A 144,179-nucleotide genomic window follows, 5' to 3' on the forward strand; every position below is an offset into this window, starting at 1 on the left:
TGATGAAATCATTTCTTCATTCTTTTTAGATATTTACTTCCCACAGTTTGAGGTTTTGTCTTCCCTAGCCTCTCTGAAGCTACCATCGTGCTGTTCCTCAAAGTGGGGAAAGCTGCGTCTACCACACAAAGGAAAAGTCTAAATGTATTGTTAGCAGGTCTATAAAAGTCTCCCTGCATAGCTGCATGCAGAAGGAGGAACAGGACATGCACAGCATATATCCCCAGGCCACCTCACCTATTTGTTTAGAATTTATGATAACATTCTTTTTTTTTTTTTTTTTTTAACTCATGCACTTCAAATAGCGCCTCTGGAAATCTAGAAAGCATGATTAGTCACTGAACAATGGGTCTTCCTTCTTCCTTATGTTGTTAGCTACACTTTTGCCATTTTTTTTAACATAAAAAACTCTGATATTTATTTTCAGATTAAGAATAAAATCTTGTGTCCAAATTTATTACTAAACAGAGTTATTTTCAATCTTAGGAGATAATTATAATTAAATTTACTTCATAGGAATTGTTAGCTTGATTACAAGACTCTTTAAGTCATTTCCTGTCACTCTTCCTTAAACTCTTACATTCAACATCCTTGAGCATAACTTTCAAAAGAAATTATTTGGGAGAATCTCCATTTTGCCTACCATTCCCAAATGCCAACTCCCATGTTACCTAAATTAAGCATCAATAAAGCATTTCAGCACTCTAAAACTGGAGACAACTCAAGCCTCAATCCAAATCCTTTAAAACTGTACTGGACTCTTTCGATTGATCACAATTGGTTTTAGGACATTTCAGACTTCTCACTAGAAGTCCCGGCCCTATACATCACATCATGTATGTGAAATAGCTTAGTTCTGGGTCGGCAAGGACAGTAATGTAAATACAGGACAGAAATACTGATTAAATGATTTGCATAAAAGAATTATAGTCAGCATAATTAGTAGCTTTATCCAGTCATTTTTAAAGCAATTATACTTAGCAGATGGAAGTAATTTTTCTGAAGGAGAAAAGGAGGCCCCTGAAATTTCACGAAGGGGTGAGCAAACAATCCTTAGCTGCCACATGTCCAAAATGCAACATTCTTCAACCTAGTGTTCTGGGAAAAAAAGCTGTGTGTTACTACATCATATGTTAGGAGGTGACAAAGATGAATAGTTTTGATTGTTAAAATTAATAAAGCGGGCTACCCTTGTTCTTTTATTCACATACAATATAAATCAGCAACAAATAGTCTCTATTTTTATTGCAGTCTCTTTATGTCAACTTTTTGTAATGTCTATTAAAAAAAATTAGCATGTATTGTGATGTTTGAATTACTACCATGTGGGATAATTGGAAACATAATTATAGTACCTCTCCGACACAAGGCTTTTTTTCCAGTATGGTTACACGCAAGAAAGGCAGATCATGCTGTAAGCAATGAGAAGAAAATACTGGAACAAACTGTAAGCAATTAGCTTAGTTAACTATATGGAATTGGCCAGAATTCAAATGTGGTACAAATAAGTATAAAAAAAAGGAGCTGCATTTGCTCACCTCATGTCTGAATTTGATCTGTTTGCCTTAGCATAGAAAAGCAGTAGTAGTTTGAGTAATTTAGCTGTAATCCTTGCTCTGTCAAAGTTAACTAGACTGTCAGTGACTTCAACCTGAAGAAGATCAATCTCAGAATAGTTAAGAATTTTCCCACTTTTAAAAGCATTATCTTCAATACATTATAAAGTAGATGCAGGGCACAGAGATCTGATCCCAACTGCCTTTTAAAGAAAAACATCCATCAGATCTTTGCTATGAAACTTGGGTGGAATCAGGATTAAGGTTCTAGGCCACAACAAAAAATTACATGTAATAAAGTAACACTGCACCATTCCAGATGAACAGAAGAAAATTCTACTATAGCATGCTTCTGTGTTTTAAGACAGATCAAATCTTGTTGAAAAAAATCTTTATAGATGTGCAGTAATATAAAACAACATTAAGAATAAGCACAACTCAAAGGAGAGTTACACATAGCAAATGAACAATGATCATAATGAAATGCGTGAGACGTGCTTTCACTCACTGGAACACATTTTATGATTTTCTAATCTATCTATTCTCACTAGGAATCACTGCACATAAAAAGTGCATGGCTCAAAACCAGACAAACTCATAAATTACTTTTTAAGGCACAGAGTTTGTGAGAATGAAAAAAGGAATATTTTTCTTAGACATTGTACCTGTTGCTGGCCCCTTCTGAGGATACAGCTGCCTTTTGCGTGGCAGTTGTAGCATTCAGTGGGTTAGGGTAGAGATACAGCCATAACAACTTTCTTTCCATCTCCCTTTGGCGCGTGGTTACCCTTGTTAATTCCCAGTTCCTAAGGGTTAGGAAAAGACGAGACTTTTGATTGCAGGGACTATAGTCACAGCCCATGGAAAGTAGAAGCAAGCAGAAGTCATTTGGTACACCCAATTCCCTGCCCAGGCCAGAGACACATCATTTTTTCAGATGAGACGCAACCCGGCATTCCACAAAACAAAAACAACAACAAAAAAACGTTAAGCCTATGACACAATGGAGGAAAGAGGTTAGTGCTGAGGGCAAATTCCAAATATTTCAGCATGTTTTCCTGGATCGTCTCTTACGTAAGCCACAAAATCCAGTCTCACAACAGCCTGCTGAGAGCAGAGGGGAGTGGGCTGGGAGCTCAATGACAATACCAGGCACATGTGCGCATACACACAGCCACCGCACGCACAAGGCAACAACAATTAGCTAGTCCACTGCAAATGTCAGCCAATTTATGTAATATCCTTTTACTCAGCATTTCGTATTCACTTAAGGGTGAAAAATCTCAATAAACTGTCTCGGGGGCATTGAAAGTGGGGGAAATTATTTGGATTCAAGTCCTTCTCTGATCATTGCTGCTTCTGGCTGCTTGATAGCCTATACATTACTTCAGTCAAACAACCAGTGAACAAGCAGGCATTTATTTCATAAGATTCACCGATGCAATTGGTGTTAACATGCTCTAATTGTTATTAACAACAGCTGAGCAGCTGTCATTTTAAGTTGACTAAGCACAATGGCTCTGGGCTGCTGCTGCTCATGTTATCCCATGAGGCTACTCCAGAATCCAGTTTGCCCAGAGAATAGCTTTACTGATGGTAAGGAGCCAGAAATTACAGACTGGATGACATTAGTGCTATGACTTCCTGATTTAACACACCTAGGAAATAAGGGAAGAGCTGAGAGTATGAAGATGAACAGGCTAGATATAAATAATATCGATGTCTTCCCCACAGAACCTTTTAGTAAACAAATATGTTGGTGGTATACGTCCACCACCTTCAAACAGGACCAAGTACCTTACCTGGTCAGTGCTTAAGAATTACTTAGTAGATGGGTCATGAAATACAACTTTTGTCACTGCACTACATTGCTTTTCTATTATTTTTTTTTAAGTTACTTTCATCTGAGACCTCCAGTTCCCTGTACTTTCTAGGAAAGTGAGCAGCAACAAGCTGTTACAAATGCTGTGTCTTTTTTAAAACAGGAAAGAAGGTGGAAGAAAGCACTTTCCCTACTCGTCACAAAACAGAAGAAATTTCAGTTTGGCTTACAATTGGAAACAAAAGCTGTTGTGATCAAACCAAAGCTTACAATGCACATCAGACATCAGAATTCTGAAATTAAATCATATCTTCTCACAGTATTGACCAAAAAAAAAAAAGAAAAAAAAAGGTAAAAAATAAGATTAAAGTTCCAAAACCAAGCACAGAAACTCACAATGAAATACTTGTTACTTCTGTAATGATGTCATAAGGGTAAATAAAATAATCTACGCAGCAAGCACAAAAATTTAAATTATTACGTTTGGTTTTACAGTAATTGTGTTTACCACAGGCACCTTTATTGATTTAGAATGTCCATGGAAAATTCACTTGATTAGTCTTCCCTTAAAAGCCATTGGTTTACACTCCTCATTGAGGCACTTAATTCAGTTTTCCTTAATCAAAAGTTCTTAGTAACCCATTACATATTTAGGATTATCTATACAAGGGACAGCATTTTTTAAAAGTGATGAGAGTTCCAAAATTTTGTAATGTTTGGTGTACTAGTTTGTAGCTGACTGGTTAAACCATTTTCCTGCAGCTATTTAAAATCTTCATGATGAAGTACTCTGTTTGTTCAGTCTCATAATGGATCTGATCTACATGATCAGATTTACAAGTTTATTTTGGACAGTGTTGTCATAGTCATCTGTAATTCTAATGAGTACTTGTGTTTTTGATGGAGGAGGAAGATTTACCATATGGATCTAACCTCCAAAACAATGGTTAGCATCATTTTCTGAAAGATAGAGGCGTGTGTAGGCAATTAAAAAATATATCTGGTTTACATGAAAGAAAATGTCCTGCAATAATCTTAAACATCATGTCAGCATCCATTTCATTTATTTACAAGATTTGAGATCTTTTCCTGGCTTTTCTTTTTCAGTAACTGAAGTTTCCATTTGTTACTTTTGCTCCTCCTGGAAATCCAGCAGTAAATGATAACAAAAATTGTTACTACAAATACTTAGATGACTTTGCTGAAAGAGTGTTTACTTCAAGCATGTACCAAGAGACATCAGATCCAGTTTGGCTTAAAGCTTCTGTCTAACATTAGATGCAAAATTTTCCTTTAGATAAAAATGAGATATAGGATATGTTACCAAAAAAAAACCAACACAACACCACAGGAAATGAGAAAAAAAGAGATTTAAACGTTACACTTCTTTAAGTGTAAAAAGATTAGGTGATTCAGTCTCACCATATTATTGTCAGTGATCCTTTATTTAAATGACAGCAGTTGATATCAACTGAATATAGCATTTTCAAGAACAAGAAGCAGATTTATAGACGTCATAAATGTAGCATATCACTGTGTGCCATTGTGTAGTATCTCTAAAAAGACTGAAAGCTCCAGACTTGTTGTAAATACCCCCTGAATTCTGCAGAAGTCTCTTTTGACTGAAATATGGAGCCAGTATTGAGCCAATGCCTGGTGAGGTGCCCGCTCCAAGAAACCCCACTTGTAGGGAATGTGCAGACACCACAGATCTTTGAATACACAGGGGAGTGGCCGCTAATTTCTAAAAATAAGGTTAACATGTTTCTCTGCCACAAAAAATACGCGAGGTCTGATGGATTTCTATTTTGCTTTCAATTCAGAATTTGTTTTATTTAGAGATGTTTAATTTATAATTATATCATGCTGGCTGAATGCTTAGTTGTGTTATGGAACCCTGCCCAGAGATCCTCGATGCTGCAGCTTTTAACAATTTTTTCGCATTTCACAGATAGTCTGCATTTGCATTTTTCTTTTTTTAGTTCCTTTAAATATTAATTATAAGATTTAAAAAATGAAAAAGAAAGAACAATAACAGCAGTGGAACAGTTTTAGGCTTCATGTGATTAATTGCCTCTAGAATGTATTGTGGAACTGAGTTGCTTTAGTTTAACACAAACTCAGCAGCATGCAGATTATCTTGTCAAAATCTAAGTATAGTTTGAAATATTAGCAATATTGAATGCCTTCAGAGTTATGCCGGACATAACAGAAACGTGCTGTACTGCAACAACTACAAAGCCTCTCATAAGGAATAGCCATTTATTGTTAGTCGCCAGAGTGCAATGGATCTCTACTGCCTCAAACATACCTAAGGCAACAAGCAGACTTGTTGGCTGAGGTAATAAAAACCTTTGAAAACCTACTTCAAGGAATCGGGTATGGGCTTACATGGTTAACAACAGATACAGACTGCTGGAAAACTAGAAACATGGGAATGGTGATTTTCTCCCTGTTTGGGAAGAATGACAATACAACCTTTCCTGGAGCAGCTGTTTCTGAGACTGCACAGTCCATGGGCAGCTCCCTGTATGGTACCTTGACATTCCCACAGAAAATCCAGTAGTTTGAAGAGGTCATATGGCTCCCACAGGTGTCCCAAATATCACGAGTAGCCAACTTCTTGTAATAAACTTACGTACTGAAAAAGAAAAAAAAGATTCATAATATTCTATAGCCTGACATATGTTACTTCACATAATACATACTTAGTAAAACTGTCTTACATAACTCCATTTGGGGTGAAATTTCTTCTACAGGACTGAAAATTCCTGATTTATTGCAGCAAACTGCAAGTAGCCCAAGTTCCTCTCAGAAGCAAGTACTGAGATCTTGATCCTAAATACTTCATACTTGAGATGTTCCTGGGTTTGGCCTGAAGTCCCTCACTTTCCTGCCAATTTCAAATATGATTCACAATGGAGTTTATTTTCTGATCTGTTGTAGTCACAGGACTTTGTTAGATGCAGAATACAGAGGGGATTTTAAGAAAATTAATTAGAAGAATTTCTGAAGTTGGCACGTCCAAAAGGATTTTAGAGGCTAGATCAGATCATGAGGCCATCATTTTTGTATTAATCCCTTCCTTCCATGCACATTTTGGAGGCGTAGGAAAAATCCTCTCTTGCCTGATTTCTAATACGGAAAATTACTCTTGTAGAAACAAGCTCTGCCATAGAAGATACGCTTAGTTTGATTCTCCTGTCAGTAATTAACAAGAAATTAGAAGCTAATAAGAGATGATGACACAGTAAGGCAATCCAAGAATAAATCCTATACCACTTGTGATTCATTCCGAGAAAGTTAAATTTCAGTGGGACTTTTGCTATTGTTCTCACAGGACTGCAGTGAGAAACTCCGTGATTTCAAGCCAAATAAAAACGAGTAAATAAGTGCCTTGGAGCCACAAAGAATCCTTCTTTGGCTGCTGGCAACAGCACAGCACAAAATTAGCCTCTGCTTATGACGTTCGACCAGATGGGTGTCACCCAGGTGGAACAGATGACACATTAAACAACAGACAGTCTCTCACTCTCTCATTTGACCCCAAAAGAATGACAACGCTCAAATTTAAGGAAGAAATTACTATTATCTGCTATGCATATTATGCAAGTCATCCCGTGTACATTTAGAAATAGATACAGAGCAGATTGTGTGATATAGGTGTGATATAGGGGTTTTAACTACATTCATTTACCCTACAGGTATTATGGAAAGGTAAGTTGGTGGCCTGAGCATCCCATACAAAATAAAGCCATTTTGATCTGTCAGTAAAGAGGTATTCGGTTGCACAAACAGGAGGAGGGAAGATTATTAATTCAATTAAAAACAAACAAACAAACAATGAAGATATAAAGTGCTGGGAAAGAAAAGATACAGGCTAAAGATAGAGTTACCTCAGAAGATGTGCAGTGCTTTTGCCTTTAAGAAGAGAAAGCAGCTGATCAATGCAGGTGGGCTTAAAGGAAGTAAATTGATAATGCATGTGGGAAGTACATTTTTCTGTGGATCCCACAGTTCTGATATGGCCATACAGCATAACAGCTGATCAGGCTATTTATCTGATTATTGACAGCACATTACAAGTATTTTGCTGAATGAGGCCCCTTACCGGGTCAGATCCTTGTCCTTAACGCTGTTTTGGGGAGTGGAGATATCCCAGTAAGGTGACAGCTCGGCTCCTGGGGATGACAAAACACGCACAGGAGAAACTCAGCGCAACACTGACCATGCTAGGAGACCATTTGCTGTACAGTGCACACAAGTCTTACAGGGTAAGTGAAATTTCAAACAAAGCTGGATTAGTTGAGTTAGAAACAGATTTAAACTCTGAGATGTCAAACCAGGTAACTTGTAGTATATTTTCTCCTCAGGAAATTTTTGTTGTTGTTTTATTTTTTTTCCAGATAAATGTTTTAAGTAAAACTGGTAGGTTTTCAGGGCTTCCTGCTGAAAGCAATGAATTCGTAAACAAGGGGAGCAAAATATGGTATGAATTCATCCTAGAGGAAGCATAATTAAGAGCACTTTATTTTTACAGCCCAGAGTATAAACCTTCAACAGCTAGAAACGTTTGCTGTTTTTCAAAGGCTGAATATTTCAAAAAGACTGTTTTCCATCCAGTATCACAAGAGGGAAATAACCAAGACCAAAATAATGTCTCACAGATTTTATGTATGAATCAACTAGTCTAAAGGAAATACTACCTTCTTTGACTGGAAGCATGGGAGAGTTCAAGGATACAGTATGTATTTTTAAAGAAAAAACTAATACACATGTTTGGAAAGGAAAAGGACAAGACTTAAGCTCCTGGCAGTACTTGCAGACATCCACAGACATTTTGAATAGAGGTATTCTTCTGGGGGCTTTCACCTTGTCTGAAGGTTTTGTATTTGTTCCAGGTCTTGCACTGTTTATTTTAAAAAGTCAAGTTATTCTTTCCTACTGCACTGCAAACTAGAACATTACTCCTGCTAATTTTGGGGACTCGAGCAAACAGGGTAGAAGAGCCAGGCACAGATGAAAGCATAATTCTAAAAATGTAATTTAAGTTTCCACTTGAAAAAGAAAGAAATAAACAAGGAGAAGAGGTAAGGATTTTCTTCAAACCTGCAGCAATCAGATTAGTTAAAGTCAGTACAGGAAACATGACAAGGGCAACTTTTTATGCTTTTGTCAGACCACGACTAATGAACAGAGATCTGACACTGAAGATTAATATTAAAGCCATAAATAATGATCTTAACTAAAGTAAGTGATCACAGATTATAGGGAATCATTTAAAACACATTAAAAAGAATTAGTGAAACTCCAAACACACACACAAGAAACACATACACTGCAGTCTCAGTTCATTTCCATATGATTTAAAAAGAAGACATTCATTCCATCCTGCCAACTATGCCAATTTGTATGTAGAAAAACCATTCTGCTGTGCTAGGTTTGCGCTGTATGTTATATGACTTTTGGTAGCTCTACTTGGCACACTGTAACTACAGTGGTTTAATCTTCACCCTATATTCCAAAAAAAGAGCTACTGTGTTCATTGTCAAGGCTTACTACTACCCTCCAATAATTACTCTGTCCTGTTATAATCCTTACAGAATCCAAACTTCTGGTAACTCTGTACAGGCAAGCAAGGCAGAAGGCTTTTAGACAAAATCGATCAGCTTTATCAGGTTTGCAAATCTGAAAATGTCTTTGAAGGTGAAAAAGCCGAATCTTAGATGACACCAAAACTTTCATTACTACAATAATTCTGGCTTGTGGCATTATCCATGGCCTCATTCTATTATGCGCTGTATGAACACAACCGAGTTTCTTCTCTACAGAGTTTGCAGTTTTAGAAATAAGAAACAGACTGATAGAGCTGAATTAAGATTGTCTCCAAAGCTGATCTCTACCTGACATTCCCTGCAGGGGACATCCTTTTACCACTAAGGATGCCGGGCTCTTACTCCACATCACATTCTTCAATGGAAAGGATGGTTTGACCTCCTGTATCTCTGATGCAATTTTTTTTCCAGGTCATCATTAAGTACTTAATTCCTGTTGCTGTCAGAGCTTATTAGAGGTTCATCACAGAAAGAGCTGCTTTTAATGAATGTTGCACTCCTCATCAGAATATGCAGTTCACGATTTTACATTTGTTTCCCCTGAGAAATAATCAGAAAGTGACCCTTTTCCAGCATTTGCAAGAGTGGGGAAAGACAACCATGTTTTTGAAATAACCTGTTTGTTAGGGACCGAATCTTTTACTCCCCCAAGCAACGGAAACTCTACTGATGTTTTTAATGAAAAAGGGATTGATTCCTGTATTACTTTACAACCAAAGCATGATTCCCCCTTCCCCTTCAGCCTCCTGAGAATAACATATCACTGAAGGAACATCTTGTCACACATGCACATCAGCAAAAGCATCTGTAAATTCTCGTTCAAAAACTGAATTTGTGGTAGAGGCTCATAGCAACACATAAAACAGAAAGAAAACAACCTGACTGGCCTTTTAAACGAAAATCCAATTCATGACAAGTCCTATTTTAACTTGTTAACTGAGGTAATCGGACATGAACATTTGAGTGAGGGCAGGGAACAGAACATGTTATTTGTATAATGCTTCTTCATATCATGGCCACCTGTTAAATTCCAAGTATCAAGATGTAGGGCAGTCTAACATCCTATTTTACATATAATTAATTAAAGCAGCACCTCTTGGCACATACAGAAGTCACGTACTTTTAAATTAGCTCCTGTATTTTGGCAGACCTTCCTTAGGCAATTTAGCAATAAGTCTGTTTAATAATCAGACTGGAGCAGATAGGAGACACTGGAACAATCAACTTTAAGTCAGTTCCTCCAGCTTCTGCACAGTTACTCATTTTTGCCATGACTTACCACCCTCCCAGGCAAGTAAGGATCAATATACATTATCTTCTACTAAGGTTACAAGTGAATTAATGCACTCAGTTGCAGGTGAGGACAATAAAATCCTTCCTTACCTGTTGCCTCCAAACACCACACAGGGGGCTTATAGTAAGTTACTAAGAGCGTTTCTTCTGGCCTTGAAGCTCCTCTCTTCTTCCATAGTTTCACTGGTCTTCTGAACGGTTGTGAAAATAACCTGGAAGGCAGAAGGTTATTTTCAAGAAGGTGCTCTTCAAGCTCTGTTTGAAACAGTCCCTAGAATCCATCACTGGAGCTGAAATTTAAAAGGTATTCTTGTATTAACCACATATACTATTTACTGCTAATTACTGAGCTGACATTTGGTAATTCTGTTAAGTTTATTTAGAGCACTGTTTTGAGATGTCAGACGCTTTAAAAATAAAGGCTAGAATAACTGCACAGCCAGGTTCACACACCATTTTTTTTTAATAGTTAATTGCCTGGTATTTCAGATAAACAGAGATAAATTTGGGATCCTTTTCCAGTCAAGTTCTCTTACCGTTGATTCCAACTGAGTTTCTTGGCTTCTGGCAACCATCAACTTACTGCCACAGTTAAACAGCCCCAGAAAACAAGAACATGAAGAACTTGAATAATAGGCTTGGGATGGTTATTTAAACCATGCTTACATAAACTAAGAGATGAAGGGAGTGAGAAGCAGGGTACTGAACACTGACTACCTCTTACATTGAGTGAGGCATACCCGAGGAACTGGAACGCTGGTATGAGCAGTGGCAGCAAATGAAATACAGCAATTAATACCCAAAACAAGACCTAATTCCTTTCCATTTTCTGTGGCTTTTATTTTTTTTTGGCAAAAGACTGTTCTTGGACAAAATTAGGATTTACTGATAACAGTCTGAAAAAAGAGATAGATGGTCTTCTGTGATGCTAACTGAGAAAGTATGTCTGTTCTGCTGCAGAATGCCTGTATCATAGATATATCTGCTTTCTACAACTCCTCTGGAGTTACTTTGGCTCTCTAGCATTAACAAACAGATGTTTTGTTTTTAAAGTCACATTTAGTCAGTGAAAGCAGTGACAGATTACACTTTGGAAATAAATCACTTCAGCAACTGTTCTGTCTTATTTTTAGTCATCTCTCAAAATCTGCAATGCTGGTTAAATATTTGGTCTCGCAACATAGCAGACAAAAGCTGTGAATAGCACTAGACTCCAGCCTACTGATTGGAGCTGAAAGTGGTCAGGGAGCACTCTTCCCACTATTTCTAAATAAAAACTGCCTGCTGTCTTTTATGCTCTTGCAATAATTAAATAATAATCCTATTGTTTGGAGTATCATTGGGTCCCCAAGGAAAGAATTCCTTTCCATCTAAACAGATTTTTACTTTTTTTATTTTTATTTATTTATTTCAATCTCTGCAAGGCAGATTCCTCCCACTTGATTCCTCCCCTTCACATGTGCTCATTCGCCATCTGTGCATGATCATAGCCCAGCCTTTCCTTCCATCCCTCTGAAAAGCACGCAAGAATCCCTCTCAAACATGTCTCGTATCCTTGTTGCATCCCCTGAAACAGCTCTAATGTGACACTACTGACCTGGACCCTATGCTGTAGCAATATTTCCTACCTGACCCTGGAGGGCAGACCTACCTGGGAGCCTTTTTACAGTATATTAGATTTAATAAGCAGAGTATATGTACCACAAAATATATTAGCACACATTAAATAATAATAATAATAATAATACAGGTGTCTATTCACCACTCACCAGAGGTACATTTCCCACTCTGACGGAAGACGTGTATTTTGTAGAGACATCAGGCAGCCAGCAATCCAGTTACCTTTCAACTAAGCATTTAACAGAATCATCCTCCCTAAAGGTGCAGCTCTGTGAACAGCAGCCTTTACCTCAGTGGTGCAACATCTCTGTACAATGCAGCAACCTCAGCTCTCATTGCTCTGTTCTACCTACATGCCACTATCGCAAACAACACCTCAGGTACCTTCCCACTGCAAGAGCTGGCTGCCATGCAGGGATCGTGGCCATCAGTGAAAAAACACGTTGCAGTTTTCCTGTGCCTCCAGTGGAGCAAGCTGTCTGGCAGCATGACCCCTATATTGCAGGTCCCGAAGGAGAGGGACACATGAACACGTGGCTGCCAAGGACGGTGCTGGCGAACACTGGGGCGGACCAACCACAACACAGAGCTGGGGCCACCTGAGGCCTGATGTGCAGGGAGAAGTGAGGGATCTATTTAATCCACTCACTCTGGGAAGCACCTGTTCCCCTGAATCCCACTGTACATCCCCACTTTGACTGCTCTAAGGACTGCTGCAGCTGTTCTGCAGGGTTTCAGCCTGTAAATCTATGCACTCGCTAACCACTCTCCTACAGGTCCTGCCAAACCACCAGTCTATTATGTAACATCCCTCCTCACTGCTCAGGATGTTCCTCATCGTGTCCTCCGAGGGGATTCAGTGCTTTGAACTCAAAGGCATTAATGTAAGGAGATGGTGAACGCTGTGGCCAGCGCTTGGCTCATACAGATCACACATTAGTTCTTCACTGTGCTTAGTGTTTACCCTGACAATGTCTTTGAAAAGCTAAAGCTAGAAATTCCCTTCTAAGAAAAACTGGCTTTTCAGAAGCCACTCAGCACTGTAGACACGTGACTACTGACTTCATTGCTGTTCCTCTGCTAAGTCTTGAAATGCACGCTACATGCCCGGAAAGGGAGTATTTGCAGGGGAACAGAAGTGCAGTTGTGCCTCAGACATTGCTCCTCTGCTTACACGCTCCTCTCTACTCCCCGATGTATCTGTAAGTATTGCAAGTATTTGCCAGAGGTTCCAGCTCTGATTATGTCCTCAGGGCTTGCTGTAAAGCACGTAACCGTTCCAGCTCTGCAGGGCACTGTGCGATACACAGCGCAGAATCTGCAAAACCTGCGTGCATGGACAGCCACAAACACTAACACCAACTGCAGCTTTCAGAATTGAAACAGCAAAAATAACAAGGCTTTCATGAACATAATGCAACAAACAGAATCACAGTGCTAGCACCGCTGTGGGTGTTTCCAAATTCTAAAGAAACGGGTATTACTAATGGAATAACCAGATAGAAAGCCAAAATAGATGGAGCAGAGTGTTCTTTTATTTCTCCACCACTTAGGATCAAAACCAGTCTCCAGTCTGTCCACTTGCCTGAGTTTTTCTCACTCTCCCTTCAACTGCATCCCTACAAACATCAGGTTTTGGAGTATTTTTATCTGCAAAGAAAAATTCCACTGACTGCAGATCTATCTACACCATGTTGACACACTGCAGAGAAAATGGTCTGGTCCTGCACCTGCACAATAGCTGATGCAGCAATGCTGGTGGCAAGTGGCAGAATTTAGTTTGAGATTTTTTGATTTTCCAAATGTGTGTCATACTAACTGCTCTAATTGTACTCGTGTGGAACTGATCTCAAGAGGATTGCTGATCTAGGATCTAAGAGACTGGGGAATAAAACTGGAATACAGTCCTTCTGCTTCAAAATGCTATCAGCAAATTATATTTCTACAACTGAATTTGAGGAAAGAGTTGTAGAAATAGCACTAGGGATGACCACGTTCTGGAAAGTACCAAAAGCTTAAAGCTTAGCTTAACTCCTAAGGCGAAGAATTAACACAAAGAACTTGAGCAAGGGGCAGAGTAATAACACAGTGCCATGCTTTTGAACATCCTGTCACACCCTAATCCCTTCAAAAAAGGAAACATATCCCATAAAACCTGTGGCTTTGACACACACAAAAAAGAGCATTTCTAGTTGGTCAGGATCGGATCCATGTTTTAGATTCACTGTAGAAAAACTACTGAACAATTTAATATTCCCCGACAGAAAAACTACTGAACAATTTAATATCCCCTGACAATCTCCCTTATGTACGTATGTACAGAATGTATCGCTTGTAATGTCTCTGTTGTTAAAGGTTCAGCCAAAAGTACCTGTTATGCACAGCACTCCTGGCAGCAATTCAGGCTCCAGTAACCCTTTAAGTGGAAGCTCAGACCCATTTGAGTACAATGCTGGCATGTAACAGAGTGTTACAGAGTTTAAACACAGTAAGTTTTGTTTTTTGTTTTGTTGTTTTAATCAATAGTGAGACATTTAATGCATTCATTACCTGGCAGAGCTGGTGCAATTTTAGATGTCCTGCCTGAGCTGCTTATGGGAAGCTGACCTACTTTTCCCAGCAGAGGGCCAGTTCTTGATGCCAGCCTGCTGCAAGGTCCCCAGTTACTTTGATCCACAGCGGCCAGCCTTAGAGAAGGAAAATTCTTAACATCACAGGGCAAGACGCACGCTGGGAACATTTGTTGTAAATCAAACACTGGCAGGAGTAAATCAAGAAGTTCAAAAGCAAAAGAAGAGGTTAGCCAGCTTCCATACATAGACACCAGAGTAAGCTTATTTCTTATTCAGTTAGATGATGCTATTAATAACTCCAAACAGAGATGGGAGGGGGGAAGCTATGGGTGCTTAGAAAGCACACAAAAATAATTTATACCTGGTAGTAACATTTTAAAAAGTTGTGGATTTTTTTTGTTTGTTTGTCTGTTTTTGGAGCCAGTTTGTCAGTATCAGTTTCTCAAATTTACACAGTCTCACTAAGGACAGACCCCAGCATGTGAAGAGGGAACACGCCAGGCAGGTGGTGTTTCTAAGTAAAGGAACAAACCATGTTATTCCCACTGAATGAGGAACACAGGACAGCAGACTGATTTTTGAAATGTTGATCTGGTAAAAAAAATTCCACCCCAATCCCCACATTTGAATGCACTCCACAACAAACCGAAGCGGAGCTAGTGCAGCCCGGAAGAGCTCCCCAAACAGTCTGCTCCCACAGCCTCCCCCCAAACCCACCCAAACCACCGCGGCCCGATGCAAGCCAGCCCCAGCTATCCATGATCCCACACTTCCTGGCTAAGGAATGTGGAGTTTCACCTCTGGTGGAAGATGCCCAGCACCCCCTGCCTGCCTCCCGGACTCGGGCTGGGCAGGGCAGGCAGCACGGAGCTGGACAAGGCAGCGGGCAGCTCACGGGTGGGATGGCTGGCTGGGGCAGCAGGTGGCACCCACCAGGCTGCTGCAAGCCCCAGTGGTGCATTCAGCCTACTGCGAGCACCATACCCCCTTACATACACACGATTTACTGCTGGTTTTCTGTGTGAGCATGTAGAAAGTCCAATGGGAAAGAGAGGGAACCATGGCAGAAGTGATTTGAGACACAGCCTGTCCCAGTTCTCCCAGGAAAATAGAAGTACAACAACAAGTAGGAAGTGACGGAGTGAGGGTGCCATACACCCGAACCCTGAGTTAACTCCGCTTAGGGATGGGCACACCTCTGTAAGGACTGCGGGGTTATTTCCTTCACAGAGCACACACATACGTGCTATCTGCATCGTTAGCCCTTCTGCTGCTAACCTCCACGGCAGCCTCAGAAGCTACAGCTGACAAGTGCCGAAATACTTCAGCAGAGTCACACTAGTGGTAGCGTCCTAGCTGCTCCCCCTCCGTGCCTACACAGGATTTTCTCCACTCCGAGCAGCACACTGGAGAAACCAGGCACCTGGCTAGGACAGGGTTTCAGCAGGGAGCCAGATCCTGTCCACTTCCTGAGCCAAGCCCTTCCCTAAAACCTCTTCTGCCTTCCAATACCCCAGGCACGTCGCAAGCAAAAACTTAGCTCCTCCATCACACCATACCCGACACAAACGACCTCTGTGTACCCTAGGAGGAGCATCTGCCAAGAGGGAAGCTGAAATCACCCGTGGCAGCTGCTGGAGTAATTCCCGTGCTGAGAGTCATGCCAGACGCGCACAGGACCCAATTCTGCGTTGCTTCTTTAGAGATGAGGTGCTGAGGAATCCACACGTGCACACCGTACTTCACATTGCCTTGAGGGCAGCTTGCATGTTCATCCTCTGTGCATATCAAAGAAATAATGTTGAGTAATCCAGGATGCAGTATCTAGCTAATTTATAAAACAGCCCATTTTGTTGGCCTGTAGAAAAGCAACTGTTAAATAATCAAAATATAACGTCCGAGGGCTTTTGAGAAAACCTCCGCGTCGCAATATTTAAATACACTGTTATGTACTTTTAAACAGCCTGATTGGAAAAATTACATCATTTGGGATTTTCTCAACATTTGGTGCGTCAGCTCTCGGTGTCTTAGAGCCCTATAAATAGACATTTGGACCACTTCAGTACAATTCATGTATGATTTTTTTCCATAATCCACTTAACTCTATTATTCAAATAGAGTGCAACTGGATCTTTTCTTGGGAACAGGGATTATGCAATGCTAAGTATAGGAGGTTCAAGAAAAACAGTATAAAGCCAAATCTGAGCTGCAAACATTTGCAAAGAAGCAGAGTTTCTCTGTATTTATTTATATGCTGGGCTTTGATTTCTTTCTCACCTAACACTCACTAGCTCCTTTTGCCTCTTTTGATCTACCAAACCGTTTTTCTCTCGTGTCTTGGTGTATCGAGAGCGTGGCTGAGCTCTTACACATCAATTGCCCAACTGATTAATAATGAAGATGTAATTGGAGAATGATTACAATTATAATTAACTCGATCCTTATCCTGCAAGGAAGTATGGTTTAAAATTAAAATTACAAGTCTGTACGTTACTGAAGAGATTTTGCCAAAACCCACTGAATTCTGGAGTTTGTTAGAAAAACAAAACATTTGTTTTCAGATCAGAGATGACCAAATACTGTAAGCGTAGCTCTCTATACACAGAAACTATTTTCTCTAAAATTTCTGACAAGTAACTGCAATTCACATGCTCCCTTAGCCTCTCTAGGAGCTTTCCGTTTACACTAAATTAGAAAAAATATTAAATTCAGCAATGAGAACTCTCGATGCAACGTTTACCATAGAACACTACTTTCATAAACAAACACGCCTACATGCATCTAAAACATGTTTGAGGATGAACTTCATTATCTGTGTCTTTCTTTGCCTTGCATACTGAATAGATCAGTTACTCGCTTAGTGTGAACCACTCAGGTAAACAGCACCATGAAAGACCTGCATATGCAATATGCTAGAATATGTACAGTGTAGAAGAAAGCTCCAGCTTAAAATGCATGTAGGTGGATTTTCTTCTTACTAAAAATTGAGTTAGAGCTTCTGGTCAGGTCAGGGCTCAAAAGCTGTTTCTAAGGATCCCAATTCCATCCCACGCTTAAGCATAACTGAGAATGTCAATTCTCAATTAGCAGCTCAGGATTTCACCTCTCCTCACAGCTCCCAGCTGTGCAGACTCCCAAGCTGTCTCAGGAAGGGCAATTTTTTGCAGAGCATGGTGTAGGCTATGGAGCTCTGTGTTACAGAGATGAAGACATCAAGGGAAGGATCACAGGGATTTGAGGTAGCTGATGGCTCTTCTCTAAAATGTCTTCTGGGGTGGGGACCTACAGCAAGGAAAGTAAGCCCAGAGGGAAAAAACATCCACTTACAAGAGTAAATGAGTAGTGAAGGCTCTAACAATCAAGTTATAACCCCATTTTCTGTCCGCCTTTTCACTGATGCAGGATGCGGAAAACATACACTTAGCCATCCCGTTTCTTAGCTCTCACCACCACAGGACTGTCTGCCACCAGCAATTAAAAGGGGTAAATTCACCATTTTAATGAGAATCAACTCCTAAGAGCAAGAATCCGCTTTAGTAATGACCATTTCCATTCTTTTTCCATCCCGTTTTCACCTGACTCATCAGACACTCACTGTGTAATTCAAATTGCCCATATCAGAAAAAAAATATCCCTAGAATTACGTATCTCTTTCTTGCAACAAAGTGCCACTTCTGAATTGGTCTACTTTTAGATGTTAAGTGCAAAAACACCGTACCATGGTTGTGCTTCAAACATCCCGGGAAGATTAATTTTCAGTTTTTAGCCAATAGCTGATACAACTACAGTTTTCCTCTCTGCAAGGGTAACTGAAAGAACCCAAATGAAGTAATCTAAAAATCCAACTTGCTATGTAAACCAAACTGCGTAGAGATACATCCACTCCATAATACCAAAAGGGGGGATTCAGCCTGAATTTATATCAAAACCATAGAAGTTTCAAAAGACAGATATTTCAAAATGGAAAATATATTGCCCATACAAGTATGCGAAAGTAGGATCTACCAATACAATCTCTTAGCTTAAGCAGAAACAGTCATAAATTATCATAATCATAATTATCTCTTACACTTGTGACATACAGAAATGAAGAGCAAGGTAATAATTAAAAATTAATTACATCTTATATAACTCTCATATCACACAGACAAGTATGAGAATGTTATGTAAGAAATTCCTACCCTTCTTTAGAAGTAAAAGACATTAAATAATTCACAGGATACAAGTCCCAGTACCTTATACGGGCAGCACACGTTCAGAATAGGAGTTTATCCACGGAAGCAAACTTTTCTCCAACTCGACTTGACAGATACTGCCTCTTTCGACTTGACAGCACTCCTCTTTCTAATGAGAACAGAACGGCACATCTGCTCTGCTGAATGTTACAGACATCAGACTGGATTAATCTATCCATACAGACAATATCATTAATTAGAAACGCACAGCTGTAGTTAGAGGTTAGCCCACAAGTGAGTTTTGTTTGCTATTTAACTCATTTCTAGAAATGGGAAATTAGATCTACCTTGTTACTGTTTCACAGGCAGATTTCCACTGTTCCACACGCTCAAGTCATAACCACACCTAAATGCTTGCTCTATGACTTGATGAAGAAATGTAGATCGTACCTGGACTTCTTCCACTCACTGACTCATGGACTTGTTAAAAAACAAAACAAAACAACAACAACAAAAAAACAGCCTACAAGTCCTACAAAAACATAAATTCACTCGACGCATGTGAATTTAACAGCTGATTACTTTGGGGACCCGAGATAATTTCAGCATCTGTTTGAAGCACCAGCAGCACCAGGTCTAGAGCTCTGCGCCACGCCTCTGTCTTGGCTGTAACGTTATCATAAACCCTAAAACCCTCTGCACTGCCTGTGAAAGGAACAGGACCACCTCGGAACATACCACCCATTCGAAACTCTTTCAGTACATATGCTGAGGGAGAGCCACAGTCAGTTGCTTTTTTGAGGTGATGCTCAATTAAGGTCCGTGCCTCAAAAAGCGATGCTGCTTTTGCGGTGTTGCACATAACCGCTGAGAGGTACTGGCTCCAGCCACTTGCTAACGCCTGAAGCACAACTGATTTATACTCTGCTGAAGATGCTGCCAGCCAAGGGCCGTGAAATTCTTTCACAGGCTTTTTATTTGCTAGCTTTAAAGACTGCTCTGCCAGCGCCTGACTGTGACTCAGGCATAAGAGCTCAACTGTGCCCCCACCGAGGAAAACCTTCCCGTCACTGAGAGCGTGATGCAGTCGGTACACAAAAGTCCAGAACCGGTCTTCGACGAGCTGCATCTTTGCAGGCACGGCTGTAGTAAGCACGGCCGTGAGCAGGGCGATCCCTCGCACCCTTATCCTGACGGGCACCAGCTCACCCAGGTCCGTCGCACGCCCGTCGCTGGCCGTCCACAGATCCAGCTGGGCGCCGCTCCCCGCGCAGGAGGCGCTCCGCTGGGTGAGGTACGTCACGGGCCGGGCTCCGCTGACCTCCCCGAAGGCACACAGCACCTTCTGAGCCACAGAACCGATCACCAGAATCTTGTTCGCCACGCACCTTTCCATTAAGTTTTCGCACACGTTCCCTTTGACCAAAACTAAGTTCACTTCAGAGCGTATTAGAATATCTAACGTAGTATTTAGCCACACGTCTCCTGGTCTGCCTTCCTGTAGGTCAGGACGGTCCAACACGGTCCTTACGTTACGTGGCTTAGTAAAACCTAGGTGACGATACTCTTCCGTTAGGTCACCATCCATCAGCAGAATCCGAAGGGGTTTGTCTCGAAAGTGTTTGATAATTGTGGCTTGTTCTGGTGATACTAAAGTGACAAAACCTGGGCAAACACAAGAATAGCTTTCAGGCAGACCAGGTAAACAGCATGTCACAATTTCTGCAATATTGAATTGGGAAGAGCCACTACATTCTGCTCTCTTGTGTTGATACGCAACGATGCTTTTAAGCAATTTCATGTTAGGCTCATTTCCATGGCTCAGAGCTCTTGCCAGGTGTCCTAAACCGTAACATTCACATGGATGTGCTGACTGTCCTGAGAGGCATACCCGAGAATCATCGAGCTGACTCGAAAAAGGGCTTGTCGCTAGAGCACCGAAGTATCTGCTATGGGTTAATCTTTTCTGCTTGCAGCTGGATGCAGTAACACCACTTCCAGAAATCACAGATGCATTGTTATCATCTGCTGATCTGACGGGGGAAGCTATTGATCCAAAGCCAGCCAAAGGTGAAACCAGGCCCTTGTTAAAATTACTGTCAGCTTCTTGATGGGAACAAGAATTTCTTGGAACAAGTTCTTTTGATGGAGAAACTTCTTTCTGAAAGCACAGAAAAATCTGAGGATTTAGAAAACTGTCACATGCAATCTCGTAAGTTTTACTGTTAGAAGTGTTTGGCCTAACACTGCTAGAACACAGCTCTTTATTTACATCATGTACTGATATTTGAAGACACTGGACTTTCTCACAGCAGGAGTTCAACCCCTCAGACATGACCGACACTATTGCTGAAACAGGAACGTTCTGCTGGAGACACTCCAGGATGGCATTGCTCCATGCACCAACAAGAAACAACAGGGTGCTCATCCCAGTTTTAAACTCCTTGTTTTGCGCCTGAATGGTTTCATTAAGAAGCTGTCCGGCAGCACTGGTTAAGTCCAAACTTTCTATCAGTCTGACAGCAGAACAAATCAACATGCTTTGGTTGGTGCTTTCATCCACAATGAATTTACAGGATTTCACTGGCCCCAGTAACGTTCTTCCAGCTGATGCCAAGGATGAGAGCTGCTGAAGTCCTATATGTCTTCTTGAATTCACATCCCTGAAAGCCATGGCCAGAGGGCAGCATCTGTGAACAGAACACAAACTTATTGTCCCAGCCTCACAGTACTCCAGAGGACACATCACAAAATAACTAAATTAACAGCTGAATACTGAACAGAGCTCTTCTGTGAGGCACTCTGTATAAAACAGTCCTTTATGCTGTGCATTTACTATGAGATACATAGTTGCTGAAATGATGCATTACTAAAATACCATGGATTTTTTTTTTCTGGCAGATAGTAAAATGCTGTTAATTCCAGTGGTTTCTTAAACGTGAAGCAGTCCAGATCTTACAGAACTACCAGTTCTCTCATGACTTGCTATCTGGAATTTCAGCTGTCTTCCTTAGGGCAAAAGTTCCCTAGGGCAGAACAGACAACTGCATGCAAAACTAAACGCTCCCTACAGATGCATCTTGGTACCAATAGCGATACCACTGAATTTACCCTCCAAATCTGGACAAACATAAAACTTACTTTATTACGAGTTTATTTTATTCCAAATTCTATTTATTCATTTAACATACATAAATACTCCATTTAATATGCATGAAAAGGAATGCCGTCTCTTTATACCTCACAAAGCAAACTGCCAAGACTTCTAGGTTTTCGTGTACTACTTGGTTTTAACGTGCCAAAAATACATCTTCTCTCCCTTGAAATACTCCCCATACCACACTCCTGTGGCAGACCGCATGGATTAAACTAAAGCGCCTTTTTTTTTTTAAATGAAAAAAGTACACACACTAAGAATTAAAGTCATAGCTCTTACACCTTTTATGTTCAGATTCAAGTAATAATTCATCTCCCTAAAGGTCTCTTTGTAGAACTGTTGTAAAATCAAAACCTCTTTTGCTACCCCACTTAGTGAAAGGCCATCCAAATACTAACTCAAATGAAGACAAAGCAGGAATTTAAAAAGTCATTAGATTTAGGCAGTCAGAAATAACCACTGTGTGCTAACAGCCCCAAAGTTCTAGTCCAGCCTGAACTGACAAAAAAATTCTCTTTATTTACTAGAAGTATCTTCAAGTACCAAAATAACCATTAATCAAGAAATTTTATTTTTTTTAAAGTTATCTGTAATCAGTACTTTTGACTTTGAAGCTGCACTGAAAATCTCCATCCAACGTGCTTAAGGTTTTTTCTGGAAATTTTTCTTGGCAGTCTCTTGTGACAACAGTCTCAGCATGCTATGTATCCATGTGAGTACTCCCAGTAATACTGTTTTTTTAAAAGCCTGTTTTTTCTTAATGGGAATCTTAGTTTAATACCACAGCTAGTTTGTTTTGAAACAGACAAACAAAAAAATCATCAGCCCACAGAATCTGATAATGAAACCTATTTCCCCTACTTCCCTAAAAACTCATTCCAGTTGAGTTCTCATAAGGATTTACTAAGACAGTGGTTTTTTGACATCACTGTTTCAGAATTCAAGAAGTTCTCAACTACTAATGATTGCTTCTTGGAGTGTGCTTGCTTTGACAGAGAGAGTAGATAACCAATTTGTGGTTCTCTTCATAAAATTTGAGAAATAGTTAAGAGTAACTACGTGGACGCGCCAAATAATGCTGTGTTGCTCTCCAGAGGCCCTGGACACCCAGCTCTGTGCAGAAGGCCATGCTGCCGCTGCGTGGGTGGGAGACACGGAAGGACTGCTGGGAAGGGCTTTCCATTTTCCAGCACAGAGAACTTCGTGCTCTTCAGCCAGTTCCAAACAAGGGTTCGGCTCAGCAACACGTGCTGCTGTTGTACCAGTATGGCATCGTTATCTCGATGAACGTGGAGCCAGGGCTGGTTATGAGCCAGAGCAATGTTTGTGCAGCTCCTTCTATCAAAGCCATGTGCTGCCACCAAATCTCAGTGCAGCCAACTACAAGCCACTTACCCAAAACCTTCTGAAATCGTAGTTGAAAAACGTGCCTCTCACTTTCACCTTATATTCATACAGTAAAACTGTCGCTTCGTTTGGGATGCCAGCCCATACTCCTGTAGGTATGTAAACCTGAACCAAATGGGCCAAGGGCTTGGCTGCAAAAACAGATTAAGGCATGGCACATGCTGATGGGACAGACTGTTTTTATTTCACTGCTTGCACAATCCGTGGCGTGCGTGTTCTCGGATCCTGTGATACTTCCCCACTTTGCCTTACGCATGTTACTTTGGCAAGCTCCTACTACAAGTTAACACGCGGTAGGAACCAACAGACCCCAAATTCAACTTTTCTCCCTCCCCGCCATCCCCTGACCTCTTACCTTTTTCCATCCCGTGTGAGGGTGCAAGATAACGAGCGGGAGGGGGAGGTTTTGGGGTCAAAATGAAGGGATCAGCCAAGGGAGAGGGGCGAGGGGCACCCGCCACCGCCATGAGCCCAGCCCCCCCCCCCCCCCGCCGTTGCTAGGTTACCGGCCCGGCCGCCATTTCCCTGCTACCCACCCCGCCTTCGCGCTGACCTCACGAGCCCTCCGAGCTTCCCATTGGCCCGGGCTAGGGAAGGGGCCGGCCCCCCGGCGCGCCCCGGCTCGCTCATTGGTGGTTTCTCGTGGCGGCGCTGAAGCGTCTTCCGCCCGGCGTTGGGAAGCGGCAGCGGCGGGCAGATGGTGAGCGCCGAGGGGCGGGCGGGGCCCGGCGGCCGCGGAGCGCTGAGGGGCGCGGGGCGGCCGCGTTATAACTGTGTGGCCGTTAAACGGGCGGGACGGGGCTGGGACCCGCCCTGAGAGGCCAAAGCGACGGGCAGGAGGTGCGAGGGGCCTCAGTCACTGCCAGAGCGGTCACCTGCAGCCTGCCTGGCTCCTCTCTGACTGGCGATCTGTTTAAAACATGAAGGCCAGACGCTTCTTCCCTCCTAACAAAGTCTCCAGCTTGGTTTCTTTCTAGAATCATCCAGGAAAATGCACAAGAGACCCAGCTGCAATCTACCCGTTGCCATAAAGAACGTCTCACTTTCCCTACAGCTTCACTATGGCTGTTTACACGAGTTGTGTTTTGAATTTTCTCGAAGGGGTGATCTCTCATTCTTCTCTTTCTGAAGGCATCCAACTACAGGAAACCTGGCTTAAGCACAACCCAGCGGAAGAAAAGTGGCTTGAAACCTGAACTTACAGAAGAGCAAAAGCAGGAGATAAGAGAAGCTTTCGACTTGTTTGATACTGATGGATCTGGAAGCATCGACATAAAAGAACTCAAGGTTTTCTCACTGTTTTTCCTTGGATGGAAGTATCATTGGTCACAAAATCGTAGCTGCTTTTTCTGTGTGCCCAGCCCTAACTTGCTCTGTTTTAAAATGGCTTTAGTGTATGAACAACAGTAACGGCTTGCTCTCATGGCTGAATTTGGGGTGTATTTCACAGTTATCACAATACAGAGCAGGCAGGCTTCTCTAATACATGGACAGTTGGCGAGGTAGCTTTCAATATCTGAACATGTGAAATTTTTGGTGAGTTGGCACTTTCCACTAGAAAAGTGTTCAGCAAGAAAATTTCTGCCCTGCCCTGTATTTCCACTAGATCATATAGGAACAATGAATGTTCACAGGTCAAATCTTCCTCAAGTTATCTGGCGAACCAGGATTGGGAAATTACTAATAGTTTTATCAGTACTGAAGTCGTTGTTATAGAGCTTGGTTTTAAACAACATTAATATTAAGCACTACCTGTCCTTACAGTAGTATTTTGTTTGTGTTGTGTAAGCCTCAGAAAGTCTCTTTCCTTGACTAGCACAACACTCACCCTTTGATTTGCTGAGGCTGAGAAATTTATGGAGTATCGTCAGTTGCCTCCCCATGTAGCCAAAAGTGCCATGAACTATACATCTGGATTTCTTCTACTCGTGTACTGGATTGCCTAAGTTAACCACATGTAATCAAAACTAATAGGCATTCTGCCCTAAATGTCAGATGAAGTGAAATCACATCCCTGATCTCTCCCTTGGTGTCCCATTTTGAGAAACCAGCCCTTTTAGGAACTAAGCTGAAAATCAATCTGTAGTTCAGAGATGTAGTTGGAACTTTTACGTAATTCTGACAAAAAGTTTCCCTTAGTTTCAGAAATAGATCCATGTTCCCCATAAATCCAAAGACAAAATAAATCTTGAGTCTTACAAACATCAGACCTACACTACTAGTAACTGGAAAGAGGAAACAAGCAAGTGAGAGCTGTCAGAAGGTCTTCCTTGCAGTGAGCTGTCATTATAGTTTTGGATGAGGAAATTAAATGAGCTTTAATGCAGCTGCTGCCACTAGACTTTTGGTAGTCTCCTAACAGAATTGCTTTTTGGCACAGGTTGCGATGCGTGCCTTAGGCTTTGAGCCAAAGAAAGAAGAAATTAAGAAAATGATAGCAGATATTGACAAAGAAGGAAGTGGCACCATTGACTTCGAAGACTTTTTGGCTATGATGACACAAAAAATGGTAGGAATTGTTAAAAAAAAAATCTTGGAATAAAAAATACCATAAAGGGACATATCAATAGCAGGTGTTTAATTCATACACATTGTACTTTCATTTTAGAGCGAAAAGGATTCAAAGGAAGAAATCTTGAAAGCTTTCAGATTATTTGATGATGACGGCACAGGAAAGATTTCATTTAAAAACTTGAAAAGAGTCGCCAAGGAGCTGGGAGAAAACTTAACAGATGAAGAACTTCAGGTAAATTCTCACTTGCCAGAGGTTTTCTACTAGGAATGGACCAATCCTTGTGGGAAATTCATGCCTATACAAAAAGAGCTGAGAGGTTAGAAATGTGCGGAATAATCAAATACAGAGTCATGGTTTTGTAAGAAGTACTTCTGATTTGTTTTGTAATGAAAAGGTCTTGTGTTTAGAGTCAAGCCCCATGCCTGACCAGGTGTACAATATGTTTTGTAGGAAATGATCGACGAAGCTGATCGAGATGGAGATGGAGAAGTGAGCGAGCAAGAATTTTTGAGAATCATGAAGAAAACTAGCTTATATTAGTATTTGTTGCCTTGCTTTATGGCTGCTCTGAAAGATAACCGGGAAAAGACTTAAAAAATGGGTTTGTCTCCTCTGCATATTATATGCCAAGTCTGAAACGCCAGAATTTTGGCTCATTCTTCTTTTTCAGCAAAGTTAATCCGGGAAGGGGGGCTTCAGTACCCAAAAGAACTGTTCAAGTGAGGTACTGCAGAAATGAAAAGGAAGGATGAACTGAACCTGCAAGGTAAGGTCCCTTTAGCCCTGGCCCCCAGATCAGGATGTCAGTGATGCCATCTTGGATAAAGAATGCTGTGTCCTAACCATTTAACTGAAAAAAGTGAATGACATCTTGCCTAAGACATGAAGGTTACCACTGCTGCTGGGAAACACCAAGTCTGACTTTCCTAAGGCTACATAATAAAGAGATTAGCTTGTAGCACCTTAAAGAATGAATGTACAAGCACAGTATTTTTATTCCTTTTAAGGCTTTTAGGTTATCTTGTGGTATTTCTGTCCTTTTGTTGATTTCCGTAAAAGACTCTGAAATCAGTTGCATATTTATTTCTGTATGAAACACTGTATTCTCGTGGCGATTTGGTTTTGGACCTCAAGGGAAGCAAATGTAGGCAACCAGTTTTAGTTCTTCATTCGGAGCAGCGTGCCATCAGAAAGTGTTCTTTTGTTTAACTATTCCAACATCTGATCTGAAACCTGGTTTAAATGAGGCTCGCCTGCTTGGAGTATCAAAGTTTACTGTATAACCAGTCAACATCTTGTGCCATTGCTCTTACTCCCAAGATTTAAGTACCTGAGGAAGGCTCAGGTCTAGGGCATGCTATGGTAAATTATTTCCCTGGCTATTTACAGTCAAGTTGCAGGGAGAAGTGGCGTCTGAAGTGAAAAAACAGCTCACCTTAGACAGCTGTGAAACAGTGAAGAGATTTAGAGCCACGCAATCCAAATTCTTTTCAGACGTCATTATTTTTAATTAATTTCTAAGGAGTATTTTCATTTTCTTGAGTATTTTCTGTATATGCCCTCACTCCAGGACTTAGCATCCATGCTACGACGACATGGCAGTGACGCACAATATGACATCTAACTATGCCCTCCTGCAAGGAGGGTTTATTCTTGGGTCCTGATTAGACAATCAGCTTCAAAACTGCAAGGAAATCCTATAACCCTTAGCTACCTCTCTCCCTCTAATAAGCTCTTTGAAGGAGAGTTTGTTACTGCTTACAATGGCAGCCAGGTAGCGAAATGTCAGGAAAGGTTCAATGGGAAGAGGAGGGAAAGGACAGAGTTTCACCAGTATGGGTTAAGATCCCATCCCTCTTTCCTCCAAACAGCTCCAGATGCTTCACAGCCACTAGCAAGGTTTGTCTCTAGAGAACTCTGTAGAAGAAAGGAAGAGACAGCTCCTGGACTAGCTCCCTATTACAGCTGCTTCTGTAAGGGCCCAGCAGGGGGAGAATTAGTTTCAGCAGTGGAACAGAGAAGTGTTCATTTACATTTCTTCCTGGCATACAGATGCGGAGCTGGCACATTCTCTCCAAGTCCTCCAAGTTTCATGCTCTGAACTACACTCTCTGAATAAACCCTCCTTAACCTATACAGAAGTAGGCTTAAACCTGTGGGGGAACAGGGATTGCATAGGGCCCTAAAAAACCAGAGATCTATCTGTGAAGTCCCCTAATTAACATGTTCGGTGGCAGTAGATGTAACTGTACGCTTTTTTTAAGTGTCTGTTAACTTTGTATAGTGTGAAATAAAACTGTTTTGCAAGTTAATGATGTTGTATGCTCACAATGAAAACTAAATTTTTCAAAAATAATTTTGAAGCATTAAGCAGTTTACCAAGTACGTTTTTGCTTTATCTTCTCTTTCTAAGAGATAAATTCCTAGGTGCAACAGTCTATCACATAATTCTTCTCCCTCTTCCACTACGCTGATTAAAAGTTTCTAGTACTAACCACTTATAATCAGAAAGGGAAATGTCAAGTTCTAGTTGATTATGGGGAATCCCAGCGCCTATTAGAGTGACTGTACTTCTTTCAATGCTGCCACAGGAAGAGATTGATGACTGTTGTTTACCTACCTATGATGCATGTCACGGCTCTCTTCCTGTTCTAATCCTGTTACTTTTCTTTTGAAAGTAGGAAAAAGACACACAGTCATACCTACTGAGGAGGAAATTTTATTTCTGGCTTGCACATTAATCTCTCGAGTCTGGAATGTTGGATGGTGCCTCAATTAGTGCAGAGGTTGCAAGTGGTAACGTAACAGAACAAGTGTCTCATGCTGCTTTAGTCTGCGTTATGGCGAGGGATATCTTGTCCCCCCTTCAGCCACAGACACGCAGTAGGAAGACTAACAGCAACACCGACAGCAGCCCACAGCCGTGCTGTGGTTCTCTGCAAATGATTTTTAGTGTCACTGTGAATCCTTCCCACACCTTCAAAAGTGTATTTGTTTACATCTTTATACATGGTGGAGGAAAAGAAGCGTTGCTGAGCCAAGGGCTGAGCTCAGAGTTAGGCTTTTGTGGGGAACTGAATTGCCCAGTCAAGTAATTCACCCTTTTACTGGGCTGGAGACACTCGGCTCGATGAGTTGGGAACATACCCAAGCAGATGTTTTTCCTGGCTCTGTTATAGTGACTGCTCAAGTAACTTACCCTAAATCAAGCAGTGTCACTAGACGAGGTGGATTACTTGCACCCCTCTCTTCCCGTTCACTCTATAGTAAAAAATATGCCTAACGCAAAAGCTGGGGCACTTTTAGGAGACTTGGATTGAATTCCTTTGCACTAAAGCACTGAAAAGGAGGCAAAGCAGTGATCTGGGTTTCCTTGCATGAAGGGACCCGTCCCTCAAGGCACCTGAAGCCAAGAGAAGCCGTCACTGTGGGTGCAGAGAGCGGCACGTGATGCAGCGGGGACGGCTCCAGGCCTGACCAGAGGCAGGTGGCCGCAAGCCCTGTTCTTTGCCCCCCTTTACCCCTTGGTGGTGACAGGGAGGCTGGGTTCTTACCTGCGTGTGCAAGGTCCCCTCGGATGGACGGCTGCAGTACGTGTTTCCAGCTGGGACTCTCCCTCCTGCCACGTCAGTGAGGCTGGGTTTTCAGTTTGAGCGCTCATGCTGGTCGGATGCTGCACAAAAAGGAAAGTGGAACCGCAGTTTGTATCGGCGAGCATCTAAATATCAAAGCATTTAGGGATGAGAGCTGCTGGGGAGATAACGTTGCAAATCACTTCCAATGAAAAATGTCTTTAAACAAAAATGCACTGCGTTTTTAAGAAAATACAAAGTAGTTCAAGAGAAAAATAATTTACTTACAAATAACATTACAAAATATGGCAATTTTAAATTAATCTTTACTGCTACCTCCCCTGTGCAATTTGAAACTCTTCATTATCTCTCTGTCCCACAGTACAGAGAAAGAAACCTTCAGTTAGATTTGGAAAACAAAACAAAACCAAAACGCAAGGTGACAGTCTAATTTGCAAGGACGTTTTAATTAATCTGAGCTGGCAACTTCAGACATCGGACTGTTGTGCTTTCTCACATTCTTGAAGTCAGTGCAAGGAAGGAACTGCTTCCCGGTGCACCCGTGCCAAACGCGTGTAAAGCAGCATGCTAGCCAGGCACAGGTGCCTGCAAAAGCTCGAGGAGCAACCTTTCATTGCTGGAGGTGCCCACGGAGTTAACTGGAAACGGGTGCTATCGCTCACATCATTAGGTACGCATCTGGGTTTGGAGGAATAAACACAGGGCCGATTTCTAACGAAAAACCGATCGCTTCTTTTTAGGTAAGCCTAATCTTGGTATTAAAAACAGGGTGGGGGAAAGTAAGAAAAGAAAACCCTGGTGTACTTTCACATGCCAAGAAGCCTATGAACAGTTAGAGCAGGAGCCTAAATATCTCTGCATCGATGAGACACTTGATGTCAAAACATTTGCCATTTACAGTTTTGCAGAACAACTCTCATGTCCTGCAGACTGCCCGCTGCGGTCACACCACGTATCTGAAGCGTTAAGAACCCGTTCCCTGGGAACCTCCTTACTGAGCTGATACACATCGAACGCTGACGCAGTACCTTTGCTTTTCAGCACCTCTGGACATGGTGAGCAGAGTTCGAGAAATACTCAGGCAATGGAAAGTGTTCTGGGCCAGAATTCACCATCACCACATGCAGCGTGGAAACGCTGGCAGAACAGATTTTTCTGACATGGGTTAATCTTTCTGTGAACCTAACTCACATTACTATAAGACCTAAATTCATTCCATTCGCTGCTTGGTGCTTTTTGCAGTCTTTGCAAGCCTACTGGCCCAATGTAGGCTTTGGGTGGTGCATGTTTTTGCAGACATCCCTTCCCCCAAAATAGCAATGTCAAAGCCAAATCAGGGGCGTTGAGACCGCGTCCCAGTATCGTTGCTATCGGCCCTCCTGCTCACTCAGAACTTATTCTCCCTGCTACAATTTGTTTAAAAATTATTTCCCTACCCAGATAAAAAATGAGAAAGAATAATGCTCCTAAGATGCTTCAACACACAAGTTTTATTTCAAAATTTGTGACGTGCTAACAGCAACCAGCCGCAGCTGCCTGATGCAATTTACAGCACTCGGGCAGAGAGAGGAAATAATCAGAGTTACTGCGCAGCCATCCTTCAGCACGCGTGAGCCACACACAGGGCTCGTGCATCCCTCCTGCAGCAGGGACCAAACAGCCTGCTTGGCCTATGGCCTGGGGTGATCCTTGACATTTGAGGAAGGTGTTCCTACGAGAATAATTCTGGAAAAAAAATCCTTTTTGCCATCCATATACACCTATCAATAGCATACCCGTGAGTGATCAGTGGAAAATGACACAAACACAGAGCCTGGGCACACCCCTGTCCGAATCACCCCAGCAAACGGGGCCACGAGCCCCCTTCGCTTCAGCCCAAAGGCATCAGCAAGGTCTCTGCTGAGTGGGCATACAAGTCTCATTTCATTTCTGACTTTCTGGGCATTGCACACGCTGCTCACCTCCAGGATGTGCTCCTACGTTTTTACTTTAAGGAAAGATGCGCAAGTCTTTCATCTCTCCCCAAGGAAGTAAAGAACAGAGATCTGAGAGCGTGACACAGTCTCGCTAGAGGGCATCCAGTTACTAACATCTAAGATGAGTGATGCTGATTTCCCTCCTCTGTGGCTTTTAATGACGATCAAAAGTAGGCTAACAAACACCATCCAGCTGGGGCTTGAAATATGTGGTTGGATACTTTTTTTAAAAAAAGAGAACACAACAGTTTTCACACAAGTGCAATACAAAATACTGTAATTATTAGCTGGTTGTTCAGAGCTAAACCCCCAAACCACACTTTCTGAAACTCCCACTCTGTATCAATAGTTACAGACATGCTCTTAGGGGAGCAGGGAACTGAACTTGCCTTTCACACAGTCCCCCCGAGTGCTCTGCCCACTACTCTGTAAGCTCATTTTCTCTTTTGGGGAATACTGCTCTCAAATGGAACCGCTTCAAGCAGAGAGACAGAGACAGATCCATTGTGGGATGCTTGTGGCCTCCTCCTGGGATGTAGGAAAGTTGGAATGACAGTTTTGCTTCGAGTCAAGAGGAACAAGGATTTGAGAATTAGACCCTTGCCCCAAGGTGAGTGTGTCGACCTTTAAGAGAATGTCTGCGCTGGGATGAATGTGTCTTATCTCAATGGCCTTTTGGGGGTGGAGAGTGACCCAAGAAATAAGTCTTCAGGAAACTGCCTGGCCACAGCTCATAAGCAAGGCAGATGGACACCTGCCTTAAATTAAAGGCTGCTCAGAATATCTGGGGCATAAGAGCTCGTACTTATCTACTGCTGCAAAAAGATGGGGGCCCCATCAGGAAAAGACACGGAGTTAGGGTTGGTGCAAGACAGAGAGCCTGAGAAGTCTGACTATCCAAAACCTGACTTATGTGTGCCCGATTCCTTAAGCAGCACAGGCAGACAGAGGGCCTTAAGCCACGTCTCCCTGCTGAGTCAGGAGCCCAGCAGAGCTGGCTAATAGGAAACGTGCTCCCATGCAGTCAGCAGAACATGCATGAGCGGTTCAGACTTGATCACACATAGTAGGGACTGGGGCACCTACCTTTAAAAGCCTCTGCCCTTCTTCGACCTCTGCTCTTTGATAATTTTAGGGGTCCACTGGCATAGAGTTCGAGACCTAAAACTGTAGCTGTCAGCTTCTTTGGAGGTCTGGTTGCCACCAACACAAACTTGAAATTGCTTCAGACACTTTTTGCTGGTCTGAATGAGATTTGATGCTGTGAATAAAAACAAAGCAAAATTGCCCAACCTGAGTTGCAACCATGAAAGATGCTTGGCACAACCAGAGGCACAAGCATAACCTTCACATGCATTTACTCCCCCAATGTTTGATGCTTGTGCTTGGACGTGCATGCTGTATGCACGTATGCAAATCTCACCATCTTGCCACTACTTGAGTTCCACATACTTTTGATATGCAGAAAGTACAAATGCAAGCATACATTTACAAGTATCCTTAGGAAAGAGGGCGGATTTGCTGTAATATTTTAGTCCCATATAGGATAGGGTCTGTGCACTGTGGAGTTAGAACGGAGCAGAAATCTAGCCCCTACTTTCCTGGAGTGAAAACCCGGAGGGTTAAGTCCACGGACAAAGTTGAGGCAAGGGTAGGATGGATACTGCCACTCCAGTGCTATAGCTAAGGACCCCAAGGCAGAACTGCGCTGCCAGGCATCGCAGACAGACTCATCAAGCTTTTGAATAGCTAGCTTTGGTAGCTGTGGCAAACAAGTCCCTACAGCACAGGCAAAAGCAACATCTGCCCTGTAGCATGAGCACATCAGCATGTGGGGCTCCCAGATGGGAAAAGAACTTGCCACGTGAGCCAGCTGCAGGTACCTGGCATGGGAAGTCCCGGTACTGGCTTCAGGGGCTGCAGCAAGCTGGTGCAGTCTCAGCGAGCTAGCTCTTCTTCTCAAGGCCGCTGTATTCCCTTTGGAAGTTTGATTGGTTCTGGCTGGTGACAGAAATCTCAATACAAAAAGTACAATCCTCCCCTGCTTCCCTCAATGTTAAATACATTTTAAAATAGGTTTCCGTAGGAGACGCATAAAATGGCTAGCCTAGCCAGCTTGTCAAATTATTTTAGAGCACTCTGCCTAAAAATATAGCTTAGCTCAAATAAAACTAGCCAAATTTAAAAATCCACACTATTGTATGAAGTTCACACTACTGTATGAAGTTCTTTCCTATTACGGTTTCTTCTTCACCTGCCTCTACTCAATTTCCTCTACAAAGAGAAAACAGATGTATGCTTTCTTGTAAATTCTTCCAGACTTACAAATGAGAACCATGAAAGATCTAAACATCAAGGAAAAAATGATTGCAAACATTGCAAGTTTGATTTATAAACACAAGAAGGTATTTCACTAGGAACAAGCCACATTTACACAGACTTTTTAAATGTCATATCAGATCATCTCGATTTCAGATTCTCAAAATCTGTGTTCCCCATTTTATAAAAAAGAAAGCTGATGGGTCCAGATGTTTCCTCTTTAGATAGCCTATGCCACGATCAGACAAAGGTGAAGTCCACAGAAGTGTTGTTTCCACACACCTTTTGAATGCTTTGTGTCAATCGGTTCATACCATTTAGTCAGCTATGCAAGGTCAAAGATGATGGCTGCAGAGTAGCTCATTTTGGAAGGGGAGGTGCATAAATTTACCAAACATTTTCTTTCTTTGCCCTCCCCCCAAAGTTAATAAAATAAATGAAGCCCAGGTATAGATGAAGTCCAAAAGAGTGGGCCACGAAGAACTACTCTTTCCATCTTAAAAAGCTATCCATCAAACCAACATCTGTTTTTTTTCAGTTCATTGTTTCAGATTTCTGATGACTTTTTCTGCAAGTTCAAGTAGGCAGGATTGGTAGTCCCATGTTAAAATCCACAACTTTTTGCAGTGTTTCTCCCTGTGACTGATTTCCAAAACTGTCAATTACTCAGTTCTTGATGGCTAATTAGTTACACAAGCAAACAGAAACCAGCTTTATATACAACACTGCCAAATGAACACAGCAAAGATTTTTCAGTAACTTTTTCAGTGCTGGTAGTCCAAGGTGTTATCGGTAGACCTAAAGGTGCATTTTGCAGAAACAAACCAAGATTTTTTTTTCCAAGATGAAAAGAAAAATTGAAATATGCCAGTGGATGCACAGTCTGTCTACAGCAGATGTATGCTTTTGTAACTAACATTTTCTGAAATCGGTGCAATTATTTTCTGTGAGCAGAAAAGTACTTGGAGTTGAGAACAGAATTTGGTCAACGTATCCCTTACCTGGCAACTTCTCAGCCTTCTCCTTCATATCAGGGACCAACAAAGTATTTAACAAAACGGCCGACAGTCCTAAGTATTATTTCTGTTCACGCTGCAAAACAAATAAATATTCATTGTTGAATCCTGGTAAAGTAGGTCATGACATGGGGGGAGTAAATGCTTGGGATCCTTGTGCAGAAAGCAATTTCACTATTGCTTACGTTATTAAAAATAGTAATGTTACAAATCCAAGAGAAAATACGAGTCGAAAACGCTTAGGTATCAAAATTACAGGAGCTTTTCCCAGAAATATAGCAACTTTGAGAGCGTGGTGGGAAGATGCAAGTATTCTCGTTCTTCCTAGTATCAAAACAAGATGTAATACACGTATTAAACAGGATATTATTTATTACGTGGGGATTTTTGCGTGAATATTCAGAATTCTCCTGACTATCAAGTGCCATGCAGTACTATGACTCACTAAGTCAAGATCTAGGATGGTTCAATCCTGACCACCTCCTGCTAAGGGCTGAGCATCATCTATTCCCATTGCCTTCAACAGGACCGAGCGGTGCGTAGCACTTCTGCAAAATTGGGCCCTAGACAATGAAGGCTTTAGGTATGGGCTTCCTATTTCCTGCAGTGGATTTGTGTAGGTGGCCTTGTTACCAGAAATCCATACTCCTACACAGCAATTTCTGACTGTGTTTCTGCAGAAATGACTATGATGAAAGGAATGAAATATTTTTTAAATAAAAATCATGTGTTTGTTTCTCCAAACCGATTAGAGTGTATCTTGCTGGCGAGATGAATTTTATCACCTCCTGGGTGGCAAAATTAAGAGCAGGATGGAAAACAAGAGGATTAAGAATTTCAGAGGCACCGAGGCACGGGCTGTTGGTGCACGAGGAGGCGAGAGCCCGTCTGTACTGTCCCATCTCCATCGCCAGCGGCTGAGTCACTGGCCCAGCCTGCAAAGCTCCTCGCTGCTGCATTTCGCAGCCAAGAAAATCCCACATCCTCCCAGTGGGTGTAGGAAACACAGCTACAGCCTTTGGATGCGTCGGCACCAAAAACAAAGGGGAGATTGTGGTGTGGGCCATGTCCGCGGGCGTGGGGCCAGCACCCCAGGACCTCATTTCCAGCAGCCCAGGTCTTGGGGCACGAGAAGCCATCTGTGGGAGCTGGGGCAGGTCCCCACGCAGGGATCTGCCGTGGCCCCTGGGAAGTGGCCTCTCCTGTCCCACCCCAACCTCTTCCTCTGCTCTTTCGTGAGGGGCACGGTACACCCAGCCCTTGCCTGTCTCCCCCATGCTTTCACCTTTGGGTGCGAGGTCTTACCTAGGTCAAGCCTTGCCATGCTGCTGCGGAGGTCACCAGAAATGCTCCTCTCATCTCCCACCCATCTCAGCTCACTCTCAGCCACTCCCCGTGAGCAGAAGATGGAAGAGGTGGGTGCAGTCAGCCAGGGTGACCCGATCCCAACTGAACACTGCCAACGCTGCTTTAGACAGTGGCTCCACACACATACTGCTGGGAGAGCAAACCAGGATGGTGCTCACGGATCGGTGTTATTTCCTTCTCCAAGTTCCTCACGGCACTTCCAAGCTCACATTAAGAGTGTTGCTGCTCTGCGCAGACCGCAAGCATCCTGGGTCAGGCAGCCAGAGCCTGGCTCTCCGGTCTAAGTATTGCTCTTTGGAAAGAAAACACATGGGCAGACTGACATGGGTTTGCCTGGCTGTCTGGGCAATTGCTGCAGACAAGAGCTCCTTTGAGAAGCTGCTCCTGTAACGCTGACAAGAAGAGACCTGTCATCCCCAAATGTGTGCTCGTGCCCACAGGTGGCGGCAGAGCTGGCACCAGCAGGGATTGCCTTAGGAACACAATTAAACAGCCCCCGTTAGCCCTCTGCAGCATGAGCCATCCCACACGAAGTCTCCAATGGCTTAAGAGCTCGGCAGGGGCTTCTCCTTTTCCTCCGGCACAAAGCTGCTGCCCCTGCACCTCCAGCACTGTCTTCCTGCTCTGTTTGACCGCTTGTACTTTTCCTAGGAAGGTCAGGAAGGGAGTACCATGCAGTAAACAAAGGAGAGAAAACCTTTTCTGGCATCCATGCCCTGTCACATTTCTTCCATGCTCACACTGCACAAAACAGGAAAGCACAGGCACAGGAAAACAGCTACATCTCAAAGGGAAAAATAAACCATCCTTTCCCAGCTCCATCTCAGCAAGCATTCTTTGACTAGACCAAGTGCCCAGACCGCGGGCAGACAAGAGAGCCTGCCTTTGTAATCCATGCCAACAAAGGAGGAGCACTTTACCACAGCCGGGTCACCACGTGGATGGTTCAGCACTGGATTACAACACCAACTTCCTCTTCAGAGGGGGCATCACACGGCCAGCTGTGCCATCGGCCTGGCTGGGGAGGAGGCAGCCACCTAGGGAAGAGCTGGTCACACCATGGGCTCCCCCTTCCTTGGGCTCATCACACTCACTGTGAAGTAAAACATTTAATACCCAACGTTTAATACCGATGACAGCAGGTTTGTTTTACAGGTACTTCATAGCTACCGCCTAGGATATTTCTGAATGCCTATGGCTGCGTTCTTGGGGTGAATTGGTTTTTACAAGTTGGAGTTGGAAAGACTGTACACAAGTAAATAGGATGTGAGCTGCTGCCTCATTGTCCTTAAGTTCAGAAGTTTACAGTGTTTTTTTCAAATGACCCCTGAAAATGTAAAGGTGGCAGATGAGTTCCCTGTAAACTAGAAAATAATCTGTTTTTAAAGACTGAAACACTGATTGAAACTGAATCTATACATTTAATGGAAAATGGAGGCTAGGACAGTATTTTTTGTGGCATAGTTGCCATCCTGAAACTTTCATAGTTCAAAAGGTGGCATAAGTCTTTGACAAAAATGAAATCGTTTGACACTTATTTCAGCAGTTTCCATTAAGAAATTGTCTCGTTCAAGGCACCATCTGTTTAAAAACATTACATCAACTTCTGTAGATTTTGCTTGATAACGCTCACCAAGTTCCTAGCAACTACCACCATTTATTATTTGCATATGAGATTTTAGGGACAGAAGCAGAACAGAATAGCCCCGTGCCCTAGAAAGCCTTCAGCCTGAGCAGAAGACAACTGATCACGAACAGTACAGCAGAGAACACATAGGGCAGCATCGGCCAGAAATCCAAGGAACATGAACATCCTTCTGATATTCTTTTCTTAAGAAAGAGTTTTCCAGTGCCTCTGGGAAATCTCTGAAATTGGGATGCTTTGGAAATATCAAAAAACGTGTACTCTAAACATGTAACAGGAAAGCCGTAGAGCCTCAAAGCACAGATCAGCAAGAGGCAGAAGGGAACATACTGAGACTGAGTGGGAGATGCTAGGGAGGCTGTGAGTGCAGCACAGCCAGCCTTGGATGAACAGACATTTTACTTGCATTCAATGCAACAGAGCAGTGAGATATCACAGAAATTATTTAAGCAGAGCAATAGGCTTGGCAAATTGTCTTTGCAGCAGCACACAATGACTGAATGAAAGCCAAGAAGAATCCTGCAATAGCAGATACACGAGAAGAAAGGTTTCGTTCTGTGAATAAAATCTTTACGTTACTGAATAAACACATCCAGATTTAAGCATTCTCTGGATTCAGTGCTGTCTCTGTCAAAGATGATGCCCAAGTTGGAAGTCTGAGTGAGAAGCAAGATGCTGAGGCTTTCGTACTCAAACAGCAAGTACCGTCAACTCTCAGGTGTCTGTGGGTGCCCAATCCATACGCCGTGCTGCAAGTGCAGAGGCACTGCAGAAGTCCCTGAGCAGAGCCAGCACACTGAGGCATGGGTGAAGCAAATGAAGCTGTACAGCTCTCTAGGCCTGGAGAGGTCCAAACTCAGTTTTTGTGCTGTTAGGTAGGGCTGCTCTTAAATCACCAACTTGCGGCTTAGTCAGTGTGATGCCAAGCCACTTGGGTGCTTTTGCCCGGAGCTGCTCAGAATTTTGGGTTCCGACAGCACTATGGAAAGCAAGCAAAGGCTTTACAACCACGTGGAGTCAGCGTGGGTCTGGTGGCATATCTGCAACGACAAGCCTTGGTGGGCACCAGAGCGATGCCTGTGGAGACACGCAGGTGGCTGCTGTGGAGCCGACACGCCGGGCAGGCTGAAGCTGAGCCAGGTGTGACCACCTTGCTCCACCTCCTGCAGATGGCCACACACTGCACCCTCCGATACTCTGTCTGCTGCACGGTTCTGTCACAAAACGGGCCTCCCAGCCCCTTCTTCGCTTGGGCTGCAGCTCAGAGAGACTAGGGGTAAGCGCTGAGACACGTGAGCTATGCTGAGCTTGGGCTCACCAGATACTGTCTTAATCACCCTGGGGCTAGAAGCACCCAACATGACACTGACCTAGTAAGCATCTGGGATGGCTACGGTGTCAGGGACTGAACGTGCCCTCTTACTGTCTCGTGCTGGGTCACGTCCTCCACCGTGCTTCCTGTACCTCCCTGGGTCTAGTGCTGGGGAGCTGTCAGCAACCACAGCGCTATGACTAACGTGACACCGCGGCACGCTCGTGAGAACGGTCAGGTCCTCTCCGAAGCCAGACAGCCTGGCAGGTGGGACAGGACGGGCACAGCTCTCCCGCTGCCTCAGGAAGCCTGTGCAGCACGCAGCGGGGAGCTGGGAAGAGGTGTGGGCAGCAGCAGCAGCAATACACATGTAATATGATGGAGCACCTTGAGAAAACTTACAGCAAACTGGAGAGAAGTATTGCATCGGGGTTGCTGTGCCTTTTGCAAGGCTGTCCTCCCGGCCACATCCCACCCCGGAGGCCAGCAGCTCCCTGCCCGCCCGCATCCTTCCAGCTCAGTGAGCCGGGCTCTTTCTCCAGCTCATTCTGCACCGCCGCCTCCTCCCACACGGTGAGCTGCTTCGCTGCACCTCACCTCTGCCCTACACGGATTTGCACCAATTTCAAGAACCAGGTTGTTCTTGCAAAATAATACGATCTTTCAAAATAGCACTGGAGGCTTTTTCACCCGTGTCCTTTACGGTGGCGAGCTGACCAGATATAGCTACTACTGAACTGACGTGACGGGGTCCCCTCGGGGTGCTGCAACCTGCTGCTCGGTTTAACTGGGTTTCGATTTGACCAATGCAACCCACACGCGTGTGCTGCGGGGCAAAACCCACTGCTGGCAGCCGCCGGCAGGACGAGCTGCAGCTGATTTGGAGCACATCTCCAAATTCAGAGCCTTTCCTTCATAGGTGATGAAGGAAAGGGATTTGGCAGTTACACAGGCAGTGAGTAACTACATAAGCACTCAGTAAGAATCCCTGCCTAGAAAAGCGTAAAGGAACCTCACCCCACACCCAGCTTTGGACGAGGGATGGGTAAACTGAAGCACCTTCACACAGCGAGATGGGCGGCCGAGCAGAGGCAGGCACCAGGTGCTTTTAGCAGGAGCAGATATGCTTGTTCTTCAGAGTCCATACTCTTACAACTCCATATATACCTCAAGATGCACTTCCACTTGTTTGCCCCCAAAGGGGGTCGTGGCGCTGGGTAGGAATATTTACAAAGCATCCACAGGATTTGGAAGCACAAGTTCTGCTGACCCTCACTATGACTTCTGACGGTAAATATCTGCAACACTTTTGAAATTTTCCTTTAAAGGTTAAAAACTGAATTCTAAAAGAGATTTAGATTAATTTTTTCAATTGGCTGAGAATGACACAACAGAAAATCACTTTAAGTTAGAAACAAGAGCCATTGACCAGACAGTGATGGAGGCGTGGTATATGGTATATATACCACATATACAGATACCTAAACCATACCAGGAAAACTAGGGCACAGGGGAGTGCTGGAGAAAAGAAAAAAAAAAAAAAAAAAAAAGGGAACCACGATGGTCATTTGAGCAAGGGACTCCAAATCCCTTTATCACTGAAAAACTGAAAGGCATGAAGGTATAAGCCACCTTCAAAGAGGCGATGTACTCTGCATAGTTAGGTGATTGGCATCTCCCCCCTCCTCTGCTTTGCATTAACGCTATCTCCTGCAGCAAGGACACACCAGTCCCAAGGGAGCTCCCAGCCTTCTCTCAGGGCAAGTACCAGGACTGAAGTCCCTGCTGTAGCTTCTCCCAAAAATAATTTTACATAATTTCCCTGTTTCTCCCACTCCTCTCACACAACTTACGAAACTGTGAAAGAGTCGCTGGCTGTATGGGAGCTGAGGGCTCCCCAGCAGAGATCTGAGGGAGGAAAACTCTTTTCCTCCTAGCAAGGCAAGACATTGCCCTCTCTCACTCTACGAGGCAGGTGAAAGCAGGGCTCAGCTCATTTAGAATGCCTCCAGGCTCAGAGCAGAAAATGGATCTCAATTGCAAAATTACTACTTGCTAACACATCATCTATGCATCTTAGCCCAGGGTTCTGCATGCAAATCATTCACAAACCAATACTGGCTTCTGCAAATGATAGTCATCACCAGTTTTTCCCCAAGAGAGACCACTTGCCCAGGAATGGATCATGAGCAGTTCCCTTCACTCGGGAAGTCTGCGTGGTTGCAGTGGCTGGCACTGGATGGCTATGCCACACGCTGTCATTTCTTACTCTTTATCTGAGCGACAAGCTTTCTAGTTGAAGGACTGAAACACCAAGTGAGAGCTTACAAACAACACATCCTCCACATCTTCTCAGAGATCTCGTAACATGTTAAAATTCAAAAATGCACAAGCAAGAACACAGGGAAATAGTACAGTTTTCTGAAGCTAACAGCAGCGATATAATTTCAGGGACTGGCTTTGGAACTGGCAAGCTGAGGGTTTTGTTCAGCACTCTTCAACTCATTATTTCTTGAGCATCTTCAGCGACGCACATTTTCTGCTTTATTCTTTTGTATGTGTATTTTCTGCTTTATCCATTTACGTGGGCTTTCTTTCAAAGTAGTATTAAAGATCGAGCACAAGACTACATGAGCTCCTCTCATCCACTGGCTCAGGCCAGCATTACACATTTACGCAGTACATTTAATTCAGTTGTCAAGCTTTCCATTTGACCTTTGAAACACTGGCAGGCAGCCTCGGTCTTTTTGCAGCCCCACATCTGTCATTAGCGACTCAGCAGCTCATTGGATACCCTGTGAAGTCTGCAGGCATGCAGGAGAGCACGGTTTTCAGTGATTATTTTCCATCAATGCTTTTTACTTCCTTTTTAACTCAAGTAAGTCTCTTATTAATGAGTAAAAGATGGAAGTCCCTGATAATTTCGTCAGCAGACCAGACAAGGTATGTTAATTATATATATGAAAATCGTGCTGCTAAAATGAGGCATACCACGCCACCTTATGACTGTATGTCTTTAAAAAAAAGGGGGGGGGGGAGTTGTTCTCAATGTTTTTTTTTAAAGACCATTTGCTGATATTTAGTGGCTAATAAAGTAACAATTTGCAGACCTGTTTATGAATGCCTGATACACTTGTATCATGGCATAGCAATTGTGGCCAAATGCAATTTCCGTGGCATAACTGAGAACACAATAGCATGAGGAGAAACAGGATCGTGGACATGCTCAGCAGCTTGTGCCACTTGCACGATTCAGCCATGGGTGGCTACTTATTTTGCGTGGCTGTAGAAGTGCACGTGAAAAACTATTTTTGGCAAAGATTGATCTACTATAACAAAAGGATTTTAAGTGGTTAAGAAGTGTTTTTACATGGAAGTGTAAAACCTTGGGAAATGGTTTTGAGTACCTCCTTTTCATCCCTATCTCTTAAAACCAAAATTCGCTCAGGTATGAAGACGAGGAAATGGAGGAAAAGAGAGGTTAGTAGTGAGATGCTAAGGGTGAAAAATACTGGTTTTAGAGGAGACCATAGAGGCATATACCACAATACTACCTATGGCTCTGCTGCAGTTGAATTTAGTCCTTCCACATCAGGCAGCTTGAAAAGGAAATGTGAGGTACAGAGTAGAGCAGTTTCAACATGACCAGAAGCTGTCTGGCTCTCTGGAAACACAGGAAATTGCCAGGGAAGAGCAGTATGTTTGCAAAGCCAAGCTTTTATAGTTAAGAGCAGCAATAACTATTTTTGGACTTAAATAAAGTCCCTTGTTGAGTATCATTACTAGTTTTTAATCGCACAATTTTAACAGATTTTTCTATACAACTCTTGCTACTGACAGAAAAAATTACTCGCTCGATTTAACTTCTCATTCTTCGCATTATTTTGTGTACTATGTAAATACAGCATAAGCTTCTGTATATAAAAGAAATAATGTTATGAGGTGAGCTCATCCAAATCTCCTTCTGACTCCTTACAAACATAAACCCACTTACTTGCGAACAGCTGAAAAGCAGCATAGTATTGTTTCCATCTTTCTCTCACAACACAAAGCCCAGAGAAAAAACAAAAGCAACACAATCAAGAAAATCAGCAAGATTCTCATGCTGAGAGCCAAATCTTTCCAAGCCTGCATGTTTTTGTACCAACTCCTAGCACAAGGCCCCATTTTCCAAAACCTGTATAGCTCACCTCTTAATCTAAGTCCCAAGTATCCTAAGCTAGGCATCCAGAAAATGCACAATTTCTGGCTCTGCATTGCAAAATTCTTGGTCTTTGCAGCTTTCTGAGCATTACGAACTGCCTGTGAGGGGAAGCAAAAGGGCTTCTACAAATGCCTTAATAGAGGAGGTCAGTGGAGGATAAGGAAATCAGGGTAGAATTAATTGCTGGGATGAGGGGCAGGTGGGAGGGGAGTGAGAGGACACAGCCTGACTTCAGCATTCACAATGTAGGGAGAAGCTGAAAGCCCCTCACCATCAAACAGATATTGTCCCCTATGCACAGGCCAAAAAGTTCTGTCTTGTGCACGTACACAAACAAGAAGCTATGGTTACACAGATGACAAAAAATCCCCTCCCCACTCTTTTGAGGGAGTCTGACTCATGATTTTCAAATTTTTGGGGACTTTTAAAGACTTTTCTCACAGTACAAGCCATAGCCACAGCCTTGAAAAAGGAAAGGTGGGTGGGAAGGGCATAAACACACCAGCATCACGAAGAAAGGATCTGTAATGCTGTCAGGGCATTTCTTAACTTTGTACAAAGGATTCTGAACTCTGAACAAGCTTTTTCGGGGATTTCTTTTGAGGCAAGGTAGAATTGCTTCACTGATTAGGTTTCCAACATTTAAAACAAAAGGGAAGCCTGCACTCCCTGTTCAGAAATCACGCGGACGCCTGCTCTTTGTGACCAGGGTAGCTGGGATAGCTTAATCTCTTTCCTGAGAGCATGAAGTTTTTCATCCTCTGGGTGGACCTGCCTCAGGAGGGACGGATGAACTGGCTCTGCTTTGCCATGCCACTTCCCCTGTAGCACAGACACCTCCTGTCCTCTTTTATTTATGTCTTTCTTCTGCCACTATTTTTTTGCCTTATTTTTCTCCTCTTCTGCTCCCACCACTGTGGAGCCCTGCCAACTCCTTCTCCTGTCCAGCCCTCTCTTGCCTTACCCAAAACATCTGCCTTCCAGCCTTCTTCTCTGGATCTCTCTTCCTCTGACACAATTGTTTTTTTCTGCTAAGGAAATTACAGAACAGGTTATTAAGGGGATATTAGGAGAAACTCAGTTCTGAAGTCACAGCCAACTCCTCCTGATGAAGAAGATATGGTTGGCCATGCTACCTTCAGCCACAGCAGCCTTGGTGGAAGGTGCTTCGGGCAATTTCCTTGTCAACCTCTAGAAAGACCCTACCAGCAAGATGCTTGGGGTTTGTCACCTGGCTGTGTTTGAGGAAGGGATTTTCGTGATGCTAGCATGGATGACACCCTCCCTCTCCCTCAGGCGAAACATGGCAGTCATGTTCCAGAGCCGTTCGAGGCTCTCCGCGAAAGAGCTGTGAAGATTAAATACACATGTATATTCTTGTACTCAGAAATGGGTCAATTATTGTAAGTGAATTTTAATAACAGCCATAATCACTGAGCTACCTGACATGACAACAACTGCCTCTGTGAGCCACAAGCAGCAAGTGCTGGGTAGAAGTAAGAGTGGGCATTTCAACATGCACTGGCTGCGATCTAGCCTCCAAAGCAATGCAAACAAAAAAATCCACTCCCTTTCTTCCCCCTAAAAGTAAAATCATTACTTTTTTTGTTTAGAATAAATCTCTCCAAAGCAGGCACTGAGCTTTTAGGAAAAACATTCCCCAAGGACAATTCCAGGTTCTCCCAGCAGGTCTTTCACTACTATCTTCTCTTGAGATGAGATGAGATGAGATGAGATGAGATGAGATGGGATGGGATGGGATGGGATGGGATGGGATGGGATGGGATGGGATGGGATGGGATGGGATGGGATGAGTTCTCTGCTACACATGTTCTCTTTCATGCAAATTTTAGGAATTTTGAAGCCCGCGTCTGCACATCTAAATTAAAAGAAATCAAGTACACTATTTAAGTAGTTAAGTATCTGGTCTGTAGCTGGAGACTTCTTCATTCAGATCTTGTTGTACCAATATTCTTTATTTTCTTTTTCTATTGTCTTCCTCACTGCCACATCGTCTCAGTATTGTATCATGCATTCCTTTTAGCAATCTTTACCTAGAAAAAACAACCACCTTCTGGTTTCTGCAAAACTTCATTCCAGTAGCATGTGTGCTAATGACCTGTGCTCGTTTCTCATCTTTAATAATCCCTAAAAGTTATGTTCCTACCCTAAACAATGCATTACTCTTTTTTCTTTCTTTCTAATTTAGCTCCTTTGGCAAAGGTTATATGTGGTTGATCAGATGCGTAGTAAACAAATGTTACTGTCAGTCTCAGTTCACTTCTGAGTAAGAGAAGCCCCCACAAGCCAGCCGATGTACCAATGTACAGGCGGAACCAGCGGTTAGACTGATATTGTTTTATTTTAAGAAGCCTCTTTGCAGACCCACTTGCTTCCTATACCAAAGAAATGCAGCACTGCAGACATGAGCTTTTCTCTTCAAACCATTGACAAAGGCAAATGGTTTAATCATTATTTTTTTCCTTTGCACAGCTTTCATTTCAGAACTGACATTTGCATTTTATGGATGAGTAATTCGGAGGGAGAATGCACACTAAAAGGTAAGACTACAGAACAGTGTCTTTTTGGCTTTGGGAGGACTCTAGTCCTTATTTAAGCTGATGTTTCTGCTTTGTATTTCTATGCTGAATCTGTCGAAGCGCCCATGTGCAGATCAGTGTATTCTGGATTAAGACTGATGGGTCCCAGTACAGTTTGTCCATTTTTATTTTTCCTTGTGTAGGTTGCCGAAGAGAGGAAGAAGATCTTGTGCTGATGATAACTTCTTCCAAATATTTAACTTCTAGGATGTAAAAGCAGATTTTTTCCAGCACAGAAATTCTTCCTGCGTATTTCTGATATGGAACAATAGTCCAGTGGATCCTGTAAATCTTTCTTTTCCTAATGTAAGTTTGTCTAGACTAAATATTAGACAGGGCTCTGCCTCTCACATGCCCTTCCAGCAAAGCCTTTCCTCCTTCATTATTTAATCAGAAAAGGATTACATTTAGGAAACTGCAAGAGGACCCCTTCCTTAGTCAGCTTTGACCAACTCTTCAAGACACAAGACTTGAGTCCTGTAACACCCCTCCATATCCCATAGTTTTAAAGATCCTCCTCCTTCTAGTAGAAGCTATACCTTTTGCTCTTTAGGCCTTGGCTTACCTCTGAAAAAATAATTCTTAATGGGAGTTGGCTAACTCAAAATGAAATCCTAGTGAAGATAAGACAGGGGATGGTTTTCCCCTAAGCTAGCATTAGTGTCTTTGGAGTGGCGAAATGATAATATCAAATGGTTGCACAGTATTTTCATGCTTCATGATTTCTGACGGATACAAATATGCAGCAAGCCTCCGTGCAGTGTGAATCAGTAGAATTGCATAGCCCAAACCTGTCTGACATCCTTAGCTACCCACACAAGTCCCCTGATCGTTAAGCACCCCGGACTTTTATGCTGCTCCCAGGTATTAAGCAGGAGCCCAGCCTCAAGCTTCTGCACCCTGCTGCAGCTGACATGACAAAATCTGCTTTGGCCCTGACCGTGTTTGCCCCAGGCCGGTAACATTGCGAGCAAAAACTTCCTCAGTCATCTCCAGACGCTTTTGCAGCCTATCCACTGGCATCGGGCAATTCCACTGCTGCTTAGAAAGAGCATCTTAATCGAAGATAGCTGAAGCAAAGGCAAACGGCCACCTGGTATGTCCCCAAATATTTCTGCGTGGTGGAGGACTCCCTAAAGGGCAAATTTTTCCATTTCTAAAAACAAGAATCCTGCTCTTCTTATTCTAGGTCACTCACAGAACCACACAGATAACAGATCTCAGCAAAATGTCACTGAAGATTAAGTCCGGGGTTTTCAGAGCAGCGCTTCTGAAGGTAGGCACTTTATTTAGGTGTTGACATGCAGGGCACAATTTTCGCACACAATTTCCAAGACTTACTTTTGAAAGCATTGGCCCAAGTAGTACCATTATACTTGGATATTCAACAGGCGAGCAGTCTGAGTGTTGAGACAGGGAAAGGAAAACTGCAGTGGTCAGTTTTAACGGTGATTTGCAAAATAGGATGGAGCAGAGGCCACACCACAACATTGCTATTTTCTGACTGCCTGTGACCGCTCAGGACTGAGTCACCGAATCCACAGCTGCCCGTGCAAAGCAGCCAGCTTGTGGGCTGGAAACAGCAGGTCGGCTTTTATCCCGAAACATCCATACCTTTTTGTTCCCTGCTCCACCAGGACTGAAATCTTTGTTGCAGCTGAGCATCTGGCAGATAAGAAGGCCTGAACACGCACAACGTACCACATGCAGGGGAAAATTCTGCAAAACATAGTGCTGATCGTTGGCTGCATCGTAGCTTCTGTTTGGCACCTGATTGGTGCTTTCCTACCATCTCCTCCATGGTTCAAAAGCCAAAGCTTGGGAAAAATTCAACACTCACTATCTTCATTGGCCAGCCTATAAAATAATGGCCTTTGGCTGAAAAAAAATAATTATTTCTGAGCCATAATCACAATATCATTTTGTTTTTAAAGAACAGTTTAGCTTCAAAGCTCCTGAGTCCATCTCTGACCATGGGAGCTGTGCTGCGTCCTGGCATGCAGGAGGAAAAAAATGTAGACGTGTTTCCACTTTTCTCTGTGCTCACTTGAATAACTGGACCAAGGTCAAACAACCGCAGACAGAAGGAAAAATGATCACTGAACAGAAGTGGAAATGTGAAATACGTCAAATGATACTCTTTTTTTTCTGTCGTCAGAGGTGCTTGGAGATTGTGGCCACCAAGAAAAGAATAGACAGCCTGCAGAACGGGAGATTTCTGACGGTGAAGTCCTATTGGGGTTTTTTGGGACAGTTACATATAAGACACCAAAGGAATGGCTCAGAACTACTATCCCCACCTACAGTGTTTCTTTTCCTCTTCATTTACGGTAACGATGTTCAGGCAACAGTTTGGTTTTTTCAGTTCCCACTTACTATTCATTGTGAAACTTGGTAAGATTGGCCATGTTTTAATGTGACTCCACAAGTATACAGATAAACACATTTTTCTTCAACAGCTTGCTTCTATTTACAAACCTATCGCATTGTTTGGGTCATTCCTTAAGGCACATAGCATGGTTAGCATCATTCTGTCCTAAACTTTCTGCTATTCCTCTCACTTTATTACTATGTATAGAAAACATACACAAGTGTTTTCTGATACTTTGCCGAACAGCTTAAACACTGAGTATCAAAACTGATTGCAGAAATCATCCCTGGTACTGCAGGTGACTTAGTGACAGGCATGATTTGGAGCAAAAGGCAGATCTGTAGGAACAAATACTAAAGTAAAACTCCATGTGACAAAAGCAGCAGCAGCACAGCAAACGGCAAAGATCAAGTTACAATCTGAAGTATTGCAGAGTTTTTAATGGAAGTAATTAGCTTGAAATCAAAGTTTCTACCTTAAGCCAGATTATATGTGCAAAGGAAAGGGATTCGTTCGGTTATGCTACAGAACCTTTCCAAACTGCACTGCACTGCTGCTATTCCTTTTACTTAGTAGCTGCAAAATAATTTGTTTTAGGTTATCTAGGACTTAAGTTCACAGAAGAACACATTTAAGTTGACTTCACAGTCATCAAAGTTTAGTGGCTTTATTGAATTCAACTGAGAACTGCATGGAATATCTGAGTCCGAGGCTGATAAGCAAAACTTGACCTTCTACAATACCAGCCAAGTAAAAACCCCTCTTAATGTCACTTCCAGCTGCAGTAGATAGATATCGTTTTTAACGCAATCTTGAACAAGAATTTTTGATGTCTGACAACTTTTTCAATATCCGGGAATTACCCACTGCTGGAAAACTTTCCAGTGGCTGAACGTTGCTTTGGTAGACAAGATTGTCTTTGACGATGGTTAAGGACAAATTTACAAAGTATCTCTCTCTATACTGAGGAGCAAATTTTATCCTCAGAAATTCAAGTGTGTGAGCAAATCAGATTTTGAATAACAATCTACTGTATGGGATTGCAAATTGTAAAATGGTACAAGAGAGAGAAGATCAGCCTACATTTCTATATTATAACTTCATTAAAAGAAGATATTCTTAAAAACTCCCGTTATGCAGTCTTGTTCTTCACTGTTCTTTCTAAAACGCTGCCTTATCACTGTTCACATGCTTGATATTCTCGGTGGTAGCTCCAGCGTCCAGGTTTAGTCATAGCTTATTCATTATTTGATGCTGAAGGGGTACATTTCTAAGCAAAAGACATCGCCTGGGCACCCATAAAAACAAGGTGTGAATGTCCTCATGCTCCCTTAAGCCACAAAACAGCCCAAGTTTGCACTTGCGTTTTGAAAACACTGGCAGTGAACAAATTGACATCAGCATGTGCCCAGTTGCTAGCACTTGTGACCACAATGCCCAGTGAGGCTTCTGGAGATGCAGGTTTTGACACTTGCACATGTAGAGTTGTTTACTGACAGCTTCTGGATATCCCAGCTCTCCAGTTGCTGAGGAAAGGGGCACTGACATGCACATGAGAAACTGCCAACACCCACCAAGAAACTGCAGTGCTCGTGGTGCTGTAGCTGTGACGACTTATGGATGTAAGTGAATCCAGGTTTGGGAAGGGAAGCTGTGGCTTGCCAGTCTGACTGAAGATCTCCCACTATTTCTTTTCAGGCTGAACAATTATTTCTGCTGTTGCTGGTTTTGAACTCAGTGCAGTATATCCAACTCCAATAATGGCAGCAAATTCCCCTGAACAAAACACACCAGTTCTCTCTTCCACGTGACAGATCTTACCCACCACTTTTGCTGCCTTACAGTATAGTAAACACACCTGAAGTTTGCTGTCTAGGCTCACCTTAGCATCTTTTTTCTAAGCTTTGTTGACCTCCACTGAACAGACATGCCGCCTTCTAGCAGTGTTTTGAAAAAATCACTCCACAAGTGGCACAAACACATTTGACTTAGAACACCATTAAGTACAAGCATAGCAGACAGACATACAAAATTACCTGGGAAACTGAAGCTTGGAAATGTGGATGTGGTACTTGGAGAAGCCTGGCGTGTCAATTCCAGGGCGAAATCTCAGCTGCCAGGTTTCCCATCTCACATGCCAATGTCATGCCCCCAAAAAAAGGACTGAGGTGGCACCAAAGGAGTATGTGCATTGTAATGCAAGATATCTAACACATTATTACGCTTCACTGGGATTTACCAGTTCAACATAAGCTAAGTAATAAAATGGCCACAGCTGGTCTAACCAAAGATCCAGTTCCCGACTTTTAATAGCAGTCAAACAGCAGAGGAAGAAGAAGCACAGTACCCGGGTGTGCTGCTGAAGCTACCCAACTCATTTAGCACTGAGATGAACCACAGGTCTCATACCCTCAGCTATCACGGCTCAGCTAAGGGCTGTAACTGCAGACAGTCATCTTGCTGTGCTCTACCTTTTCATGGCAAAACTCAGACATCCAAATTGACCGTACGCAGAGCAATGCTCATGATTAACAGTCACTATCTTATGCATAAGCCTGGCTAAGCATTCATTACATTCTGAAACAGGACTGAGACTGCCATTTCTGCCCCTAAGAGATGGGCATTTACTGGTGTGAGATCTCATAGTCAAAGAACACACTGAAGGCATGAAAGATACTGGTGTGAGATCTCATAGTCAAAGAACACACTGAAGGCATGAAAGATACTGGTGTGAGATCTCATAGTCAAAGAACACACTGAAGGCATGAAAGATACTTATCTTTTTTTTCCCCCATGATATATCCAGCTGGAAATTCAGTTATGGCTAAGGAATGCTAATTTTTTCCCACATGAATACAACTACACTAGCACACTAGGAAGAACGCCTCTGAAAAGCAATTTCCTCAGAACAAAGCACACCAGCTCTCTCTTCTGTGTTACAAATCAAATCTATCACTTTTGCTGTTTTATGCTAAACTTGGTCGATAGGTACTTCAAAAGTGTATCTAACAAAGTGTGCAGACTGGTAAAATTAGGTTAAGAGGCAGTTTGACTGGTTGGCAATCCTTACAAAGTCTGTCTGGGGAAACTGCCAATGCATATGCTTTATGTGTGTTGCAGATCTCTGTACGTTGCTGCTGCCATTGTGCCTCTGCCAACAGAGAAAGTTTGCCCTGTCAGCGGTGCTTTTGGCCACACTTGGTGCTGATTCCTCTTCATATTTCCACCTCCCACCAGCTTCACAAGAATTAATCAAAAGCCATTCATTGAAAGCTTTCACCATACAGCAGTTTTTGATTTCTGCTCCACACAGCCTTCAACAAAGAGTCAAAGAGCAGGACCATTTGACCTCATGTGCCCTTTTTTTTGCCATCTCCCAACACCCACATCAGCACTGCCAAAATTATCACACCTCGTTCATGATAGGTCTTCATGGCAGCTTTTGTTTTGCTAACTTTTGCCACCCTCTTAAACACAGCTCCTCCAGAAGTCACCCAGTGCTGCACTGACCTGCAGGATGAGTGCATGCAGGGAACATGCCCCAGGGGCTGCCAGCTGCAGCAGGGCTCAGGAGGAGCATGGGCCACTTCTCAGCTCCTTTGCAGCGATGCTTGGTTACTTCACAGTCTTTTTGGAATAACTTTGGAAAAACACCTGTTAGGGAAATGCAAAATAAAGAGCATTTAAATACTGCATTTAAAGCTTTTGTTTAAATCCAGTGCCATTTGTTGGGAGCTCAAGGAACTTCCCTCACCCTCCCTGACCAGTCCCCAGGACAGGTCTCCAGAGGGCTCCCGCAGCTCATGCACACCGTTTGACTTCCACCAAAGCTGCTTTGTGGTCCTCCTCTTGGAGGACAGCGAGAGAATATAATAAAAGTAGACCGAAAGCCCATGTGAACAATGTGTGTTTTCACCTGGATTACAAAATGCTTCCCCCCGGTCACTACACAGAAATGGGAACATAACCTCACACCGCACCAGACTTTCGGTCTGATTTCACCAACGCGGTCATGAATTTGGGCGAAGGCAGGGAGAGCGCTGTCCCTGAAACCCCAACATACTGCACGTCAGCCAACAGCCCACCAAATCCTGCACAAACCCTGCTTGCCAAGGGAGTGCCTCACAGAGGCTGCAGAAGCTGGGGACCCAGCCTGAGGGGACTGAAACCCAGCAGTGCCCAGCCGAGGGAGCACCAGCAGCCCGCTGTACCGGGCACAGCTTCTGCACCCCAGGGAATGCACTGGCTCAGATGGTTTCTTTTTATCTGTTTTAGGTAAGTTACCAGTTAGCCTAGCTGCTTGGACTCTCACCAAGGCCTTGCCCTTGGTAGTGCTAAGGCAAAAACTCCTACAGTGTTAAGAAGCATCTCCTTTCACTGGTTTTAATTGTGCTGTATATTTATTGTGTTACTTGTTATAATTTCTTATACATCTACTTAAATTTTCCAAAATAGTCTGTAGTCTCAAATACTATGCTATACGTTCTTGATGATATAAGCAAAAATAGCCTTTAAATTTACCAACAAAATAAAGTCATCTCCCAGAATGAATCAATAAAACCGCTAGGCCATTTTCAAGTAAAGTGATACCGCATTGCCAGAATGACAAGCACAGAAGTGCCTCACAGATAATAAACCAGAACTGAATTTGAGAAACCTCACACAGACTTTCTACAGTGAATCATCTTTTTTTTCTTTTTTTTTTTTTTAGCTGGGGGTTGAAGAAAGGGTGATTCATTCTATTCTGAAGTTGTTTTCTGTTTCAATACAATACAGCTTTGTTTTCTGCAACATCTTTTGAGCAATCTTGGAAGTGCAGAATAATAACCCAGTTATTATTAAATCATCCCCAGCAGAAGACAAAAACAAGTCTAGGGAAAGGAAGAAACATTTTCCCTCTGAGATTTAGGAATAAGTGGAGAATCAACGAGGCAGACGGAGACAGAAAAATGGTCAGTATTAGGTGAGAACTAGAGACATGGGCTTTAAAAACCAGTGAGGCATCTGGGGCCGTTTCCTAGCCATCAGAGGAGTGCGGGGCTGGAGACACAGACACGCCAGACGCGTTGCAGGCACCGGCCGGTGACGCCGCAGCTGCACGGGGCGGCAGGAGCTGGGCCGAGGGGAAAGGAAGCGGTGGATGAGGACGCACCGATACCATCGATGCGGCACGTAACGCTGTGGGAGCACCAAGCCCTGACATGCTCGCAGGGCCGAAGTGAGCAGGAGCATAAACTGCAGGATAAGGAGGAAACAGAAGCTAAAATAACAAGCAGTAAGAGGGATAAGCCAGGTCTGGGAGAGTATCTCTTGCCCAGACGGGGAACCCTGACTTCAAGACTTGTAGCAAGGAAGCTGAAAGAAAACCACAAGCCCGCCAGCATGACTGCAGGCTGGCGCTAGCTGTGACTAATGCCATAGGTATTTTTATCGATGCTAAGAACATGCAGGTCCTGGGTCTTGCAGCAGGAGGTACACACAGGGCAATGAAGCCACGTACCTACGAATCTCTCAGCTATAAAGTCATTAGAAAAATATTGCCTGTACTTTTATTTTTCAGAGCCTTGACTAAACCGACTTATTTGGTGAAATTATCCCGGGAAAACTGTTTGTCAGGAAGGATTTCATGGAGGAGAAAAGGGTGGCTTGGCACCTCCATTGCAGCAGCCATTCCCAAAGGTGCTGGAGAGGATGCCTCCTGGCGAGGGCAAGACAAGCAGGCAGGGGCTGGGTAGGTGCAGGTGCCCAGCCAGGAGCTGCCCCTCTGCCGCTGGGCCCTGACTGCATCCCGCGCTCTGCAACCACCCAGGACTGTCTTTACCCACTTGCAAATCTTAAGAAGAAACCCAAATTTCAAAGAACCTTTTTGGTCATCTAACCCAGGGCTCAGCTCCCCACGGGCAGCTGTCTCCTGCAAGTGCACTGCTGAGTCACAACGCTGTTTTTCCAGACACGAAGGATGTGAGACTCTGCTTCACCTTTTTTCTCTAAGACACCCTCTATAACCTTATCTTCACCCCTACAAACTGCATATTGACGTGACCTGTGCAGTAAGTGTCCTATACCAATCTCAGACCCCTGGGTGTTGTTCTTACCTCAGCTGGTGACATCCAGCATGGACAAGACCACGTTCACAAGCACGAGACACAATCTCAGCCACATGGCTCCCCAGCAAACAACTGCCACCTCACATAACCAGGAGAAGGACATTTACTCTTTGGTGTGGCGGGGAAGATGCCAGAGGGCCCCAGTGCTGCCAGTGTAATGGTAAAAGGGCAAAAAGCAAGAAGTAAAAGAGTCTTCCTCACACAAGCAAGAACAGAAGGAGAGGGAGGAAAACTCAAGGGAATGGAGGTGAGAAGAAAATTCCAAAAACAGATCAAGGTACTTCTTCCTCCTATCAGAAAAGTCCCCCTAGGTCTAACATATAGTTCCTTTCTTTCCCTTTAGCCATTTATAATGTGATCACGTTCACACCTGTGTACCTTGCAGACCCTGGAGAGCAGGGCTGCAGGAGAGGTGTACAGCAGCCTTCCTTTCCTCTGTTAGCATTGGCCCGTGTATGATGTTCCTGCATCTCCTGGAGGGCCGTGAGCCCTGGTTCTTGCTTTAGATTGCCTGTTCTCAGCACCTCTTGTGAATCAACATGAGAAAGAGACACCAAGTATAGATGTGGGGAAGACGAAGTGACCTCTCAGGGCTCCTTCCAGTCCTCTCCTAAGACTATGTCACATCCCCAATATTTCCAATGATGAATCCTTTTTTCTGAACGAGAGTGGCAGCAAAAACGTCCTCATGTGGGACCTAATATTTCTCCTTTTCAACCCACATGTAAGCAACAATCTTAACAACGGGAGGAGTTTGAAGAGTGGCTAGAATGTCATTCAGTTAGTTGCGTTCCTCTTCAAACCTCTCAATGTACAAACTCAGAGAATCACAGAATGTTAGGGATTGGAAGGGACCTTTAAATATCATCTAGTCCAATCCCCCTGCCGGAGCTCAAGCACCTAGATCAGGTCACACTGGAACACGTCCAGGCGGGTTTTGAATCGAGTCCAACTCCTGTCTCCACATAGAACCACCCAAAAATCAAGCTGTAAGCCTGAGAGCACTGTTGAGCTCTCCAACTAGGTACCTGAGGATTACTTAACCAGCGGTGCATGTGGGCTGAGTTTCTTGCACTGATGTGATGTCTACGCGACCACAAGCCAGCTGCTGGGAACCTGGCTCAAGACTGATTTAATTCTAGCACGAAGTAAGCTCCAGCTCAGTTCCACCCACCCTTTGCAGTACAGCACTGCCCACAGGATTGCTGCAGCTCACAGACTCCAAGCCCTGCTTATTCTACTGGGCTGTACATCAAAAGTTAGGGTAACCCCCTCATCAACAGAGTCAGGGCTTCTGGAAAGGAAGCTGTGGGCTACTCTTCTCTACTCTTCTCCTTTTCTATGTCCTAGATTATGTACTTCAGTTAGGTCCAGTCCTCAGTCATGTAACAGATTAAATATTAATGGTTTAAATGTAATGCTGGGGCTTTTATTTTAATTTTTTCACTCGAAGCTCTTGGAAAAAGGAAAAGAAGTCACTTCCCCCTCTGACAGCCCAGGGAAGACAGGAGTGGCACAAAGAGCATGGCCTCTGTAACTGAGTGGCCCATGAGGTGCTAGGGCATAAACCACCAGCACTTAAAAACAGTTTGCACAAGATTTACCTGCTACAGCTTCTTCATTATTTTTAAACCTTTTACTGCTCATTTACTCCTTGTGTGTAATCTATTAGGATTAATTATTGATCTGCTCAGCATTACACTGTGAACGGAGCATACGGAAAAAGCAGCCCAGGAGAACACGGGTGTTTGTGCTGCTGTCCTCCACATTGAGTCACAGCAAATAAAACAATATCTGAAGCCTTGAGTGTAATGACCTTGTTAGCTCCCAGCTGCTCTCACGCACAGCCATGCAGCACATCAGCAACGGTGTAACCAGTGAGGAACAAAACACTATTTAGAACATGGCCACTTGAAAGGGGGAGGTTTCGGGTTATTTGCTTCCCTCCTAGATAATGGTCTATCAAAATATAAACCGCCCCACCCTAGTTTCAGAACACCAACGTGCAGTCCTAAGGTGGGGTAAACCAAGTGCATTCCCTCCCTGCCTTTTTTTAATAAACATTACTATTGATCTCCATTTAAGCAACAGCAGTTAAGCGAAACAAAACAAACAAAAAAACAACGTGAGGAGACCCACCTCAAAGAAAACCTTTCTTGCTATCCACATACAATAAATATAATCTATTTTTACATAAGATAAGGGCATGTTCCTGATATCTGCGTGTAGCTCAGAACCATGAAGTTACACGATGGTGAATGTAACTGCTCGTACTGCTGTCTGTCTGTCTCTCCTTTGGAGAGATGCTCAAGCACCTCTCGTGGCTTACCTGGAGGGGAGCAGACTGCGTTGCACCAAGGGTTTGGACAATGCCTGGCCTGGCAGAGGTCCATGTAAGGCAGCTTCCCTGAGCACCAACTCTTTTTTTCTAAAAGGCCACTGAGCTTACTCTGCATTGCTGCACTCTCTATAAAGAAGCAAAGAAACAAAATGTGGATACACTTCAAAAAACCGTTTGATAGCCTCCACCTCCTTAGATTTCTAAAGCAAGTAAAGTACCTTTCCATGCAAATGGCTGATTGCCACACAAGGCACTCTCCAGAAGAAAGCTCAGCCATTTGTCCAAGTTAAATTAGAGAATGGCCACCTCCTAGAGACTTATCTTGGTTCCTAAATAAATCCATTACATCTTTCCTCTAAGCATTCACATTTCCTTAAATCTCTACCTTTGCAGGAAGGACTAAGCATTGATTTTATGTTTTGTAAAAGGAGTGTGTGGATTTTCAGTTGAAAGACTTTAAGGCATTTCGTTATTTACAAGTAAGAAATAAGATGATACTCTGTGCTTTAATTTACTTCCTACTGTATCCTCTTCATAAAATAAAGGCTATACGCCTTCACAATTTTCCATTTACACGGAATTCTACCAGTTTAATCAAACTGAAACATAAGGTACTGTTATGGTCCTTGTACCTTCAGATTTCCTTACTGATAACCCACATACTATCCGTTAACCCATTGCATCATTCAGAAGAATAAACAACTTGGGCTCATCATACAGGAAGTTGAACAAAAAGGAAATAGAAAATATTAGTTTTCAAATATATATTTTGACCTCTGCACAGCTCAGACTGATACATTTTCACAGATCAAGGCTATCCTTCAGAAGAGCCTACTAGGTTCACTAGAGACAAAAAGCATTTCCTATTTTTATTTTTCGTCTTTGAAAACTTTCACATGTAAGCCATTTTGTTACCCCAGTCCCATCCCTAATAGATGGATCTGGTGGTTAATAAGGGTAGCAAATTCGGACTTCGTATTCTCTCATATCAAGGTACTGAGAACCACTCAGGCTATACCAACATGAGTATGCACTTTTCTACGCATCCTCCTTCTGGTTTAGCCATAGTGCCATATGCATGTGTGTCCTCTTTTCACAGACTGCATGGACTTGGGAAGTTAATTGCTTTAACATTGCTGAGATGATCACGAAGGCATTTTATCAGCTTACAAGGCTGAAACCAACTGAATATGAATTGGGTTTGTATGAATTGGAATAGCGTGGTGTCATCGCAATGTACTTGAAGAGCAGATGTCTTCACCCATAACTCCTCTTTTTTTTGTGCCTTTAAGATTTGGGATGCTGTTACCTCCTATCTCTAAGGGCAGCTTTTTGTGTGGCATTTTCTAATTAACAGGCTATCAATGCACCACAGTTGGCATGGTGTCTGAGCCCTGGGGAAGAGGGACAGCCACAGCATGAAGGCTGGCAGGAAAATCCCTGGTGCTCCCCTGAGCATCAGCTCTCATGCAGAAATGGCTAGAGATATTCCATACCTTCTGACGCCATGCCAGACCATGGCGTGACAGAACCAGGTACTTCTGCAGTGCCAGCGTGAGAATGGAACTCAGCGGCACTTTTCCTTTGTGTTTCCTGTTACGGTCAATGATGAAAAAAAAACCAAACCCTTACCAGATACTAGATGGAAATTTTAACAGCACCAGCCAAGGTGAAATTCCACCTAGATTCCCCAGTCATCGTTCAGGCAGTTTTTTTCTTCGGCAACAGACCACCAGGAAGAAGGATGTGGCATACTTTCTGTACTTAATAGAACTTGCTGATATAGCTATACTGTACCAACAGCAGACAGATAACCCATGGTTCAATTCTTCCAACAGAATGTATTAAAACCTTTTTCTAGGTAGAAAGAGCTGTATTGATAAAGGACATTTTCTGTCGATGTAATTACATCAACACGGGGTGCTGTATCTACTAGAAGTGCCCTCAGCCCTTCCTTATACCTTCCATACTTGTGTTCTAGAAGTTTTATAAGTGATTGCAATACATTTACTGCAACATCTATTTTCCATTACACAAAGTGCATACCACTACTGCTACTATAAAATACTCTAGGAATCAGCTCAAAGCAAGTCATATCTTCTTGAGGCCTGGGACTTTATCCAGGCAGCATACTATGCTCCTAATTGGAGTGGAACAGAGAACTCCCAAAAGGAGCCGTTTGGTAACTCTTCTTCCTGTATTGTTCCTTTTTTTCCCCAGCTAATTGGGAAACGATTTTTTTTCCTTTTTTTCTTTATTTTTAAGTAAGTTTCTGTGGGCTAAGGTGGCTATTGTCCATGCAAAATTGAATTAGGTAATAAAACTCCAAATACATTGTATTTAGCACCGCACCAAAATACCTTATTATTAAAGGTAATGTTAACAGACACATAAACAATTAAGATAGTGTAAACTTCATAACAGAGATTACTTTTTTAATTTCTTCAATGCTTTGCTAGACTTCATTATGGTGTGATTATTTTTCTCAATAATTTACATTGAAATCTAAGAAATAGGATGTCCAGGTTATTTCTAAAGCTGCTTGTGCAATATATCCTACATCGTAAGCAAACCTTCTTGCAAATGTATAAACACTACTTTGGGTTAAGTACTGGTTATTTTGCCATACACATCATTTTGTTCATATTAAAGACTGTTTTTTTTTTCAGGCACATCCATAAACCTTCCATGGGTTTGAATTACATTATTTGAATCCTAAGTTATTGCAAGGCTGCTCATGAGCTCTGACACTGATTGCTGCTGAAGTTACTGCAATAAAGGAATGCAACCAATAGATTAGTTTTGAAATTCTTTCAGGGACTGCCCATCAAGAAATCAAACACAGGCAGCAGATTCATTCTGGGAGCACTTGGTGGACATAGGAGAATTCCTTGACATCTAGAGGGGAGCCACCTAAGCACTGAGCCAGTGAAGCTGCTACTGCAGCCAGTACCACAGCCAGCCCAGACCCTGCTGGGCAGCCAGCCTGCCTGAGGTCCTCTGTGTGCATGCACTTACATGGGGGCATGCTGATACACTTAACTTTGAGCCCACTGAAAACAGCAGTTTTTCTCCTGGGAAAGCCTCAGAAGACCTCACCTTCCCAAATGTCAAAGTCCTACATGCAGTAGCTGATTTATTCTCTGCTTTCTTTCTGTACAGCATTAGCACAAGGAAATAAACACTTGTACTTTGCACACCTGCTCACCTTTTCTGATACATGAGTTTTCCTCAGCTGTAAGATATTTGCCATTCTTGCATGATGCTAAGTGGAAGCACTGGCCCCTGCAAGTAAAACACATGCTTAATGAAATATCGCTCACCACAGCACTGGACACTACGTATTTTTTTAAGTTGCTTTTGCATCTTTCACTCTAACCCTGGTGTAAGTCAGCTACATACGGAGGTGAGAGACAGCAAGAATGTGTAGGAAGTTTTCATCCTCTTTCCGTCACTCAGCAGAAGCATCTACATGGTTAACTTCTGGGGATGTTAACTGTATTTACATTGCTGACACTATTCACAAGTCCACTAGAGAGCAGCTATGCCTCACATTTACTGAGGTGTTTGGTGGTTTTTTTTTTTATTAGTTTCTCTGGCATTTATTGCACTTAACACAAATGACTAATCAGACCTGAAAAGCTTTCTCAGTACTAGACTGAGAACTGATGGAGGGGTGGACTCAGGGTGCTCTGATTCATACCAACGTAATCTCTCTCTCTTACTACCGATCTGGTCTTGTTCATACCAGTGCACAATACCAGTCTTAGAGAAAGCTCGGTCCATATTCTAGCTTGGGATATTTCCTTTATACTGAAGAAATGCAGAGCTGGGTTAGAGGCTTTTCCTCAAGCAAGCCTTGAGAGCCCCATATTGTGGCCTGCCCTGGACTCCTTCAGAAAGGGCAGGAGTACAGATTTTTTGGAAGAAGCCCATGGCAGCCATGGCGCTCGCTGTGCTTCCAGTGCCTAGCCTGGCCTTTCTGATCAGGGGTTAAAACAGGAATCGTTAATAGATAAATAAAGCTCTTATATACCCTTTCCACTGTGCACAAAGAGTGCTGTGCAGGCCCACAGAACTAGTATAGCACAGCAGTCCAAATCAACCTGTATTAGGCCATCTTCCACTAAGCTTACAGATGTTAAATAATACTGAACAATGTTTTGCCTAAGTAAGAAGGTAAGCTTTTATCAAATAAAATATTGGCTTCTCTTGACTATTAATGTTTGAAAGTAAAAAAGTTAAATTTATCTTTCTGTAGACATCAGTGAGCAGGTTAGATCTAAAGACACATCAAATTCCAAAAGGCACACAATTTAATTTCTTCTAAACGAAGAAACAAAAAAAGGAAATAACTACCTGTCATAATAGCTGGCAAGTCCAGATTCCCTAGCCTGGCCTGGTAAGTCAATGAAACGTGCTCTGCCCTTGTTAGAAACAAATAAGCATCACTGAAGTAGAAGGACACTGCCTTTTGTCCAGCCCCCAGACCTAAGCAGATACACATGGGCGGTTAGGGTAAAGGGCCCACACATTCTCCCAGTACAAAGTTTCCCAGTTAACCTTCATGCCTAAAATTGTGAGGGTAAGGACTTATTTCCGAGTTTCTATATGCTGAAGGTGAAGTTTTCCTTGTATACTTAAGCAGTTACTTATTTGTCCTTCATTTTCTGGAGTACTGATTACCCACTGCAGACAACTGTAGCATTGTGCCCCACTTGTGAAAAAAAAAAAAAAAAAGGCAAGCACAGCTATGTTTCAGAGCCACCAGGCATGTGTATTAAATCATAAAGACCTAAGAAAGACAGATAATGACTGGTAAACTGGCTGGTTAGGCTGGTCACCCAAAACAGGGTGAGCATGGGCCCTTTTTGTTTACCAGAAAACACTTGCAGGGGCACAAATCGCACTGCAGTTACTGAGATGATCAAGCAGAAAAAGCTCACTTCAGATTGAAAATTCTGCAACAGACTATGAAGAAAGATTTCTTTCCTAGGTCATAAAAACAATTACAAACAAAACTTCAAAATGAAGTATTATAAACAGAAAACTGAAATGCTCACACAAAAGTGTCAGCATGAAATATTTTGCTGTTTCAATTTATTAGTTTTTACAGAAATTGGAAAAATCAATAAAATCAAAGAGAAAATGCTGAAGTACAGAGGTAAGAGGGAAAACATGTTTTGTTTGATCCTTAAAAGCATCAAACCAGAACTAGCAATAAAGGAGAAATCGAGGCAGGTCAAAGAATGAGTAAGGAGAGTTTCCATGGCATGTGACTATGTCAGAAGGTAAAATAGTTTAATCTTTGGTCAATTAAAGATGATTTAAGTGAAGTGAATGGTGGCTTTTCTCTCAGAAAAACTTAGCATGGCCAACTCAGAAAATGCAGAGTGCAATGGGAAGAAGAGAACCAGGAGGAAAGCTACAGAGCTTACTGCTTTCTGCAGTACGCAGAAATACTCCAAAATAATGTTCATCTTTAATCTTCTCCTGCAGCTCCGCCACAAACAGAAATCTGAAAGAACATCGTCGGACTCCTTTGATCTCCAGTTACTGTGTTGGAAATTGCATCTTTGTCTCCTTTCTTCCTTCAGGCCGTTTCTGACATTCTCATTCGAACATAAGCAAAGAGTTCTCAGCTTTAGTGTTTCCACTTCCCTTCATGTTGTCACCCATTGTGTAGCAACATCAAATACAATTATTTTGCAGACTCTGGAGTTCAATCAATATTTCCTTACTGTGTGGTGCATGACATAGACACACAACTACAGAAGATCAAGGTGGTGTGGCTAACTGTACTGTTGCCTGTGCACTCTCTGACCAGTCTAATGCAAGCTTCCTACTGATTTAAGCTCTTAATGTTTTATTTGCAGAGGGTGTTGAGGCCATGGAAAAGGTTGCCCACAGAGAAGCTGTGGATGCCCCGTCCTTGGAGGTGTTCAAGGCCAGGTTGGACAAGGCCCTGGGCAACCCGATCTAGTGGGTGGTGTCCCTGCCAATGGCCGGGGGATTGGGACTAGATGATCTTTAAGGTCGCTCCCAACCAGAGCTGTTCTATGACTCTGTTTTGGCTGTGGTTGGGCTACAAGTGCATACACAGTTGCTAGAGTGGCTCTGCAAATGACAGCAGTAGGTGAAGGTCTGGCTTGAAGGTAAAGGCTAGTTAGGACACTGTCACATCTACCCTCTCCTTCTCCTGCCTGCTGCTGTCACAGCCCTCCATGCCCAGTGGTGCAGAGACAACGGCCCTCGTAAATCAAATGGCCAGAATGATCAGAGTTAAAATGAGTACCCCGAAAAGGGGGAAGAGGATGACAGAAGAGGTGTAGCCTTCTAGGCTGTGGGGTAACAAAAAATACCCTCAAAAAAATAAAAAAATACAATATGAAGACACCGAGGGGCTTCCACTGTTACCTCAGTCATTTGCCCATGGCCTACAGCAGCGTTCCTCAGCTGGTAAAAGCACATCTCACTGGGAAGGCACCACGGCTGCCGCAGGGTCTCTGTATCCAGACCACTGGGATGGCTGGTCCAGTCTACCAGCTCCCTACCAGAGCACGGCTCATTTTTGGCTGCATCAGTGAGCGAGTTTGTTCCCTGGAAGGCAAACACAAAGCTGGTGGGTGGCTGGCACTGTAAAGAGGGGGAAAAAAAAGCCTCCTGTGGCTTTTGAGCTGGGTCTTCAATACTGGGGGATGCAGTCTGATGAAGGGGAGATGTAAGCTGCTGCTTCTGCTCTGCAGCACCCTACATCCATGACAGTCCCGGGAGGGAGAGGCATGCCTGGTGAAGGTGTGCAGCACTGGTGTATCACTGTCTATCCCTGGCCAGCAACAGGCTCGTAGGGTAGGAGGACAGCAGCCCCAGAGAGGCAAGTGGAAAGGTAGCGTAGTGGCTAAGAAACCACCTAAAAATGCTGCCAACCAAGCATCTGAAGAACTGTAGGCTTGGTTACACAGCAAAAGAGAGAACAGGAATACACAGTTTTTGCTCAAGTTCAATTACGAAGTAGTTGTGTAATCCTTGTGATAATTAGAGGAACAGGATATGGACTGAAAATCCAGATATATGGAGAGGAATAGTGAATCTTAACATATTGCACCTGAGTAAATTTTGGATGCTCAAAAGATGGTTGGTTCTTCCTTGGTTGTCTGCATTTTCCACATTTGAAATAATTATGTGGGAAAATATTTTCAATAGCCTCCACTGATTTGGACTAGTGTCTTCAGTGCATCCTCGTTTTTCTCTCAGTTTCCTGTAAGTTAGTTCAGACAAACAGCACTGTCTGCTCAAGGAACCCCATGTCAAGTGTTAAGTCTGCCCATAAATAACAGGCAAGAAAAACATCATTCATACAGAAAAGTAACTTCAGACTGTAATTTTATTATTTTCCTGTATACTTATCTGCAGCTGTAGCTACAATAATTATTGGCTCAGGTTTCTGGAAAGAAACAAAAGCAGGACAAGACATTTTCCAGTAAACAGCACAATATTAAGAGTAAAAATTTTTTCCCCTGAAAAGGAACAGGTCTATCAGGACCAATGACCAGGACCAATTAAAATCTAAAATCTATTGTTTTCTACTGATGTTTCGATATAGAAATTACTTAAAATTATTACTATGAATCTTGCCGGTCCTCCCTGAAGTGAATTGATAGTGGGTGGTCACACTTTCAATCTCTGCTTACACAGAAGTATTATATAATCTTTGACTAATACTTCCAGACAGATTTTTGTACCCCACAAATGCAGAGTAGTTATTTTTCACCTAGGTATTCTATTTTTTTTTTTACATTTTAGCAAGAAACTTTGTTTTGTACCTTGCATGTTCTTTTTCTTCACATTTGCTTTCTATTCAGAAAATAGTTATTTGATCAGGTTTTTGATCGTTTTAAATACGTTTCCGTAGATTCACTTACCGTGTTTGGGCACAGGGAATGGTGTCTGTGCTTCTGGGAACTTACCTGACAGAGGCAAAACTTGCTGTTAGTCTGTGTGGTTCTGCTGCTCATGGCAGAGAAGGGATCATGATTTGCCAGTATTACAGACTTGGGTATCCATTATTGCCACAGCTCAGCTTTCTGGGGATTTACATGATGGTAGGTGCTCACCAGAGCAGAAGGCAGCAGACAAGGAAGAGACGGGAAACCAGGTGGGTCCATGACTCTCACAAATCCAGTTTGGCAATGCAGACATGGCGCGTTTCTTCTACAACTACACAGCACAGAGAAGCCAAGAAATATGTTTTCCTCTCCTTCGAGTTCCAGCTGTGCATACCTGCTTTGTCCTTTGCACCAGCATTAGCGCATTTCAACTGGCAAAGAACTGAATCAATTCATGGGAATTAGCATTAAACTAAACTAGGAAAGAAAAAAGCACATTAACTGATCTAGTGATGAATTATGTTTGTATGTGTGTGATTTCAACTGCTTCTGCTGCAGATCCATTAGTCTTGCATTTGCCTTGTGTATAAATTTACTAGTGTGTTTAGACCATCTGAAAGCCCACATATATTGCATGTTATCCTAAGTAGTACCAGTACCATGTTTTATTCTAAATTATCTGACTTCCCATAGCTAATTTCTCTATTTATCTTCACACTTGAAAAATACTTTCTTCTCACCCGCAACTCCCTGTATTTAATTTTTATTTCCTTCTTAGACCTTAATCATAATCAAGAATATCTTGATTCTCCTCCCTTTTAAGGTCAAAACAGGTTCACAGCATATCTTAAAACATTTCCATTATTGTTTCCACTGAATGCAGGGAAAATATGTTGACTTCATTAAAAAAAAAGAATAAAATTAAACCAGAGATAATTTTCATAAATTAGATGTACAGATTTCACAGCTCAGAAACAAGGATGTCAAACGTGTCCAGCTTGTATAACCTCCTACACAGAAACCACAAGGTTTCAACGATAAGTCACTGAAACCACAGCATTCAGCTTTTTATCCAAGACTGCCTGTACCGAATGGGTGCTGCTGCTTCAGTGCGATGACTGATCACACAATAGTTTTTCCAAGGTTCGCTTAAGGTGCTGACCTGTGAAAAAAAATGAAACTCATTATGCAAAGCAACTGTGCTGTGTAGCTTTTTACATTTCTTTCTGTGTGCATATGAAAGATATAACTGGGGATGCAGGCACATACATTCATGTCTGTTATATGTCTGGTTATAGATGAAGGCAGAGAGAAAGGCTTATGAAAAAGTTTAGTGAGAGAAGCTTTTTATTTCAGAGATAATGCATTTAAGTTTTATCTGTTAAGGACTGTATGAGGCAGTTAGCCCTGAGCACTCCCTAACCTCCTGTAAATAAATCTGCTATTTCATCGTTTAAGTATGAAGTCATAACAAGGTGCATTATATTCAACAGAGTAATTCATGTATGAGAAATAGGATAGTTAGCATTCTAGACTATATACAGATAATAATTCTATTCTACTCTAGTAATTCTATTCTATATAATTCTAGATCGGTATAGTTGCAACCACATCAGAGACTTTATTGGTATAACTGCCATAGGGAAAAAAAATTAAAAAAATTAGCAAACCAACAATACCTGCCTGAGTGAGAAAATTATACCTGCAAGTTTTAAATAGAGACCAGTCTGCAGAGTTTAAGATTTCCTAAATCCTCTTCCTTGAAATGATTCTGTCAGAAACCATATTTCAGCCACAACTAAAGGACTTAATTCTGTTTGCACTGGCACTGAAGTGCTGTTCCTGGAATGCTGTTGCTCAGTGATACTCACTGGCCCCCTCAGCCTTGTGTGCTAAGGAGGTACTTGTTGCGTAGGCGATCCATGGTTTTGATCAGCAACAGAGCCAGTAGAAGAGGAGTTTCTGACTTCTAGCAACTCACTGCTGTTTGTAAATCTGCCAGTTGTGCTAAGGAGAAAGTAGAATTGATAGTGAAATGATTCTGGTTAAAACAAAGCAAAACAAACTCTCAAGCTGTTTCCGAGCGGGATTTTTAACCTGGATCATTTCATTGATCCAAGCAGCTTTAACAGAGGCTCCTGACAGTGTGATACACTGTGATGCAGAGCCACAACTGTGGTGGTGACCTGGAGTAGCAAGTTCTTTAAATGGCTTTGCAGCTGAAGAAAGCACTTGCATTACTACATCCAGAGATTTACAGAGGTGGCTCTGGCCTCAGCCTTCCCTCTGGCTATGCAGCATGATACTGCAGTGTCTTTTCTGCTGCGGGAGCTGAAGTGTAAATGGCATGTGATGTCTGATCCAGTGGCTCGCAGCACTCATCGCAGTGGTGTACATAGAAGCTGGTCTGCAAGCTGGTACGTGGAGTCACTTCAAGGGAAGGTAGACCACATCCTCCAGTGCATTCTCACGCTGCTGCTCTGCCCTCACCAGATCTTGCTGTACTACAGAAGCGCCCTAGCATGGTATGACATGACAGTTCCTGGGCCTGGGAAACAAAAAACGTGGCAGGAGAACAATGTTAATGAGTTTACAGAACTTTAAACCAGCATTATCATTAAATAATTCTACCAACAACTGAGTATGCACGTAAACTTTTACACATATATGAAGACTGGTTCAATCAAAAGACTGCAATATTTTCGTAATACATGAGAACCAGAAAGTGAAACTAGTTAGAAATAAAAGCAGTACTCAGTCATCTGCTTCTACCAAGACATGCCCAAAGGTAAAGCATAATAAAAAGTGAAAAGCTGCATTTGATTTTAAAGATAACTTAATGTAGAATGTATTTGTAAGGAAGGTAAAATTCAGTGCAGACTTGCTGGAGAGGAGGGGAAAGAGGCCATAGTCCCTCACCATCTGTGCCCCATCGTTTGCTCCAGACCATATAACAGAGGAACAGTTGTACAGCTACAGAGATCCCACACCAGCACAGCAGCCTCACTAAACCTGGAGAGTGACTTCCAAAATAATCAATATCAAGCCTTTAATTTTGATAGTGAAACACAGGCTGTAATGTCATGCTGATCACTATGCAAAGCATGTCAGGCTATAGGAATGTCCAAAAGCCAGCGGAGTAGTTACGCAACTCACAAGTTGCCAGAGACTGCAGCATACTCTGCAACAGACTTGTCCATCTTGAACCTGTAATGGTTTGGTTTTAACTTGTTTGATAGCGCTGATACTGTAACATCAAAGCAACTCTCTTCTAACTTTTGTTCCCTCTCTTCATTAGTGTTAATGAATGAACAAAGGCAGCACTTTGTATTGTGTCATTCTGCTTCCTCCATTCACTGTCCAACAACTGCATATATCTCTTCTGATTTTTCTTTCTGAACATTTTGAATGAACATGACATTTACTTCTGGGTTTCAGTACTACCACATCACTGCTTTTCACACTGCAGGCCATGCTGTCTCTTACTGGAGTTGTCAGGAAATGCGTTACATATAGAGAGCAGTTCTGTGGTAGAAAGATTGCATGCTGCTTGACCACGTTTCCTGAGAAGACCTGCCACCAAGCAGCAGAGCTGGAGGAGAATCCATTGTTGCAATACCAAAGAGGAACACTGACTTTTCTCTTTTTTTGCCTCCACTTCTACTTACACCTGTGTCTTTAAGCCAAAGATCTACCTTCTGCCCTCAAATTGCTAAAGAAACCGTAGAACCTTGACTTCCTGTGAATTGTTGCCTTGTCTTCTGAAACTGGCTGTCCTTTAGTAACGGGCAAAGATTATTAGTAGTACTGTAAATAAAAATGAAATTGCCCTATAAAAGCTGGAATACAGCAGAAGCACAGAAAAAAGCTTTAATCTCTTATCGTTACAAAGATTGAAGTGATAATGCCCCATGCAGGAGTTTTTAGCTGAGATGTGAAAGGACTATATGACGTGGATGCCTGCACTGGCAGAAGACTAGACTCAGTGACCCAGCAAGGCTCCTTCCATCCTACATGCAGAGAAAGGTGTGACCCAGCAGGTGGGAGGCTGCTCCAACATTAAAAGGAAGACTTGCAAGCGTGTGACCACCAAAGGACAGTTCTTCTCAGTATCTCATTCTGTGCATAGCTGGCCCAGGCTTGTCTCGGGCTCTGGATGACAACAGGGTGTCTTCTCGATACAGCTTGTCATTGTTAGTTGATAAGGCTGCAAATACATCAAGAAGATTATGTGCATAACAATCATCATTGGGCTGACCTAGGAGCAGGATGCACCTGGTATTTAACATATATACATTTACTGTTAACGTTAAATTGTTCTGCTTTATAGTCAGTCACCCACTTTTGCTGAACAAGGGAGAACTAAGACAATAAAGCCTTGTACAAAGCAAACGAGGCAGTACAGGAACATTTGCAAACAGCTTTGCATTTCTCTAGCATCTTCATTAGCTGAACCAGTTTCCAAAGCCTAGATAAAACCCTGAGCAGGGCTGTGCTATATTCAGAAAGATTTTGCCTGTTCTTGAAAGCTGGTTCTACTTTCCATCCACCAAGTCTCTTTCATTCTTACACTGCTTCTTTTCTGTTACGTGGCACTGTATCTCAGCCTTAACTGCAATCGAGAACCACAGATTATAATGTTAATGTTGGTGATGTTTGCAACCAGAAGTGTAAAATAAAGATTTTTAAATCTGGAAATAGCTAGAGGCTGAATGCAGGCATGCACACAGTACATAGGTACCAGCTCACAGCTCCCACCACAAACTGCTGATAGGGGGCTTCCCTGGCGCTCACAGAAGTTCTCTGCAGACAGCAGAAATCCGTCCAGTGATTTCTCTGTACTATACAGCAGGTTATATTTTTATCTTCTCAATGGCCTTTGGCTTTGAAAAATGAATGGGACAGATATGATTTTTTTTTGGCTTCAGGATTGCAAACTAGTTGTGCTCCAGTTGTCCATCTTCTTTTATTAGTTCAAAGGCACTAGTGCTGGGGCTAGTAGAGTCTCATATTTAGTCCTCACGTGGAAGACATTCCATGCATTTGGGGAATTTCTTGCTCCTGAGTTTGATCTGGTTGGGCAAGTATGGCAATGGAAGTTTTACTGTATTTCTCATCACAAACAGGAGAATAAGAGAGTGATTCTGTTCTTTTAGTGTTCATAAGCACAGAAGAGATGGAATACAATACAGATACTTTAATTTGACTTGTCAATGATGTACTCTACGATTTTACTTTATAACCCAGCCAGGCGAGTGCTTGTTGTACTCCTTTCCTTGCTTTCCAGCAACTAGAAATTGTCTTGAACACTCAGCTCAGTGTAATCATCCTTCCATGATATAAGAATCTTCCATAATAAAAGCTCTTGCTTGGCATTCCTTTCACGTTCAACACATTCTTTCAGGACAGAAACCCACAATCTCCTGTAACAGCTGTTGTTTATTCCTCTAATTCCTTCATCTGCTGCATGGGACCTTTTATTAGCCAGTGTTAGGCCCACCTCTATATGGATTAGAAATTGCTTATAACATAACTGTGGAGAAGCATTATGGAGAATCTCAGTGGTTTTATAGTGCTACATGTAGTCTGTTAATTTTTCTGTGTCTATGCACCACATTCAGAGTTGTAATTATTCTGATTTTTATAGTAAATAAAAATTGGAGTTAGTAATATTTTTTCCCTGCTTTTTGTGGTTTGATTTCCTCTTTTCTAAGCAAGGCTAAGATGGAAGAATTATACAAAAGCTACAAATAAGAAAATAAGATTTAGAGATGGCAAAATGGACTTGCAGAGCTGTCACAAATATTTTGAAAAATAGTTTTCCTTAATCTGATATACAGAGGTCCTCTTCCAAGTCTCTCATTTTCCAGCATAACTCTCTCCCCTACATTCCTCCCATGTCGCAGACAGTATCTACATGAAATGCCACATACATAAGTTACAAAAATTCTTTGAAAGCAGCCCTGTGAGTTACAGGCTTCTTTTTTGGCTGAGCCATAGCAATGACTAAGCTATGGGAAAAGCCTCCATTCAGCTACACTGTAAAGGAAAATGTGGGTGGGGGGAACCGGGCTTTCATTCAGCACTTAGGTGTGGAGTGGCAATGTCGCAAAGAGGAAAGAGGAAGACAGCCTCGTGGGCCAGGGATGGGAGATTTCCACTCTGCAGCCAGCCCTCCAGGGCCAGGCAAGCGATGGTGTGAGAGAGAGTGTCATTATTTGACTCAGCATGTTCCTAAGCCACAAAAGAGAAGTGACGTATACACAAAGCATGTTGCTTGCTCTTATCTGATAAGAGGGATATCAAGGAGTTTTCTCCACTGCCTAGACATAAAGGAAGTTCTTTGTCCTTATATTTCACTTTCTCTGTCAGTGTGCCTTTCTTCAAGCAATTATTGTGCCTTTACAGCCTCTAACACAAAACAGAAGACTATATGGTTTTAGGGAAATGATATGCAAGCACCTGCTACCACATTACCAAATACCTGTTGTTTAGCTTCCCATTCTAATGGCTCCACCAGCTTTATAACTGATTTACCATATAATGGATTTAATTGAGCATTATTTCAGATAGAGCCATCTCACCAGTATATCTCCAACAAACCCACGGATTATCCTGCTGGACCAGTAAATGAATGAGGTCTGCCATATTTCTGTGACGCTTCTGGGTAGAAAGTGATAAAGCTTCACTTACTGCCTGCTGCACAAACTGCCTCTGGCGTTGTGGTACAGACATTCCTTCACACAGAAGGTTTCATTGTAAAATATGCAGTCATCTTCACCACCATCTACCTTTCACATAAAAAAATTTCATCTCTAATACCATAAAGTGCCTTTTACGGTGCAGTACCATACAAAAACAGCACACACAACCTGCCAGCCATCAGCAGGGTTCTCCCTTAGTTTGCAAACCATTAAGTAAACCTAAATGTGAAGGGATAGCCACTGCCCAACAACATAGCTTTGCTAAAAGGAGAACCTTGCAATGATACAATCTCCTCAAAACAAAGAGAGAATTTTGTAACAGTTCTCATCACACTTGAGCTTGGTTCAGCGAATTTAAATCTGATTTCGTCTACCATTATAACTTCTGTCTTTCCTAAAGCAACAGCATCTCAGGACCATCCAGGCTACAAAAATGCTAAGCCTCACAATTATCTCATTGTTTTTGTTATTCATATTGTATCTCCAGAAACAGCGGTATTTTAAGACCTGATCACTGCATTAGATCCCTAATTATTACAATTTTGGGAAAACATGAAAGATGAAAATTAAAATGGCTGTTAGCTACACAGGTATGATTCTACTATAGAGCTGTAGGATCTTGGTAAACGTGACTGTAAAGGTCAGGGCCAGTATCTGGAAATGACTCCCAGAGATACAGCAATATCCAGAATGCATCTGTGCATTACTCTTGTCCAGCAAACCACCAAGGACCAACAAAAACACAACATTAGTCCATAGTAGGTGAAGCATTTCTAGCTGGTATGATAAAACATTATAGCCACTGCACAATGAGATGCTGGGACCTCATCCAGAATAACATCTACCATTTCAGTGAAGAAAGATGAACTGGCGGTGTGCAGGGCAGAACTGATGGGATGACTGGGGAAAGGTACGCTAACCGACCTTGTTTTGTCTAGCTCAGGGTCAAAGAAAGTATGACTGCTCTCTCTAAGCTAAGCAAATGAGGAAGCATCGGGCAGGGGAGAAAATGACTTAGGTTGAAGAACAACATCTGCATAAGAACAGAAGAGGCCAAACGAACAGTCAATGCATTTAGGCTGGAAACAAGAAAGCTCCTGAGCTAAATACAGAGAAATTACACACCAGCCACAGAGGTAAACACAACTGTTAAATAATTATGATACATTGTCATGGCAGGGGACAGGAGCTGATGCCCTCAATGTTGTCCCTTCAAGTCCTGCATTTCTGAAAATATAAGGAGAGCGCTAACCAAAGTTTGTGAGTGGTCCTGAAGTTGCCTCGTCAATGCCGACTCTCTGCAGTAGCATCTCTGCATGAGTAATTGCCAACCATCTAATGAGGATATGGCTAACAGAGGCAATCCCACATCCAAATGGAAAGTGTCCAACCTATCAGTCACATACAGCTGCATAAAATAAAAGTAGCCAGGGCTAACACTATCACCTACAGTAGCTGGGTTCAAAGGAACTCCTCAAAAGAATTCAAAGTTGAACTCCTGACAACAAAAAGCACAGCATGCATTACCACCAGCCTGCTCCTTTACTATTAACACTTCTAATGGCATAGACAAAAACTGGACTGAGAATACAATGCATGTTGATAACCTACAAATGATGATGAAGGTTCAGTTATGGTAAAGAGGAGCAGACTTAAGTACAACCTTCTTGTAAAAACACTACTATCAGAAGTCATCGCTCCATGCCCTCAGCAGCTTTACACCTTAAAAAAGGTGCTTAAAAAAGCAGCTTTACACCTTAAAAAACACCTTACCCTACAATGCTTCACATGAATAAGATGGGGAAAAGGGAGACAAATTCATGGTTTATCAAACAAAATGTCTTTATTGCTGCTGATTTCCATTAATGAACCTTAGCTATAAACTAACGCAACTCTGGAATAAAACCTGAGACACCCCCCACTTCACAGTCCAGCTGGGCTGCTTATCTAAAATGATTTCAAAGTACGTCCCTCAAAAGTGACATGCAAAAAATGATTGCACTACCTTTTCTTCAAGAAATTAAAATTTAGACTGTGATGGAAGAAAATTTTTCTTCTTTCTTGTTTCTGTTCTCATTCTTCAGGATTTCTGTTCTATCAGGTGTGATCAGCTATCCCTTTCACCAGGAGAGATTTTGTGCATGCATACTTGAGAGCGTGAGTGCATTTGTGTAGACACATACACACCTATAAGAATTATTCCTTTAAGCTATCCAGTTTCTTAAAGATTATAAATGGCTTAAGCACAGAAACAGTGTACAGTGAATAAACATACATATACAGAAGACAAACTCACCTGAGTATGCCAGATAAATCTCTCACCAGCTGAAATGATCATTTTGACATGAACAGCCAGAAATAAGTCATCCCACTTGACTGCCCAGATTCACCAGACAGGTAAACACAGAAGCATTTTACACAATGCTAGCTTATTACACTAGCATTCTAGCTAAAGACAACATTAAATTGAAGTCCATACACCGTAGATTTTGTAAGGCATCGCCACAGCCACATGGAATCTCTGGACTTTCAGAGCCCAAGATTTAGGACACTTAAGCACCTTTTTATTCACCATAGTGAAGGTGTCCAGGTGACTCTATCTGCCTTCTACTAGCTCTATATACAAACCTTTCAGTGGTCATACCACAGTGTTTACAACCATTTATTAGTGATAATACGTAACAGCCACTTAAAGTCATTTTTCCTCCTTGTGATGAAATATTAGGAACAGTGATTTTGAAATCATCTGATTCCTAGAGGTGGCAGAACAGTAAGTCCCTAGTGCCCACACGGAGCCCTTCTGAGAACAGTGCAGCTCAGTGAGAGTGACAAAAATTGGGCTTGGGCTGGAGGAAACTGATCTAAAAAAATTAAATTAAATAAATACATAAGAGCACATTTGAGAAGAGTACCTTCAAATACCTTTAACTTTCATGGAACTCATTGAGGAAGGAGGCATCTGTGGAAGTCCCCATAAGAGAGCATTCCTTACCAGCATTTGTTGGAAAAAAATGCTGTCATTAGTGCATCATCTTTCAAGTAATAATCTCAAAACTATTTCCTCAAAAGCAGCCTATGTACTTAATTACAATAGGAATTAATTTTGAAGGAAATCACAGGAGTATGCCTTATTTCTTAGATCATTCTGATGGTTTTATTCTGGCTTTAAATTTTGTGAAGTATATATTCTTAATGGATTTCACACCAAACAAATGCACTTCTACATTCTCAAAAGAGTTCTCTGGTCTCACTGTCATATCTACGTTGAAAGGGTTGCATAAAGTTGCAAAACTAACCTCAAGCCTAACTGTGGCAAACTTAACTGAACATTTAGCTGCCATAACCACTGGTCTACTGACAGCCACAGAATGGTAACGTCCTGAGGGACTCACCGGGATTTAGCCCCTGATCCTCCAGTATCATTTCCATCTGGGGAATGGACATGGTATGGGGATTTACCTCTCCCATGGCAATGCATCTCCTTGAGCTCAGACTCCTGCAAATGCTTTTCACACCCCAATGGACATACTCTCTAAAATGCTATTATAATATCTGGAATTAGATTGAAGTAAATATAAAGTGCAATTCAGCTCGCTTGAACGCTAAAATGAGCTTTTACTCACAGCTGTCACAGAAACCAAGCACAAATGTAAAAGTGGCAGTTCACAGACATCAGGGGAACAAGCTACACATCCTTTGGAGCTATAAAGTAGGAAAAATACATTAAAATTGTTAAAAGAAGTCCTGCCATATTTCATCAGCATGAAATGGAGCTTCAGTTGGATTGGAGAGGTTCATTGCTGCAAGAAGCAGGAAAAAAATGCAGAATCTTTGTTTACCTGGGTCTGTGGTTTCTAAGTACCTACTTTTTACTACGTTCATTTCTTGACTCAAAGCGAAAATGGGAATTCACCCTTTTCTCTTTTTTTCCTGTCCAATGTGCAGATGGGGCACATTTTCATTCACTCCATCAATCCCTGCCCCCTACGCACAAGCTCACATACATACACCTAGCCAGTGGAAAAGAAAAAAAGGTTACTCATTAATCCATTCTACAAAGCTTTCCAAACTGAAATGGGTGGGTTTTACATCTCCAGCAAGGAGCAATATATAGGTAGCCATGCAGCATACCTGAGCATAGCTCAAGCATTCATCTTGGATAGCACAACTTTGCTCCTAACGCATTTTAAAACAAAAGTCATCAGTATGGAGAGGATGATTATTTTCTGTGTGCTCTTCTTCTGTTCCAGTATGGTTCTGACTGCAACTCCACAAAAAGCAATGAAATACAAACAGCTTGTAAAGACAATTGGTCAGTTAGAAGATGTAGTGAAAGATAAGGTAAGAAAAGTATTTGTCCTAATACTGAACTTATTTTCAAGCATTAGATATTGCTTAGAATGTAATTTTTGAGGGATATTACTGCAATGTTAAACTTTTCTAACTTAGATTTGTTTTTATTGTAGGATGTTGAATTCCTGCATACACCAGAAAACCCTGTGGTGAGACTGCTTTAACATTTCCTTTTAATTATATCAAATTTATTTTGTATTGGTTAATTCCACTGACAAATGGCAGATGTCTTCTTTTTTGTATCTCTGACCTAGAACTCTTAATGCAAGCTAGTTTGAAAATGCTTTGATAAAAGTTTCTCATTCCTGGGTTTTTAATGTCAGAAGTGTTTATATTATGCAATCTTAATTAGTAGGTTACTACTCTGTGTGTATTCTAGCACACCCACAGATTCCAATTTGTACATATTCCTTTTATTCAACGCTAAGAGTAGGGGATTCGTACAAGACCTACATGACTAGCAATGCTCTTGGGGACGCAGTTTTGGGGAGAGGAAGCGCCTCCAGCTACCATGAGCTCCAACCACACTAGTATTATCGCTGCATGGAGCCTAAAGGGAGCCCCCTTTCCCTCCCACCGTAAGACCGTATTACATAGTGCTTCCTTGCATGTAGTCCCACTGGTTGCTGTGAGACTGCTTGTGGGCAAGGGTTGTGCTATCACGTAGAACAGGAGAAAAAAGTGCATTCTGCAAGTATTCTCTTTACATTATGACTAGTTAAAAGAACAACTACAGGTCTCTGTAGATCCCTTTTTGTACACATTATTTACTTAGACATTTTTTAATGGTGATATTTGGTGTAACCCAAGGTTAGGAACTTCTTGGTAAGTTACATTAGACTCATAGAAAGTGTGTTTATGCCTAACAGTGGCAGGATACGGGATTTACACCAACATTAAATACTAAAACCAGTAACATATTAGCTTAGAAACTAAATGCATTCTACCTTCTTTTGGTAATCCCAAACACACAACGAAGGTCCAAAACTAGCCACAGCTGATATAATGTAATACTTCTCCTGTTATCTGCTGTCTTAAATTTACCCATTATGTTTGGTTTTGGGCACTGACAACTATTTCAGAAAGCAAGCAATTTTGATTGGCATATAAAAGTATTCACTACGTGTAGTTATTAAAAAAACAACTTGCAGAGTATAAAGCTATTTACGCAGGGCTTTAAACTTTCTTGCAAAATACTAACAAGAAGAAAGGAAAAAAAACTCACCTCATTTCACACAGGTTTCATTAGCCTCGTCCTAGGGTTTACAGTTGGGCGCGTTTTTTACTTGCCAAAAGCATAGAGAAGCATGACCAAAAAGATTGCTAGAAACAACTCATTGCTAGAAACAACTGCAATGCAAAAATGTAATGCACCCTAGCTAATTGCTGTTTTTTTCATTAATACTCTTTCTAACTTGTAGTGTCAAAATGAAAAGAATCAGATGATTAGCTGTCATTTTACTGCAGAGTTTGCTACTACCTCCGAAACAAGCAAATAGAGCCAGTGACTAATCGCTTCATCAGTGTTTTTTTTTTCTCTCTCTCAAAAAACATGGTCACCTCAGGAAGGAAGACAACAGTTCATTTGCAGCTTAGGGCTTTACAGGCTGCCTCTGGGAGGTCCTGAGTACCTCCATCATAAAATATAGGAGATAACGAATTCAGGTATTTAGAAGGTACTCAGTGTGACAGAGGTTTGATCTCTGATGAAAAGCTAACAGTAGGAATTACCAGCAATCATATTAATAAGGTTTTCATCCTGCGTGGTGAAATTTGCATTTACTGAGTTGTCCAAATGCTTATCTATGAATTGCAGCGTGCCAAAGTTGCACTCATAACTAGGTAACTGGGTAAATTTATACCTGAATATACGAAACTGGATTTAACAAGAAGTCTTTCATGTAACTGTATTTCAAATATCAAAATATTATTTATATGACAAGCTGCTTATGCCAGATTTGAATTTAACCTTGAATATGAACGAAGAAGACTACCTTTTATAATATCCAAAATTTAGTGGTTTATCACTATTGGTTTTGACTTCCTTGAGCTTCCTGTGTGTGGACTGTTAGCCCCACTTCAAACCCACACCATTTCCCTGTACACTCAAGTGTGAAATTATTAAAAAAAATACATTAGGAGGTAAGAATAAAACAATAGGGGACGTCAACTCAGGAGAAAACACGCTGAGGTTGAGAAAGTAGTCTTGAGACTGAACTGGTTCAAGACAGGAGGGAGAATACGATCTGCTGCTGGTGACAGCTCTTGCAGCTGAAGCCAATGGCACAATGCTCACTTACATCACATCAGCATCTAACCCCGCTGGTTGCTAGTTCAGGAAGTACAGGCTTTTCAGGGTAATCTGTACAATTAAGAGTCTCGCGCAGAGCATTTCTGCAAATTCTCCCTGACACTTACTTTGCACGTTTACCTAGCGCCCCTCAGACATCACCAGCAGCCCACATTTTGAATGCCTCTTCATCAAAGTGCTTAATCCATTGCAAGACAAACAAAATGCAGTCCTTGTGGCCTTCTGACTGTCGGCCTGCTTACAGTTAACTGTTAACTCAGCAAAAGAGAAAAAAAAGCAGCATATATGAGAAATGCTGGTTTCTCAGCTCATCACGGATGAGGCACAAAATGTTTTCAGTTTCAGCTGGAAAATCGATCTCTTTTAAAAAGAGTGTTTTTTTTTTCCAGTAAGCAAGTCTGGTTACGGTAAGAAACCTGAAACAAACATAAATGTGTGGTTTTTAATAAAAATAAAATGTATCTAACCAATATAAGATGTTGCTATTAACATTTGCTATAGGCAACATAAACGGAGGTTGCCTTGTCCTTGCACAAGCAGCGAACTGCTGTGGCATCTAATAAACCAGACGAGATTCAGCTTTGGTAGCAGTTGGTATGCAAAACAAAGATGATGTCTTTGGAGCCTTTCTAACATGCATAATCAGCATTTCTAAATGTTTCTTTCTTTGGAAAATGGAAAACATGTTAGAAATTGGCTTCAGTAAACACTGCTTTTCTTTCTCTACTGACAATAGGTTGGTTTTGGTGGTATTTTCCACAGTTGCGTGCCCAGCAAGGAAGACAGCCACTGCACAGGAAAGGAAATTCTGGAAAGCTTGTAGTCTGTTAGCATAATAAAAATTAATACGTAACTGCAGCATGAAAGGAAAAAGGCAGTTGCTCTAATTCCAGATAATTAGCAGCAACAAAAGAATTACACCACCATCATATAGCATACCAAGTGATGGCTTCTTTTTCAAGTTAGACAGAGATGATGCTCACTGGCCTTGACTCAGGTTTAACGTGGCTCTGAACTTCCTGCAATTTGGCAAGACAATTCGAGCTCGGAGCCTGGCTCCTTATCCTATCTCTCATCCTCACTCTCTCTTTTCTCTTAAGTAAAATTACTAACTTCAGCGCTTCCATGTGCCATGTTATCAAGGGAGAATATTTAAGTAGCATTTTAAATCATGCAGGTCTATGTCAGTTCTAATTAGTAAGTAGATAATATGAGAAATGGCACAAAAATAGGAAAAAAGAAGTATATTCTCAGGTGTACTATTGAGGAACAGCCCTGAGAGAGATTAGGAATATTTTTAAAAGAAAATATTCATGCCTGTGCTTGTGAAAATCTGCTGCATATAATGGGATCTACTCTTTAGTAGCATTTTCTTTTAGTTAATGTAATGATCAAAATCCAAAGGGAGATTTTAGGCATTTATATGATGAGGAAATACTTAAGCAATTATCAAAGAACAGGCAGATAATGTTAATGATCTCTTATACTTCTAAAAGTAACTTAAAACAATTAAAGGACCGTTCAATCTTCTCAATGAATACCTTGCATAATTAAATTTGAGCATAAATCACAACCTAACACGTGGAAAAAATGCTGCAACATTCATTTAAAAATTATTCCTTGTGTTCTTGCCCATAGGACGAATGCCTGTTCACAGCTGTGACCTGCTTCCAGAATGGCACACTGAAATTACAGCCAAAGAACAGCCAAGTAAACTCTAAGTTCATCAAAACAGTTAACATCTTGAAAAGACCCATTCTCAAAGACTCTGGAAAGGTAGGATCTCCTGACAATGCTCATAATCATGACCATTGCTCCCTACTTTCTGTAACAAATACCACCTACAACAGTGAAATTGTAAAAGCCAAGCATGTTAGAAAAACAGATCAGTCTTTTATTACTTTGGAAATTAAAAATATCCATTGTTCTGCACTTCCAAGAGAGACATTCACTCTGTTCCTATCAGTCAGTTGTGTCTATGCACTTTAATAATGGCAACCATGTGATGTGCAGGACAAAAGGATTGGGATTACTGCAAAAAATGTGAATGAAAGGTGTAGTTATTATTTTCTTTCCCTTTATGAAATAGCCTGTCTCTCAGTTCTTCCATTTGTAAAAAGCTTTGATTACAAAGATTACTGCTTGATCAGTACGAAATCTTTAAATATTATTTATGACTATGATGAGCTCTTTAGAAGTGGCATGAATTTCTTTATATTTCAGCAGTGTGAGTCTACATGTGAATCTTACGAGAAAAAATCCCCCAAGGAGTTTTTGAAGAGCTTCTCAAAGTTGATGAAAAAGGTAATCAATCAGAGTTGACTCCTTCTGGTTTTTGATGTTTTGTAAACAAGAACCGATGTCTGTATTTTCCATTATTCCTAATGTTGCGTTGTTTTCACAGTTTTTCAAGGAGTAATGCAGGACACATGAGACCTGAAGGCTACAGAAAATCTACTATTTAAGGCAGACACTATATTATTTAAGACAACGTGAAAAATGTAAATATTTTCCATTGCTACTGTGCTGTGCTCTGTGTGTGTGGTAAGTGAAAGCTTCTCCCCAGTATGAAAGAGGCTTATTTGGATGGCTATTCATAAGACAGATGCTATTTTAAAAGTGATCCGAGCCTCACCTTACAGTGAAAATTACATTGTAATTTCACAAAAATAGGTTCACATAGGGGACTTAACTATAACCTTATGCTGAACTAGAAATACATGAGATGGCTGCTATTCTATTTTTGCATTCATCTCGAATGAACATCATACAGAAGTGTCTGAAACTTTTTAAAGAAAACAAAACAAAAAATTATCAGAGGCTTTGAAGCCTCACGAAGTACTTACTTAGATTGATTTCCTTATTTAAAACAATACCACACACACAACTTATTTGTAAGTTCATAGATTGTATTTTAGCTAACTAGAGAAAAATATCCTGCATTTAACTCTCACAGAACTACTGGAAAAACATTTACAGATTATACAGTATGATATGGGTCTGACCTGTTTCCATGTTGAAGTTAATGGCACATTTGCCATGGGTTTCAACTTGTTAAGTCAAAATCTCCACGCGGGGATGCAGAATTTTGGGTGGAAAAACATATCTCTGGAGATGGAATTCCACCTAGGCTCCTTCAATTTAACAGGCTAAATGCAGCAGAGGCATGACTGGCTGGATGACTGGCCACTGTAAGAGAACCAACAAATACAGTAATTGATGATTATTCAGACTGAAGCAGCCCAAAAGCATATTGCTCTTTCTCAGAATATTTTACACTTATATTCATGCACCATAACACTATTCTTTCTGTTTACTCTTGATTCATTTTAGTGGTTTTAAATTGCTTTTTTTTTTTTAAACTGTCAAGTTTTTGTTATGTGGAAACTTCACTGTTTGCATTTCAGCATTTTGAACATTTCTGCGGAAGTTTGGCCAGAGATAGCATTGAATTATTACTATTTTTAAATAAAAACAAGTATCACAGCCCTTAAAACTATTTCTTAGTACGTTAATTATATACAACAATATTCTGCTTGCAATCATTCTGTACCTCGAGACTTCCATTTACCCCCCAAAGAGATATTAGCCCCACAAGAAACTGCTCTTGGAAGGGAGTGTAAAGACTTCCAGTAAAAATTAACCTTTCATTAAACTTTCTCGTTACTTAGTAGAAATGTGGTATAGAGAGGAAACTGGAAAAATACATTGAGTGTTATGACGGAAAATTGCAAGCTTAGTTACCTCCAAAAATAATTAGGTACTAATAAAAACATTTCCATTCCTACAAATGTTAGCCTAAGGGAAAACTAATACAAAAAGCTTTTTTTTTTGCCTCTACATTTTCACTGTCCTGAAATGTGCATCTCTTCAAAAACATATGTCGAGAGGAGGAAGGAAGATCCTCACGGCAACAGTGAACAAAGTTTCCGCAGTGAATTCTTTTTTTGCCTTGCATCTCCTTGTTTCTGGCTGATGACAATTTTGATCCAGATTGTCTTTTATATTTTTGTTTCAAAAACCAAAAAATGTTTTTCTTCCGAGTAATGTTCTATCATATCTCAATATTTCCACATTATGGCATGAAAATTAATATTCTAAAACTGAACTGACACTTGGAATTAAGCTACTTAGTTTAAATAGTGTCCTGTACCCTTTTATCTCTATTTCTCTGACTTTATTATGCATAACATCCCTTAATGACCAACTGGTAAGCAATATGCAAAGCTGCTGCTGTTACTGCAATGGAATTTAGAGAAGTAGAGAAAGTTAGGAAAAAATTGAATTTCTGATTTGGATCAGAAACTGAGGAAAATATGAGAGAGAATAGTTGAATGTTTTTTTTGTTGTTGGCTAGAAAGCCAACAAATAAAATAGCACTTCTCATTCACTTCATGGCCAATATTTTAGGGAAGGACCTTTATTTTTGTACCAAGTATATAGTATATATTTTTTATTTGTAAATGTTTTTCCCAGTAATTCACAATGTGCATTCAAACCAATATTCTAAAAAAGCCCTTTAGAATTCTTGTTGTGCAGGTGAAATGGAATTAGCATGCCCTGTCACGAACATTGTACGTGACGTATTTATAAGTAATCATTATAAAGCACTGAGAAGCAGCATTTGTACCTGGGACAGACAACTTATTAGAGAAAAGCCTTTAAAATTGCCTCACCAGAATATCATAAGCTAATTAGTTACTCTTGCCTACACTGAAACAATTGTTGGGTTTCTGTACACAAGGCAGCATGTAATGAAGTAAGTAATGTAGCTATTTCTGTTTAGTGACTTGCTCCACTGTTTTTAATCTTGAATCTTATCACACCAAGTGGTTAAAGGTTGCTTGGTTTGTGTTTGTTTTTTTAAATTATTAAACTCGTTTGTAAACTAAGACCATTTCTTATACCCGCAGAACAACTTAATCAAAATGCTATTCATATGACTGAAAAAAAAATAGTGAGAAGCTGTAACGAATGTAACTTAGAGAGTTAATTGTCCCAAGATGTTGGAGAGAACCATATTTACTGGATAATCCAGTCCACATATGTATTGGTAAAAATTAATCACAACATTATCATTGTTGATCTTAGTTAACGCCACTTCTGCGAAGCATTAGCACAATCGCTCTGGAAATCTCTGTACACTTAGACTTGCATGATGTTGAGGCCTTGTATTAACTTTTTGATTTGTCAAAGCTATGAAAGATTGCGTGTATTATTCAGGGGTGTGCTATTAGAATCCTAAATAAGAAACGTGAAATCAGTGAAGGACAGATCAGTCTTCAAGACATCATCTTGTTCAACACTGGTCTCTGGCGGAACTGAAGATGCCCCAAGAGGAACCCACGATGTCGGAAGGACTGGTTATCACAATTTCTGACCTGTAACAATCTTGATGTATTTTTACTTGTAAGATGAACTCTCTTTGTACTAACTGCACTCTTTACAGAAACGATCCATGTTTCTTTAGCTGAGTACATAGAGTAAGTCCTAAAAGCTCATTACCTCCCAGGGAGGTTTAACAATGTATTTATGATTTTGGTCATAAGTGTCCTTTGCAGGCACTTCAATATGTGTTTTAGCATGGTATACACAACTCTGTATAATATATACTTTTCCTGAGAAGATGCTTTATTTTTATACTAATTGTCTCATTTAATTTAATTATTTATTGCATTTTGTGAATGGAATGTTCATACTAAGGACTATGTGGTCTGATTTATTTATATGCCTGTGATATTAAATAATTTTAGCTAATATGATTTTCTCTTTTTTGTTGCTTTTTGTTTGTTTGTTTTTTAAAAGAGCTTCTAGCCATTCCTACCCTCACAATAACTCATAAGACCACTCAGCGAACTTCATTAGCCTACTCTGTCATAGATGTTGTCAGATCAGATCAAGGACATGATATACAAAGTTTTTCTTCCCTCGAAAGTAATGAGTATGCGGCAGTCCACAAGATAAGGCATTTTTATTACCCATTACATATGGAGTGAAGTCTCCACCACTACAGGGTACCTTCCAGGGGAGCATGGTGTTCAACACACAAGCCTGCATATGCCCATATAGCTTAAATTTTGTTGACTGCATCAAGTTCTGATTGCACACTTAGTACTGTCAGAACATCCATGCTTTCCATACACAAAGTAAACATTAATTTACTGATTTAAAATTAATGAGCAACCGTTCTATACAATTGTGAAGAAGGGGATGCTATTTTATTATTATTTTTAATTGTGCCCATCTCTCATTTAAGAATCTTTGTTAAACATTGCCTTTTCAGACTTAATAAAGTCCTTCAGGCAAACTCACAGCACGTTCACTCACTTCACTGAGATTTCCTTAGACTGACATGAACAAAAATCCAGTAACTTCATGTTTTGAGTCTACACAATTCAAATACCTCATTTGCCTGATTAAAAAGTGAAACACCTCAAAACACAACGCTAGAAGTAACCCAGTCTGTTTTTCACTGTTCTCTCTCTTCTCCCTTTCTCTCGCTTTGAAATGTACATTCTTCCTTTCCCATTCCAATTTGATATGTTGAAGTTCTCAAAAAATGAGCATTTTCTGCTATTACACTTTATAAGGATAGCTATAGTTCATCTTTTATAAAAAGGCTTTTCCCCTAAAATGTAACAGAAATGGACTTGGATCCAACACTAAAGCAGAAAACTCTAACAAAAACAAAGACAGATCTTCTTTTATTCATGAAAAAAATCCTTCAAAAACAAACATGAAAAGAAAGCATCATAAAACTTCACATTTGAACTGATCCAGGATAGAAGTAGATATGCAGGACAATGCTGCTATGATGCGTCTCCTGAAGACAGGCAGTTCTGCTCCTCCCAGAAGATATTTTCCTCTCACAAAAGAGCCAGCAAACTGACTCCCAAGGTGCTGCATTAACTAGATGCATCCTGCTGGCTCCTTAACAACTCGGTGGTGGCAGATACCTGAATTTGAAGCCCAAAGCACCCTGTAGAAGTCTTCAAAGGGAAAAAGCAATCGGATTGGGTCTAATCCAAGCAATCGCTCCTATCTTTCCACACAGGACAATAGTGGGAGTCAGAGATCCTGGTATTCACCCCAAGTCAGCTACAAGTCAAATCTGAGTCAAATATGCGTATACCCTTTTATTTCCAGGTATAACATGAAATTTTGAACATACAGAATTCTTTTATTTCTTACTTACATGTCTCAGTATTTTCTTCTACAGCTATAATAACATTAAAAAATATAACAAAGAAAACATTTGGAGTAGGCATTTCACAGAATCATTGAATAACCTGAGTCAGAAGGGACCTACATCATTGTCCACATCAAAGTCCAACCCCTGGCTCCACAGAAGACTACCTAAAAATCAGACCACGTTTCAGAGAGCCTTGTCCAAATGCTTCTTGAACTCTGCCAGGCTCGGTGCCGTGACCACTGCCCTGGGGAGCCTGTGCCAGTGCCCGACCACCCTCTGGGTGCAGAACCTTTCCCTAACCCCCAGCCTGACCCTCCCCTGTCCCAGCTCCATGCCGTTCCCTTGGGTCCTGTCGCTGTCCCCAGAGAGCAGAGCTCAGCGCCTGCCCCTCCGCTCCCCTCGTGAGGGAGCTGCAGGCCGCCATGAGGCCTCCCCTCAGCCTGCTCTGCTCTGGGCTGAACAAACCAAGGGACCTCAGCCGCTCCTCACACATCTTCAGATCTCCAGACCCTTCACCATCTTTGTAGCCCTCCTTTGGGCATTCTTTAATAGTTTTATGCCTATGTTTTTTTACTCCAAACCACACACAGTGCTGGAGGTGAGACCACCCAGCGCAGGGCAGGACAATCCCTACCCTCACCCAGCTGGTGGTGCTGAGCCTGGTGCACCCCAGGGTACGGCTGACCCTCCTGGCTGTCAGGGCATGCTGCTGACTCATATTCAACCTGCTGTCAAGCAGGACCCACAGAACCCTTACCACGGGGCTGCTCTCCAGCCTCTCATCCCCCAGTCTATATGTATATCTAGAATTGTCCTGTCCCAGGTGCAGAATCTGGCACTTGCTGACCATACAGCTAGTCTTCAAGGTCTCCCTACTCATAAGGGAGTCAACAGCTCCTCCTAATTCAGTATCATCTGCAAACTTTGTTGGTATGCATTCAAGTCCTGTGTTCAGATCATTTATAAAAACACTGAAGAGAACAGGCCACAAAGTGGAGCCCTGGGGAACCCCACTAGTGACTGGTTGCCAGCCTGATGTAACCCCATTTACTATAACCCTTTGAGCCTAATTTGTCAGCCAATTGTTCACATGTGATATGATGATTTTATCTAGCTATATGTCAGATATTTTGTCCAGAAGGAAACTGTACAAAACAGTATTGAAAGCTTTGCTGAAATCCAAAAAGATCACATCTACTTGTTTCCCTTGGTCAACAAGATGGGTGACCTTGTCATAAAAGGAAATTAACTTAATTAAATAGGACTTTCGCCTTGTGAACCTATGTTGGCTGTGACCAACGACTGAATAGTCTTTCAAATGTTTCTCATTAACTTCCAGAATAACCTCCATAATTTTAACAGGCACTGAAGTGAGACTGACAGGCCTGTAATTACCAAGGTCTTCTTTCATACCCTTCTTGAAAACTGGGGCAATATGTGTCCCAGTCAAATGGGACCTCTCCAGATTCCCAAAACAATGGAAAAATAACTGAGAGAAGTCTTGTGATAACATTAGCCAGTTTCTTCAGTAGCCTGGGATGAATCCCATCACGCCCCACAGACACTTACGTGCATTCAGCTGGAGCAGCAAATCCTGCACATGTTCAGAGTTGGCTGGGAATTTTTCATTCCCAGAGTCATGGTTTTCCAACTCAGGGTACCCGGGGTCCCACAGCCCATTATCAGTGTTGAAGACAGGCAAAGGCGGCATTAAATTTCTCTGCTTTACCTATGTCCCTATTTGTGAGGTGACCAACCTCATCAAGTAATGGACCAATGTTATCTCTGGTCCTCCTTTTGCTGTTACCATATTTTAAATATATATACATATATATATTATATCTATATATATGTTTGCTTTTAAAGTCTACGGAAACTGAAAAATAAATACAGATTAAATATATAAGTTTATCTTTTCAGAAATATTATTAGTAGCTAATGTACTAAGTGTCTCTCCTGCGTGCAGCCAACAGTGTGTGAATAAGAACCTTGGCACTGCATTGTGGAAAGCAAATAGCCTGAAGTCCTGTGGCAAGGCTATCTCATCTTCCTAAAAACGTATTTCATTCACGGTCTCTTAACTCCAATTATGATGACATAGGCATCACAGAATCTGAAAGAGATCTCACAGCTTTAAAACAATACTTGAGGCTTCTAGTACATTCAGAACTATTTGCTCAAGCAGAGAACACATTTACATTACGCATTGTATGGGCATCTGCTCTGCAATAGAGAACAAAAGAGCCTCCAAAACCAATCATACTAACACTAGAATAACCCAACTATTTAATCCCGCTGAGAAGTCTAGGCACAATTTTGCCCATATTGACCCACATATCTGTGCATTGACACTGCTGTCGGAACCTTCTTTCAGATTAAGAACATCTCAAATACAGTAGTTTGTACTGCATAGACATGCTATACTCTTTCTCTCAGTAGGTTTTGTTTGTTTTAAACACCCCCATAAGCATATAGTCCCAATGGCTGTCGGGTAGGGGCAACAAAGCAAGTCTGTCCTATAATGTTCTTGCTTTTCACTTGTGCTGATGATACATATATTGTAAAAGGAACAAAGTTTAAAGAGAACATCTACTCAAACATTTTTTTTTTTCCTCTAAACTAATAATCTGAATTGCTGTACTGCCACCTGTTGATAATTTTATGGAAATTCAGAACAATTCTACATAACAAATAGATGAGCTGAAAGAATCATTCTCATGGCAGTATGCTTTGATGTGCACTACATAGAAAATTATTTTCTTCACTTCCCATTTTATTTACCCCATTTCTGCTTATACAGCTGAATACTTCCCAGCATCTTTTTCTTGTCCAATTACATTACTGTTGTAAGACCATGAAGTACACGTTTAAAAATACCAGAGTGAACGCAACCAAACAATTACTCAAAAAAAGTTTCTATTTTCTAGGCTTCAGAGATGTTAAAAACACCAAAGATTAGGGCATTACTCCACTCATGCTGGATAATTTGTTTATTTATGATGGAAGCTTTCTTTCCCAGCAGCTACTTGCAGTGTGGTCTGTGGGCAGTAGCATTCCCAGATAACAGAAAACATCAGAGACAATAATCCCTCCAAATGAATGAATATCTCCAAAACGTTTTTTCTGGAGCAACACTGATCACAATGAAGATTTGTATGCTATGGCAAGAGAATACCAATGCAGTCCTCAAAACTCATTGCTGGTACCAACTTGCTAGCAGATAACTGTTTATACGTACATATATAATTAACTGAGATCATCTAGAACATCTGTCTCTCTGTATTTTCTGTACATTGAGTTTAAGACTATCTTCCTAAATTATGAACTTTAAAAGGTTAGCAGGGAATATTCTCACTGTTCTTATCACTGCCATTAGAAGGGAGTAAGATTCCTACTTCTGAATGTACATAAATGCCAAATATTCATCATATCCTGCCTTTATGCAATTTGCCATCCTTATGTCCAGCAGCCTCCCCTGTGATTCTTCAATCACAGCAGCGTAAGGGAGATGTTGTTGGCACAACCCCTGAATGCTTGTTACACCAACAACCGATTTGGGAATACCATTTCCATAAAGACAGTCATCTCTTCAGTCAATCCTTCATGCTCACCACTAGCAAGAGGCAACTTTGGTACTGCATTGCAAATTTCCACTATTTCCAGTGCAGTTCATAACTGCCAGCAGCAAACTGGTTAACCGCATAGCAAACAATAGGAAATGTGATAAAGCACTACTCAAGGTATCTTGAGTCACATCACATTACTCCTAGATGCCAAAAGCTGTATTCTGATCACATGACATGCAGACTGGTGAAGGACAGATTGACAAGAGACTTGAAGAGATCAAAAGCAAGCACTGGTTTCAAATCACAAGAGAAATAACATGGACATCTTAAATATCTTGCAAGGAATACAGAGAAGTTGCAATTTTCCTCTGAATATTTATCATGTTCTCAGTGCTAAGTTACAAGATTGTAGAAAAACTCACCTTGCTGTCTGTGCTATGACGTATGATCTGTTCAGTCCAGAGTTGCATGGTCATCCTGAGCAGGAGCACCTTTGACAGCTTCCATCTATCTGGTGGAGTACTCTCTCCACTCCATTTAGCACACAAACACTGGCAAAGAAAGGTGTAACAGCTTTCTTGGCACAGCCACCTCTCCTCAATCACTATCAAGTCCTTCCTCTGAGGGGAGGTGAAGGAGCTAGCACTAAGTGCATGACTTGTGAGCAATCCTGTTGACACACTGACCACGTGTTTCTTGTGACACAGGTCCCAAGGCACCCACTGCACATGGTGGTCTCTTAGGTCACCTTTTCAGCAAAAACTTCATTCATGCCAACAAGAGGTGTGGTGTCGCAGCTGGAGATGGCAGGCAGGGCATCTGTCCTCCGCAGAGATCACCATCACCCAGCAGGAGACGGCCCTGCCACAGTTCCACTGACCTCTCGCCAGCCGCTAAGTCAGATGAACTGGGGCCAGGACTTCCGAGTAGTTGTGGAGGAGAACCAGACTTCAGCACTACCTTTCCCTTTGGAGAGAGAACATAGGTCATTAATCAGCTAGTTTGAGCCACACTCTTGTGGCACTGCTTGTGAATGCAGCCCATGACCCTGGTCAGCTTCCGGAAGACAGGTTTTGGACTTCTTTTGACCAGGACTTAAACCTCCGTCTGGAGAAAGGATGTGCAAGGCACAATTTGCATGAAAGCCAGGTCTCACTCTTCCATTTCCAAGCCCTGCAGATTCTCCCACCCACAATGCGCCATCCTGCAAAGAGTGCACTGATGCTGACTCATTATTGTCTTGGAGGAGTCCTCTCTGACTAGCGCTTCTTTACCACCGACCCACAAGATACTACTTAAAACCTCTGATTTACTTTTTTTTTTTTTTTGGTAGAACCTCTTGACATGCAAAAGCACTCTGATGGAACAAGCACATCCTTTGGGGCCATGGAGATAGCTTTCCTAGCTGAGCTTCTGCTGTGCCAACCTTACGTCCATATGCAGGCTGCCAAGACCAACTTTTCCACAGGATGGGAGGCAGCCCTTACACACATGTACGCTCAGCACCCCAGGCTGCAGCCCTCCTTCACACACCTCCAGTTGCAGAGTACTGAATGCACTTCTCTCTCACCTTTCTATTTACAGACCATCAGCCGAGGCTGAATCATGTTGCAGGTCCTCCCTTCTGGCCTTGGCCATGCAGTCCATCACAGGCAGCACCACAAAGATCCTGATTACTGTAAAAAAATATTTTTGTTCCTCACCAGCCATATCCCAAGCAGTCTATAAATGAATAAATTTGAGATGTCTCACATCTATGAGGAGTAGTCAGCATTATTTGAGTGTTCTACTCCATGCCAACATCACCCTCCTTATTTTTACACTTCTTATTATATTTCACATTTATGTACTTTTCACTAGTATCCCCATCCCCTTCACTTCTTCCACTTTTTGGTCCTGTGAGTACCTGGTTTTCCGTAAGTCTACTTCTCTACGCTTTCTCCCCACTTTGGCATGGGACATTCTCTTTGTTTCTTCTCTAAACACAACAGAATCCATGAGCTAACCCTAAGGAAAGTCAAAGACAGAACTAAGATGTAGGACACCCCATAATGCTTCCCCAGACTTCATTTTCTGCTCAGACTTCTTGACCGGATACACTTTCTTTCTACTTAGTAAGATCCAACAGACTTCTAACGCTTTATCAGGTTTCCTTCCGAACATACAAACCTCTCTGAATTCACAGCACAGCATGGCATAAGTTCCACACAATGCTTAACTCATTGCACATGAGCCTTTGATTTCATCTTGGCTGCTACTAGCTTTATTTTAGACTCTCCCATTTCCTGTTCTGGGAAAGATAATGTATAAAGGATTGTTATCTACTCATGCTCCGGCACACACAGACCAGACCTCTAGGATACCCCCCTTTCAGGTGTCTCTTCTCTGTGTCAAGTTCCAGCCTATTTGATTGCTCCATTTATGGAAGCTTTTCCTTAGTTTTGATCATAGTTGTTGATCTCCCGCCATTTTCCAGGTCTGGTACACACATTTTTGTATTAAGATCTGGACAAAACATACAGATAAATAAAATAAATAACTGAATCATTTCGGTTGGAAGGGACCTCTTAAGATCATGTAATCCAACCCTCCAGAAGCAGGGTCAGGTAGAGCAGGCTGCCTAGGACAATGTCCAGTCATGTTCTGAGTACCTCAGACAACCTGTAGCAGTGTTTGACCACCCTCAGAATAAGGGAGGTTTTCCTTGTTTTCAGATAGTTTCATTATGTGCCCGTTGCTTCCTGGCCTGTCACCGGGCACTACTGAGAAGCGTATGGCTCAATCTTCTTCATTCCCTCCCATGAGGTATTTCTACACAGTGGTAAGGTTCGCCTGAGCTTTCTCTTTTGAAGGCCAACAGTCCCAGATCTCTCATCCGTACAAAAGATGCTCCAGTCCCTTACTCATCTTTGTGGCCCTTCACTGGACTCTCACCAGTAGCTCCATGTCTCTTGTACCGGGGAGCCCAGAACTGGAAATGGCACTGCAGCTGTGGCCTCTCCAGTGCTAGGCAGACAGGAACAATGGCCTCCTCCCTTGACCTGCTGGCAACACGCTGTAATGCAGCCCGGGACACTGTCGGTCTTCTTTGTCACAAGGATGTATTGCTTGCTCAAGTGCGGTAAGCATAGTGATGTTTTCTGTCCTGTTCTCTATTATTTTCTCAATTTCTAATATTTAACTTGCTCTTCCGGCTGCTCCTGAGCCATGAGCTGAATGTTTTGTGGAAGTTATCGGGTTACCTGCAAGTTTCATTCATGTGTGGTTATGTGCAGCTCAAAGTCTGCCGTTTTACATATGAAGCAAGGATCTTCCCTGCACAGACATTCACATGACTTTATGTCATTCAACACTGAATTTCATCATTCCTTTGTCCAGTAAATTCTACAAGGTCTTTCCAGAATTTCTTATGATCTGCCTTTGTCCTCACTGCTCTACCACACGTGAACTTTCCCAATGTTATCTCTGTTACAAGAATTGCCTTGCATTTAGTTCTGTCTTCTGTTTGCTACCTTTTAACCAAATAGCTTGCCATGTAATGATTTTCCTTTCAAGCCTTAGAATTATTACCTTTCAGGAGATACTTTTGTCAGTTTTGTCGATCCAAGTGACTAGGGCAGTCAAAACACCTTTATCTATATGACTGTTAATTCTGTCAAAGATTTCCAATGGATTTTTTAAGGTAGGGTTTTTCTTTCCTAAAGCCACGGTTACTCTTCTTAAGCAGATTACATTTATTCGCGTACCAGCTAATTCAATTTTTTTCTCGTAACATCTGCTAATTTTCCCAGTTTCCCCATGGAAGCTCTTTTAAACACTGGCTTCCCATTTGTCACCATTCAATTCTCACATATCATGGCATTTTGAAGTGCGAGGTTATATACCTTACTTAGCAGTTCAGCTACTTGGGAACTCCTGGGTGAATACTGTCAGTGGCCTGCTATTGTTTGTTTTAAAACTCTGTCCCATAGACACTTTTAGCCACTTCAGTTTCAAAGAGATCTTTTGATGATTTCCTCGTGAAGAAAGTTGCCAACATTCTCACTTTATTCCAAAGTGAACCTTTTGGCTTCTTCTACACAAGTAATGAACTAGTTTGCCTTTGGCGGTCTCATCTTCTTTTATCAGTCTTTTTTGTACTTGATCATTATCTTACAAACTCTTGGAACATTTCTTTCTCCTGATATATGTGAAAAAAAAGATTCAGTATTAGTTTTTGCTAGATGTTTTCTTTTTTTTTTTCTTTGGGGTGTAGGCACCTGTTATTTATTTATTCTTTTTTTTTCACATTACATCTTCCATTTTATCTTCTTTTCTTTTTTCTTCATTGAAGGATGTCAGCAGCCTTCCTTGCCACACCAGTTAGCCTCATTAGCTTCTCCTTCTCTTTTGCCTTTTTTAAGACACTGAACACATCAGTGCTGTGTTCACAGTACGGTGTTCCCCTTCACTAACTGTATAACGACCTATCAGGATTTCTCCTGCCCTTTTAGCTTCTTTGCAAAGAGCTTTGTCATTTCTATGTCACTCTACCTTTTGAAGATGAGCTTATTCTTAAACCTCTCTCTACACTGTTTCATGTCCCTTCTCCATGCCAATCATTGATTCTCCATCTTCTTTCATTCTTCTTGTTTCCCACATTTGTTCTCCACCTCCAACTCACTTTGTTCCTTCTGTTATACTTTCTCCAGTTTACTCTTTCGGTTACACTTTCTCCCTTCTGTTATGATCCCTCCACTTTCTGTTTTCAAGGATTTTCAGACATTTACACAATGTGTAATGCAAAACAGAGTAAGCTGTACAATTTTATTAAAATGGAGAAACAGTTGAACGTACCTTTAAAAGGGTCAGCAGGCATTAGTTTTAAACTCCTTATTTATCTCAACTGCTGTTTATCAACCACTGCAAATTCATAGAAAAAAATAAGCTTGGCCATGAATTCACAGCAGCCTCTCTAGGCTGAACAGCACTGGATCATACACAGGAGAACCTATGTACAAGGACATCAGAAGCATTTTCATTTTTAAGCCACAGAAGGAAGGAGACCACTTACAAAACAGATGTAACAGAAGACATAGGGTGTTTCATATCAAGCTTATCACAATAGATCAGGCAAATGTGTTAACACTACGAGGGTGCAGCCTTCTCCATCCATTCTTAAAACCTTAAACCAAATATAGACATAACTAATGAAAAAGCAGGCAAGGATGGAGCTGGTTTACAGTAAGACAGGGACTGAATGGAGGACAGTATCTACAGGGAGTAAACCACAGAAAAACATGTGAAGTTGGTACATCAAATCTAGCATTTCATCAAATCACGAAGCAACTCGAAGTTTATGACTGCCTGAATGGGTGGTAACATACAAATGCAAAGACCAAATCATGGCACAAGAGGGCAGCAGGCAACTGAAAACGGCAAACAGCCCTCCCTGCCTTTAACACTTTGTATTTTTTTAAATTTAATCTCTCTAACCCCCCACATGTAGGGAAATAATATTCAGAAATGTAACTTCACTGGAAAGAGCAACAATGCTCCCATTTCTGATAAATAATTAATGATCAAAAGTTACGAAGTTGTTTTTTTCAATACAAACTAAGATACTTTAGGATACAGGTACCTCCTTCTTAGGAGAAAAATCTAACATTTACCTGCAATGGCCTGAACTCAGTGGAGCAGATCTGATCATCCCTGAAGACAATTTTCTTGGGTTAAGAGGACAATGTCTACACAGAAAATATTAACTGCAATAGGCTACAAACAAGGAAGAATATGAGTAAAACAACAAAAAACATTATTTTATGCATTAGGTATTTTTAAAGCGTATTGTCGTTGTGTTTGAGGACCTCATAAATAATTAATCTGATCAGTATTATTGTTATTCCCTATTTTACAAACAGGGAAATAATCCAGGCACAAAGCCATTAGACGGCCTTCCCAAAGCCTTATATGCACTCTGTATCAGAGGCATACGGTAAAGCCAACTGAAGCTAATGAATCCAGCACTGCGCCTTTGCCAGGTATGGAGGAAGACACCAAGTGTCCACATTCCTCCTAATGACTCATGTAGTATCCTACGAATACTTTTCACAAGGGGATGAGATACTGTGTTCAGAACCCGTGCACTTGGTAATGGCAAAGCCAATTTTAAATTCAGGTGGAATACGTAGCATCTGTAAGGAAATAAATTACCATTTTCTACAGTTTTGCTGCCTCTGACACCTATTATCTCTCTTTTCAAGACTGCTTAATAAGTGGAGTATATAAAGACACCAGTAAACACGTCAACAAAGGAAGAAACATCTGGCTTAACTGCTGGTATATTACAAGCAACATCAAGAAAACTAAAGGCCATCTGCCTGGATTCTGTGAGCAAAGAACACACAGGAGACCCAGAAAGCCCACCACAATTTACTCTGCCACTTAAACACATTCTGTGATGAGAACGAACATTTTTCATTTTTGCAAATTGATTTAATATATATTTTTTTAAGTTCTTTTTGTGGAAAATACCTTGATATCAAGTTTACTTTAACTGAAAACAGACATGAACCTACATGGAAATACCACTACGAAGTTTTAAGACAGTCTGCTGTCGGTTCCCTGTTGTGTTCTCTTTCACAGAGACAGTTCTCCAGTTCAAATGTTAACTGCTAAGTAATTTCTATTTCCTCTTCCCACATCAACCTCTTTCCCAGCCCTAATTTACTCCCTCCCCGTTCGTTTTCACTCTTTCCTCTACCCTCCTTCTCTCCTTAGATAAAATCAGTTTAACTAATGGTGCATGACATCTACAACCATTTTGTGTTAACACCTGATAGGAGATAGCATTAGCACATCTTGCCCAACCAAGTCACAAGTCCTTCAGGGTTCAGAAAAGCACTGAAATTATTCTGTCACCACCGCACTCTGCTTTTATAAGAAAGTGAAAATGGCATGTTAGCAATACATAAAACCTTTGCTGTTGGGATACTGAACAGCTAGAAAGAATCTGTTGTCATTGCTAGCTTCTTAGCTAAATACAGCCTGTTAAGCAATCATAAAATGGCAGAAGCCATCTGTATTTTGGAATATACTCATGAAAGCTCTGAAACATCAATGCCATACTGGATGATTAGGAGAAATAGCACTTAAAACCAAATATGCATATAAATCACAGAATAACAAGCCGAAAAGAACTCTTTGCTATCCCTGGAAGCACTACACTCTCCTTCTAACAGCTTCTAACACATTTTCTCTCTGACAGCAATCATGAGAGCCTGCCCAAACCAAGTGCTAATTTTTGCAAGGAAACACAGCTGGCCCACAGTCGGCACGCAGTGCGCCGGGGCAGGAAGTGTGGGAGGGATCAGTGGTTAGCACACCTCCGAGTCAGCGCTAAACCTGGCCTCCAAGGTGCTCAGCACTGCAGTGGCCACCCTTGGCACGGCACAGCACCGCTGCTCTCTGGCCGGGGAGCTGTCAGCCCACTGCTGAAATGCCCACCTAGTGCCTGCAGCCCAACAGTATCTGCCAAACATTCCTTATCGACCTGCTGCCTGCCTTCTTGATAGACACAACGTTTCTGCTCGCATGCTCAGTTTCTTCCGGGGTCCCACGCTCTGGCAGCGAGCTGCTACACTCTACCCACCATGGTTTTTCAGTTCCTATGTTTACAGCAGTATTTTTAGACAAATGTACATCATCAAGTTTTGTTTGGAGACACAAGCATCAGAAATTCTTGTTCCCCCCCTAACCTCTTTCAACTCGCTCAATCCCAACCCTTCACTGTTGTCTTAGCTGGGCAAATATATCTGTGCCACTGCTCTTCAAAGCTGAAATGGGTCAAATTAAAAAAAGCCTTGGTCCCTTTGGAAAAAAAATGAAGTATTTGTGGGGGATCAGTTGGGTGATATTTTTTTTTTGACTGATCCTTTCCACCATGGCCCTGCAAACAGCTGAATAAGTACCAAGTAACAATGTGGTTTGGCAGTAATGGTGCTGAAGAACAAACTACTTACTGCATCAAGCTCCTGCTGAACTGGAGCAGGGCTGGTTTTAATCCATTCCCAGTTCTACCCTCCCAGGAACTCCACTACGGTTGCATTTTTTGGGTGGGAGGCTTGGGGGAACGTGAGGGGGCAGGTTACATTTGATCTGCATCTCATTTCCCTGGCCCAGAGAGATGCACTGCACAACCACGTGAAGCAGTACAATGGCACAAACAGCCAAAGGATGGGATCGAGAATCGAGCATCCAGAAGAAGATGAGCCCAGTCAGCTCAAGGAGTGCTCACTTGTCCTCCTTAAGCATAAACGTTCTGCATCATAGTAAGACTTTCCTTAAAAAGACTTTTTACAAGGCAAACTCAGAAGTAGAACAGGCTGGGAATTTTTTAGTGAAAAGTTTTTCCACTGGAGGATAACAAATTTGTTGAAACTGAAACTTTTCTTTGCAACTTTCACTGAAACAGTTTGACAAATCTTTCAACAATAACCATTTCTCAGGTCCAGAGTGGAATTTCTGTTAAAAACAAGAGCCAGCGCACCAGAGCAGACAGCAGCTTTCTGGTGTGGGGCATTCAACAGGGAAGTGACTGCTGGAGTTGGGGTCCAATCCCTGTTCTGCTTGATTTGGCTTGTGTGTTTGGACATGCTCCACCATCATCCCTGAGGAGGTGCCTACTTAACAGGCTAATGAATGCCATGGATCAGCATTTTTTTGAATTAAAATAGGTGAAAGTGTCCAACTTCATTTCAGCGTGACATAGGGGAAAAAAATGTTAAAATTGAGAAAATGGCATTTCTGTGAGATGGGAAAGTATTTTCCAGCTAGTTCTATCTGGTTCTCATAAGCTTTATCTCATGGTTGACACAATGCTCTGGCAAATTTCCCAGTCTGATGTACGAACCTTGTTTACCCTTTAAGTAAAATGCAGTGGGCGGCACAGTGATGAATGTCAGACAAAGAACAGCTGAGGTCTAACAGCACCAACAGCAAATCCCTTTATGGAATAAAACAAGCTGGAGGTTGAAAAGTCAATGGGAGAACCAAAGTGGATAATAATCTAATTTAAAACTTCTCCATGAAAGTTTCCATATGAGTATCAATCCATCAATAACCCATTTCACAATCAAAAGCACCCAAGGTGTTTTCCCAGCCCCCACGGATGTCCTTATTTTCCACCAAGACGAAGCACCAACACAAGTAATTCACTTCAGCACCAAGTCAGATATCAGCAGTCACATGACTTTGGATAACTCATGCTCAGTTTTCAAGTTAAAGAACAATGATTTATGCTTTAAAATATATCATAAACATATTTCAAACTACTTCAAACTTCAGACGAATAGCTCCATACCTATGGAACACTATTTTATGCTTTTAGTCATAAACTATGATTAAAATCGTGGTTCTTTCTGTTGTTCTATTTGAATGTTGCCCATGTACCAAAAATTATCCAGACATGGGTGACTTGCTAAACATCTCACAGTTCACATAATGCAGCATACACATGCCCCAAATCCTCTTAACCCTAGAGATGGATAATTAAACAATTTACGTGAACGTGCCATATTTCACTTGTCACAGGCACACTCTTTTACTGCCTCTCCAACAGTTAATACTGATTAGTTAGAGAGCATCTTTAAAGAGCTAGGACTACACTGGTAAATAAACAGGACAAAAAAAGATCAATATTATGACGTGAAAAATAATGAAGTTGGCAGTATTTTACTCATCATGTAGCCAGTGTCATTTCAAAAACAGCATTTTTCCTTTAAGCACCGTCACCAGGCCCACACATAGTCTATAAGTGGTGTTATACAGTAAGTAACATGATCTTTCAGTTTAGTCCTTAGTGCAAGAAATTACATTTATATTTCTGTAATTATTTCTAGCAGATGTTTTGGAGATCTCTCTCTCTAAGCTCAATATCTGAGGATTTGTTTTTGTAGGGGTAAACTGAAATACTGGTAGAGGGGAATTTTCAAAACAGCATGGTTTTGAGCCAGCTTGACTTGTACACTCTTCGAATCCCACTGCAACAACAGTTGCAGAAACAGTAATTCAGTGCTACTTACCAACTTAATTTTTTTTAATTCTTTTGACATTATTGAGTTTTTGGAGTTCCAAATTTCCCCTTTCACCACACCCAAGTTCATGGATACAAATAAAAATCTGTCATGTTGATGGGCTCTAGCACATCTCCCTGAACGCAGACAGTGGTTAGATCTCAGACTCAGACTTGTGATAACCAAAATCATACCAGATGTGGCCCACTTCTCTTATATTTTTTTATTTACATGCATTTTTATCGATTTCAGCTGTTTTGCAACACAACAAACATGGAATAGCAGCTTCCCTACCACGCTTGCAGTTGTGGATTGGATGACAGTTTTAAGACCTTGCTTGTAAATCCAAATTGGATGTTTGTGTACCTAAGCCTTTTAATTGATTTCTAACACTGAATATCATTTTCAGACCTGCCCAAGAGTAAGTTCTTGTCTTAGCTATCCAAGTGTAATTCAAATTGCCATTTGAAAGTGAATTCAAATGTGGCATACAAAAATCATTTCCAAAGGAAATTCATGCAAAGTGTTCCTAGCCTCACAAAACCCTTTTCAACAGTATTAAATATGTTTGTAATACTCAGATTCCTCCAAACAGACTGTCCAAGTCATCAAACACAAAAACAGTAACATACACGTTACTAGAGCTGCCTGAAAATATTAAGAAGGCAAATTAAGAGAAAGCTAAATTGCCAAGCTTTCTAACACATCTTGATATAAGAGCAGTAGGAAAAGCAGTAGGAAACCACTGGGAGATCCAAAGTATCATATTGCTTTGTCTCATCTAGCAACACGTGTATTACAGGATTACATTACAGCCATTATGACACCTCAGAAAGAAGAAAAGCAGATGAAAGAACATTTAGGGAAGCAGCTTTTAAACTAGTGAAAAACTCGCTTGTAATTTCAAGAGTTTTCAGCAATTTCAGTGATTTTGTTCTTTATCAAAACCACAGCTCTCTGCATAACGGTTGTTCGCTGTGAGGCAGGATCTCCTATGTGTTCAGCTCTTTTATCTGTGCTACATTCCCATCAGCAAAGACTTCCTCTCCTCTAGACTACATGCGAGAAAGAGCAAGAGGGGCTAAGAAGAGCTGAAGACACAAATGCTGACACGCCTCACAGAACAGACACAACTGAGAAAGAGTGGTTGTTTTGTGGATTGTGTCCTCTTTATGCCCTAGCATCTTAATGAAGGTATCTTATTGAACACTGTCAGTAGTAGTTTACTACTCTAGTAGGTTACTAGTTGGACAAAGAATACACGTCCAATTCGCTTTCTCTCACTATGTACACAAAAGATCTGTTTTAAACTCACAGCATGATAATTTGCTAACGCTGTTTGGCTTGTGCCTGACACTGCCTCTGTGTGCAGTCACTGAAGAATAAATTAACCACCTCTTTCAATCAGTATTGTGGAAGTAATACCAGGTGGACTCATTTAATGTTTTTATTTGTCCTGTACCAACCGACCTTCCTAGTAATTACTCTCTATTTACTCCTGATTTTGCACTCTAAGGTTTTTAATTCTCATTTTATCCTGCAAGATTTAAATGAAGGGAATAGGTTCTCACTGGCAAAACAGAAGCACCATGGTCAACATCTCTCAAAAAAGCAAGTCTTAGTAGTGTCAGATATACAGCAAGCTGGGATAATTTCACCTGACAAAAGAAAGTTGCTTAGACGTCCCTATTACAGCTACATGGATTTCCACTCTAGAAGTTAAACGAACCTGGGAGGTGGTCCCAAGCAGGCCAAAGGAGGCTCTGGATGGAGATATTGCTTGTGCCTTTCTCACTACCAGTGTGCCAGTGGCTTAGTAAGGCAGGCTCAGGAAACAACCTGATGGGATTGCCCCTGCTGTTTCCATTGATTGCATTCTCCATAGAGGCAGCCTCAACAGATGTATGCCATCACACACCACTTCTGGTCAGAGCAGACTACAAGAGGAGGCTGAGCAGCGAGTTAGCTGTGCTGGCTGAAACTCCCCAGCCTTGTCAGTTAAGGGAACAGCAGCTCACCAGGAACCAATGTGACATTTTGTGCCTTTGGAGGAGGAAAGGGTAGAAGGACTGCTGTCTTGTCATACATCTCACTTCACATATATTATTTGCCATTACAATAGTGAGCTTAAACCAGAGACTGTAAAAAATTAGTAATATGATTTAGTTGTTTCTTTAATTGTTCTTTAATGGTGGGACCATCTCATCTAAAGGCTCTGGAAAGACTATTCCAAGATCATCAGCTTCATTCATTTCTTCACTGAAAAGGTTGTGGAGCATTGGAACATGCTGTCCAGGGAAGTGGTTGAGTCACCATCCCTAGAGGTAATTAAAAGATACGTAGATGTGGTGCTTAGAGACACGGTTTAGTGACAGACATGGCAGTGCTAGGTTAGCAGTTGGACCTGATGATCTTAGAGGTCTCCTTCAACCTAATGATTCTATGATTATCTCTGGGAGAAACCAAGGCATTGGTTTTGGATGCTTTTACCAGAAAAGGGTCATGTCCGAAGACGTTGTATTCAGTAGAGGCAACAGAACAAAATACTGTACATCAACTGCTCAGTAAAGGGAAGCTTACCTGATGGTAACTGCTCCTGTGCAAGCCTCTATCCTATAGACTGCAGCAGCTTAACTCCCAGTGGAAGGAGAAAATGTCTTACTGCCTGAGGGTATCTAGCCATGGCTGTAGTGTTAAGCATGTACGAGTTCTCAGGCTGAGGGTTTTCTTAGATTTCTGTGATTGCAGACAGGCTTGACAGACTGGTATCCTGGTATAAATGCACTGCATGTTTCTTGACTCCTCTAAGTGGATATGAAGCAAGAAACAACATTTTTATGACATGGGATTTCAAGTTCCACAATTTCAAACTTCCCTGGCTGGTACTACGATCTAATTAGAATTCTATAATTCCAAGGAGAAATTTTCTCCCTTCGTGTATCTGTATCACTCTAGTTAAAAGTCTAACCTGACAATGAGCTGCTAAGATAACAGGACACTTTGTGAGACAAAGCTTAGCATGTAGCCCCTCAGCAGGGGATCACAGCAAGGATACATGCATTCAGGAAGAATCCAATGGTTAATGAAAAATAACGTATCCTGAAATCTCAGGCTGAAATGCTCCAGTGTGGAGCACACTTGGCTCTACAGGGACCAGTGTCAATGGCAGTCACCTTTACACCACTCCTTTAAACTACCATCCCCACACCTGTGTCATGGGGATTCTTCTGCTTCCATTTACTTCTCCCATTCTCAGCAGCAGGCTCTCTGACTGTCAAGCTCTGTCAAACTGATTTCTAGACTACTGTCTCTGGCCTTCCTATCTGCTATAATATCCAGCCCTCTAGCACAAAAGAGAGGAAAGCAGCAGATTCGTGAGTTAGCAGGTGCATCACAGTGTAAGTAATGTAACTGTCTAGTAACAGGCTGCAGTCTTCTGCATACAATCCCTCACCTTTTGGAGATGCTAGTACATCAAAAGCTGTTACACATAATAGCACAGGTAAGTCTATTGCTTCTGGTAAGAGTTATTTTTCCTCACAGGAAAAGCTGGGAGCAAAGGAGTTGATTTTTCTCTTCCTCTCTTGGGAATTCACTTAGAAATCATTAAAACACTACAGACACAACATACGAGATGACTGAAACACTGCAGGAAAATACTGTAGCCATTACTTTTTTGCTGTGGAGCAGCCCTGGGACAGGTTTGTACAAGATCAGGGGTAATGACAACCACCTTCTCTGAAAGCACTGGGATTTGATTCAAGTGAGAACAGCTGGTGCTCCATGCCATAAAGAGAACATACAGACTAAACCCTGCATATAACAGATACCCATACACAGCAGACAGATGAGGAGGCACCAGTAGGTGGTGCCCTAGAACAGGTACTGCAACACCTCCTGAGGTTTGCTGAGCACCACGCAATGGCTCATCATCCTCAGCAGAAAGCAGTTCCTCTGCAAGGTGCTCTTCTTACCAGTTAGTGTCCCTGAAAGTCAGGAGCAGATCATTTCGGTTTCCATAATTATCAATTTCCAAAGTACCAATTCACTTAATGAAAAAAAATGCTTTTATTAAAAAATTAATCATAGGAAAAGCTTGCAAACAGCAAAGCTCCTTTACAAGAAATCCTTCAGAGAATATGACTAATGTACCTGTACTTTTTAAATATTATAAAACACTGAGTCAAGGCCTACTCATTTTCTGATTTTTTTCTTTTGTTGTTTTCTCTTTACAAACTTTCAATCATTTTCTGGATGGAAAAAAACATCAGACTAGTTTCTGAATACAAGTAAAAGTCCTTTCACTTTTAATTAGAATTCAGGATTCTCACAAGTGCTGCAGTGTAAGAGGCCCCTGTTGCTTACAGCAGGAAGAGAACTGCTTTTCAGTGCACTGCTTGGTACATCTGGAGTTCTCCCACATCCAGTGAGTTTGAACCCACTTCCAATGAGCTTGAGCTTTTCTCTCTGCATCCACTGATGTACAGAGGATGCCCAGATGCACACAGATTTAAAATAAATGTTTGAGCCTTTGCATGTATATATTGACAAGAAAGAGGCAAACTCTTTTCAGTGTCAATCACTGCTTGTGTGCATACTGAAGATTTAGTCTGTGAGCTCCTAATCACTGGTAAAATGGCAGTTACCTGAAGCATATTTTAGCATGGTTTAAAGAGCTTAGTATTAGAAACACATAATGGTTTGGATTGGAAGGGACCTTAAAGATCACCTAAGTCCAACCCCCCTGTCATTAGTACTCTCCAATTCCTCAACATTTTTGGGATTCTCTGCTTCTGTACGAATAATGAATTGCATAGAAAAAGGAATATTAAAATAATATTAACATGAAAAAGAGAAGAACTCAAACGTTATTGCTTGCCAATGCGTTTCCTGTGCAGACACGCTGCAAGGGCTTTAATTCTGTATTTTCTGAAGAATGGCTACATTCATTGGGTAGTAACAATGTACCTCATCTCCCCTCCTAGGAGCTGCCAGAGCTGATCAGCTTTTCAGTCTTCACACCCAGATCCCTCATGCCAGTGCCAGAGCCCTCCTCAGTAACATCCTTCTGCCCAGCTATGTCCACCAGCCTCCCCACACCCGAAGGCAGGCCCCAGACACAAGCCCTCACCTTTCTTGGAGCCCCAAGCCTCCTGCCGCACCCTGTGCCCTGCACCCTAAAGGCATCCCTCCGAGTCTTGTCTCCCCACCACACGAGCACCGCTTCCTCTCCCAATCCCAGTTGCTCTCCCTCAACCCTCCACTACATACCCCATTACTGTTCCCAGTCTGCTCTCCTCTGCAGCCAGGGATAGCTCATTTTCTCTTCTCTATCTCAGTCAAGCGCAAGGAACACTTCAAGTAAGATATGAAGAGCTTGTTTCCTAACTCATCGGCCTCCAAAAAAGAATACAACTTCTTGGCGCTAAACCATTTCTGCAGAGAGGGAGACTGGAAATAAATTGAAAGGAAAAAAAAGGTTAAAATATTTAGGAACTGAAGAGTTTTAGTTTCATCTTATAGGACAGTTCGAAATATTATTGAAAACAATGCAAATTTAAACAAAGAATTATTTTTTTTTCAACATTGTTTAAAATCTCACAACAAAGTATGGTGTTTTTTTTTCCAAATTTTTTTCCTTAGAGCTTTTTTTTGATGATTCATGCAGATAGTCACTAAGGTAAAAAAGACTCTATTTAAACAATCATTAAATAATACAATACTTTGTGCTGGCCTTATTTTATGAAGTGGCAGACCCATTCTTGCTTGCTGTTTCAACCACACAGAATAATGACTTCTTTTCACTTTTGTAGTTTCCAGTTTCAGCATTAAATTAGATAGCCTAGCCTACTTTAAGTTCCCCATTAATGAAAGAATAATCCATAGAAAAAAGTGTGTGAGAAATTCAACGAGTCTATAATAATATTAATCACCTATAATAATACTAATTATGCTTTTGCTAACTTGTGCTGAGTATTTATGCTTCCTGTTTAACATCAGAAATTTGTCTCCCCCGGACCTTGGTTTCATTCTTTGTATTTTTCTTAGGCATTTAAATGGAATCTTTTGACATTTTTGTTTAGCCACATACAGCTAAGGTTTTTGGAGGCACAGTAATAAAACTGCTTTATGAGACAGCCATAAAGTATACAATATCTTATAAAATATTCCTCCAGTTTCTTTGAATGTAGAATTTGAACACTTATTTTCACAGATATCAGACTTTGTTATACCTCATGCACCAACTGGAGAATTAAGTCTCACATTTAACAAAGGGATTTCCCCTTTCTTTCCCTAGGCACTAACCACATGTAGAATAGACATAAGCTATCGATTACATGGTCCCTGTGTTGTATACGTAAACTCCCAGTGAATCAACAGGACTGGAAAAAACCACAGCGCCTTGCAAGGAAGACACACAGGCTTGCCTGCTAGCTCTATGATCTGACTGCTGGATTGTTGGCTTTTTTCCCCATCTTTTTAAACTATAACTATACAGACTCTGTCATGTAATAGATCATGAAAACCAGAATACGTTTAATAACCATTAGTGAGCTCTTTATTACCACAGAAGCAGTAATCACTAGTAAGAAAGAGCACAAGAATAAAGAAGCAGTGGTAGGGAAAATCATTATAATAGAAAACACTCCAAAAATAACATCTTGAATGTTACTAGAGGACCTAGGTTGGGAAGGTAGCAGTACTGCCCCTCTAGTCAACAGTCCCTGGATGAGGTACTACTATCTCAGTTTGAGAAAGCCTGCTAATGGTCTGAAGGTGGATATACAATTGGCTGACCAGGCACTGTTACAAGCACTCTTGGCACATGAGAGACTTACAGCACACTCAGGACAGCGTTATTCTGCACAGATGTAAAATTGTGCAAGTACTCCTAGTAGTCAAAACCAGACTCACTCTCAAGATAATGCTGCATAGGAAGAGTTTCAGTAGCGAGGCAAGAAAACCCAACTTTTGCTCTCTACCTTCACTCTAAGTCCCATGAAATTCCTTGATAAAGATTTCTTATCACAAGCTTCCAAAACCTGACATAATCAGTGTAACAGAGACCAGCAACAGACCCTCAAATCTCCTACTCTTAAACTAAAGGCAGTGAACAAATCTCAAGTATGAGATGTCACTTTGAAGACCGTTCTGAGACACAACACTTTTTTTACCCTTTATACAGCACTGTAGTGTTCATATCACATACTCTCTCTTCCTCTTGGGCTATGAACTGGAATTTAACTTTGGACCTTGACAGACAGAGCAATGACATCTACCTTCAAGAGCTGCTTACAGGATTACGCAAACTTTTACACATCAGTACACACATTAGTGTACACATGGAGTAATTTTACACATTAGCATTATCACTGCCTAGTTGCTAAATCAGTAAGTTGCAAACAAGATAACTAACCGCACCTTAGATGCTGGTGTATAAATTGTAATTTTTACCTTTGCAATCTAAAAGTTAAACGTAATAAAGTAACAAGATTTTGGGGGGAATGAAGGGAGATTTCCTCTAGAGGGGTAGGCTTTTTCAGAACTACATGTCACCCTTACTACTATTGTTAAAGCTAAAGTGCATTATTTTATCACCAATTCCAGTGGGGAAAAAGAGAGCCAACATTAGAAGATATTTCTAAGATAAAATTTCCAAAGCTGTACATTACAATGAAGCAAATTATCAATGCAAAGCACTTCTTGGTTTCTGTGAGATCAGGATTAGGGCTGGATTATTCACAAGTAGGCACAAAGTTCCTGCAAAAAGTAGTGGTGAAATTTCATTCTCAGGTACTCACAAGGAACATTAAAGCAGGACTCAGCAACCTCCCCTGGTAACAGGGGAGGCAATGTCATAGCTAGAATGACAACATGGGAGTTTCTAAACCACATCCCTGCTTAAAGTCAGAGTTCACCACACCAAGCAATCCTACAAAAAACCTGTCAGGATTGGACAGAACGGAAGAAATTACTATACAGTCATCTAGGAGAGCAAGAAGCATTAGACTGTGCATCCAACTGAACAGGCATGAGAGGAAAAACCCTGAATTACCACAAGCAGGGATATACCATACACCATAGGGGGAAACCCCTGTGTTCTACATATGAATCACATCTGTTAATAATGAAATTATAACCCAAACCACAAAGGGTATTCTGTGTTCACTCTGACAAATTTTTTTTTTCTAATTAAAAAGGTAGAAAACAGGGTCATAATGGTTATTTTTCTTGCACTCTAAGAGAACACTGCCTCAATCCCACAGACATGGAACATGATGTTTGTGAGGTACTAGTAGATCAGGCTTTAGCATGGGAAGACAAGCTAGTATTTCAAATGAGTATTCAAAACAAAACTCTAGACAGTTTTCTTGGTGCTTAAATCAAGGATAACTACTTAGCCTAAAGTAACGGACAGAAAACAAACAAACAAACGAGAAAGCACAGCACCCTTCACTGTACTAGAGCTACATCATTACCTGAATCAGAAGCCCCTGGTCCTTTACTCATACACTTTTTTCTTCTCTCACATTTGGTCGTTAAGCCACAGGAACGGCCGCTCTGTGAATGCCCTGGGTCACAGGGCCCTGACTGGGGTCTCTACATATCACCGTAACCTAAGCTGTAAAGTATTTGCAACACGAGGGAGAGCATCTGAAAACTCCAATATTTTTAACTATTTTTTACGTAATGCTCATGAACACAGCTGCAGAGAAAACTGCTGCGGAGAGCCTCTACATGTCATGGTCCTAACTGATTCAGAACATTGATTCTATCCTTGGAAAATGTAGCCTATGAAATGACACAACCTGTCTCCATTATCTTCTTAAAACACCTCACCTGCATGTTGTGCTCCACAAGCTGAATGATTCTCCCGAAATTAGTCGTTAATGGCACGAGATACGCAGCAACGTCTTATTTCACAAACAAATGCACAAAATTTCAAGCACTGAAAGATTCAAGGTGAAAATCTCCACCTGAAATTTGATGCAAATTTCCCTTACACTCTATTTCTGTATTACTATTTACCCTGTGCACTATCAATTTGGATCTATCAAAATAACAGGGTTTCTCCAAGAACCTACCAACATAGTTGAAGTCTAGGTTTAAAGTGGAAAAGCAGTGGACTCAAATTTTGAAGCCTCAACCATATTTTTGAAGAAGTGATATTTTTTCATTTGGGAATAAATGCAACAAGAGAAAACAAAGCAAAACAAAACAAAACAACAACCAATCCAACTACCACGATCTTTTGTAACAGTGTTTCAAGAAAGCACACTGAAGACTATGCAGTTCTCTTACTACTCAGTATTTTCTACAGAATTTGAGTCATGTTTGATCTTCCACATGAAGAATCACAATTGTTCCAACATGACAGTCACTTCTGATGCTTTTGGCATCTACTAAAGTAAGAAATTTGGCATAACGTCTACAAAAATGAAGAAAAGAGGTGCAATATTAGGACAATCCTAAAATTCAATAGCTCATTTTCATACCTCCTACAAACTAGAAAATGGATTCTTGGATTAAAAAAGTCAGAAAAAACCTCTCGTGCCTTCCTCTAGATGTTGCCATCTGAACAAATGGCACCTTCCCAAGAAGGAACTCCTTTTCTCCTGCCATTACTTCTTGCCTCTACTTAGTAAGTTTTCACATTTTCTTGATTTTTTTTTCTTTAAAGACAGGTTTTAATGTCTACTATTATCAGGTGGTATCAGCTGCCTTTTAAAAGGTATAATGACTTGCCTCTGCGATCGAGGAACGTGATTTATTTTTTTTTAAATCAAACCTCTCATCAAAAAGGGAAGAGAATCACCCATAAATACACGTAACTGTAACAGCCTCAATCTTCAGATGTTCATGCTAACGACAAAGTTTTACAGTCCAGTACCACAAAGGGAACAGGACGACCCGTCAGCATTAAATCTCTTTTTAAAAGAGCCAGAATAAAAACCTGAAGCTAATTTCATGTCAAAATACATTTTGAAAATAAAACAAAAAAAAAGCAAAAAACAACAAACCAACCTATACCACACTTAATCACAAAATCTTTTGAAATAGGAGTTGTTTCACAGAGGTAATGTTTCATTTCCTTCTGGAAATGTCATGAGCTTTTCCCCGGGGTACTCGAAGGCTGATCAAAGCCATCCATTTTGCACAGAAAGCTTATTAGAAGAAAAGACTTCTAACAAAGTAGAAATTACAAGCCAGTGGCTAAAGTCTACTACTTTATTTTAGTATCTGGCTCAAATTTCCATACCTCCATTTAAGAATAAATAGCTCGCGATAGGTCATACTGCCCATTAAAGATTGAAAAATACTACAGAAGAATGATGTGCAATAAATATATTACACAGATTTAGCATTAAAATAATAGCAAACATCTTCCAAGAGTCTAACAACATGATCACATCTTCACTTCTCCTCCTCTAGCCTCAGTTTTTAATGAATGCACTGGATAGATATGAATCCTTTATGCCTATTGTGATAATGTATGGCAGCCGTTTCATACACTCTGCATCTATGGTGTAATTATCCCTCTACGAAATCCTGAAGCACCCAGGAGAATTGTGTCCTATTTGTATTGGTAGTACTAATGGGTGATATTCTGCATCAGATTGAAGTATTTTGCTTATCTCTTTTCCAGAGATGGAAGGTGCCTTGACATTTTCTGTATGCATTTTTCCCCACCCACTCTCCCCTCCCGTCCCAGGCTCTCTTCTGCTGCAGTGCTGCCTTTCAGGAAGCACCACCTTAACATTGGGATGTAAACATCTGGTCCATTCCATTGACAGCTCATCCCATAGGGAAAACCATTAGGTGAGTACAATCTAGAAAGGTACAGTCATTTTTAGACTTGTTGCAGTGACTGGTATTCTCTGTGGTTAAAAAGGGAACTTTTCACCGATCACACGTTCACTGTTCCCCACTTTATCTTACGGAAGCCAGACTTCCATAACACGGAAGAGCAAATCCAAAAGATATTTTTCTTAAAAGCTTTAAAATTCAATAGGGATGAAATGACACGTTCAAGGGCCTCTCTGCTCCTACTCATTTATATGAAAACCTTCGCATCACTAAAACATTTAAACTTGGGTCTGAACAGGGCGAGGGCGCGCAATGCTTACTCTCTCACGCATTCGGTTACGGAATATATGACTGAAGTTGCTATGATGCATTTGACACCAATAAATCACTGTCAATCTTTCCTTCAGCAAGACATGGAAAGTAAAAAGTACAGTAATTTGAATAATGGTGGGAAGACCAATACCCAAGCAAATTTCTCCATCCCTCTTGCTTCCATTGACAAATTTGTCAATAAGAAACCCCAGAGAGCAAGTGAAAACTCAGCACTAAATTTTCAACTTTGCTTTCCACAATATTGTCTACTGACCTTCATACCTAGCGATCGAACAGGAGAAAAATGCAAAATAATTATAGACCATGTGCACAACTCGTATGCAATTTAAACTCAAACTCTGTGGTTTAATAGACTTCTCATATTCAATCAAGATTGCAAAAAATAAAGCGAGACTAGAATAAACTCTAATCAGATCACTGTGGTCCTTTCAGAAACCTCTAACAGCATGATCAAAGTTTCAGTTTCCTGAACTTTTTATTACTGATGAGCAAACAAAAATGGTAATATACAGATGTAGTGAAGTTACGGAATTTGGATATGGTAGTCCACTTTGCTCAGATTCTAATTTGCTGCACCCCCAAGCATTCTTTCTCTTGTGAAAATCAGTCATGGTCTTTCTGCTACTACACTGTTCAGTCCTGCCTCTCTGAGAACTGCTTCCAGAGCTGCAGAAATGCAGAGACACTCTTCTCAAACTCCAGCAAACCTAGCAGTGCAAGACTTAGCACCTGAGCCCTACTGAACGCAGTGTTTCTAGGGATTATTGCCCTTTATTACTTAGGAGTACTTTCGATGTAATAAAACAGCTGTTCCTCTCCTTCTGTCTTTATAAAGGTAATACAATGTATTTGGATTTAATTTGTCATGACTGAGCATTATTGTAACATGAAAAACTAAATGTTTAAACACATCACGTGTTCTGGGTCTGAGGAGTTTCACATCCCTCATTTTGCCAGGCAAGTACTCTCTGCTGCTTTGGAATTCAATGCTCCCAGTCTCCAAACTGGCTTAGCACTATAGAAACTTGCTCCCCCCATTCCACCACAAACCTTGGAAAAACTTGCTTTTACCAATTTTTCAGGGCATTTTATGTCGTTCTTTAGGCATTAAATTGTGGAGTTACAGTATAATTTATGAGTTCTGCCTTTAGACCAAGTGATGACAGCGAGCTGATATGGGTGTTACACTAATCATCCAGATCACAACCTAGCTAGAATGCACAGCATCTCCTTTCCAGCCCACGCAACTGCATTTCCTTTCTGAGAAAACCAAGGTACAGGAGGGAAGGTGACGCACATATGGGTCTTGCACGGGTATGGGGTCATGACGTGGCTGGGGCACACATGCAGATTTAGAGGCATGCGCTCATTTAAAGCTACCATAGGACTTGAATTATGAAATAGGCTACTAACATGCTACAATGTACAAACTCTGTATCATTTTCTACTGAGGTATTTATTTCATTGTAATTTTTCCACATACTTTCTACTTCCGCTAGAATTGGGTGCAAAGAATATCCTAGATACTGCTATCTTGCACAGACGAATTATTTGGTGGAAACTTTCTTTTAGCCTTTCACAGCTATGAGGTCATGTCCTAGCCTTTTGCTCCAGCTCAGCACCAAAACTCTCCCCTTTGTTTGCACAAAGGTTGCAAATAACACCGCATGCAGCTAATGACTAATCTAGCTGCTTCTCATCAGTCTCTGCTCTAGGCTTTAGACAGGAGAACCTTCTTTTCGATCCCACAAATGCCCATTCCATTGCTTTTCTGCACTTCATTAGTGCTCAGGTATCAGTGTCACGGACCCTTTTTACTATTGCTGTGGCTAGCAAAAGGCTTCCTCAGCCCAACAAGCAAGGGAAGCTGGGTCACAGAGAAGCTTCAAAAGAGGGAAACTGTCAACACAGACAAAAATCAAAGGAAAACACACTCCTTATTTCATTGCAGAAAAGACTATGGAGCGACCACGAATGACCAACTGTGGAAATCACCTGTATGAATCAACCAACTTCTCTAATGACCCAGCAGCAAACACCCTTACCTCCCAACAACTGCACGGGAACAACTGTTCAAGCATGCAACAAATCACCCCCAGCAAACAGGCTGCTTCAGACAGTACCTCTCATACTATCTGCTCGAGGGCAGGAAGGCTCTGCAGGAGGATCTGGATAGGCTGGAGCGATGGGCTGAGGTCAACTGTATGAAGTTCAACAAGGCCAAGTGCCGGGTCCTGCACCTGGGGCGCAACAACCCCAAGCAGAGCTACAGGCTGGGAGATGAGTGGCTGGAAAGCTGCCTGGCCGAGAGGGACCTGGGAGTATTGGTTGATAGTCGGCTGAATATGAGCCAGCAGTGTGCTCAGGTGGCCAAGAAGGCCAACAGCATCCTGGCCTGTATAAGAAGCAGTGTGGCCAGCAGGTCTAGGGAAGTGATTGTGCCCCTGTACTCGGCTCTGGTGAGGCCGCACCTCGAGTACTGTGTTCAGTTTTGGGCCCCTCGCTACAGGAAGGACATGGACGTGCTCGAGCGAGTCCAAAGAAGGGCGACCAAGCTGGTGAGGGGTCTGGAGAACAAGTCTTACGAGGAGCGGCTGAGGGAGCTGGGCTTGTTCAGCCTGGAGAAGGGGAGGCTCAGGGGCGACCTTATCGCTCTCTCCAGGTACCTTAAAGGAGGCTGTAAAGAGGTGGGGGTTGGTCTGTTCTCCTACGTGCCTGGTGACAGGACGAGGGGGAATGGGCGAAAGTTGCAACAGGGGAGTTTTAGGTTGGATGTTAGGAAGTACTTCTTTACCGAAAGGGTTATTAAGCATTGGAACGGGCTGCCCAGGGAGGTGGTGGAGTCACCATCCCTGGAGGTCTTTAAAAGACGTTTAGATGTAGAGCTTAGCGATATGGTTTAGTGGAGTACTTAGTGTTAGGTCGGAGGTTGGACTCGATGATCTTGAGGTCTCTTCCAACCTACAAATCTGTGATACTGTGATACTGTGTGATACCTCTGAGCCCAAGTTCCTGTCATCCCAAGGGCTTTAAAAACAGAACAAAAATGACAAAATGACACTCTTAACCTAAAGAGAATGTCAGAAATTACATCGAAAAAAGCTTGAGTAGAAGTAATGGTAAAGGATTTGGCAGAGCTTTTAATAGTCTTAAGATAAGAGAAGACTTTTACCCCAACTTAAGTCAAAAACACATGGAAGGAAGAAGGATCAAAAGAAATTATCCTAAGTGCAGAAGCACCTCTACAGCTAGAAATGACCACAGAGCAAGATCACACTTTAAGTAAGACTGTAAAACTGAGGTCTAATTGCTGAGAAAGAGAGAAACAGTTTAGGCGTATCCTCCTGCCAACTTATACAAAATGACAGCTATATAGGCAGAATTAGATAAAAAGAGGGTTCCTCACTGAAGGGGGGCTCATGTGGCCTTAACTTTGCAATGGGTATGGTCTGCCTGCAGGTAAAAAAAATACTTTTGCTTCCTCACATCATCATCTGAAACTTCATCCCTGACAAGCTGCTCATCTAATAACGTTTTTAGCATCCTAGAAACATGAAAATTTCCATATTAAGATTCCATCTACCAAATTCATTGTGATTCCATGACTATTTTATTTACTGTATTCCATGACTGATTTCACATTCATTTTACTGAAAATATCCATACACTGGAGTACTTTGTTTTTACTGGAACTGGTTCCTTGAGCTCTTTTTGATTCCTACCTCCTGTCTAGGGGTTAACAGTCAACTATGACGCCTGGTGGGCAACAGCCAAATGTTCTTCCACGCTACAGAGAACTGGCACACAGTACTCCCCCAGCTATGAAATATACCCTATGCAAATACACATGAATGCTGCGCTTTGAGATCCTGATGGTCTGCTAAAATCTTGCCCTTCTGGATTGCTAAATTCCAGGAAAATTCTGCAAAGTGGGGCTGCAGAGCAGGACCTAAAGGAGCTGTCTCCTCAACTTCAGCCTTCTCTTTCTCATGCCTATATTGTCACGACTGTCCACTCAATACACAGATGGAGAGAGTGGTACAGAGTCTGCTGTATTTATTCTTCACCACAACATATATAAAACAGCTCTGTTTTTTTCCTTTTTTAATGTTGTTGTATTTAGAAGTATTTGCTTTAAAAACAACACTAACACCAAGGCAAGGCAAAGATGAAATGAAACAAGAACTCCAAACATTACTTGCTTTGGACTCAGACTCCAGAGATCTGTGGTTATCCTGAAGTGTTTTTCATACTACAGTGTGGGATTGCTAAACAGATCCAGAATATCTAAAAAGTAAAACACTTCAATGACATTGCAAGCATACAAAGAATCTTTGAATTTGAAGATGATAATATACACATTACCTGATTTACATCAGCTGTTCTGTAAGTAAAGAAATACAAAATTTTTGCTGGATTAAATTAAATATGCCATTGGTATCTGCCCAAAAATTCACACAGGCAGATACAGGTGAACGAAGATCTGATGAAAGGATTCTGTTGAAAAGCGTGCCCATTTCTGTGGGCACAAGAAAATAACTATGGTATTTTATCTGGTGTTTGACTTAGCAAGATTTGGAGTTACCGTGTTCAACTCTCACTATGAGCACTAACATGATTCAAGCAGTCCAATGTCATTGAGAACGACTGAACAACGATGATTCACAGTTCATTAATTCAATGGAATTTCAATGAGGAAGATATAGCTTGTACCCTACGATAAGTGCACAGTGTGGTGGTACCACTCAGCCTAAATACGAGAAGTACTCCAGAATATAAGTCACAGAAAGAATAGATAAGAAAAGTTATCTTTGCTAGCCCTTCAAAAGCAGCTGGGTGAAATTGCACCTTCCGTATCTTCACTTCACGAAGAGATGGACATCTTGAAAAGCTTATCAGTCTGTTAAAAAACAACAACAACCACCACCAAATACCAGTAACAACAAACCACCACCACCAACAAAACATTAACCATTATGGCACAAATAGGATGTCTCAGAAATAACCTGCAGGATTATTATATATACTGCTTCATATTGTAAGTGGAAGCATCAAGTCTCTACAGGGTTACCTAAAAAAAGCTCAGTGCTAACACTTATACTATTCAGACCTTGATCAGTGTAAAAATTTAGATTTGATCACTATCCTGATGAATTTATAGCAAATCGACCGATTTGGTGATTTTTCTATAAAGAAAACACTTGGGTCACAGTTACTGACTTTAAATGAACCATACAGTGAACTCCCGTGCCTCAACAGGAATAAATAAACAGGAATAAATGCGGTGATCTAGATAGGGGAAAAAAATAACAGTAACAAAGCATTGCAGACGCGTGAAATTCAGCCTGTTAGAGCTTTTGTGTTAGGAGTGAAGCTGGCTTTGCTCCATCTATTAGTAATGAAACCATTTTCAACATGAGTGAAAGGGAAAGAACCAGGAACATTCCTTAGCTCTGAATAAGCCACTGACACCCACTGAGGATTTTCCTAGCAAATGATATATTTTTCTTTGGTTTAATGTTCAAATTCAAGTCATGCCAGGCCACTAATACGGAAATTTGCCTTCGTAAACATCATTAAATTTGCGTTTTTAATCATTATTTCTGTGGTGTAATCCTTAAACTCCCACTCTGAAAACTGAAAGAAATCGCAAATTTTTCTTTTTTAAAGTTGATAAATGAATTTATCTACTAGAGCAGTACCACAAATCTCACGTGTTGCATTTGGGACAAAATGGATGTACTAACGTGGCAGAACTTTAAGTGCCATATATGCCAAGTGAAAAAGCAACCATAGCCTCATTTGATCAGCCTCCAGGATTCACTGACCATCATTATGACCATGAAATATGACCATGTTTCACTCAGCATCATTATCAACAGTGAAGACCACAGGATCACTGAAAGGTTTGGGTTGGAAGGGACCTTACAGCCTATCCAGTTCCAACCCCCCTGCCATGGGCAGGGACACCTCCCACCAGACCAGGTTGCCCAAAGCCCCATCCAACATGGCCTTGAGCACCTCCAGGGATGGGGCATCCACAGCTTCCCTGGGCAACTTGTTCCAGTGCCTCACCACCCTCAGAGTAAAGAACTTCCTCCTAATCTAATCTAAACCTACCCTCTTGTAGTTCAAAGCCGTTACTTCTTGTCCTATCCCTACACTCCCTGACAAAGAGTCCCTCCCCAGCTTTCTTGTAGTCCCCCTTTAGGTACAGGAAGGCCGCTGTCTGCTGTAAGGTCTCCCCAGAGCCTTCTCTTCTCCAGGCTGAATAACCCCAGCTCCTTCAGCATGCCTTCATAGGTGCTCCAGCCCTCTGATTATCCTTATGGCCCTCCTGTGGACTCACTTCAACCACCATTTTAAGGGTCCTGTTACAAACAACAGCTGCAAATAATCCTTTCCAACCCTGTTTCAAAAACACCTACTGCATCTGACACTTTGACAGGACCAACAGAGGATGCCCATGAAAAAAACTTCTCCAGTATACTCTCTCATTCACCTGTGAATTCACCTAATTCACCTAATATTTTTCCTAACTTAAATCTCTTCTAGCTTGAAGAGACATTTACAGTCACTTTAACTGTCTCTTGCATTTTCGTTCCATAGCTCATCTGCTTTGCCATCGTCTGTATCAGGATGCAAGACAGAAACACACACTCTTCAAGATGTGGGTGCACCTCACATTTACAGAGCTGTTTTGTTCTCCTTTCCTAACAGTACCTAGCATTCTGCTTTTTCATTAATACCAAGTACTACAGTGAGATTTGAACTTATCTACTCTAATGCCAAGATATCCTTCTGGGGTGACAGCAGCTACCTTTCACCCAAGTAAGATCAGAGCAATTTTTCTAAAGTTCCATAGTTCATATTTATCTACATTCAATTTCATCTCATATTTCACTAGTCACTCAATACTATGATATTCTTCTACAGTTCTTCAGTGTCAGCCACCCTTAATGACACAGCAGTCTGTCACATTTGTCTTGTTCCTTTTACTCGCCATTCCCATTATGTATCTATAAAGCAGCGAAACTAGCACAATCCTTGTAGGATTTCACTAGTGAACTCTCTCTGCCAGGATACCTAATCATTAATTCCTTCAATTTTTGTCCTTTGAGCAGTTTTAGCTTCATTTCTCTTTGAAGCCTGAATAAGGAATCTTGTCACCCACCTCCTGGAGACCCAAGCACCTATGTTAATTGCTTTTTATTGGTAAATACGCTGAATTCAAAAAACTCCTCCCAGATTTCTGGACTATAACTTCCCTGCACAAGGGACCTATCGTCTTTCTCCTTACACATCATATTCATGAACCCATTACTTTATTATTTTACAGAGCAAAGCTCACTATTCTACAAGTTCCCTAGACCCCTCTTGCAGCTTTTCTCAGAAATGCACATGAAGTTTGCCACCATCTACTCCAACGATCAACAAGTTCTAAGCATGACATTCCTCACTGCAGTTATGAGTCCAGTCACTCACAGCTTGAGCTCCTTCAACATGTCAGTGGTTCTATGCCTCCTCTACTCACCTTTGGAATACACTTTTTCCTTCTAATAGGCTCTCTTACCTAATATTTTAACCCTACCAGCTCTGCTAGTTTGTTTTTTCCAGAGTTTTCTCCTCGCAGAGACTTTTTGGTTCATTGTAGGCATTCATTTTGAGCCTTCAGTACAACGTTTTGATAGATCAAAATGCTTTTGATGTAATGGTAAGGTAAGCATAGGTACCAATGGCAGACTGACTTGGAAGAAAAGACATTTAAGATGGCACACGAGCCATCAGCTCTTTCCTGTCCTGCACCCTATCTTCCCTTCCCCATCATGATAGACATCTTTTGCAAAATATGCTCCTCTTCACCCAAACACAAAACGAACATCATCTCTTGTGTATGATAGGTGTAGACAGTCACCTAAACATTTACTAGGAAGAAGGCAATTACATTTTTGTTGTTGGTGGTGTTATTTTGCATTTTAACCTCATTTTTAGGCCACTAAGACCTAATAAAGTTTTATTAAAAAGAGACTTCACATTAAACATGAGTTCAAGTGTTGACATCCCCAACTGGCATCCAAACTACCTGTATAGTCACATTATCGGCGTAGCTATGATGCATTGGGCAGATGACAGCCAGCTTCTACAGAGAGTAGGTGAAAGGCTCAACAAAGTACCTTCATCAGCGATGGCACCATTAATCCACAGAGGCCAACGCAGGGCCGCTACTTCACATCTTCACTAATGACCTGGACAATGGGATGCTGGTGTGCTCTCAGCATATCTGCGGCAAATAAAAACACTGGGAAGAATGTCTGATGGACATGACAGTTGTGCTGCTATTCAGAGGGACCTTGACAGGCTGGACAAACGCACCAACAAGAACGTCACCAAGCTCAACAAAGGGAAATGCAAAATTCTGCACCTAGGAAGAAATAACCCTCCCCAGGAAAAAGAAATCTAAAGGGGATCTACCTAGGTGTACAACTATCTCACGGCAGGAGGAGTAAAGAAAATGGAGCGAGACTCTTTGCAGCGGTGCCCAGTGACAGGCCAGGAGACACAATACAGGAAATTCCACTTAAACAGAAAAATTTTATTTCTTAATTTGCATTTTAGTATTTTAAATTGTCAAACAGTGGAACAGGCTGACCAGAAGGGCTGTGGAGATGAAGCAGCCTGGAGGTGCTCAAAACCTGACTAGCCATGACACTGAGCAGCCTACTGCCATGAGCAAGGGGGGTTGACTAGACAATGTCCAGAGGTACCTTTCTAACCTCAAAAATTCTGTGGAAATAAACCCTACTGTAATAGCTAGCTTCTATTTAGTCACCTGTCCCTTCCCCTTCCTCCCATGTCACAGCACCTGTGGTGTGAAGACGACAGTCAAATGCACAGCATTTCCTTCCATTCCGCAAGCTGTAAGGGAAGTAATTTGTTGAGCAGGTAACAGTCAAGGAAAATGAGCAAAGAATGGAAGAAATGCTATTTTTGGCTTGAGTAGAACTAGTGCATAGATTCACCTTCTTCATGGCAACTGAAATAAGGTTACGCACAACCTTTTCTTAAGAAGCTTTCAACTTTGTTAGGTTCTTGAGATACATTTGATATTTATTACTATTTCATTACTTTGTTCCTCTAAGAATTAATTTATAAGGCACAGGTAGAAAAAGACAACACTATTCAGCATTTCTTTGAGACACTGGATAAAAGAGACAGAGATTAATTTACTTCCCAGCAAATACCGTGTTTAGCCACTGCTATGTTACATTCAACTAAAAACCACACACAAAAACAAAACATGAAAAAAATAGGAAGAAACACGATGGCACATGCAGATCACTCTAGGCTCACATAGCCTTCCACGCTTTAGGGCTTAGAAGTACAGCAGAAACAGGTAACCACCTAGCTCTGAATTTCTGAACATCTCCTTGCTCACAAGTGCACATACCCTGTTCTCAGAACTTTTGAATAAGGGGCTCATACACTACTTGCCTCTCGCTAGGTAAGATGATGGAGCCAGGTTATTTTCAGAGGTGCCCAGTGCCAGGACAAGAGGCAATGGGCACAAACTGGAACATCAGAACACAGTTCTACTTGTGCCGACTCTTATTTACAGTGTCACGAACTATTTAGTTGTCTTGAGCAGACCAGAAAAATGAGTAAAAACGTTATCTTCCAGACACCAAAGAATTACTAAGTCCTCAGAGACCACAAACAACAGGTTTGGGTGTAAAAGAATCCTCTTTATGACTATTACATAAATCATCTAACAAGAGCGATGAAATGGAATTCCTTTTACCTCTGAACCTGGAAAAAAAGTTGAGATGACATCACCTTTTCAGTTATTATTTCATTACAGGAATTCCTAAAATTAGATATCAAGAAACTAGACTCCATGTCACACTTCCTCAAGCAGAATGGCAGGTAAGTTAGATAATAAGTGAAAGCTACACTATTCTCTCTAAATATTATTTTTCACATTTATTTTTTTCCTGGAGGAAAATACCCAACTGATTTCTGGAGCTAGGTTAACTTCTAGCAAAATCTTTCACTAACTATTACAAATACAGCATAGAAGTTTAAAAATGCTATTTTCCTCAACTTACATTACAAACTGCATCTATAGGGACTGTAACAAGCATCCTTTCATTACTGAACAGATGGGAGTCTTGCAGCAGCAAATAAAAGAAACATTTATTGGCAAGTAAAGAGACTGATTTTTCATCTGCATCTAAATTAAGTCTTCATTCTAGAAGGATGCTGTTTTCAGGCTTTTGCTTACATTCTAAGATATATTGAAGACAAAAGCAGCACAGCACAATTTTTTTTTCAGGATTTTAAAGATCATAGCAAAAGTAAGGGCTACGAAGCTGGTGAAGGGCCTGGACCACAAGTCCTGTGAGAAGAGGCTGAGGGAACTGGGGTTGTTTAGTCTGGGGAAGAGGAGGCTCAGGGGAGACCTTATTGCTCTCTGCTGCTACCTGAAAGGAAGGTGTGGGGAGCTGGGGGTCAGCCTCTTCCCACAGGTAACTAGTGATAGGACTAGAGGGAATGGCCTCAACTTGCACCAGGGAAAGTTCAGGTTGGAAATTAGGAGGCACTTCTTCTCAGAAAGAGCAGTCAGGCATTGGGACGGGTTGTCCAGGGAGGTGGTGGTGTCACCATCCCTGGGAGTGTTCGAGGAAAGGTCGGACGTGGTGCTTGGGGACATGGTTTAGTGGGTGACATTGGTGGCAGGGGGATGGTTGGACCAGATGATCTTGGAAGCCCTTTCCAACCTTAATGATTCTATGGGAATGGCAATACCCAAGTTCATGTCAGCATTACACTGAAAGCAAACCTAACACTACAGAGAATTAAAAAAAAAAAAAAAGTATTTGTGCGATTCCTTAAGAAATCAAGAATGTGAGCAATAAACATTCAGCGTAAACCGACAGATTTGATGACAGATTATAGTCAAATTTTGAATGATACGATACAGGTCATTTTCAATTGATAAAATCTATTTGCTTTAAAAGACCAGTGTGCTGTTGAGAGCTAGAGAAGCTTCACCAAAGAAAGCAAGACAATATGTGAAAGACAAAAGAAGATACAGCCTCTATTAATCTGATGATCACCAACCAGAAACATGATCTTGGAGTTACAGTGCCATGCAAAGGTCACTTCTGTGTGCAGCTGATGTCAAAAGAGCAAATCTGACATCATAAAATGAAGTCATACAGAACAAACCAGAAAATACTATCAAGCCACTGCATTAATAAATAAAGATCAGCTCCAGTCCCCTCATCGCCAAAGAGTAATAGCAGAACTTCAAAGTGCTCCCAAGAAAGGCAACGAGAACAATCAAATTTCTGTTCTGTTGTACAACAAATAAGAAGGGCACGAGATAGTCTAGAAAGGAGATAATTCTTGCACGCAAAGTTCTACAAAATTCTGTGTGTCTCAGTACAGACAAGACCACTCCCTGCCTCTTCTACTACGAAAACTTAAAGGCAGCGGCATCGAACAAACTTAGCAGAACCAGGACCAAAACACAAGCAAAGCCACGCTAGGTAGACTCCACTAGTGGGGACCATGCCAACCATTTATGCTGTAGATGCTAAGAGTTTGCTTGGCAGGGCCTGGATATCCACTGTGGGTTAGGAAATACAAAGGAACCGCTTCTGAGTAATTTCTCTGAGCTGAAAATAGCTGGCACTCGGGAAGATTCTGAGGAGCATCATATGCCCCAAGAGTCTGACCGTGGCCACTCCTGCAGAAAGAATAATGAATTAAATTGATACCACCTGATGAAACATGGCTCCAGAATTTAAGGAAACTAAACTACTTCTTGTCATGGTGTTCCTATTTAGAGTACTTCAGAACAAATCCTTTGTATCTTCAGAACAACTTCTTTAAATTCAACAGGGTCTGTGCAGACAGAAGGACTGGCTAACGTGGACAGAACAAGACGAGCACAGTTTCTGATCAAATATTCCTCCTGTGCTTACGCTTCCAACACTCAAGCAGGAACTCACATCCTCTAGGAAGTACTAGAATACTGCAGTGGCTGTAACTGTAGACAGAACAATTTAGTGTGGGTAAGCCCCTGATCCTCTCCAGTAAATCCCATGTAACTAATCCAAACCAAGTGGGAAAAGCGGGCAAAAAGAAAACAATCAAAAAAATGAACTTTAAAAGAACAGATACATTATCATAAAAATGCCTATAAACAATGTTGAGCCTTGGTTACTGCTCACCAACACCAAGATTGTGGCTCAATAGCTTTTGTCCCTATCTAGTGATGAATCTAGGCCATCTGCTTAGCATGTGCGTTGACACAGCATCCAGTAAGGTAAAACAATATTCTTCGTTTGTGGTTTGTTAACATCCTGTTCTGTTATAATCTGACACTGGCCTTTTGACCTAGCAGGAAAATTTTAACTTTCATTTCACCATATATTTCTTAAATCCAGAGACTGAGAACAGTTATCTACAACTCTGGTGTGTGTCCCCTTGGAAGGATTTTGTGTTTTACCTGTGTATACCTGCCTCCTTCCCACTGTAAAACAGTAACACTGAAAAACAGAAGTCTCCCTTCAGTTGTTTTGTTTTTTCAAAAGCTAGAACGAGAAGAGAAAAATGAAAGGATTTCTGATTGCACCAGTATTCCTGAATAGATAACTGCAGAACTGAAACATATAGCCAGCCCTTGTTAAAGCCTGTTTATAAAACCTGAGCACTAGAAATGCAGAGAGGAATCACTCTGTGGCTGACTGCAAATTGACAACGACCTGACACTGAAAACTTCATACTAAGTCCCCTATAGCACAGTGTATCCCCACTTGGATAAATACTAACTACAGAAGTAAAGCAAGTATTGTATTATCAGTGCCAGGAGGTTGAAAAGTAACTTATGCTACTAGTGCTATCATTCTATCATTAAGTGACACTGCGTCATGGGGCACACACCCACTCTGTCAAAGAAGGGCCTACACAGACCACCTAGACTTCTTCAAGGGACCACTACAGCAGTTAAAAGACACAGTAAAAAAAACCAGAAGCTTTAAAATCAACAAGATGATTCTCTGTAAATTTCCCATTATTTTTTTTTTAAACTTATGCAAACAAAGGCTGAGAAGCCACATAGAGAGCAGCATTAACCAAATCAGTAGTATCAGACAATTGTATTTCCTCCTTTTAGATTGCTTGCATGGCTAAAAAGCTATTATGATTGTGAATCCATCTGTAAAAGCCAGCTGGTGCTTACACGTTGGGAGTTTGAAACTGGAAGCTTCCCATTGAAGTCCTTGTCCATACTGCTAATATCTAGCCTGCCTTTCCCTGTTGCTATAAAACCAGGCTCAACTCCATCCCCTCTGCCATAGCCAAGCTCACCACCACCCATGCAAATACACAGTCTGGGCAAAGACACACTGTCTGCAGCTCACGCTAATTCCCCCAAGAAAGCATTTTGGACCTCCATCTACCTACCTCCGTACTAGAACCTTAAGCTGCTAACAAGTTCTCTTCACCTGAGCGGACAGCTTGCTTTCTCACAAAGTAACTAGTCAGAGACTAGCCTTACTTGGGTAAGGCATGAAGTCACCTGCCATTCGTGGTTCCAGGACACAGGGTGGTGGGGAACAACGACACATCCTCTCTTTGATTTATAGGTCAGAAAGAATTTCACTTAGCTCATCTGTCCCAACCTGTCTGTTTTTGCACATGCATGATGACAGCAGTCATGGACACCGGACAGTGGCATATAACGTTGAAGAATTATCCTTACAGCCTTTCCTAGCTGGTTATGTTTGTTACCTAACAAGCAGTATTTAAGAACACAGCTTGGAGCTCTACATCACACAACATCTCACCTGAGATAAAATCCAGTAACTGTGTTTTTCAGCATAGCAGCTTAGAATTTCTCTAGAGCACCTCAAAAGTAGTCTGTGGTATCTTCCCGAAGTATTTGAAGGAAAAAATCAAGGTCAGACGTTGCATGGTGACAGCAAATGGCGCAACAGGTTTCCATGTGGGGATGCTTACTGGTGAGAATTTCTTAAGTTTTTGACACCGCTCACCAAACAAGGGTCCAGTGAGATACCACAGATTGATTCTTCCCTGAAAACACTGAAGTATTTACCTGCTTTTGAAAGGAAAGTATTGAAGAAAGCACTCTCATCTCTCGCTCTGAAGTGTCCTTAGCCCTTAAATGGCCTCCCCTGATCCCCAATGAAACCAAGTACAGTTCCAATGAGCTATCTGGAGTGTCTGACAGATCTCTCTTTCTTCCCAGCCACAACAAAGAACCACTTTGTCTTAAGCCCACCAGGGCTAATACACTGGTTTCCAAACAGCTAAGTGTCACCAATGCTTACTCCTAAAGTTAACTTACACCTAGAACGTCACCTTAGCATTTAAGAGTTGGTTTACATCAGGAGTGCAACATCTTTAGAAAACATCTCCAAAACAAAACAGAGGATTCATGTCACTTTCACTCTGCAGTTCCTTCCTATCACGCTGCACCAGTAATAGTTAACCCACAGTGACACCACTCAAGAACAATGCTCTGATTTAATTTCCTTTCTTCAGAATACCTCCCATTTTGCTTTCCTTTGTTTTAAACAGAGAAATACACAACATCTATGTCCAGAACACACATTTCTTGCTGGAAACCATAAAGAACAGGAACTTGAAGGACCTACTCAGCTTCCCACCCATATGCCAACAAAATCAGTGGGCCAAACTCACAGAGCTGTGTCTCACCAGCAGTGCATTTGTATCAGTCTCTACAAATTTTCACCTACAAGGAAGTGTGAAACAAAACTAGCAGAGGTTAACACTTGTATTGTTTTGCGGGTGTATCAGGAACACTTTTTTGCAGATTTCTGTGTGTACATCTAACTAAATGACAATTGGTAAATAAGTTTTGATATTGGCAATACTTAGTGTGGAGACAGCTCTTACAAAATCCATTTGGATCCAAAAGGAGAAAACAAACAGGATTGATCATTCTTGTAAATGTATGCAAGGCCTCCTGAAGACAGGTTATGCCTACACAAAAAGAACCCACTGAAGTTCACCCAGAAATCCTGCAAAAGTTAAATTATTTCCTGTGTAAATACAGCACACCATCTTATTCTGTATTAGGTCCAGTCCTAATCTTTACCTTTATTAATCAACCCTACTTAGACTAATTCGTTTTCTCACTCAGTCTTGCAATTACCCTGAATTTTACCATAAAATGGAAATACTGACTCTGAAGCTCATAATCTTAATAAGTTTACTTTCTGAAAAGGAGATTTTTTCCCTTGTCACTATTCTTCATATTGTGATGTCCTAATTGCATTATATTTACAGTGGCCAACAACTAAACAAGAAAAGTTATGAATGGGCAACAACTACTTCATACCATTACCTGGCTTGGCTTTTTAGTTATTTCACATTCTTGTTCTATAAGTTTGTAGAGCAATTCTTACACCAACAATTATGTGTGCCACATACATATTTTAGCATGTTAGCTTGAAAGTCACCACCCTCATGTGACCAAAAAAATGCTGATTTATAAGAGGTCCATAAAGATCTGTTGGCCATAATACATGCATGTGGAACCCATTGGTTGGATTGTTAGTAGGTACCATCAACTGTTCATGTAAAAAAGCCAACGAAAAGCCCCATAGCACGACACTTGTAACTGTCTACTGCTTAGGCTTCAAATGATTGACCACACTTTGAACCTGATGATCCAGCCAGTTTTTCCATTCACTCTCCAACCCACATCTCCACAATCTCACAAGGCTATCAACAGCAACCGTACTTTCTAAAGTTGAAATAAGCAACATTCACCGCTCTTCCTCCACACACAACCAGTCAGTTCATTACAGAATGCAGTCAAACTTTGGCAAATCTGTGCTGGTGCAGTCACCTTCTTGTTCTTCAGTTCTCCAAAGCCTTACTCTGTAACTTCCCCAGGGACAGTGGTGACACTGAACAGCCCCTACTTCTTCAGATTCTTCCCCTCACCCTTTACTTTTTGTTGTTGCTCTTGCTTTTTACTTGTCAATGGATATCCACAATCACCATTGTCTTTGGCTGTCTGTATTTCATATACCAATAGAAATGAATAATCAAAACACACTGCTACCAACAGGAAATCTGGTAATGGTGAGTTATGTCAAATACTCTGCATTTGGTAAAATTTGCTTCAGCAAGTTCAATTAGAGATGGTCCTCAACATTTCAAGAGGAGCTTTCTCTCAAGGAACCCCATCATCAGCATTCAAGAGGCATATGGTGCAGAAATAATGACATGCGCAGAAAAAAATGGACTGAGCAGACATGCATGATAAGACACCACTTCTCTAAAATGACAGTCAGGCCACGCAGATCTCTCTACGCTGTTCAGGAGCACGCACTTAGCCAAAGCTAATAGTGGCAATGGTGAGCACTAAGGCTCCCTTAAGTCCTTCACCTCAAAACTTTAACTAAATCCACACCTATCAGGCAAATACAAACAAGACAAGACTTAGGAGGATAGAAACTCGTGTCAGATAATTTCTAATGAAAGGTTTAAATTTACTTTCCCCAAGGAAAGACTGATCTATAATTACAGAATCACAGAATTGTAGGGGTTGGAAGGGACCTCAAGAGATCATTGGGTCCAACCCCCCTGCCAAAGCAGGTTCCCTAGAGCAGGTTGCCCAGGTAGGCGTCCAGACGGGCCTTGAATATCTCCAGGGAAGGAGACTCCACAACCTCCCTGGGCAGCCTGTTCCAGTGCTCCGTCACCCTCACCGTGAAGAAGTTCTTTTGCATGTTGGTGTAGAACTTCCTGTGATCCATCTTGTGGCCATTGCTCCTTGTCCTGTCCCCACAGACCACTGAAAAGAGGCTGGCCAAATCCCTCCGTTTCCCACACTTAAGATATTTGTAAACATTAATAAGATACCCCCTCCATCTTCTCAAGGCTGAACAGACCCAGGTCTCTCAGTCTTTCCTCATAGTGGAGATGCGCCAGGCCCCATATCATCTTTGTGTCCCTCTGAATTATTAGAACAGTTTTTATTTTTTAGAAGTGGTCCATACTGATGTTGGTCCTTTCAATGAACAATGACTTCAAGAACAGGCTTTGTGAGGAGATTCCCAATTTTCAAGTATTTTCAGATCCATTTAGTTAAGTTTGCAAAGCCAAAAGCTTTGTTGTTAAAACTGATATTCTTGAGGGAAAAAAAATGATTTCCCCTTTTACTGGAAGGAATTCCTTTATTTGTTTTTTCTGGTTTGCACTTTCTTCTGAAACAGTGGGTACTTGCCCTTATGAGGGATGCTATTCATATAGCTAAAACCACTATTCTTCTAATCCAATATGACAACTTCTTGCTTCTTATTTTACCCCTTGCTTCACGTGTCCCTGTCACACAAGCCATCCAAAGGATACTTTCCTGCACCCTCTACATACCAGTCAAGATGTTATCACATGCATTGGTAAATCAGCAAATTAACGCTATAATCCTATGAGAATCAAGTAATAAATTAAATTCATTTAAGGATTTCTCCTGCCTTTTCTTATCTTTCCTTATAAACACAATCATCAACTCACTCCTGTAAATACTAATACGTTACGGAATTCCTTGCATTTATCTGAAAAGTGTTCTACTTGCAGTATCTACTAAAAACGTGCTGCAAAAGAGATGCAGATTCCTGACTGTAACTGATATTGCCATGGTTGTTCTTGCTCAACAGGAGATACAGCAGCCAACTCTTTAATAGTTTACAGATTTTGAGTTTTAGGATCATGGGGACTTTGGAAGCAAGTGCTGCATCCTACATGGCATACTAAACCCTCACACTTCAGTGCTATTAATTTTTTTTTAAGCTTCTGTTCTTTCGTTATTGATGTAGCTCCTTCTATAGAATCAATTCTCTATTTCTTCAAGGCAGGTGGGGTCATGAGGCTCTGCTATGGCTTGAGTGAAGAGAAAAACTAAGGAAAGGCAGAAGAAGGAAAGAAAGGGCTATCTTTTGATGGCTTAAAATCAAATGAAGAACAACTGCTACTCATCCCTTTATTCAAATCTTTACTTTGACATGTTTACATGCATATCCCTACTGAACAGAATACTAAAGGGGATATTGCTTAGTACTGTGAGATCTGTAGACAGAGTATGATCTCTACTATTCCAAACTCTATAAAAGGGGCATAGAAAACATGAAGAGTGTTAAATCAACAGCCTGTAGTCACAAGTTGATGGTTAACACCTTCATAAGAGATATGAACGCTGTTGTGGTTCCTAGAACTCTTATTGACAGTAATACTGTAAAAGCGTGCCACTGCAGTAGGAGTCTGAAAAACTCCTGCACACGAACTAAAATATACCAAACAAGCCAAACACAATGACTCTAGCTGAATACCACTTTGTTCTGGTGATGGAGAAAGGAGGCAAGCACCTTGATGAACAAGTTGTCTAATACCTCAATGAAACCACAACTTCTCTCCAGAATTCACCAGTCATCAGGTTTGTAAGGAAAAATTATGAAAAAAATTGCAAGCTTTCAGTTCAGAAAGACACGCAAAAAAAAAAAAAAAAAGAGCGCCAAAACTGAGAAGAGTCAGATCCTATGTAAAATCTTTTCCAGTCTTTGAAGTTGTGCAGGTAAGGGGTTTAGTCAGTGTGATCATTATTTCATTTACTTTAATTTCTAAAAGAGAAAATGAGTCTTTATTCTTTTTGTTAGGCACAAGTACTACAAAAAGTATAAACAATCCACTACAACAGCAAGACATAAACATTCTTCTTTCCCAGCTCCCTCGATCCACAACTATGCTTCTCTTTAACATATTTGCATTACTGCTAATTCATCTTTTTGAACATTTAGGTAAGGCTTTTGATATGTTCCTTGAAACTTTTTCATTATTATTTTACAGTGTTTTTAAATGTCATACCATAATGTTGTTTTAGCGTATCAATATTTTATTTAGAAAGAAAATGAGATATAAATCAACTAACCTTTCATAACTGGGCATTAAAAACAAAACAAAAGAAACACGCTCTGACATGGTCACTGGTACCTGCCCCTGCTACTTTTTTTTAAGGCAGGATTTTTAAGTCCAGAAGTGCCAGCACTACTGTATCTTGTATGATTCCAAGGCAATTTCCTGTTAAAATACAATCAACCCTGTAATGAAGCAGAGAGGGCTGTATAAATCACTGTACCTCTGAATAAAACCCCAGGTTACTCCTTGCCCATGAGAATGTAAGAGCTCAGATGGAATGGAATTACTGAAATCTGACCAATGCAGGAAGTCCAACACCACCCAGAGAGGAAAATCAAGTGTATTTAAAAGTTTCAGGACAGCATCATATTCTTATCTAAAACAGCTATCCGTTTTTTGACAGTATATGAGCCACTAGCATACACTGACCTACTGGTCTGTAATAATCTGGAAGCTAGCACTGAAGTGAAAAATACAGAAGCAAAACAAACCTCATTTAAAAAGGCATACAGAGAGTAGAAACAAGGAGAGATAGCCTGGGCTGGTACAGAGACATTGCCTGAGCAGCCAGGAATAACGTTAGGAAAGCCAAAGCCTGTTCAGAATTAAATTTAGCCAGGGACATCCAGGGCATTAGGAAAGGGTTCTACAGGCACATCAGCGATAAAAAGAAGACTAGGACAAGAACCTGGGGGGTTGGTGGATGAGAAGCCAAACATGAGACAGCAATGTGCACTTGCAGCCCAGAAAGCCAACCATATCCTGGGCTGCATCAAAAGCAGAGAGGCCAGCAAGGTGAAGGAGGTGACTGTCCCCCCTCTGCTCTGCTCTTGTGAGACCCCACCTCGATTCCGGCATCCAGCTCTGGGGCCCCCAGCACAAGAAGGACAGGGACCTGTTGCAGGGAGTCCAGGGGAGGACCCTGAAGATGATCGAAGAGCTGGAGCACCTCTCCTACGAAGACAGGTTGCAAGAGCTCAGGATGTTCAGCCTGGAGAAGAGAAGGCTCTTGGGAGACCTTACAGCAGACAGCGGCCTTCCTGTACCTAAAGGGGGCCTACAGGAAAGCTGGGGAGGGACTCTTGTCAGGTAGCGTAGGGATAGGACAAGAAGTAATGGCTTTAAACTGTAAGAAGGTAGGTTTAGATTTGATATAAAGAGGAAATTCTTCATTCAGAGGGTGTTGAGGCACTGGCACAGGCTGCCCAGGGAAGCTGTGGATGCCCCATCCCTGGAGATGTTCAAGGCCAGGCTGGATGGGGCTTTGAGCAACCTGGTCTGGTGGGAGGTGTCCCTGCCAATGGCAGGGGGGTTGGAATTAGATGCGTCTTTGAGGTCCCTCCCAACCCAAGCCATTCTATCATTTTGCAATAAAAACAAAAAAGCTGTTTTGGACACAGACCTATTCAAAAGTAATAATATGACTGAGAATTATTGGGAGGCTCAAACCATCATGTCAGCATCTCAGTGACACACAGAAGACCACAGCTGACTTACAACCTTGGTGAGTACCACAGCCACAAACATTCTGCCATTGTCCCTGGGGATTCCTTATGACTACTTGTGGTCAGATTTGGTTGTCTTGCACATATACACCGAAGACAGAACAGTCTTTAGGAGTGATCTAACTACTTTGGGAAACACTTAGCTAGCACATTGAAGATTAAAACTTCTACGCAGGACAGATTCCCAAAACTTAAGGAACAACGCAAACATGAAGTCGTGTGTTAATATTAACTGAGTGTGTGCTGTTTCTGGAGGTTACCCATATAATCTACATTATTTCCCCCTCACAGAGGGCATCTGATAAAAACGGTCAAAGCAAGATCCGTTGCTTTCTCCTTCTGGACCACAAAGCCTACAGCAAAAGGTTAAGGGAAAATTAATCACTCAACCAAAGTGAAAATTCCTGTGTGTGGGCAATTTATTGAATACTGCATATTCAGATCTTTTCTTCTTTTTTAAGTTCTCCATGACTTGCAGAAGAGAACAGTAGAACGCTGGGAAAATACAGCAATAACCTAAGGCTGGTTGGGCTGTGATTTCAGCACCGATGCAAAACCAAATACTCCAGCACAAAGGAAGTGCTTGGAGCAATCTCTAACCTAAACTACAGTAAAAGCTACTCCAGAGATGCTTCAGATTCAGAATCTCAAATTCAGCTGTTCCAAGTGTATTTCCACAGAATACTTTATAAAGAAAAGGAAAAATCTCTATAATTTTATAGAACTGACAGAGCAAAGACTGAATAGCATAGAAAACAGTGAGCAGCAATTGTAATTTAATTACAAACAAGAATTTGTTTTGTGCCCAGTACTGAAGTATTTCTTAACGCTTTAGACTGTCAAAACACATTAACTTAAACCAAATAACTAAAACCCTTCAATAAAATGACCTAACTTTACAAGCACTCTGGTGGAAAGTTCACAACCTATTGCTCAGCAGCTGAGCTCTGCAGCCATAACTCCTGTTTGAAATCAGTTGCTATCAAGATTAAATACAAGAGACAAAAGATAAACTGCCAGGAAAGGTTGCAAACTGCATGTCTACTATATATTGCAAGCTTCAATACCTACTAAGACTTCTGTATGACTGCATGCATTAAATGCTTGTACTTATTTCAAAACCAGGAAATGAAGAGTTCTCCAGGAGCTGGGATCATACTGCTGATTAACACCAGGTTAATGGTTTGTGGACAATTACATAGACACTAAGAAAAAAACTACAGTAATGTACTGTATCTAACCCAAGCAAAAGCATATTCTAACTGACGCTGGACAGAACTGCCTTCCTCCCCAACACACACGTTATATGGTCAGAACCTACAGAATTGGTTTCCACATGCAGTTTTATATGCAACAGATGATGAAGCAGTCACCCACCCAGACCTCCTCATGCTGAACGTTACAAAGCAGACCCACAGTCGTGTACAAAACCCGAGTTTATCGCACATGGCTTCAGCAGCAAAACGCATGAAGCAGAAGCAGTGTGTTTCACATAACATTAGAGACTTCTGGGCAGCAGGGGGAGTATTTAGCTCAGAACTACACTCAGTGAAGAAAACGACCAATTTTAAACATTGCTCATAGCATTCCCAAGATTATCAGGCAACAGTGCTTTGAATCAGGAAAGAAAAACAATTCAGCAGTATTGTGCAAGAGTCCAATGTCAAATGGACTTGGTTTAACGTCCCAAAACAAAGAATCCTGCTAGAGGTTTTTTTCATACACATTTTATAGTGGATCGTATGAAGACTGACCTATGCGTCTCAGCTTACGTTAACTGTCTTTGCAAAAGATGACAGGTAAAACCACCTTCAAACAGGAAGCCAACTTTCTTCCTGTTGTTTAATCAACAATTACTAAAATGAGACTGTTTCTTTCTTCTGCACTTCGACAATGCCCCAGGATTTGTGGAAGGCCAAATATATACAGATAAACAAAGTGGTTAAATCTTTAGAACATTTTGTGTGCCAGTAGTGTACTCTATGGCTTATTCTATGGGGGAGTGGGACAGCGCATGAGGGAAAAAGTGTTTCATGCAGAAAGCACAAAGAGACTGCCAAAAGTGAGTGTGGGCTTCTCTTTCCCCAGTGAATGTAGGTAAAATCCCTCTTGCTTTAAAAAAATTCCAAAGTGTCATCAGGGGAGGAAAAACAAAAGTAATGATTCTTGCCATACAGGTAAAGCATATGAAAAAATGTGTAATAAAACCTCTTTTACATGACGCCCCCATCTTTTTCCCTCCAGAAAGAAGAGTATAAATACACTAAACAGCTTAATGACAACTTACCAGCTCTCATTATCTATCACAACTGAAATACTAGCATACAGACAACCAGAACACTGACAAGATGTGCAAAGTACTGATCTTCAGCTGCCTTTCGGTAGTAATGCTTATGACTACAGCTTATGGAGCACCTCTATCAGAGAAAAATGACACTCTTACAACTTTAATAAAAGATTTAGAAAACCTGGGAACAAGCATGAAGGTAAGTGGATGGTTTTCCTGTATTAATTCTTTACTATTTGTCTTTTCTACTTATTTTTGTCTATGAACTTTGTTCACAAAAATTAACTTTTTCTCCCTCTTCTCTACAGAAGATTAATCTTGAGCTCTACACACCAAATGAGAAACAGGTGAGTTCAAGCTTTCTGTCTTCAGAAGGACTGCTAAGATATGGCTATTTTAAAGTTATGTGTTATTGAATTAGACCAAAAAAATTCACTTATCAGAAGGCCCGATACAAAAGACAAATCTGAGCTGTCTGAACTTAGTGTGAGGATAGCATAGTTTCCTAAAAGACACTTCTGCTTTTGAATTGTATTCTCAAACATGAACAGACTAGTGTACACTATTACCTTCTTGGTCTGTACAATATGTAACACTAAGTTGTGTTACATTCATTTTGCTTAATGTACACTTGAATACGCACAAAAAATACTTTATGAATCATTTAAATGTTGTATTATATTTGCAGGAGGCAATATAGTTGTATCAATACTAACCCAAGAACAATTTTGAAAAAGAAGCTAGACTTAGAAATGGTTTTAATAAAATATCTATATGAAATACTCGTATTTTATTGAAATAAGATGCAGAGATACTAGTAGGTTCTGTTTAAGAAGGTACAAATCTTGTATATCCCATCAATAATGGAACTCAGTTATGCTCTACCTAATTATTTTCAGGAGCAAAACTTAACCAACCCAGCTTAGATATATTTAGCTGTACATTCATGTTTTATGGTATTCACTTAATACCTAAGACTTAGTTCCACAAGAAAACTGTCATCGTGGTTGCTTTTTTTCTAAAATATTGTGCATCTGAGCACAACAGCATTCTAAGTACAGCTGGACTACAAGCTGTTCACCATCAACAGGCTGCTAATCTGTACCGATTTTCTTATATAGTGTGCAAGTATATCAATTAATCCTTATGCAAGTTAACTACTTTGACCCTCCAATTAAACTTTCAATCCAAGAGAATTTTCACTTAACAGTAATTTTGTTTGAGTAAAGATTTAAAGCCAGATTCTGCAACCACTTCCTTATCTGAGTCATTTTTCTCATATTCTGGCAAGATCAAGATGTAACTACCTCAGAGCTCCAGTGCTCAAACGCAAATGTATGAGGCTGATTAATAACTTATCAGAGTGCCTGAAATAGCTTTTAAGAGTGATGTGTAAAGATACTTACCCATATTCAAAAGTGAGATTGGATAAAACTAGAGAGAGCAACCAGAGTGCATTGACTGAAGATGGCGCTAAAAAGGCTCTTGTAAAACTTGAGAGGTTTTACTATTAATTAACCCTTTTCCTTAAGACGTGATTTCCACACAACTGGGAATAAGTCTCAGTTTAGGAGCTAATATAACAGCTTCACATTGTCATAAGATACTCCAATGTTCAAAATGTCCCACAAAGATTGCCTACATTTCAAAAGCTACAAAAATATAACAGAGGACTAAGGCCACGTGTAAAAGCTTAAAATGTGATTTTAAGGGGAAAAATGAAATATACATCTTCTAAAAAACAGCCTAATTCCTCATACAAGGATAAGAATGTGCAATTAAAAAAAAAAAAACAAATTCAGTTGTCCTCAGTAACAATTTTACATATCTATTGATTTTGATGACTGTTTTAGGAGTGCAGCTGGCAAACTCTACAATGTTACTTGAAAGAAATAGTCACCTTGGAGAATGAAATTGAAGATGAGGATGAAATTGAAGATGAGAACGTATTTAGTGTTAGGAATATTGAAAAGAATCTCCAAAAACTTACGGTAGGTAACCTTTTTACCTAATTATAAAACAAAACAAATAAACAAAACCACACGTTTTAGTGCTAGTGAAAAACAACATCAGAGTCAGCATTTTTATGCCTCGAGGTTTGTGTGTTATGGTTTCTAAAGCATTCAGGATTTTGTACCAAAATATGATAACGTTAGACTATTTGACAACATCTAGTGATGTAATAATCCAACACAGTAAAGCAGGTTTGAGCCATAGTAATTATGCAAGTCAACATTTTTAAAAAATAGGAAATTTGTTTTCTTTGCTGAATCGTGTAAGGCACCTCATGCTTACAAAAACTTGTTTTTAGAAGGGTAACAATTATTTACATAAGCCATGGCTTAGGAAACCATGCCATAAACTTATGACTCTAAAGGGCCCAATAATAAATGTAAAACAAATAATACAGAAGTACACTTTGATAAACTACATAACTAAACTCCATGGCTAAGAGATCCTTTTATCACTTCAGAACTCCTCCTCAGGCTACAAATTAAGATTTGCATCCGCTGCAGTATTTATCATAGAAAGTGCATGTGTTTAGCTTGTAATATTTTTACGTTTAAAAGGATCTCCCTTATAAGCAGCGTCCTTCATTGTACCATCCCTTAACAGCTGCCCACTGTAAAAAAACAAAACAAAACAAAAAACAACCTCCTGAAATATTAAGGGTTTTTTTTCTTCTTAAAAGAGAAACTTAGCACACAAAAATTGACCTATCATTGTCAAAACCAGCTGATAACATAGCTATCTCACCAATCAACAAAAATATCTGTATTGCAGGACCTAATTCCCCCAGGAACGGGATGCAAGATCTGTGAAGCTAATGACAAGAAGGAGTTTCCTGAATTTCACCGAGAGCTGACCAACTTTCTGAGATCTATGCTAAAATAAGCAGATGACCATTTATATTTTTACTGCTACGTTATTTATTTAAGTATTTAATTACAAATAATTTATATATTTTACCCTGGGGCTAACTAACTTGCTGTCCATTTTGGGACCACTGTATGCTCTTAGTGTGGGTGATAACGTGTCTGTTCTAAGATCACATTTGATCCTTTCTGTAAGCCCTACGGGCTCAAAATGTATGTTGGAAAACTAATTGGTTCTCACTTTGTCAGTAAACTTAAAATGACAACTATTTATTGAAAGAATTGTTAAAAGTTACTTGTAGATGGTATTTAATAAATTTCAGTAAATTATAAAAATACGTTTAGAGTCTTCTTTATTATATTGTCTTTCAGTGGTGACTCACTAATCTGCTTTTTCTTAAAAAGAGAATTTTTAAAAATAACATTACCAGTATACAAGTGTTCACGTACCATACTCAAAACAGGGCACCTGCAGACAATCCAAGGCTTTCCAATTTCTTAAAAGTGATATAAAATACCAGTTTATGCTGGCATACAGCATGAAGAGGTGTAGCATGGAAAAACAGAATAAAAAGTATGAAATTCCAAAAAAAAAAAAAAAAAAAAAAGAGAGAACCTCCAAGCTCCAAACTTCTTTGCGACTTGTTCTACTTAGCCACACAGTCTTTCTCCTATATTTTTTGCAGGATACATCTCTCATTGTTGCAAGGAAAATATGTGGTACTCAAAAATCTCCAGACGCAGGGCAACATTACTAAAACAATAAAGCACCTGAAATCACAGCTATACAAGTAACTTAGGTGCCAACATCCCAGAACTCTTACATAGCCAATTCTTTCCAGCAATGACTGACATAACATTGATGATTAACGTATAAATCCAAGTGAACATATACTACATTCATTATTCACAAAAATCTTTTTGTGGAACCTCGGAAACGTGCTTACTTGAAATGAAGATGGAGTCAGTCATGTGACACTGTAAGTTTTATGCAGAAGGAGACTAAGAGGAGCATCTTCTACAATCCAAAAACCACCACGACATGCTAACAATGCAAATTGTAATGGATGAAAGTAAGCCATACTACAACAGTTATCATTTTATCATTTAGTCTTTGATGTGTTTTGCTGGTGGGTGTGGTATGGAGTATTTCGAGTCATACTTAAAAACAGACTAACAATGGAAAAAACAGCAGTTTTCTTGAGTGCTGCAAACAGAAAATAAGCCTTAATGATAGCTTTCTGCCAAAAGTTGGAAAATACTTACAGAGCTGATATCTGTTGCTCTACTTAACTTCTCTTCCCACAGTCAAGTGCTTTGTCCCCACCCACAAGGACTCTGAAAAGCAAAATACTGTCAGTCATCCTAGCCACAAACAGATCAGCTCCACCCTCTTCTCAATCAGATGCTTTCCAAATGACAACCTGTAATAACAGTAAGACCTAAATACAGCAAGACACAGAACATCAGAAAATAAGCAAGAAATTTGTAACAAATTCCTTCTCCTTTGTCAACCTTTATAGAATACTAGCTCTTTTTACATGATAAAATCTTAAAAGCAGCATGCAAAAAAATTTTTAAAAAATCTTTAAAACAAAGTGGGACAATATTAAAAGACACAATAAGCACTGAGCCTATGAGACAGCAGTAAAGAGAGCCTAGTCTTAAAAACACCTGTAAGAACCTAAGAGTGACCTACACGATACTACTGATGGACTACTGAATACTACTAGCAGTTATAGGGAGCAGAGGCTGGTGCCTCCCTCCCTGCTTCCCCTCCTCAGGAGATGCAGAGGGCAGGGAGGTCGCCTGTCGGCCTCCTCTTCTCCAGGCTGGGCACCCCACGTGTCCTCAGCCTCGCCTCATCTCTTCCCACTGAGCTGCTCCCCAGCCACTCATCTCCCAGTCTGTATACCAGTGTCTGGCATTACTCAACCCCAGGTGCAGAACCTGGCATTTTCCTTTGTTGAACTTCATGCTGTTGCTAACTGCCCAGTGCTCCCATTTATGTAAAACCTTCTGCAAGGCCTCTCACCCCTCCAGGGAGTCAACAGCACTTCCCAGTTTAGCATCAGCAAACTTGCTGAGGATGCACTCCACTCCTGCACCCAGGTCACTGATAAAAATGTTGACCAGGGCTGTCCCTAAAATTGAGCTCTGGGGAACACCACCAGCAGCTGTCCACCAGCCAGATGTAGCCCCATTTAGTACATCCCACTGAACTTTACCATCGAGCCCGTTCATCACCCAGCATAGGGTGAACCTGCTTCTCTCACAGTTGGACAATTTGAAGAAGGATGCCATGAGAAAACGGTATCAAAGGCCTTACAGAAATCCCGAATATTATGTCCACCACCTTCCCTTCATCCACCAAGCAGGTGACCTTGTCATAGAAGGGATCACAGAGATCAAGTTACTAACGCAAGACTTTCCCTTCATGAACCCATGTTGACAATGCCTGGTAACTGCTTTCTTCTTCAAGTGCCTTTTGATTCACCCCGTGACAATCTTTGTAACTTTTCTAGGGACTGAGGTTAGATGAATAGATCTGTAGTCCTCTGGGTCTTCTCTCACGCCCTTTCTGTAGATGGGTATAATGTTGGCTAGCAATCTAAGCTCTTCGCAAGTCAGTAGTTGAAAGAAGTTATTTATCTCACGTTAACAAAATACACACTGAAAAACTATGTAAACACAATCATGACATCCTGTAGAAAAACTAAGGCAAAAGGTAGTGCAAAAAAAACCTTAAGAACTAAATGTTACTACTTAGACCTAAATTTCTTTTGCCATACATACACTTTATGATGAAAATACATACTTTCTTTTATGTACGGATCAACCGATGTAAGCAATGCTACCAGAAAAACACTACAGATTTCAAAGACCTAATACAAATACTAGTATTGGTATGTTTAATGATTAAGTATTTACTTAACTGAAGCTACAAAGGCCTACAAATATGTAGACTATTAACCAGCAATTTCTTGACTGAAGTAGGTTTCCGAGTAAATTTCTGATCAAAACTTAACATTATGATGAAGATTCATACTCAAGTTGCTGTAATTTTTCATTCCACATGAACAAAAATAATAGTCTATTTTAATACCTGTAAGTCTTCAGCATCTTGAGAAACCGTACTCTAGACATTCATTTCTAAATTCCATTTCTAAACAAAAACAGGCAGTGAGAAAGATTACAAGAAAAAAAAGTTCTGCGTTGATTTTGTTGCATACAAAACAGTAATTATTGTTTCTAAGGGTTCTTAAAAATTCAGTACTAACATGATAAGAACAGTTTTTCCTGTGCGTTATCCATGCATATATTAAAATACATAGAACTTAATACTGAGCTAGAAAATAGAACAACAGAAAGCAAGTGTAGCAAACAACAACACAGCAGAATCTTGCAAAAAACTATTATTTTGGGTCAAAGACAGACAGCGGTGGTCACTACATTTCTGCGTGCAAAGAGGTTTAGACTGCCATGACATTACTGTATGATACGGCTGGGTAACATGGAGTTTAACAGAAAAGGTAAAAGCTTAAGCAAAATGAAAATATACTGCAGGCAAAATGTCAGTTGGGCAAAACTGACAAAGATTAGTTTATGTTTGTTCACAGAATTTCTAGAAAAAACGCACAATGGATTTCTCACTGAAATGCGTATGTTTGCAAACACAACATTTGAATACAACATTTATGAAGATCTAGCCAATGAATAGATCTAGTTTCTTTTGATGAAACTAGAGGTGTACTTTCCTACCTGTTTTGCAATACTATCACCGAAGTCCATTCAATTGCCCTTTGACCTACTGTTAAAAAGTAAAAAAAAAATCTTATATGATTATCAATACTGTCTTATCAATATTTGTAAAATATTGACAAAAGTTCTGCGCACAATAAGTAAACTCTCCCATCTATCAAATGTGCAACCGATGGTAGGTAGTATCATATACTTTAGTAGCTGCAGGATCAGCTTCTCTATTTGCCTAATTCCTAAAAGAAATCTCTGAAGAAATAGAGTATTATACTGAAAGCATCTGAAAACGCATACCAAAGTGAACTTCAATATACGTAACTTTTCCTGTAAATTGAAAACAAGCAAACAAAAACAACAACAAAAGACCCACCTCAGTGGAATCCCATACAATACAGCTTCTGAAAGTAAATCAATCAATAAATAAAGGCTCCCAAGTAGCCATCACATTATATGGGCCCCTCCCAGGGCTGTCCTGGCAGGGCCTCCAACCCTGGTTGCCCAGCCATGAAACCCATCAGGATGAGTCAGTGAGAGCAGCTCTCCTTCTTGGACTAGGAAGGTTCACTGCCTAGGGCTGTGGGACACATGGGATGAAGGGCATGAGCATTTGGAGATTGCACAGGACTTACTATAGGATGTTTTGGGGGAAGAACCAAAGGCCTGAAAACTGAGGTGTTTAGGTGATCTGGGGAAGAACAAACGTGCAAAAATAAAAGGGTAAGGAGATAAAAAGAGCCACTCACATATAAACAGTATGCTTGCCAGCACGTCTTATGTTTTGCACTTAATCACCAGGGTCTGTTGTAAAATTCCTCACCGACACATTCCTGGGTGAGGGCTCTCCATTCTCTGTGTATGCTTGTGTACAGCAATCCGCATGCCCACATACAGGGCCACTGTGTTGTCAGAGCAAGTGCAGGTGTGCAAGAGAGCATGTGATTGCCAGCAACAAAGAAGCTGGACAAGCTGTCGAGTAGACCGAGGGGCCTAGGAACAAGGGTGTGAATGGGGCTGTAAGGGACAGCTCTGTGTAAGAGCACCTGTGTATCCCTAGGACCATGGGCACAGGGGGGCAGCTGTGTGTGAGTGACAGCATAGATCTAGGGGTGAGAGCAGAGAGGGGCCAGCTGTGGGGAGCGGGGAAGTCCCACCAGCCCTATGACTGCACCTGACAGTCTGTACCAGCAACGAGCACAGAGCTCTAGCCTCTGACACGTGCATCTCCAGATGCCAGAAAAGGGAGAGTAGGGATCTAGGGGTAACTACTGGGCTGACACTGTCTGCACACAGGTGCTGGAGGAAGCCACCTTGTACATATCCACCTTCTGCCCCCCAGACCTCCTTCTCCGGGGAGAGGCTGAGCTCCCACCCCGAGGCTGCTGGTGCTGTCTTCATATGAGTGCTCCTGTGTGCCCATCTACAATCACTGGGGCTGGCTATGGATGTATGTGGTATATTTGCCTGCCAGGAATACATCTTCAACTACTGGAGGTGCAGATGCAGCCTTGCCTCTCAGCATCTTGGATCCAGCGTGACTTGTTTTTCCTCTAACAGATATGGCATCCTAGGTACCTGGAAACTTGTAGAATCATCTCTACCTATGTAATTCCAAAAAAAACTTCTGTAAGAAAACAAACTCACAGGACAAGTATGTGCTTAAATTTACTAGCTCAACGTATGCTTCATCTGCTGCTAATTAAACAATGAACAATCTAGGTATGAAAATTTTATCCATGCAGTTGTTATTACATAACATTCCAAGGATACAGCTATCATACACATCATAACACATCTTATTCACAACACAACCTCTCTCTTTGTAGAACCTACGTTTCACAGATGTTCTGGGGTGCTGTTCAATTAATAAAAAGTCTTAAGTACACAAAGAAATCTAAGTTACCTGTACATATTTAACCCTTCGAGTTTAATAACAGAAAATACCTTGGTGATGTCTCAGAAGAGGTCTAAATCCATACAGAGATACTGTCCGAAAGTATATAAAAAGCTAACACATGGACAAGGAAATTTAAGAGAGTTTTAATACCTCCTCCCCCCTCAAGACAGTACTACAATCTAACCTGGAACATGATAGCCACTGTCAGGCATTCTTTCAAAGGAAAAACTACGTGGAACAAACATTACGTTGAGCAGGCATCCCCTCAGGAAAAGAAACAAAACCCAAACCCTACTAAATTAAAAGGTTGTACCAGAAAACAAAATAGCAGAATAGGTCAAAAAGGTCAAGGATAGAATAGTTACAAGTCAGTAAGTTTGACAGAGGGCCCTCCATCAATTGAACATTTGAAACTTGAAGTTCACTGTAAGACTGCCTCCAGTGAAGACTCCATATACTAGTTAGAAAAACAGATTAAGAATAAAGCACTGAAGAGTTTTTTTGTTTTCTAATTCTTTTACAGTAACAACCCAAAACGTAACTACAGCACTGTATTATTACTGACGTGTGAAAACTTTTATATAGCAGCTTCCCAAACTTGTATGAAATACAAACATCAACGTAATGAAAACGTAGTATCTAGTATAAGTACACTGGTATTTCACAACAAACAAAACCCGACTTTTATAATTAACAACAACTTTTTAAACATTACCAAAATATTACCATAAGATTATCATAACTTAAAAGAAAGCAATTTTCCTCTCAACAGGCAGTATTTTTTAGATCATTATAAAGACAATTTTGCAAGGACGAATGAGTGCAGTGATGAAGTAATCTGCGGAAGGAGGTGTCCAACTAGTCTCACATCTCACAGCTGTTGGGGCAGCCCACAGAAGCTGAAGGAACCTTATTTCTGGTAACTTCTATGCTACACCCCACTACTCTTGTTTACAGCTTTGACACCTTTAGAATGCTTTAAACCCACTACTAAAAATAGCGATTGTCAGAAAACAGTTGATAAGAGCCTGATAATTCAGTTTGACATTTGGAAGTACACAAATGACTTTTTAAACCATTCTACCACCAACAGTAGGTAGTGAACTACAGGACACTCAGTGAATGTTAAATACAAAAAAAAAAGAACAATTCCACCAAAGGATGCCTACAGATAAAGTACAAATTGTCAATGATTCTCACATTGATATAGTTTTTTGTTTCTTTTTAAGAAATTCCACTTCTACTGATTATTTTTTTCTTCAAAGACAGACAGTTATGAAAAATGCAGGGGAAAAAAAAAGAGAAAAAGAGACTGATGCACAGCAATCCTGAAACTAACAGGAAAAACATGTCAGTGACTCCCCCGGGGGGGGGGGGGGGGGAGTGATGAGGTGATGCCGGGAGGTGAGGCAAACCAAAATAGACATGCAATGTCTATTTAGATACTCCTACCTGTGAAAAAACTGTGTTACACTCAGCTTAATACATGTATTTAAACTGATGATAGGAAGCTCTAGAATGATTTTCTCACTGTGAATATGAACCCAACAGTTAAACATTTTACTAACAAGAACTGCATTTCACTGAAAGAAATCACACACACTAACTTCACACGCAATCCGCCTTGCAGTTAGTCAATGAACTGTTCTATATGCGGAGACTTCACAATCCAGGATCCATAACCATGTTGCTCTAAGTAGCTGTGCAGCAACTTTTTAGCTTCTTGATACGATTCAGACTGAACCTAAAAAATGAAAAAGTATTGTCTTGAGATCCTTCAAGATCCATGGTCCCAGAGATCTGCATTCTTCAACACTGTCACATAATATGCGTGAGAACAAACCTCATAGAAAAAAACGCGAACAGATTTTACAATTCCATTACTTGCTGACAGTGAAGTAGTGTTACAGAAGCTAAGAACTTAATATTTGTATATTTTGGGGCATTTACTGGAATAGGAGAATTGTTCTGTTAAATACGATGTGATCTTTTTTTCCCCAGCATCTTTTCAGTTCCGATATAATCTTTACACAGAAAATACATTAACATTCAATGTCACTCAATGAACAAGAATACAGAGGAGTAAGATTAGACTATGTACTTCCAAGCAGGGACATGTGTGAGTAAATTTTATTTACAGCAATCAAAACCCATAGTGGCTCCTTTAGGTCATTTCTCTGTCTTTTTATACCACAAAGAAAAGCTTAGAAATTAGTGATAATAAATGATTCCTACTTTCCTTTCCCTCTGCAAAGTAAGAAATCCTACACAAAAGCACTCTGTGGCAGAAAAATATTTATGTATGTATGAACTGAATATAAAATAGTTAGATTAAAAAGAAAAAGACAAAAAAAATTCCAACATGAAACTAATCTTACTGTAAGCAAAATGTCAAGCAGCCTTCAAATCCTGAGACAAAATATGAAAGATTTTCATAGAGGATGCGTCGAGATCAATTTCACTTGACTTTACTTGAATACAGCAATTTCAGAGATTCTTAGGCAAAGATTACGGGCAATAAAGGAATCCAGATGTTCATGTGAAGTCTTCCACAATCCAGAAGATCACCCCAGTCTACCAAAGCAGTTTTGAGAGAAGCCTTTCAGAGATTTAATACATTTTTTCCTCCCTTACCAGCTTACCTTAGCTTCGTGGTATGTAGCAATTCGAAGTAAATCATTTCTTTCTGCTTCCTTAGCCAGCAATTTGAAACGACTAAGCATTGCCGCCTTGCAAAGACGACTTGCCATGTAAGTACCACTTTTGAACGGTGAACTACAGTTAAAATGACAAAATGCATAGCAAAACTCAGTAAGAGGTGCCTAACAGGTATATTGCTCTGATCATGATTGCATTTTTTTTGCCCCAACGCTTTGTGAATTCAATCATATGATGCTGCTTCCACTTTGAATGAGCAAAGCTAATGCAGGTAAGAGAATTTAAAATAAGCTAAGAACTGTTTACAAACTGGAATTCATAGGAACTCAGATGCTACTTTGTTTCATGTATTCTGAAAAGTAAAGTATTCACTACAACTAAATATATATTAATTCATGTTTCATATTTTGTTATGTCACCGGATTGTTAAAAGA

At 41.2% G+C, this 144,179-nt stretch overlaps 5 protein-coding genes and 1 long non-coding RNA gene across 14 annotated transcripts in view; 4 read left to right on the forward strand and 2 right to left on the reverse strand.

Moving 5' to 3' along the window:
* Positions 1 to 263: 263 nt before the first annotated feature.
* Positions 264 to 79,500, reverse strand: BBS12 (Bardet-Biedl syndrome 12). 5 transcript variants are annotated; one of them, XM_083833775.1, is made up of 16 exons: positions 76,754 to 79,500; positions 66,174 to 68,678; positions 64,553 to 65,633; positions 63,003 to 63,185; positions 59,794 to 59,870; positions 56,574 to 56,711; positions 51,648 to 51,791; positions 35,943 to 37,098; positions 33,186 to 34,713; positions 32,389 to 32,563; positions 29,288 to 29,406; positions 18,715 to 21,344; positions 10,823 to 16,257; positions 10,377 to 10,576; positions 7,490 to 7,559; positions 264 to 6,019 (listed from the first exon to the last, which is right to left on the reverse strand). In XM_083833775.1, exons 11-12 carry the CDS (start codon positions 29,392 to 29,394, stop codon positions 19,187 to 19,189), a joined length of 2,265 nt encoding a protein of 754 aa, XP_083689901.1. In that variant the 5' UTR covers positions 29,395 to 29,406; positions 32,389 to 32,563; positions 33,186 to 34,713; positions 35,943 to 37,098; positions 51,648 to 51,791; positions 56,574 to 56,711; positions 59,794 to 59,870; positions 63,003 to 63,185; positions 64,553 to 65,633; positions 66,174 to 68,678; positions 76,754 to 79,500; the 3' UTR covers positions 264 to 6,019; positions 7,490 to 7,559; positions 10,377 to 10,576; positions 10,823 to 16,257; positions 18,715 to 19,186. The 5 variants fall into 5 exon arrangements, with proteins under 5 accessions (XP_083689901.1, XP_083689900.1, XP_083689902.1 ...); XM_083833774.1 differs by lacking the exons at positions 64,553 to 65,633; positions 66,174 to 68,678; positions 76,754 to 79,500 and having other exon boundaries at positions 10,377 to 10,498; positions 12,056 to 16,257; positions 63,003 to 63,212; XM_083833776.1 differs by lacking the exons at positions 10,823 to 16,257; positions 64,553 to 65,633; positions 66,174 to 68,678; positions 76,754 to 79,500 and having other exon boundaries at positions 10,377 to 10,498; positions 63,003 to 63,212.
* LOC310898544 (uncharacterized protein) lies at positions 23,784 to 28,045 on the forward strand. The gene is made up of 5 exons (XM_083833791.1): positions 23,784 to 23,918; positions 24,350 to 24,505; positions 25,599 to 25,727; positions 25,827 to 25,964; positions 26,184 to 28,045. Exons 1-5 carry the CDS (start codon positions 23,916 to 23,918, stop codon positions 26,271 to 26,273), a joined length of 516 nt encoding a protein of 171 aa, XP_083689917.1. The 5' UTR covers positions 23,784 to 23,915; the 3' UTR covers positions 26,274 to 28,045.
* On the forward strand, positions 39,909 to 46,934 carry LOC310898547. The gene is made up of 3 exons (XR_014583412.1): positions 39,909 to 41,905; positions 45,660 to 45,727; positions 45,910 to 46,934. It is a non-coding gene; the product is annotated as an uncharacterized lncRNA (long non-coding RNA).
* IL21 (interleukin 21) lies at positions 68,691 to 80,180 on the forward strand (the record flags this gene model as incomplete). 2 transcript variants are annotated; one of them, XM_083833790.1, is made up of 4 exons in its annotated part: positions 68,691 to 75,516; positions 75,642 to 75,677; positions 79,478 to 79,615; positions 80,063 to 80,180. In XM_083833790.1, exons 1-4 carry the CDS (start codon positions 75,250 to 75,252, stop codon positions 80,159 to 80,161), a joined length of 540 nt encoding a protein of 179 aa, XP_083689916.1. In that variant the 5' UTR covers positions 68,691 to 75,249. The 2 variants fall into 2 exon arrangements, with proteins under 2 accessions (XP_083689916.1, XP_083689915.1); XM_083833789.1 differs by lacking the exon at positions 80,063 to 80,180 and having other exon boundaries at positions 79,478 to 79,828.
* A 32,696-nt stretch (positions 80,181 to 112,876) lies between these two features.
* Positions 112,877 to 142,468, forward strand: LOC310898546 (uncharacterized protein). The gene is made up of 4 exons (XM_083833793.1): positions 112,877 to 132,757; positions 132,867 to 132,905; positions 134,412 to 134,549; positions 135,343 to 142,468. The coding sequence occupies exons 1-4, from the start codon at positions 132,620 to 132,622 to the stop codon at positions 135,451 to 135,453; spliced, it is 426 nt and encodes a 141-aa protein (XP_083689919.1). The 5' UTR covers positions 112,877 to 132,619; the 3' UTR covers positions 135,454 to 142,468.
* ADAD1 (adenosine deaminase domain containing 1) overlaps positions 140,843 to 144,179 on the reverse strand; it is a 14,208-nt gene continuing 10,871 nt past the window's right edge. For 3 of the 4 annotated variants that reach the window (XM_083833780.1, XM_083833779.1, XM_083833781.1), the window contains exons 11-12: positions 143,730 to 143,862; positions 140,843 to 142,831 (exon numbers count right to left, since the gene is read on the reverse strand). In XM_083833780.1, coding sequence (XP_083689906.1) covers positions 142,718 to 142,831; positions 143,730 to 143,862 — 247 coding nt within the window. In that variant the 3' untranslated portion in view covers positions 140,843 to 142,717. Of the gene's footprint in view, positions 142,832 to 143,465; positions 143,662 to 143,729; positions 143,863 to 144,179 lie in introns of all 4 variants that reach the window. The other variant, XR_014583411.1, reaches the window with a different exon arrangement.

This window comes from Anser anser, assembly GCF_964211835.1.
Source record: "Anser anser genome assembly, chromosome: 4".
Lineage (NCBI taxonomy): Eukaryota > Metazoa > Chordata > Aves > Anseriformes > Anatidae > Anser > Anser anser.

Coding starts and splice junctions, on each gene's coding strand:
- LOC310898544 (XM_083833791.1), top strand. Junction 24,506..25,598: donor TCGACATAAAAGAACTCAAG/GTTTTCTCACTG, acceptor TTTTTGGCACAG/GTTGCGATGCGTGCCTTAGG. Junction 25,965..26,183: donor TAACAGATGAAGAACTTCAG/GTAAATTCTCAC, acceptor TATGTTTTGTAG/GAAATGATCGACGAAGCTGA.
- BBS12 (XM_083833775.1), bottom strand. CDS start 29,394: ATGAGCGCTCAAACTGAAAACCCAGCCTCACTGACGTGGCAGGAGGGA. Junction 21,345..29,287: donor AGGGGACCTTGCACACGCAG/GTAAGAACCCAG, acceptor TTCTGTTCACAG/ATGCTGCCCTCTGGCCATGG.
- LOC310898546 (XM_083833793.1), top strand. CDS start 132,620: ATGTGCAAAGTACTGATCTTCAGCTGCCTTTCGGTAGTAATGCTTATG. Junction 132,758..132,866: donor ACCTGGGAACAAGCATGAAG/GTAAGTGGATGG, acceptor TCTTCTCTACAG/AAGATTAATCTTGAGCTCTA. Junction 132,906..134,411: donor ACACACCAAATGAGAAACAG/GTGAGTTCAAGC, acceptor TGACTGTTTTAG/GAGTGCAGCTGGCAAACTCT.